The sequence below is a fragment of the Callithrix jacchus genome, chromosome 8 (assembly GCF_049354715.1).
Source record: "Callithrix jacchus isolate 240 chromosome 8, calJac240_pri, whole genome shotgun sequence".
Lineage (NCBI taxonomy): Eukaryota > Metazoa > Chordata > Mammalia > Primates > Cebidae > Callithrix > Callithrix jacchus.
The window spans coordinates 72,600,314-72,744,492 of NC_133509.1; the positions used below are offsets into that span (position 1 = coordinate 72,600,314).

The following is a 144,179-nucleotide window of genomic DNA, read 5'->3' on the forward strand; positions in this document are numbered from 1 at the left end:
TTTTTGAATTAAGCCCTGAAGGATAAATAGGAATTAGTCAAATGAAAGAGTATTACATTTCCTTATTCTTTCCCCTGAGTGCACCAAACATACATGGAATGTATTACATTTCAAAATTCCAACTTATATGACATGATAACAACTCTGAGAGATTCTTCAAGTTGTCATCCTAAAGCTTGGCTTGACTCTTCTGATGTGTGGCATGCATCTCATGCATGCGTAGTCAAAACTCTCTGTACCTTTGTAATCTATTCCACTGGAGAATGTACACAACAGTTTTTGCCCTCCTCTCAGTGTTTGATTCAAAGCATTACCTTCTCTATCGCCTTTGCTCTAGCATGAAGTATACCATGCATCATCAGGCAGCCTAGAAACATTGACACTTTTATATTTCCCTGAGAAATCGCTTCTGTAGCTGAAAGGCCAAAAAAGTTGTAGAGCAGGATGTTGGAGAAATAAGCAAAATAAAGACAACCTGTTAAATTATCCAGTGGTGATGCACTTTACAAAAAATGGCATTCAGGGGACTAAGGTCACTGAGGTGAGAAAAATGATGCATGACGCTGTCACATAAATCTCATCTGTGTACTATAAGTTTTAATCTGTTCCAGGTCAATAGGGATTTAAAATGCCTGGAAAACAGGAATGGGGCAGTCAGGACATTCCTCAAGGGATCCTCAAAAGAAATATAGACATTTTATGTTTTTCTTGCCATAGAGACCAAGAAACCATGAGGTCATTGTTGATACACTGGCACATACTGGTCTCTGCTTAACACTCCAACACATCCGCTTCTGATCTTCTAGCAGTTGTTTTCATTTTAGCTTCCATCAACATGTTCTCTGTTTTACTAATAAGTATTCTCTTGAACAGATTTCCTAAGCATCTATTTATCTATCATCCACAAAATTGATTGGTAATAGAAGACACTACCTATTTGTAGTACTGACTTGAATTGAAATGAAAACTCAGGCAAGTAGTGGTTAATGCTTTCTAATATTGATAGCTATTATTTAGTGAGTGCTTATTCTGTGCCAGGCATTGCCTACATGATTAAAGGAGAATTTCCCATGTATTATGCACCTTCCAGGTGTGTGTTATTATCATTTCACAAATAATACATATGTATAATGGTAAAAGGATTTCAATGACCATGTATTAGAAAGTAGGAAAGGGTTCAAAGCAGAATTTGAACGCTTGCCAATGTTCTTTCTGCCACATCTAATGAATTTTAATCTTTTAAAGATGTACATGACTTTGAAATTTTTTAATTAGCCTTTGCTACACTTGAACTATAGATGCTTTCTAAATGTGAAACACATAAATCAGATCATTTCAAGAAATTTGGATATATGGCCCTTAGACTGAAAATAGTAATGTAGGAGACTTTGTGGTGGAGAAGAAGAAAATTTCACAGAGAAATAGAATCTGAACTAAAAACTGTAAGGATACATGAGAGATATAAAAGAGAGGGAAAGATATTTTAGGAAGAAGGATATTATTTTGAGGAAATGTCACAGATGAGTATAAGCAGTACCAGGATGGGAAGTCAGTACAAAACAGCTCTGAGGACTTATTGGTGAGTGTAGGGTCCTCGAATTTCTCCCTGCCCGTTTTTTCTGTGTCCTGACCAAAAAAAATCACAGAGTGACTTGACTGCTTGGTGATCCAGCCAGCTGCAGGTTTTTCCCACCAGGCTGGAACTCAAACCAGGGCCTAGAACCTTCCCAGACACCGATAAAGTGATAAAGGTATCAAGATTGTTGCCTCAAACACTGAAAGCAACAGGCGCCATTCCTGAGCCAAATTCCTTTAACTTCCATAGAAACTCGATATGCTGACCCATCCACCGCAGAATATACCTGGGTAGAACACCCCTTTTCTGTTACTGTCCTTTGTGAGGACTGCTGCAGCGCACTCTGCTTTCCTCTAAGAAATGCTCTGAATTATCACCATGGCAATTAGTGCTTCTGTCTTAGGAACCTCAACCTGCCTCATCTTGGGATGGTTTGGTGGAACTCTCTTGTGGGAATTCCCCCCACTGTTGCTTTTGGGGTCATTCCAACTGTGGGTTTGGCAGGATGAAACAGGAATGGAGACTTCGGTTATACTTAACCTTTTGCTTGGGGTGAGCTCTGAGAGAAGTGGTTTCTCCTCACTTCAGAAAAAAAGAATCAGAATTTCCTTGTTATGACTGAATTTCATAAAAAGCCCCCAAATTTATATGAGAACACCAGTGGCAACCAGCGCCTTTGAAAGGCAAAGCTCTGTGGACTATGTCAGAGGAATGAGATATGAAAAAGTTTATAATTATTACTGCCTCCCCTGCCTTTACAAAAGCATCTGGTGCACCAAAGTTCTTCAACCAGAAATCTTTCAGAGCATTAAGTTTATAAATGAGGATGTAGTAGGTCTGATATTGGTATGGGCTCTATGGGAAACAGCAAATTAGCTAATGATTTCTCTAACTTTTACAGGGTTCTAATAGAATTTTCACCTTAAGCCATCTTTGGAAATACTGTTGTTTCTGTTTTTCAAGTCCAGAACAAAGAAAGACCAACGACGGTTTGATGTAGTTTGAAATTTGAAGATAGGTAGGCTGGGGGAGAGTGAGTAAGACTGACAGTGATGCAGCCTTGAATGTGTTCAGGGCATGCCAAGGGATTCCATAATATCACGTGCTTCACAGATGACTATGCCAATGCAGCAGAAAGCAGCAAGGCCAATTTTCAGCTGGTGTGCTGCAGTTCTACATACCACTTGGCATCCATTTTTGATGGGTTAGGCGTCTGTTCCAATTAGGTGAGGCCCGTGCTATACTTGTTAGATATTTTTAATATCCACCCTCAAAACAAGGCCAGCTACATTATTTATAGGGCACAGTGCAGAAAGAAAATGTGGGGTTCCTTATTCAAACAGCAGGAAAACATTACTATTAAAGATACTAAAATATAAAACCTTTTCTTTCTTCTGTAGTCTTTGTCTCACCTTGGTATTTTAAAAATTGCTATTGATATCATTCTCCATTTAATACATTAACAATTAAGTAAAATTTCTAAGAATTTCAAAATGGTGATGGCAGGGCATTAAGCCAAGAGCATGGTCCATCTGAGTATGTGTTTTTGCACACAGGTCCTATGCCCATTAAACTGATCTTGTCTGGAAAGTTGGAAAGTCTCAAACTTTAGTAGCATTAAGACGAGCATTTGGCAAGAGCAGTTCTTTCAGGGTAAAGAAAGAAAACGAGAAATAAACTAGGGACTTTGTATCTTTTACAGCAAAAGACAGCCAGGAGTACCAGGTATTATCCTGGGGGTGTGGCCACATCGCAGACAAGGAATATTGATATCAGCAGAGCCCATGTTAGGGACTTTCAGACTCCTTGAGGAGGAATCCTTAAGGAACCCGTGGGCTGGAAGCTGGTACCATTAGGTGAATTCTGAAGTGGCTGAATTTACCCTGCCTATCAGCTGCTAATGTGTGAGCTGATCTCAACCCAGAAAGAAGTCTATAGGATGTAGGGCAGAATTTCAAACTCCATTTTTGACCTTGTTTGGTCAGTATTACTCAATGATTTGGGAGGACTCTTATAATGGAATGAAACTCTTATAATGAAGAAGAGGAAAACCACTGAAGTGACAGAAATGACTAAAAAATCTTGACCCTTTATTTCAGCCTTCCCATATTTAAGAGGTATAGCTTATTATGAAAAAAAATGTCATGTAAGCAAGGCATAGGAATAGGATCTTGAAAATGTGGATTTGTAGTCGTATGTGTAAAAAAGACGTAAAGGCTTTGCTGTAATTATAGCAAATTCATGTGAATCAGCAGCATGAAGTAGCTAATTTGCCATTGAACTCATAAATAGAAGTAAAACACCCAAGACAAGGATGGTGACAATGAAATTCCACTGGGTACTCTTCAGATCACAGCTGTGGTATTGTATTTAATTTTTGAAAAGTGATGTGAACAATTGAGACTATGATTATTGGAACAGAGCAAGAAGAGGGTAGGGACTTAAAACAACGTAATTTCAAGCAGAGTAGAAAAATGGAATTTTTTTTTTTGCAGAAAGGGAAACTTGATAGAGAGGGGAAAAGAGGGGAAGGAAAGAAAGGAAAGGTGTTTCCAACTATCTGAAGAGCCCTCATGTAGAAGAAGAATTAATTTAACTGATTTAACTAAGGCATGAAACTACAGCCAATGGTAACTATGAGGAGAAGGTAGATTTCAGCTCAGTGTTAGGAGGAACTCTGAATTATAAGGGCTTTTAAAAAACAGAAATGAGCTGCTTCAAAAAGTAATAAATTCCCCATTGGTAGAGCACTGGTGTGGTGTTATCAAAAGAGGTTAAGTTGTAGTCATTCAATTAGGATTCACATTCAGATCGTGACACATGCTAGTTAGTATAATTTGGCAAACTGTTTAACATCTCCCAGTTTTAGTTTCTGACAGATTAGTTACTAAAAGAATTTGGAAAATTAGAGAAGATCTACGTAAATCCATGTTACACACTCAAATGTTGTGCTCATAAAATATGTATGTGCATTACAGGAAGTATTTATCATTGGACACAAGCATATGAACATGTTTCTAGTCACAGCGGCTTACTTAGACCTCAAGATTTCTATCTGCAAGCGTCTAAAAGGTAGGAACTTGCTTAACATAGTTCTCATCAAGCTTTTTCCTTAACTTAAATCATAAATGCTAAGATGATAAGAATTTGCCTACATGAATATTCTTAGAGCTTTCCTAGTGAATCATCAATTTTTTACATGAGCACTTTAAATATGGTATGGTGAATTTTGATATTCAAAGCAAAAAATAAAAAGTAAATGGAATTTAATATATTATAAGCCTAAACTAAAATATCCACATTTTCATTTTGTTTTCTGATCCCGTTTTCTTTGAAACATGTTTTGAAAACCATGGTATTTTCTAGACTGGGATGGATGAATTAGGGAAGAATTACAGAGATCAGTACTCTCACACCCAGCCAGGTAGGATAAGATAAATTCCATTTTATAGCTGGAATAATTGAGGTGATCCCAGTGGTAAAGTGTAGTGGGTGCCTTCCATGTGTCAAGTGCTGGGGCAGGTGCTTTACATTCTTTGATGCTGTCCTTGCCGCAAGCCTGACTGAAGCAAACCTTGTTATCTTTATTCCAAGGTGAGGGGCAGAGCTCTGTGAGGACTGAGACCATGACTCTTTTATTCAACACACTTACTCCCAGGGCCTAGAAAAATAACTGGTATATTAGACACAGAGGAAATATTTGTTGACTCAGTGGACAAAGGAACAAACCAATGAAAACATGGAACCTCAGAAAGAGCAAGCAAATTGACTGAGGTCACAAAGCCCTCTAAGTGGTGAAGGTTGACGCAGACTCGGGTTGTTGTACTGGCCCTCCTCAAAGAGTTGCAGAATCCACTTGTTATACCCCAGATTTTCATGCACAGTGTAAGGTGCCATGGCTGGTAACATGCACTTTTATATGGAAAGATCATTGACTATCTGGTAACTGACATTGGGTATACCTGAGATAAAAGATTACAGAATTTTAGCCTCTTCAGATTTTTTTTGGAAGCTTCCCCCACCACAAGTCAATTCCACTATTCATTATATATTAGATACCATTTTGAGTATGTCTTCTTTTCCTCTTCTGATTATGAAAACGATATATGGGAGAGGACAAAATTATGTAGACTTGAGTGTGAATCCTCACTACCATATATCAGCTAAATGATCTTAGGCAAGTTCTGTAATGGGGATAATACTTCCTAGTATCTCTTAATAATAGGTTCCTTTGTTTTCCTTTTTGGTCAGAATTAAATGAAATATGTGCATGTACCTTGTAAGCATCCAACACCATGAATGATACATTAACAATATATGCTTACTGTAGAAAATGCAAAAGTATTGAAAAGAAAATAATAAAACACTTCCAATTCCATTTTCAAAGATTAGTAGTTAGTAATTTGCTGTGTTTTCTTCTATCTTTTTCTCCTCAGTGCACATGTCTAAGTAGCTGAAATACTACTGCATATATAATTTTGTTAGCTGCTCTTCTTGTTTTTACCTCAGCAAGAGACTAATTTGATGAAGAGATAAAAGCTGAAAAATGTGAGGCACACCTTGCTATCATTTTGATGGTAGGAGCATTTTGATGCTGTGTTCATAGACCCCAAATGGGCACTTCTTTGTCCTTTAAATTGCTTATCTGCTCAAGGAGTGATGAAGTTGAAGGGTTGTTCGCTAGGACATCTGGAAGGCACTAATTATTCTATGCTCTAATTGAAGAATAAATGTCCAGTTTTACTCTGTGCTTTTTCCAGGCCTATGCTAATCAGGATGCTGGATCTTCGGGCTTTCAAATAATTAGTGGTGAACATTTTGCTCTGGTTGTTCAATAACCCTCCCTTTTACTTTTCAATGCCTTCTCATTAGTAAGCCAAAGAGAAATTATATCAAAGTAGATGAATACACATTTATATGGTTCAAATATTATACTATGACCTATTTGTGAATTATTCAAGAACCTGGGAGTATTTAACTTGAAAACCAGATAGACTTGTAAAGATGAGAGTGGACTGCCTTTAACAAGGGACACACTCAGATGCAAGCAACCAATGGTGAAAAATGTCATATGGCTGTTTTATTCCTGGCTAGCTGTGTTTGCTGGAGCAACCAAAGCAGGATTCAGCTAAGGTCAGGGACTGGGAGGTTGATGAGCTGGTACTTTTGGCTCTCACTTCATCTTGGGAAGGCACTGTGTTGTCAGATACACACTTAGTATTCTCAGGAGAAAGGGCATTAAAATCCAAAGCAGTTACTAAATGCTCAGAGCACAGATTCTAGAAACTGTCACTAGCCTAGAAAGATAAATACAAAGCAGAGGAGTTAGGAAGTAGGAGTTATGAAGCATTGGCCATGGGTTTTCTGTATATTCTAACTACTGAGAGTTTTGTTCCTGGCTGGAGTAGATTTCTAAAATTCTCATCATCACCATCATCATCATCATCATGATCATCATCATATTTGTTATATGTGAATGAGCAGGGACAGAAAGCTGCTTGACTTCTCTTCTGTTAGGCTGATAGATGTAGCATGTTCTGGGTTGAATTGTGTCCCTCCTTAAATATATTCAAGTCCACACCCTTGGTACCTGTGAGTGTGATGTTATTTGGAAACAGAGTATTTGCAGATATAATCAAGTTAAGATGAGTGTCATACTGGATTGGGAGAAGGGAGAGGGTCCCTAAATTCAACACTGCTGTCTTTATAACACCGTGTGAAGATACAGAGAGACACACATGGAAGAACACCATGTGAAGTTGGAGGTGCAGAGACTGCAGTGATACAGTTGCCAACCCACACTCATCAAGGATTGCAGGCAACCATCAGAAGCTAGGAAGAGGCAAGGACGAGTCCTTCCTGAGAGCCTTCATAAAGAGCGTGGTCCCGCTAACACCTGGAATTTGGACATCTAGGCTCTAGAGCTGTGAGAGAATATGTTTCTCTTCTTTTAAGCCACCAAGTTTGTGGCTCTTTGTCATGGCCACTCTAGGAAACTAATAGATAACGTGCATGAGACTGACCTCCACCTATCCTAAGAGTACTTTTTCAGGAGGATTAGAGTTCTTTTGTGTTCTCAGATTGGGCTTTATACTGCTTCTTATTCACTATTGCCTTCCTGAGGAAATTACAGAAATAGGATGTGCTTATAGTCCCGAGGGACTCATGAGCATACATACCATTTTAGGTTGGGTTTCCTTAGAAGCAGACACTGACATAAGGATTTGTGTGAAAGCAGTTTCTTTGGAGATGATTCAAGGAAGCACTGATGAGGGAGTGGGGACATGGGATAGGGAAGGGAAGAAACAAAGCACGCATTGTTGTCGAGTTTACTACTGCGGCAAGGGGGCTCAATTCTACCTGGGAACTCTTGAAGACAATGCCAAACGTAGTTTAGAATACCCCCTCCACCCCTGGAAACGGGGAGTTGGAGACCTTTTGCCATAAATGTGCCTTTTTTTCTTCCAAAAATTCTGTCGTTGTTTATTCCTATAGGGTCTATGGTTTGCATTTTTAGAATTTACCTTTTAAAAAAATTAACCTCTGTGAGATCAACCTCTCAATCAACTTAAAATTTCAAAGTCATAATGAGCAGGACTTTTCTTGGATAAAAACTAATCAAACTGTATGTATTATCTTACTCCTTTCCATGATAATGCTGGATCCCTCTAGCCTCTCAGTGTGCAGACATCATTCTGCAGCCTTCCTCCTGGATTTGCTTCTGCACACACGTTTCCTGGATTAGAACCCTTGGTCCAGCTCTTGTCTATACTGTGTGCTGTGCACAGTACCTGGAGAAGGTTAAGAGAACAGATCCTCAAAAGGCAGCTTTGAGGTCAAACTTCCACATACTCTGAGTCTGCTTAAAGCAACACAGTGTAACTCCTTTGAGGATTTGAATTTGCCATCAGCTTTCCAGGTATGAAAGCCTGTTTACATGATCTTTAAATGTTTTTCAGTCTTAGTTACTGAGAATGTCTGTTTTAGAAGTGTACTTTTAAGCTTTAGATTTGATTTGGCAAAGAGCATATATGAAGAAGTTAGCAATAATTATTTGTCTCTTTAACCAAGGAAGTGATGAAGGGGTCCAGGGCTTACATTTTTCATGTATTCACCTAGAAAGGTTTGCCCTACAAGAACATACTGTCCCCAAGTCAGAGAGCCTTTTGGGTATTGCGAATTTTGTAAAGAAATTCAAGGCATGAAGGAGAGAAAAGTTTTATGTCACCTCAAACAATAGCAAGTGGCAATGGAACACCTGTCAAATGAACCTGGCTTTCACGCCAGCAGCAGCAGTATCATTGAAACTTTCAAGGTGTGATGAATTATTATCCACCATCTGTTTTACAAAATGTTAATTCTTCTTGAGCCAAAATTACAGTCCGGCAAATGAGCTCTTAGCAAAGCAACAAGTCATCATTCATATGAGGCTGAAGAGAGAACTTGAGCCAGAAATTATTAGCACAAATGATTTGCCAGAAACAAAGTAGAATCTTATTAAAGACCAGACAAAATGGTGAATTAGATAATGAGAGGCAAAATATGCAGTCAGCTGTAGGAAGAGGGGAAAGTAGTGTCTCCAAAGGGTAAACTATTTAGGAAACAATTACTTACCATCTCCATAAAACTTTTCACCTGCCCTTTGTCCAGGGTTACTGAGGGTAGAGCCCCAGAGTTGAGAGATGTAGTTTTCCTGGGTTTTTGTTGTCTCCTATGATTGTAGTAGGATCACTGTGTAAAGAACCTATATCTGTCCTTTCTTTTAAATCTTCCTGAAGTCTGCGTACCACTGCTCTGTTATAAATACATTTAAAACATGAGGAAATGAAATTGAAAGTTGTCTAGGGACCAGACTGTAAAAATGTCTCCTGGAAATTAGGATTAGGTTTCTGAAAACCTTTGAAATGGGAAGTTTTAGTTGAATAACTAAAGATCATATACAGGAGAACATAGGAATAGGTCTCAAGTAGACTTTGAAAGCCCTGATAAATATACACTTATAACTAAACAGATGACCATCTGTGTCTGTGTCTTTACCTTTATCTATATCCATATGTATAGCTAATTTTGATAGATTTTAAAACTTTCCAAGCATTATTATTATTTTTTAATTTATTTTAATTTTAAGTTCTGGGATACATGTATAGGACATACAGGTTTGTTACATAAGTAAACATGTGCCATGGTGGTTTGCTGCACCTATCAACCCATCATTTATCCTGATGCTCTCCTTTCCCTTGCACCCGTGGATAGGCCCCAGTATGTGTTGTTCCTCTCCCTGTGTCCATGTGTTCTCATTGTTCAGCTTCCACTTATAAGTGAGAACATGCAGTATTTGGTTTTCTGTTCCTGTGTTAGTTTGCTGAGGATAATGGCTTCCAGCTCCATCCATGTCCCTGCAAAGGACATGATCTTATATTTTGTGACTGCATAGTATTCCATGGTGTATATGTACCACATTTTCTGTATCCATCCTATCATCAATGGGTATTTGGGTTGATTCTATGTCTTTGTTATTGTAAGTAGTGCTACAGTGAACATATGGGTGCATGTATATTTATAACAGAATGATTTATATTCTTTTGGGTCTATACCATTTATGGGATTTCTCAGTCAAATAGTATTTCTGGTTCTAGATCTTTGAGGAATTGCCACACTGTCTTCCATAATGGTTGAACTTATTTATATTTCCACCAACAGTGTAAATGCAGTCCTATTTTTTCACAACTTTGCCAGCATCTGTTGTTCCTTGACTTTTTAATAGTTGCAATTATGGGTGGCATGAGATGGTATCTCATTGCAGTTATGATTTGCATTTCTCTAATGATCAGTTACATTGAGCATTTTTTCATATGCTCATTGGCTGCATAAATCTATTCTTTTGTGAAGTGTCTGTTCATGTTGTTTGCCCACTTTTTGATGGGGTTGTTTGGTTTTTTTCTTGTAAATTTCAAACATCATTATTTTAATGGTATAGGTTAAAACAACAGATAACTATGGATATATAAAGACATATATTTATGTAAAGACATAAACATAGACACAGGTAGACTGTAACTATGTAGTTATAGTCATTCAAACAGTAGTATTTCAAGTGGACTCTTAATTATGTTTTACATATCTAAAATTTTAGAAACCATAAATTTAATGTGGTTATTTTTATTTTCTTTCATCTTCAGATGAATTTCTGAGATGCTATTTCTGATAATATTTTTATTTTCTTTCATCTTCAGATGAATTTCTGAGATGCTATTTCTGATAATTTTCGTGGTAAATCCTTCAACACTTGGATCACCAAGTTCTTAGATTTTCTTCCTTCTCTTCAGAATTTGAAGTTGTAATTGTTTGAGAAGTTTTACCAGTTCTTGAATGCATTTGAATGACGCTGCCCAGAGAACTAAGTAAACTACATAGTTTGGTTGCATTTGGAAACTACATACACACACACACACACACACACACACACACATGTATAATATGTATATGTATGTAATATGTATAAAACTACATTTATATGTAGTTAAACATAAATACAACATTATTGTATACTGATCACATTATAACATATAATTTTATTACAGAATGTTTGAGGAAATTAACAAAAGGTCAAAGAAGAAAATAAATTACTCATAATGGTGTCATCTCAAAGCAGCCATTAACATTCTGCTACATGTCTTTCCAAATATATATTTAGAAAATTTCCAAACCTCATTATTCTAAGGGCATAGTGAAGTTAAAGCAACAGTAATTATCTTAAATTTCCCTGGCTTGTGCTCCTTCCAGCCTGATAAAGAGCCTAAGCTCTCCCTTATTATCATACCATGTTATTGTGACAAGTCCAAAGTGGGTCCTGTAGGCTTCTAAACAAGCATGTCTTCTGCATTCCAAGTCTACTGAGCAAAACCACTTCATGACAGCTCTTCAGCCACCTCGTCTTTATCTTCCTTGAGAATACCATGTCTGTGACAAGGGAACTGTTTTCAGGTTCTCCCTAAACTGCAAAACTTTAAGCTAAGAAAATAAACCAATGCCCTGCAGTCCCCACTGTGACAGAGCCATACTATATTTCATTCCCCATCTGCTGGGTTACTATCCTGGGGCCCTAAGAAGAGGTGCTTGCCCTCAAGCCTAACAGAGTATTTACGAAAACCTGTCCTTGTACCAGCATCTGCTCATTTTTTTTAGGACTCTAAAAATGCATAGGGACTGGCCAACAATAGTGCTGTTTGCTGCACCCTCTGTTTCTGACACTCCAGACTCAGCAGAGCACTTTTCTCTCTACCTATTAATGTGCACAAACAGATTCCTTTACTGGCCCCACTAATTTTATCAGATAAACTGTCAAACCTAGGCTCAAGTGGAGATCCCTGTGATAAGTTTGTTTTAGCTAAGGCTTTTTTTTTTTTTCATTACAGTGGGAGGAAACTTAAATAACTTGCAGTAAAAAAAAAAAATGATTTTAGCAAGGTTTCTGCTTTCTCCCCAATTCTTAGTTCCATTCTCTTCAAGTAATAGGCGTGATAACTATGGTTAGCCTGAGTTCAACCTCAAAATCTTAGCAATTCCATCAGGAAGAGATTTTTTTTTCCATTGGCTCTGACAAAAGTATCAGTGAGGCTTCTGACTGTCCTGGTTTAGGACATGTCCTTATTATTTAGCAATCACTCTAGCCCAAGGATGGCTTACTGTGATGGGCTACAGCTGTGCTGGACACTCAATTTCAGCTGTGTTACCTTCCCACTCTCAAGACCTGCAAAGGTGTAGAGGTCAAGAAGAGGCCTACAAGTAGTACTTAAGGACTGAAAAATATTGTTAGAATCAGAGTGGAGAAGGATTGGTTTTCAAAAAGATGCTAGACTGACAATACCTGGATATCTACTATGATATACATATTTGGTTGTAATCATAGACGGTAAGCTACCTGCAAGCAGGGTTTTTGGTAGCTGTGTTCACTATTATGTACTCATCATTGCGGCATATATTTTAAAAATGATTTTCACTTAAGATCGTATCATGGTCATTTTTCTATGTGATTAAATATTTTTTATAACATGATTTTAAGGATTCTACAGCATTCTATTGTTTGTAGTCTCCTACTTATTGCATCATTTTCTCCCAGTTGTGCAAAACACTGTGTTTTTACTAACTGTGATTTCCATCCTTTCATATTGTAAATTTCTTTTCTGATCAATGCTACCCAACTAAAAGAAAACAGGCAGTTTTCAGTGATTTGTTTTGAAATTCTGTTTGTACCTACTTATAAAATTTTATCAACTCATTTAAACCTCATACAAAATCCCTGCTTTAATTTATGTAGTTTAGTACTAGATCACTCTGGGTCTTGCTTCCTAAGGCGTAAAATAAGTGTGATAATACTAGTCCATAGGGCTGTTATCAGCATAAATGAGTATAGTAGGTGCTCGATAATTATCAGTTAAAATAACCATTATTGTTATTGCTACATTGCCTTTCTCTAAAAGTAGGATTTATATGTTAGTATGAGGGCACTAGGCTCAGTAAGTGGAAGGGGCTAGTACTCTGATAACAGAATCTGCAGGATATCAAATATAAATTGCTACTTTTCATAGTAATAATTGGTGTATATGAAAAATCTGATTTGCTTCAATATGTTCTGCAGAATACTGGCTTTTCTTTTCATGATGCTGGGCTTCTGTATCCTGATCATTCTGTTTTTGTGTTCTTTCATGGGAGGCACTCTCTCTTTTTTAGTCACTTAATATTCAGTTTTTCTAGCAGTGGGAGGAGCATTTTAAAATCATTTCTATGAGCCCTTATTGGAAATGGATTCCCTACTGTGGCATCAGAAGGTTTCCTGTGTAAAACCATTAAACTTGAGAGCTGGAGCTGATGAGGCCTACCATCTAAGCACTTTATGTTCAATATTATTTGGCTTTCTGATGCACTGCATAATAAGAATAATATTTTTTATCTGATTAGAAGCCGTCACTGCTGGTGCAGTTGCAGGAGTGAGAACAAGCTTGGAAGTCAGCAGTCCAGACTTCCAAGCTTCCACACTTCATTCCAGCTCACTGGGTAGTCATAACACAAAGCAGTGGTCACTTAGAGTGATGGATGCAAGTGCACACCATTGTGGAAGAGATGTAGAGGCAATTTCATGTGTCTTCAATGAAGGATTTGCAGTTGTGGGAGAAATACCGCACGCAGGTCCTCTTCTCCTCTCAACGGTGGGCTCCTCAAGGGCAGTGGTCCTGTCTGGCTTTTTTTTTTTTGTATTGCCAGAGCCTATGCAGCCATAACCAAATGCTTCATATTGGCCTGGATCTGTGATGGAGACTTAACCTGATTTCATTGAATTCCCATCACAGCCTGAGGTCTAGGCAGCAGTCGATTCATTTAAGAGGGAGAGTGAGAAAACTGTGAAATTAAATAGAGTAGCAGGGTGAGAAAACAGGTTCAGGTCTGTCTGACACAAAACCCGTGTCTTTGAGGCATGTGACGGGAAGTTGGGAAGTGGGCTCTGGAGCTGAACTACCTGAGCTCCTAACCCTGGCTCTGCCACTCACTGGCTGTGTGACCTTGGGCCAGTCACTTAATACCTGTCTCCAGTCCTATAATGTAAAATGAGAATGGTGGCAATACTTAACTCAAAGGCTGTCAGCTTAAATTACTTGATAGTATTGCCTGGCATATACTACGTGTTCAGCAAATACCAGCAGTAAGGGTTGTTTTTGTTTTGTTATTGTTACTGCCCATCTCTAAGAGTTTTAAATTTTGGCATTAGGGTACTGGGCTCAATAAATACGATGGAGATAGCACTCTGAAACAGAATCTGCAGGACATGAAAGATGAATTTCTGCTTGACTTCCTGTAGTATGTCTTAGTATCTTTTCTTCTATTATGTTTGGATCTCGCTCTGGCTCACTTGGAGCCATTCCCTAGAAAAAGAAAGAATGTACTAAAATTCTACCTGGGAGACAGTTTCAACACCAGTGTACCTGTCCATAGGAAGTCATAAAAATTCATGGAAAATTTCATCTTAAGAGTAAAACTGATCCAACAAAGGACAAAGCACAGCAGTGATACACATTTGCTAGCTTTTTTTGGGTTTCTCTTTCTCAAGATAAATACATAGTGCTGAATATTTTAATCCACTAACAGTTTCATTTTATACAATGCTTAATAATATTTGTTTTCTCTGCAGAGAAGATCATGGACTCTAATACATCTAATTTAATTTTTTCCCTTAAATAATGGTTAGATAAGTATTTAAATGTAAGTCTTCTTTTCTTTAAAGCAAGGGAGAAATGTATGTTTGCTGCACTTCTTGACCAAAAAATACACAGACATTTTGTACTTTTCAAAGACATGAAAAGTAATCTTTATATTCAGAAAAAGAATAAAAGATATCATAGGCAGATGTTGCTTTTTAAAATGATTTAAAAAATTTCTTGGAGATTCTGAAAATTTTTATATTGTGGATGAGCTTGCCTCTCAGCAAAATTGAAGTTCAACTAGTTTTAATTGTATATTTACTTCTTTTTATTCCATTGTATATAATATACTATACCATATATATTTATTATAACCAGCACACATGTACAGTATAAAATTTGATAAATATTGACTTAGGTATGCAACAAAGAAACCATCACCATAATCAGTATATAGTCAACCCTCAGTATTTGTGGGGGATCAGTTCCAGGACCTCCTGCATGCCAAAATCTGTGGGTGCTCAACTCCTTGTCATAAGACTTGGGATAGTCTTTGCCTATAACCTAACTCATATCCATCTGTACACTTCAACTCATCTCTAGATTGTTTATAATACCTAATACAGTGTAAATGCTACATAAATGTAGTAGTTATACTGTATTGTTTTTCATTTTTATTTTTATAGTAGTATTGTTATTTTTTAATCTTTTTTCTAAATGTTTTCAATCTGTGTTTTGTTGAATCAGCAGACGTGTAACCCAGGAAATAGAAGGCTGACTATAGTAAATATATCTATCATGACCACCTCCAACTTTGCTCATGCCCCTTGGTAAGCCCTTCCTGTTAATCCTCTCTGATTACCCCACTGCTTCGGGCAACAATTGATCTGTTTTCTGTTACTATATATTAGTTTGCATTTAAAATGTTTTATATAAATAACCATACAGTATGTATCCTTTTTTTAATATGGCTTTATTCTGCATAAATATTTTGAGATTCATTTCTATTGTTCTTTTTATCAGTAATTCATTTCTCTCTATAGGTAAGTGACTTTCCATTGCATAGATATTATTACAGCTTATTCATTTACCATTCAATGGACATTTGTATTGTTTCCAGTTCTCAGCTATTACAAATAAACCTTTGTTAAAGAAAAAAATCTTCAGATAAATAAAATTTAATAGAGTTTAGTTGAGCAAAGAAAAATTAACAAATGAATTATACAGTTCTTAGAACCAGAACAGATTCTAAGAACTCTGGCCTGCCATGTGGTTGGGCCAATTTATGTACAGAAAACAGAATTGAGATACAGAGACAGTGTAGTTGGTTACAGCATGGTGTTTTGCCTTATTTGAATCAGTTTGTTGCTTATGATTGACTGAAGCTCAGCTACTATAATTGACTGAAACTCAGCTATTTGATCTAAGGGTATTGTATCAGTCCATTTTCACATTGCTATAAAGAACTACCTGAGACTAGGTAGTTTGTAAAGAAAAGAGATTTAATTGACTCATAGTTCCTTAGGCTGTGCAGGTGGCACAGCTGCGGCGGTCTCAGGAAACTTACAATCACGGGAGAAGGTGAAAGGGAAGCTAAGCCACTTCTTGCCATGGTGACAGGAGAGAGAGAATGAAGAGGGAAGTGCTATACACATTCAAACAACCAGATCTCATGAGAACTTACTATCATAAGAACAACAAGGAGGAAATCTGCCCCCCTGATCCAATCAATTTTAACAAGGCCCCTCTTCCAATATATGGGGATTACAATTTGACATGAGATTTGGGTGGGGACACAGAACCAAATCATATCAAGGATATGTCTAAGTTAGACCTTCAGTTCATTTGTGGATTTTTAGATTACAGTTCATTATATAAGGACTCAAATATGGAGGTATTCTTAGCCAAATTTAGTTTAGTTTAATGGCTCGATCAGTGGGATTTTTGGAGGAAACTAGAGTGCGATAGTCATCACACTACATCAGAGGGTACACACAGTCAATAAGCTTCATCAGTGTTCATGTTAACCTTGATCACCTGGCTAGGTGGTGTTTTCCAGGTTTCTTCATTATAAACTCTCTCCCCCACCCCTTTTCATATTTGTAATGTACTTTTTGGAAGGAAGTCACTATGCACACACAGCCACATTTAGAGTGGGGAGTTATGCTCCACCTCCTTGAGATTAGCGTATCTGCATAAATTATTTGAAATTCTTCTTCATGGGAAATTTGTCCATTCTCCAAACTTATTTATTTATTCAATGACTTATATTCATACAGATTTATGAGCACTGGAGGATTTTTTTTGTACTTTGGATTATAACCTAATATTAAATTTTTGCTTGAATTGTTCCAGCTTTGTTCCTGCTCTGTTGCTTAGAGTTTTATTGGGAGCTCTTTCAGTTGGCTCCTGGATCCCTCTGACATTTGCCCATCACTGTGGTGTTTTTTTTTTTTTTTTTACCTTCTTACTCTGACACTATAAGATGCTTCAGGTACATCTTATGTCTTTCCTGCCCTAATCCTAGAATCAGCCATTTATCCCAAGGCCCCTGGCTCCTTTTTAGTGGAGATAGTACTTAAAACCAAGATTTGGCACTAGATGTGCTTTTTGCTGCTAGGCCCTCTCAGCTGTCAGGATAAAGAAATGTATCCTAACTGATATATATAGACTTATCTAAAATACTTCCATGTGTAATCAACCACATGTATATTAACTTAGACATGAGCTCATGTAGATGCTCTCAATCTTTTTCTTGCTTATCTGTAACTTCCCACAGTTACTACCTGCCATCTATCCACTTAATTATTCAATGTTGGATATACATATGGTGCTTTCTGAATTGTTAACCCAAACTTCAATGAGGAACATCTTTTATCAACTAGACTGCAGTGCTGATATGCAATTTCTATTTCCTTTATTCTTACAGACTGCATTCATTTTCAAAATTTCTTAGGTCTGAAATGTGTAATACATTACTTTTTCATATATTTTCCACATTCTTTGCTGGGATCCTCCTAAATTTTTTTTTAATTTTATACATTGAAGTGTATTTTTTATGCTATAAGTTTCTTTGGAATTTGAAAAATAATTAATGTCTTGTCTTCACAATTACAGTATCATACAGAATAATTTCCACACCTAAGAAATCCTCTGTGCTTCCCCTATTCAATCCGTTACTTCACCCTGAGTCCCTGGAAACTACTGATCTGTTTACTGTTTCTATAGTATTAGCTTTTCAAGGCTGTCCTAGAATTGGAATCAGTTAGTCGAGAGTTTTGCCACAGTGGCTTCTTTCACTTAGCAACATACATTTAAAATTCATCCATTTCTTTTTATTGCCGAATAACATGCCATTGTATGCATGAACCATGGTTTATTTACCTATTGAAGGGCATTTTGTTTGCTTCCAGTTTTTTATAATTACGAATAAAGTGCTATAAACATTCACAGGCAGTTTTTACTTGAACATAGTCCTTTTTTTATTGTACTTTAGGTTCTGGGGTACATGTGCAGATCATGCAGGATTGTTACAGAGGTACATACATGGCAAGGTAGTTTGCTGCCTCCAACTCCCCATCACCTATATTTGGCATTTCTCTTCATGTTATCTCTACCCAACCTCCCCTCCCAATGTTGTCCCTACCCTGGCCCCCTGCAACAGACCCCAGTTTGTGATGCTCCCCTCCCTGTGTCCATGTATTCTCATTGTTCAGCACCTGCCTATGAGTGAGAACCTGTGGTGTTTGATTTTCTACTCTGTGTCAGTTTGCTGAGAATGTTGGTTTCCAGCTTCATCCGTGTCCCTACAAAGGACACAAACTCATCATTTTTTATGCTGCGTAATATTCCATGGTGTATATGTGCCACATTTTCCTTGTCCAGTCTATTATCGATGGATATTTGGATTGGTTCCAGGTCTTTGCTATTGTAAACAGTGCTACAACGAACATGTGTGCATGTGTCTTTATAATAGAATTATTTATAATCTTTTGGGTATATACCCAGTAATAGGATTGCTGGGTCAAATGGAATTTCTAAGAAATAATCTTTAGTGTGAACTGGCAACCAACAGGATGGGAAAAAATTTTGCACTCTACCCATCTGACAAAGGGCTAATATTCAGAATCTACAAAGAACTAAAGCAGATTTACAAGAAAAAACAAACCCATTCAAAAGTGGGCAAAGGATATGAACAGACACTTTTCAAAAGAAGACATATATGAGGCCAATAAATATATGGAAAAACGCTCATCATCACTGGTCACTAGAGAAATGCAAATCAAAACCATATTGAGATACCATCTCACGCCAGTTAGAATGGTGATCATTAAAAAATATGGAGACAAGAGATGCTGGAGAGGATGTGGAGAAATAGGAACTCTTTTACAGTGTTAGGAGTGTAAATTAGTTCAGTCATTGTGGAAGACAGTGTGGTGATTCCTCAGGGATCTAGAAATAGAAATTCCATAGTTCTTAAGTCAATTGAGAAAATACCTAGAAGCTTGATGGCTGGATTTTATGGTTAAGACTCAGTTTAGTTTTATAAGAAATGGTCAAACTGTCTTCCAAAGCTGTATCATTTTGCATTCCTGCCAGCAAGGAATGAGAGTTCCTGTTTAGCCCTCAGTATTGTCAGTTTTTTATTTTAGTCATTCTAATAGGTGTTTGGTGGTATCACATTGCAGTTCTATTTTGTAATGATAAATTATATTGAGAGTCTTCATATACATGTTTGCCATCTGTGCATTTTTTTTCCAGGAGGTGTTTGCTTAGAACTTTTGCCCATGTTTTCTTTGGGTTGTGTGAAAATAAGTAATTACAATAAAAGCTGATGGAACTTCAAATTGTACTCCTAAGTATTTTATTGTCTTTGTAGCAATTGTGAATGGGAGTTCACTCATGATTTGGCTCTCTGTTTGTCTGTTATTGGTGTGTAGGAATGCTCATGATTTTTCCATTCTGATTTTGTATTCTGAGATTTTTGCTGAAGTTGCTTATCAGCTTAAGGAGATTTGGGGCTGAAACAATGGGGTTTTCTAAATATACAATCATGTCATCTGGCAAGAGAAAGAACCAAAGGGCATTTGAACAGGAAAAGAGGAAATCAAATTGTCTTGTCAAGAGAGGACATCCTTGTCCTGTGCTGGCTTTCAAAGGGAATGCTTCCAGTTTTTGCCCATTCATTATGATATTGGCTGTGGGTTTGTCATAAATAGCTTTTATTATTTTGAAATACATTTCATCAATACCTAGTTTATTGAGAGTTTTAGCATGAAAAGCTGTTGAATTTTGTCAAAGGCCTTTTCTGCATCTATTGAGATAATCATGTGGTTTTTGTCATTGGATCTGTTTATGTGATGAATTATATTTATTGATTTGCATATGTTGAACCAACCTTGCATTTCAGTGACAAAGCTGACTTGATCGTGGTGGATAAGCTTTTTGATGTGCTGCTGGATTTGGCTTGCCAGTATTTTCTTGAGGCTGTTCACATCAATATTCATCAGGGATATTGGCCTAAAATTTTCTGTTTTGTCTGTCAGGTTTTGGTATCAGGATGATGCTGACTTCATAAAATGAGTTTGGGAGGCATCCCTCTTTTTTATTGTTTGAAATAGTTTCAGAAGGAATGGTACAAGCTCCTCTTTGTACCTCTGGTAGAATTTGGCTATAAATCCATCTGGTCCTGTACTTTACATTGTTAGTTGGTTATTGATTACTGCCTCAATACCAGAACTTGTTATTGGTCTATTCAGGGATTTGACTTCTTCCTGGTTTAGAATTGGGAGGATGTATGTGTCCAGGAATTTATCCATTTCTTTTAGATTTTCTAGTTTATTTGCATAGAGGTGTTTATAGTATTCTCTGATTTTGTATTTCTGTGGAATCCATGGTAATATCCCTTTATCATTTTTTTATTGCATCTATTTGATTATTCTCTCTTTTCTCCTTTATTAATCTGGCTATCAGGCTAGTAGTCTATTTTGTTGGTCTTTTAAAAAAAGCAGTTCCTGGATTTATTGATTCTTTTTAGGGTTTTCCACATCTCTATCTCCTTCATTCTGCTCTGATCTTAGTTATTTCTTGCCTTTTGCTAGCTTTTGAATTTGTTTGCTCTTGCTTCTCTAGTTCTTTTAATTGTGATGTTAGGGTGTCGATTTTAGATCTTTCCTGCTTTCTCTTTTGAGAATTTAGTGCTACAAATTGCCCTCTAAACACTGCTTTGGCTGTGTCCCAGAGATGCTGGGACACTGTGTCTTTGTTCTCATCAGTTTCAAAGAACTTACTTATTTTTTTGCCTTCATTTTGTCATTTACCCAGTAGTCATTCAGGAGCCAGTTGTTCAGTTTTTATAGAGCTATGCAGTTTTGAGTGTGTCTCTTAATTCTGAGTTCCAATTTGATTGTGCTTTGGTCTGAGAGACTGTTATGATTTCTGTTCTTTTGCATTTGCTGAGGAGTGGTTTACTTCCAGTTACGTGGTCAGTTTTAGAATAAGTGCAATGCAGTGCTGAGAAAATTGTATATTCTGTTGATTTGGGGTGGAGAGTTTTGTAGATATCTATTAAATCCACTTGGTCCAGAGCTGAGTTCAAGTCCTGGATATCCTTGTTAATTTTCTCTCTTGTTGATCTGTCTAATATTGACAGTGGGGTATTAAAGTCTCCCACTATTACTGTGTGGGAGTTTAAGTCTCTTTTCAGGTTTCCAAGAACTTGCTTCATAAATCTGAGTACTCCTGTATTGGGTGCATATATATCTAGGAGAGTTAACTGTTCTTGTTGCATTTATTTTTTTATCATTATGAAATGTCCTTCTTTGTCTCTTTTGATCTTTTTTGGTTTAAAGTCTGTTTTATCAGAGACTAGGATTGCAACCCCTGCCTTTTTTTTTTTTTTTCCTTTCCATGTTCTTGGTAAATATTCCTCCATCCCTTATTTTGAGCCTATGTGTGTCTTTGCTCATGAGATGGGTCTCCTGAATACAGAACAGTGATGGGTTCTAACTCTTTATCCAGTTTGCCAGTCTGTGTCTTTTAACTGGAGCATTTAGTCCATTTACATTAAAGGTTAATATTATTATGTGTAAATTTTGTCTGTCAGTTGATGCAGTTTCTTCATAGTGTCGATAATCTTTACAAGTTGGTATGTTTTTGCAGTAGCTGGTATGGTACCATTTGTTTCTTTCCATGTTTAGCACTTCCTTCAGAAGCTCTTGTAAGGCAGGCATGTTGGTGACAAAATCTCTCAGCATTTTCTTGTTTGTAAAGGATTTGTTTCTTCTTTGCTTATGAAGCTTAGTTTGGCAGAATATAAAATTCTGGGTTGAAAATTCTTTTCTTTAAGAATGTTGAATATTGGCCCCCACTCGCTTCTGGCTTACAGGTTTCTGCTGAGAGATCCACTGTGAGTCTGATAGGCTTCTGTTTGTGGGTAACCTGACTTTTCTCTCTGGCTTCCCTTAACATTTTTTTCCCTCATTTCAACCGTGGTGAATCTGATGATTATGTGTCTTGGGGTTGCTCTTCTCTAGGAGTATCTTTGTGGTGTTCTCTGTATTTCCTGAATTTGAATGTTGGCCTGTCTTGTTAGGTTGGGGAAGTTCTCCTGGATAATATCCTAAAGAGTGTTTTTCAACTTGGTTGCATTCTCCCAGTCACTTTCAGGTATACCAATCGAATGTATGTTTGTTCTTTTCACATAATCCCATATTTCTTGGAGGCTTTGTTCTTTCCTTTTCATTCCTTTTTTTCTCTAACCTTGTCTTCATGCTTTATTTCATTAATTTGATCTTAAATCTCTCTCCTACTTGATCAGTTCAGCTATTGATACTTGCATATAATTCATGAAGTTTTCATGCTGCTTTTTTCAGTTCCATCAGGTCATTTATGTTCTTCTCTAAACTGGTTATTCTAGTTAGCATTTCCTCTAACCATTTTTCAGGGATCTTACTTCCTTGCATTGGGTTAGAACATGCTCCTTTAGCTTGGAGGAGTTTGTTATTACCCACCTTCTGAAGCCTGCTTCTGTCAGTTCTTCAAACTCATTCTCCGTCCAACTTTGTTTCCTTGCTGGCGAGGAGTTGTGTTCCTCTGGAGGAGAAGAGGCACTCTGGATTTTGGAATTTTCAGCCTTTTTGTGCTGATTTCTCCCCATCTTCATGGATTTATCTACCATTGTTCTTTGCTGTTGGTGACCTTTGGATGGAAGTTTTGCATGGTTGTCTTTTTTGTTGATGTTGATGCTATTGCTTTCTATTAGTTTTTCTTTTAACAGTCAGACCCCCATGTTGCTGGTCTGCTGGATTTTGCTGCAAGTTCACTCCAGACCCTGTTTGTCTGGGTATCACCAGTGGAGGCTGCAGAGCATCAAAGATTGCTGCCTGTTACTTCCTCTGGAAGCTTCCTCCCAGAGGGACACCTGGCAGATGCCAGCCAGTATGAAGTGTCTGTCAGCCCCTGCTGGGAGGTGTCTCCAAATCAGGATACATGAGGTCAGGTATTCACTTGAGGAGGCAGTCCCACCCTTAGAAGAGCTCAAACACTGTGCTGGGAGACCCACTGCATAGAACTGGGCAGGCAGGGATGTTTAAGTCTGCTGAAGTTGTGCCCACAACTGCCCCTTCCCCCAGCTGCTCTGTCCCAGGGAGATGGGAGTTATATCTATAAGCCCCTGACTGGGGATGCTGCCATTTTTTTCAGAGATTCCCTGGCCAGAGAGGAAAAATCTAGAGGTAGTCTGGCTACAGTGGCTTTGCTGAGCTGTGGAGTTCACCCAGTTGGAACTTCCCCTGGCTTTGTTTACACTGTGAGGGGAAAACCACCTAATCAAGCCTCTGCAATGGTGGTTGCCCCTCCCTTTACTAAGCTCCAGTGTCCCAAGTCAACTTCAGACTGCTGTGCTGGCAGCAAGAATTTGAAGCCAGTGGATCTTGGCTTGCTGGACTCCATGGGCATGGGATCTGCTGAGGTAGACCACTTGGTTTCCTGGTTTCAGCCCCCTTTCCAGGGAAGTGGATGGTTCTGTCTCGCTGGCATTCCACATGCCACTGGGATATGAAAAAAAGAGAAGAGAGAGGAAAAAAACTCCTGCAGCTAGCTCAGTGTCTGCCCAAATGGCCACCCAGTTTTGTGCTTGAAAACCAGGACTCTGATGGCATAGGCACCGGAGGTAATCTCCTGGTCTGCAGTTTGTGGAAACCATGGGAAAGCATAATATCTGGGCTGGGGTGCACCATTCCTAAATATGGCACAGTCCCTCTGGGCTTCCTTTGGCTAGGTTAGAAAGTTCCTGGACCTCTTAAGCTTCCCAGGTAAGGCAGTGCCCCACCCTGCTTCAGCTCAACCTTCATGGGCTGCACCCACTGTCTAACTAGTACCAATGAGATGAGCCAGATACCTCAACTGGAAATGCAGAAATCACCCACCTTCTGCATTGATCTTGCTAGGAGCTGCAGACCAGAGCTGTTCCTAGTTTCTATTCTGCCATCTTGCCAGGTCAGTGTTTTTCTTTTTTTTTTCCAAGATGTTTTATAGTTTTGCACTTTACATTTAGGTGTATGGTACATTTTCAGTTAATGTTTATGTAAGTTGTAAGATACGTGTCTAGGTTCCTTTTTCTTTTGTAAGAACATTCAATTGTTTTGCCACCATTTATCAAAAAGACTATTCTTAATTTAATTAATTTCCATTGTTCCTTCATCAAAATTTAGTTGACTGTATTCCTGTAGGTCTATTTTGGGCTCTTCATTTTGTTTCATTGTTCTAGATGTCCTTTCACCAAAACCATGTGCTGCCTTTATTACTGTAGCCTTGTAATAAGTTTAGAAATAGGGTAGTGTTAGTCCTCCAGCATTGTTTTCCTTCAGCATTGTGTTAACAGTTCTAAATGCTTTGCCTTTCCATGTAAACTAGAATCTGCTTTATGAAATCTACAAAATAGCTTGCTGCTACTTTTTTCTTTTTCAATTCTCTTTGTTGCCCAGGCTGGAGTGCAGTGGTGTGATCATGGCTCACTGCAGCCTCGACCTCCCAAGCTCAAGCAATTCTCCCACCTCAGCCTCCTGAGTAGCTGGTACTATAGGTGTGTGCCACCATGCCCAGCTAATTTTTTATTTTTTGTAGAGTAAGTGTTTTTCTATGTTGCCTTGGCTGGTTTTAAACTCCTGGGCTCAAGAGATCCTCTGTCATTGTCCTCCAAACGGCTGAAATTACAAGCATGAGCCACTGCACCTGGCCTGCTGGTATTTTGATTGGGATCACATTAAATCTTTAGAGCAAGTTGTAAGAATTGATAACTTAATTCACAGTATTGAGTCTTCACATCTATGAATATGGAATATAGCTCCATTCATTTAGATATTTTGTTTCATTGCTGTTTTAAAGTTTTCTGCATATAGGATCTGTAGATATTTTATGTCAGATTTATAATTAGATATGTCATTTTGGGGGTACTATTGTAAATGGTTTTGTGTTTTTAATTTCAAATTCCAATTGTTCATTGCTTATAGACACATAGGAAGGCAATGGATTCTTATACATTAATCTTGTACTCTGAAACTTTGCTGTTCTTGCTTAGTTCCAGTATTTTTTTTTTTTGGTCAATTATTTGAGGGTTTTTTTGGGGGGGGGATAACCACATCATCTGTGAATAGAGATAGTTTTATTTCTTTCCAATCTGCATATCTTTTTATTTCTTTTTCTTGTTTGTTGCACTAACTAGTATTTGGAGTGCAACACTGAATTTGAGTGGTATATTAGTCCATTCTCACACTGCTAATAAAGACATAGTCAAGACTGGGCAATTTATAAAGAAAAGGAGGTTTAATGAACTTGGAGTTCCACATGGATGGGGAGGTCTCACATTAGCCTTTATGCTGGAAGGCTAATGAGGAGCAGAGTCACATCTTACATGGTAGCAGGCAAGAGATCTTCCACAGGGGAACTCCCTTTTGTGTAGCCATGAGATCTTGTGAGACTTATTTACTACAAGGAGAACAGTATGGGGACAACCAGCACCATGATTCAATTATCTCCAACCAGCCCCACAGTTGATACATGGAGATTATTACAATTTAAGGTGAGATTTGAGTGGGAATACAGCCAAACCACATCAAGTGGTGAGAAAGGAATCCTCACCTTGTTTCCGGACTTGAGGGACAAGGAAAAAACATTTGATTCCCCACTAACTATTACGTTAACTTAGGGTTTTTTTGCTAGATGTTCTTCATCAAGTTGATAGTTTCCCTTTATTTGTAGTTTGCTGATTTTTTAAAAATTGCAAATGGGTGATATATGTTGTCATATGCTTTTTCTGTGTTAATTGGCATGATCATATGACTTTCTATCTGTAGCTGTTGATGTGGTAGATTATGTAAACCAAAAAGTATCTGAGATAGGTCTCAACCAGTTTAGAAGTTTATTTTGCCAGGATTAAGGACATTGCCTCAACAGGTCCTAAGGAAAAATGGCCAAAGTTGTTGGACTACGGCTGGGTTTGATACATTTTAAGGAGACATAAGACATCAACCAATACATGTAAGATTTCTACTGGTTCAGTCTGAAAAGATGGGAAATCTTGAAGTGGGATGGTGGGGGCCTTCCAGGTTATAGGTGGATTCAGATTTTCTGTTTGACAATTTGTTGAAAGGGTTGATTTAAAGACCTAGAATTCAGGTGAGGAGCAAGATGGTTGACTAGATGTAGCCAGGTGGAACTGCTCCCACAGAGGGACTGAGACAACTCACGTGCTTTTAACAGATCTTCAAAGGAAAGATGCCAAGAGTGGACATAAGGAAGACATAGATCTGGGTTTGAGGGGAAGAAATCTGGGAACCCTGCATGGGTCTACTATGCACTGGGACTCATTTCTGGGCCACAACAGCTCCAGGAGAATGGGTGAATTGAACTGGCAAGGAGCAACCAACTCTTATCATGGGACTCTGGAAACCTGGCAGGAGGAGACTCCTTGACCACCATTGCCACTCAAGTGTCAGGGAGAGCTGTTTAGAGAAGTGGTAGGGGCAGCAAGCCAGTTAATGTGGAGACCAGAGGGTTTAATGTGGGAGCATCTGTAGTGGAACATGGTTAGAGACAGCCATCCTTGTGGGCTCAACTTGCTGCATTGGAGAATCTAGCCCTAGAGGAACTGTCAGACCTGAACTCTGCAGGGTGGTCTTGCCCATCGGACAGGGCTGGTCTGACCTAAGCAATCCTTGGTCTGCTGGACTCTCCCGGGGCTCCATCCTGGCCACACCTGCCTCTAGGGCAGTCTCGGATGCCCTGGAAGACTGTACCATAGCTTCTGCAGTGGCAGACCATGTTGACAGGTGAGGAGCTCCAGCGAGGCAGCCCCTGCAGCCATGCAGCAGCCCACATGCTTCCTCCCCATACTGCAGCTTCTCCTGGGCCGATAGCAACTCCTCACATCAATTTGCTGGCTTGTGTTTGCATGGGAAGGTTTTTCTTTCCTTGCTCCATCAGTGTGTGGGAGTGTAATAGCATTCCCTTCCCCAATCAACCACCTTTGTAGATAGACCCTTGGTAGGCACATCACCAGCAAGCTCCACCCCCACCAGTGCCCCACCTTTGCACTAACATTGCACAGAGAACAGCAGATTCTCCCCTACTTTAAGCAATCACTCCTCCTTGTGGGGCACAAAGAAGGCACCCAGACCTGTGGCTGCCAGCACCCCACCTTGAGCCAACACCTTCTCCAGTGTGACCATGGATACAGTCTCCAGCAGAGGATCCCCACTCACCACTAGATATGTTACCTCTGCCACTGTGGTTAATGCCTATAGTAGGGCAGCTACTTCAGTACCCACTAGCACTTTTTCATAGCTGCTGCACCTCAGTCTCCCCAGCACAGTGCATTTCACACCTTGAGGAGGCAGAGAACAAAGTTGGGGCTCAATACAAGTCTACAGAGTTAGAGCAAATAGTCCAGGAGCTCGGAGCTAAACATTGGACCTATCAAATCTTCCAGAAATGAATGCAGTCAGCTGAGTCCACCTTATATAGCAATCAAACCCTCAAGGTCATTGAATGGATAAAAGAAAAAAAAAATCCATCCAAAGGTCAGCAACCTTAAGGATTGAAGGGTAAATAAGGCCACAAAGATGAGAAAGAATCAGTGCAAGAGAACTAAAAAAGCCAGAATGCCTTCTTTCTTCCAAACAATCATATTACCTCTGCAGCAAGAGTTCTGGACTAAGCTGAGATGGATGGAACAGAATTCAGAACATGGATAGGAAAGACAGAGATCATAGAACTACACAAGTACATTAAAAACCAATGCAAAAAGCTAAAAATAATGATAAAACAGTACAGGAGATGACAGACAAAATAGCCAATGTAGAGAAGAATGTAACTGACCTCATAGAGCTGAAAAACACTACAAGAATTTCATAATGCAATCACAAGTATTAATAGCACAGTAGACCAAGTGGAGGAAAGCATCTCAGATTGAAGACTGGCTTTCTGAAATAATACTGTCTGGGAAGAATAGAGGAAAAATAATAAAAAAACAACAAAAAAAATATCCAAGAAATATGGTATTATATAAAGAGACTGGATCTATGACTCATTGGTATCACTAAAAGAGATGGAGAGAATGGAACCAACTTGGAAAACATATTCCAGAGTATTATCCATGAGAACTTTCAAACCCAGCTAGAGAAGCCAATATTCAAATTCAGGGAACACAGATAACCCCAGTAAGATATTTCACTTAGAAAGAAAGGTCAGGTCATTATAATAGAAAACCCATCAGACTAACAGAAGACCTTTCAGCAGAAACTCTATGAACCAGAAGAGATTAGTATCCTATATGCAACATTCCTCAAGAAAAGAAATTTCAACCCAGAATTGCATATCCATCCAAAGATAAGCAAAGGGGTAAGATCTTTATGAGACAAGCAAATGCTGAAGAAATTACCATCAGACCTGCCTTACAAGAGCTCCTGGAGGAAGCACTTAGTATGGAAAGGAAAGACTGTTAACAGCCACTCCAAAAGCACAATGAAATACACAGACCAGTGACACTGTAAAGCAAACACAAGTCTACAAACTAAGAAACTAACATCATGATGACAGGATCAAATCCACACATACAAATATTAACCTTAAATGTAAATGGACCAAACACCCCCATTAAAATCACAAGCTGGATAAAGAACCAAGACCCACTGGTATGTTGTCTTCAAGATACCCAGCTTGTAAGCAGTGACACACCTAGGCTCAATATAAAAGGATGGGGAAAAATCTACCAAGCAAATGGAACACAGAAAAAAGCAGGGGTTGCAATCCTACTTTGTGACAAAATGGACTAAACCAACAAAGATAAGAAAAGACAAAAAATGGTATTATTTAAAGGTTATTATTCAATTCAACAGGAAGGCCTAACTATCCAAAATATATATGCATCCAACACAGGAGTGCCCAGATTGGTAAGCAAGTTCTTAGAGAACTTCAAAGAGACTTAGACTTCCACACAATAATAATGAGAGACTTTAACACCCCACAGGTAATATTAAACAGACCATCAAGATAGAAAATTAATTAAGATATTCAGGACCTGAAACTTAACCCTTTTCTTACACCATATACAAAAGTTAAGATAGATTAGAGACTTAAATGTAAAACCCAAAACTATAAAAACCCTAGGAAAAAATTGACAAATGGGATCTAATTAAACTAAAGAGCTTCTGCACAAAAAAAGGAAACTATCAGCAGAGTGAACAGACAACCTATAGAATGGGAGAAAATTTTTCAAACTATAAAGTTGACAAAATATCAGCATCCATAAGGAACTTCAACAAACTTACAAGAAAAAAAAACTCCACTAAAAAGATGTCAAAGGACATGAACAGGCACTTTTCAAAAGAGGACATATGTGTGGCCAGCATATAAATAAAGTTTAATATCACTGATCATTAGAGAAATGTAAGTCAACACCACAATGAGATACCATCTCACATGAGTCAAAATGGCTCCTATAAAAAGTAAAAAATAACAGATCCTGGTGAAGTTGTAAAGAAAATGGAATACTTACACACTGTCAATGAGGGGTAAAAACTAGTTCAACCATTGTGGTAGACAGTTTGGCAGTTTCTTAAAGACCTAGAAACAGAAAAACCATTCAACCTAGCAATCCTATTATTGGGTATATATGCAAAGGAATAGAAATTATTCTATTGTAAAGAAACATGCACACGTATGTTCATTGCAACACTATTCACAATAGCAAAGACACAGAATCAACTTGAATGCCCATCAATGATAGATTGAATAAAGAAAATGTGATACATATATGCTATGGAATACTATGCAGCCATAAAAAAGAATGAGATCATGTCCTTTGCATGAACATGTATGGGGCTGGAAGCTAGTATCCTTAGCAAACTAACACAGAAACAGAAAACCAAATATCACATGTTCTCACTTATAAGTGGGAGCTAAATGATGAGCACACATGGACACATATAGGGGAACAGCATACAGGGGCCAACTGGAGTGTGGATAGTGGGAAGAGGTAAATGTTTAGAAAAAATAAGTAATGGGTACTAGGCATAATAAACAGGTGATGAAATAATGTGCACAACAAACCCTCATGATACAAGTTTACCTATACAACAAACCTACGCATGTACCCCTGAACTTAAAAGTTTTTTTTTCAAAGCTCTTGTATCCATAAAAGGTAGTGTTTGGGTTAAGATAAGGGGTTGTGGAGGCCAAAGCTCTTTTTATGCAGATAAAGACTCCAGGTAGCAGGTTTCAGAGAGAATAGATTGAAAATATTTCTTAGCAGAGTTAAAAAGGTACCAGATTCTTAGTTAATTCTCCTAAATCAGGGAAAAGATCTGGAAAGGGAAGGGGATTCTCTACAGGGTGAAGACTTTTCCTGAAAGAGAAATCTTTACAGGACCATTTAAGAATATGTCAAAGAAATATACTTTAGGGTAAAATACTTTCATTTCTTTCAGGGCTTGCTATCTGTCATGTGATGCTATACTAGAGTCAGGCTGGAATTTGGTGTTTTATTGCTATGAAAGAGCCTTAAACGCACTAGTTTAATGTGAATACTGGTCAGTTGTACCTGAATTCTAAAGGGAAAGTGTGTAATGAGGCCTGTCCAAGCCCCTGCTTTCCACCATGGCTGAACTAGGTTTTCAGGTTAACTTTGGAATGTCCTTGACTAAGTGGAGAGGTCCCTTTAGATTGTTCAGAGGCTTAGAATTTTATTTTTAGTTACAGTTACATTGATTGATTTTCAAGGGTTGAACTAGCCTTGCCTACTTAGAATAAATCCCAGTTTATCATGGGGTATACATCTTTTTATACACTGTCAGATCTTATTTGGTAACATCTTATTCAGGATTTTTCTATCTATATTCATGAGGGATACTGGTTTGTAGTTTTTGTTTTTTGTAATATCTTCATCTGCTTTTGATGGTTGGGTAATGCTGGCTTCATGAATGAGGTAAGAAGTGTGCCTGTGTTTCTATTTTCTTGAGAAGATGAGTGTCAATCTGAGTCTGGTTCTGATGTTTGCTTTATCTCCTCTGACCTTTATTTTGTCTTTTGTTATGACTTGTGATTTTTTTGTTGAAAGCTGTACCTGTTTTATCAGGTAATAGAAAACAATGTAAATAGACCTGTTCTGTGAGGATTTATGTTAATTTGGCTTGGATTTGGGCTGTGTTTGCTGTAGTTGTAGGTTCCAGCCCCTTCCAATTCCTCCTGTGCTTTTGTTTTGTCTTTCCCTAATTTGGACTTCCCTAAATAGTACTCCTCAGAAAGAATCTAAGTCTTGTATCTCTTTTAGCTGTAATCCACTATTATCATGCTGGAGCCACATTTGTGTGGTAATAGGAGTGGGAGAAGAAACAAACTTTGTAATCTTCCAAAAAATTTTCAGTCTTTTAGTGGGCTTGTGTTTATGGCCTAAGACCTTCACAGATGTTTCTTTTGTATGATTTCTCCCCCATTGCCTTTAGGTATAACAGGAGGGCTAGAGGGGGTAAAGGTCCAGAGCTCTGATAAAATATTTTTCTCTGTAGAAGAGGCCTTTTTACATAGAAGGAGGCTCTGGGTGTAGTTCACAAGGATTGCTGGGATCTTTTCAATTCTTTAAAATTGCCATTTAAGAGTTTCTGCAAGATACGGCTTCTGATAGAGATAGGCAAATTTTGGCTGTGACTCTCGGAATGTGCTTTTTTGTTCAGATTTGGCAGTGGTAATATGGCCTGCAAACTCAGTTTTTTCATAGGCCCAAGAAAACTCATTGATTTTCGGTTTGTTCAGCTTTTTCTTATTGTAAAGGATGAAGTGAGGAATTTTAATCTCGTGTTTTAGCTGAAACTGGAAATCTACTTTTTTTTTTTTTTTTGAGATGGAGTTTTGCTCTTGTTACCCAGGCTGGAGTGCAATGGCGCGATCTCGGCTCACCACAACCTCCGCTTCCTGGGATCAGGCAATTCTCCTGCCTCAGCCTCCTGAGTAGCTGGGATTACAGGCAGGTGCCACCATGCCCAGCTAATTTTTTGTATCTTTAGTAGAGACGGGGTTTCACCATGTTGACCAGGATGGTCTTGATATCTTGACTTCGTGATCCACCAGCCTCAACCTCCCAAAGTGCTGGGATTACAGGCTGGAGCCACCACGCCCAGCCAGTCTACTTCTTAAGATCTATTTATGTTACTGTATTAACTTTTTTTTTTTTTTTTTTGAGATGGAGTCTCACTCTGTCACCCAGGCTGGAGTATAGTGGCATGATCTTGGCTCACTGCAAGCTCCCACCCTGGGGTTCAAGTAATTCTCCTACCTCAGCCTCCTGAGTAGCTGGGATTACAGGCACCTGCCACTGCACCTGGCAAATTTTTGTATTTTTAGTAGAGATGGGGTTTCACCATCTTGGCCAGGCTTGTCTTGAACTCCTGACCTCATGATATACCTGCCTCCACCTCCCAAAGTGCTGGGATTACAGGTGTGAACCTCCACCTCCAGCCAACTGTTGTTTCTTAATGTCTTACCCATTTTCCTCTCCTCACCTTCAATTCTGCACTACCACAAGTATACATGCTATACTTGTCCCTGTAAACCTCTGCAAGAATTTTTCTGTTTTTGTTATCTAGTAGTTTTATAGCTTTAAAGTAAATCTTTGATTCATCTTTATTTTGTCAGAAAAAGTGAGATGGTAATCAATTTTTTTCCAAATGCCAGACCATTATTTTGAACAATCCATTTTTTCCCCACTGACATGAAATGCTGATCTTTTCTTAAATACTAAATTTAAAAATTTATTTCATTGTTTTTCAACTCTCAATTTTTTTCATTTTTCTCTATTTACTCCTATAGCTGTACCAATTTTTTTTTCATATAAGTTTCACAGCTTGGTAAATTATTAATAAACACTTAAAAATATTTATACATTAATTGTTATTTTAAGGATAATTGATGTCTTTATAATTATTTTGCCTCTCCAAGAATAGGTCTATCATTTTATTCTAAATTTTCTTACACACATTTCTTAATTTATTGTAAATATCTTATCTCTTAATTGCATTTTCTTGTCAGTTATATGTATATAGGAAAGCAATCTATTTTGGTAAATGTATTTTGTACCCATGATTTTACTGAATTATCTCATTGTATGTAATCATTTTTAGTTGTTTTTCTTAGGTTTATGGTTAACCATATCATTTTCAAATAATGATAATTTTTGCCTCCTTCTTGCTATTTTTGCTTCATTTATTTGTTGTCTAATGATAATGGCTAATTTTTTAGAACTATATTAGCTTGTTTTATTATACTAGACTTTTTAAACCATGATTTTCATTGTCTTGATAGAATACAAAGTCCTTGAGGTAGAGACTTTTGTTATCTTTAATGCCTAACACAATATAGGCATAGAATGGGTAATCAATAGGTAACTGTTAAATGATTCAGCCAGGGTAAGGTAGCCTACTGAGCTGAGGTGAGTACATAGGTACCCCACCCAGCTGAATAAGCCTAGGTAAAGTGGGTATCCTCTAATGTCACAGGGATAGCAAAAGTGTCTCTTCATCAGACCTAGAAAAGTCTGGTGTGAGTTCCATAGCTAGAACCTATGATTCTTGAACATCAGTGAGTCCTCAAAGAGCTGTCTTCTTCAAGATCTGTCTCAGATCTGTTGGGGTTAGGAAATGCTCCTGCTTAAGGCCCGTTTTTTAGGCACAACTGCCCTGAAAATAGTGCTTTAATGTTTTAAAGACAGTGTGTACAGAGAGAAGTAGCAAAAGAGAAGTAGAAGGGCTTTGTGGATTCTATATAGTCACCCCGTAGCCCTCAGGACATCCTCACAGAAGCAGCAGGAACCTTCTCTGGCTCCTGGATGGGACACCAACAGTGGTCTTGTGTTTGGACAGAATGATAGAAGTTAGCAATTTGGCTTCCCTGTACATAATAAGCATCAGGACTCTTTGAAGGGTGTGTAGGGGTAGACATATAACAAAGGCAGCTGCAAGAACTTGATCTGTGAGGCCTGCCTAGAACATTGTGAAAGTAATAGAGCATCAGTAATAGGCAGCATGAAAATTACAGCTGCTGGTTGGAATGAGTCCAGAGTGAGAAGACCAACTGCAATACATAAAGCAAAGACACCTGTATCTTTGGGTTCTAAGCAGGAGCCAAAGTAGTGATAGCTTAATGGGTTTTCAAAAATATGAACAGACCTGAGGCCAACAGGCGTTGGCTTGTGGCCTGATGGACAAATGTCTCTGGCTTGGTACTAGCTCCTGTAACCCAAATTTGGTGGCTCAAGAATAATGCTCTCCTTTTCAACTCTATTCCAGTAAGTCCTTTGTCATGCATTTTTATTTCAGCGAATAGTGCTTCTAATGTTTTCATTAGAAAAATGAATATTATGATGGATTTCCATTTTCCAATGAAGTTAATTGGCCATGGGCAATAATAATAAGCACTATATCTAGTGGAAAGAAAAGCAGAGGAATGTTGTTCACAAATTAATGGGGGCAAGCAGAGACCATGGGCTCATTTGAGGAACTGAGGCTTTTGACTAGCTGTGTGGCTTGAAGTAGCCTCAGTGCCCAGCACTTTATTCTCAGATGGGGTTTGTGCATTTGTTCTCTCATTCATTCATCCACTCACTTCTTCATGAAACCCTTTTTGAGTGTATATAATATGGCATGTAGATCAAGTGCATGAGACTGTAGATTCAAAGATGAATAGACCATCCTTCAGGCTGGTGTGGATAATGTATTACTTTTCCTTTCTTTATACTGAACATAAACATAATTTTGGTCATAAATCTTTATGAGAATAAAAAGTGAGCCATAGATCCTCCCACTAGGAAAAGGCACATGAGCCTAATTTGACATTGGTGATACAAAGCTACCTGAAGCATGTCCATAGAGTGTCTCAGATTGAGATATACCACCAGGAATACATAGGTCTCAGAATTAAGTGCAGAAGGCAATGGGCTTTATGCATCAGAACAGTGAATGCCATAATTCTGACCAAGACCTGCTCTGACATTTCATTTGGTTTTTTTAACCCATCTTTTTCCTTCAATGTAAATGCTTACATATTTCCCTCTCTGGTATAGTGAAAAATATTACTGAACAGTGGTATGGGATTGGTTGAGAATGAAAACTGAACATGTAGTAATACTGCCAGTTGGCTGTGTGTGTCTCTGCAGCAGCCCTAGAATGCTGGAAGACCTTCTGGGTGGATTGATCCACAGTCTTGCCTAGGATCACATGGCTTGTTAACAGCAGAGGCAGAAGAACACAGCCTTCCTGATGCCCAGGTCTGTGCCTTTACTACTGGCTTAGACCTCATTCCACACCCAAATTCTGTCTCTAGTTCCTTCTTCTAGCCTGAAAACTTCGTGTAGGGCTCATGGATACTTTATCTGAAGGCAGCTAAGAATTTGTTTACCAGAGTTGCTAGAGACAAATATGGTTAAGAAGTGTTTTCCTTATTGAAATAAATATGTTAAATAAGTGCCCCTTTATTATACACACAATTTTGGAAGCAAAAACTACTCAAAAGAAGCCCTTTATTTTATTATCTTATTTAAATATAAAACAATACTTTTCAGTGATTCCCAAATGAATATATACATTTTCATCTAATATATATATATATTCATCTAATATATATTAGGAAAGACAGTTTTCTGGAGAGAGCTTTCTTTTCAATGATGTAGGAAACTATTATTGCCCATAAAGAATTTTAAAATGCAGAAGTTAGGAATTGAAATGCTGACAGACTCTCAATCTCAGGGGCCAAATGGCACCACAATGAATTCTCACATTTTTTAACTTTCAAAAAGCCCTAGAGACTGCTTTTGTTGCATATTTTATGGAGCCATCTGTCTTTTTCCTAGAGTTAGTATAGGTTCAAAACTTTAAACAAAAATTTTCTCTTTGTCAAAGGCCCACAACTGCATGCAGTGCAGTGACCAGTAGTAAATTTCCATGGTTCACAACAGAAGGAAGAGTCAGCACAACATTGAAGCCTGATGCACCTGCTGTTATGGCAACTGCACTCTAGGAGGCATTTCTCATTAGATGTGTTTTTCTACCTTGGCCAAGATTAGTCAATGTCATAAATTATCTTAATTGATAACATTATTTTTAGAGATCTTTTGAATTTGCTGGCATGAGGCCATTTAAAATTCTTTATGTTTCAAATGAGACCTCATAACGTGAAAGGTTTCCTTCAAATCCATATTTTGCTGCCTGGGAGTAAGCAGGGGTTGTGCAAAATATGAAGAAAAGGTGTTTGCTTGGGGTTAATTCCTATGGTAACTTTGTGAAAGAAATGGTTTAAGCTTCAATAGAGCCTAAATATAACCAGTATTTCAGATGTACACAATGGAAGTCCAAGGATATTTGTACATAAAGTATACAGGACTTGATACAGGGAAAGCATTTTATACAGCCACTTATTACCTACTAGGCTGCTACTTCTACTGATGCTATGCCTGAAATCAGATTTGCAAAAAATCTGTTATAATTCCTGTTTATCATAATGGAAATGCTGCTGAAGCCATTTTCACATTTATTAAGAGAGATACCTCAACTTCTAAAAGGCTATAGATCATATTAGGGAGAATGCAAGAGTAGAGGAACTCGTAATTTTAATTAAAGCTGCCAGCAACATTTTCCCAAGCCTTTTGGAGCATGATAACAGTGTCTTTTGGGAAGATTGTTAATATTCAGAGTTAGGAGGAAGTATACTTATTTCTTAGAGGTTGATCTAGAAAATTGGGTTTGGAATAAAGAATAATCTAGGCACTGTTGGTGTTTTTAAACAACAGTAATGGTGGTGGTAGGGCACTGAAAGTACTGTGGAGTGAGTGGCAAAATTCTCTCAGAAGTTTGGGTCAGTGGGTCTCAAATTTGGGTGCATAAGAATTACTTGATGTACCTGCTAAAAATGTAGATTTTTAGAAGTTAGCCTCCAGTGATTTTGATTGATTAAGAATATAGAGAGTGAGTCCTCTCTATATGCTCAATTAAAGACCCCGTGCTGACTTAAACTTGTATGCTAATTGTATTTTTCCATTTTCACGCTGCTATAAAGAACTACCTGAAACCTGGTAATTTTTAAAGAAAAGAGATTCAATTGACTCACAGTTCCACAGGTTGTACAGGAGGCATGGCCGGGGGGCGGGGAGGCTTCAGGAAACTTATAGTAATAGTAGAAGGGTGAAGGGGAAGCAGGTGAATGTTTACATAGCAGCAGGAGAGAGAGAACAAGGGGGGGAAGTGCTGCACACTTTACACAACCAGATATCATGAAAACTCACTCATTATCATGAGAACAGCAAGGGAAGTCTGTCCCCATGATCTAATCACCTCTTACCAGGTACCTCCCCCAACACTGGGAATTACAATTTGACATGGGATTTGGGGACATAGAGCCAAACCATGTCACTAATATTTCTAGATTTCATTCTGAACAATTGTAACTTACAAAACACACTATTTTTTTTAAATCTGAGCATAGTAGTATTTTTTTCAAATCATGATACATGAACATATTTGATTTAAAAGCAAAACATGCTTTTAATCAATAATAGGCTAATAGAAACATAAAGTTTTTACATGGAAGTCACATAATACATTGACAGCAAAACTGCTAGACTGATGATAGATTGCCTATCCTATCAGCCTCTCCTATCCCAGACTTCAAATATGACAAATACCTTCCCTTGCACGCTTACACAGACATCATTCATAGATCATACCATACTTTCCAGCTATATCAGATGCAACCTCAGAATTTTTCTCAACAACAATAGTCACTACCAAGTTATCAGAGCTGGTATGAGCATGCAATTGTATTTGACATTCCTGCTCCACTCCAAACAAAGAGGACTCTTATATTCTTCTTTCTTTTATTCTCTCCTTCCTTTCTTGTCTCTTTGCCTCTCCTCCCTACTCTCCAAAGTGTTCGGAAAAAAGTGGTCCATATAACTTGTATTGAAGCAAAGTGGAAGACCCTATTTTGTCCTAAATTAAATCAAGAAGCAGATCTTCTTTGCTCTTAAAGCATGAAATTCCACGTTTTCTTAGAAGATTCTCCCAGTAATGGTACATTTGTTTCTAAACATGCAACAGATAGTCTGTATCTTTCTGTTCTTTAAAAAAATGGTGATTTCAAACCATATATTTAAGTTCATCAAAGTATTGAGGAATCAAAAATCCTAAATTTCTTTTTGAGGTTTCAATTTTTAGGAAGCCAACAAAATAAACACCCTAAATTACCTTAGGAAAACATAATGTGTCTCAATTTAATCATTTTTATGCTTAGCCAAATTGTATTTTGTCTACTTTTCTCTAAAATCTATATTTTGTTAAGTTGTGATAGTTAGATCATGTTTTAAAGTAGAAAATAACATAATCTCATTTTAGGAAATGTAGAAAATATGTAAAAGAAAATGAGCACCACCTATAAAATCACTACCCAAAGATAGCTACTATTAACACATTGGTACATTTTTATTCATTCTGTTACTGATGTATCTTCATGTGAGTGTGTCTTTTTGCATCTGTACTTTTTTTTCTTTTTTCATCTTTTCCTTTCTTACTTCTTTTTTTTTTTTTTTTTTTTTTTTTAAATTAAGACAAGGACTTGCTCTCACACCCAGGCTGGAGTAATCTTGAACTCCTTAGCTCAAGTGATCCTTCCACCTTAACTTCCCAAATCTCTAGGATTACAACTGGGAGCTACCACACCCTGCACATAATTAGGCCATGTAATTAAATTATTCTTTCAAAACATATTTTTTTAACTATAAATACAGGGGTACATATGCAGGTTTGTTGTATCAGTAAACTTGTGTCATGGGGGTTTGTTGTACAGATTATTTCATTACTCAAGTATTAAGCCTGGTAGCCATTAGTTGTTTTTCCTGAACCTCTCCCTCCTCCTTCTATCCACCCTCTGATAAGCCCCATTGTGTGTTGTTCCCCTCTATGGGTCCATGTGTGCTCATCATTTAGCTCCCATTTATAAGTGAGAATGTGTGGTATTTGATTTTCAGTTCCTGTGTTTGTTTGCTAAGGGTAATGGCCTCCAGCTCCATACATATCACTGCAAAGGATATGATTTAATCTTTTTTTATGGACACATAGTGTTCCTTGGTATATATGTACCACATTTTATTAATCTAGCCTATCACTGATGGGTGTTTAGATTTATTCCATGTATTTACTATTGTGAATAGTGTTGCGGTGAACATATACACACATATATGTCTTTATAACAGAACAATTTACATTCCTTTGTGTATATATCCAGTAATAAGATTGCTGGATCAAATAGTATTTCTGCCATTCAGTTTTTGAGGAATAACTGAACTGTCTTCCACAGTGGTTGAACTAATTTGCATTCCCACCAACAGTGTATTAGCATTTCTTTTGCTCTGCAACTTCTCCAGCATTTGTTATTTTTTGACTTTTTAATGATAGCCATTCTGACTGGTGTGAGATGGTATCTCTCATCATTTTGAGAGATTTCTGTAGTGATTAGTAATATTGAGCTTTTTTTTCATATGGTTGTTGGCCTCATGTATATCTCCTTTTGAAAAGTGTCTGTTCATATCTTTTGCCCACTTTTTAATGGAGTTGTTTGTTTTTTCTTGTAAATTTGTTGAATTTCCTTATAGATGCTAGATATTAGATCTTTGTTGGATGCATAGTTTGCAAAAATTTTCTCCCATACTGTAGGTTGTCTTTTACTCTGTTGATAGTTCCTTTTGCTGTGCAGAAGCTCTTTAGTTTAATTAGACCCCATTGTTAATTTTTGCTTTTAATATAATTACTTTTGGCATCTTAGTCTTGAAATCTGTGCCTGTGCATGTGTTCTGAATGGTACTGCCTAGGTTGTCTTCCAGAGTTTTTATAGTTTTGGAGTTTTACATTTAAGTCTTTAATCCATCTTGAGTTAACTTCTGTATGTGGTGTAAGGAAGGAGTCCAGTTTTAATCTTCTGCATATGGCTAGCTAGTTATCCCAGTACCATTTATTGAATAGGGAATATTTTCCCCATTGCTTGTTTTTGTCAGGTGTGTAAAAGATCAGATAATTGCAGGTGTGTGGTCTTACTTCTGGGTTCTCTATTCAGTTCCATTGGTCTATGTGTGTTTCTGTTACTTTAGCCCTGTAGTATAGTTTGAAGTCAGGAAGCATGATGCCTCAAGCCTTGTTTTTTTTGCTCAGGATTTCCTTGACTATTTGGGCTTTTTTTGTTGTTGTTCTATATGAATCTCAAAATAGTTTTTTCTAGTTCTATGAAAAATGTCAATGTGAGTTTAATAGGAATAGCATTCAATCTATGAAAGGCGATACTGCTTTGGGCAGTATGGCTATTTTAAGAGTATTGATTCTTCCTGTCCATGAGCATGGAATGTTTTTTCATTTGTTTGTGTCATCTCTGAGTTCTTTCATCAGTGGTTTGTAGTTCTCCTTGTAGAGATCTCTTGCCTCTGTAGTTAGCTAAATTCCTGGGTATTTTATTTTATTTGTGGCAATTGTAAATGGGAGTTTGTTTCTGATTTGGCTTTTGACTTAACTATTGTTGGTTTATAAGAATGCTGGTGATTTTTGCACATTGCTTTTGTGTCCTGAGTCTTGGTGAAATTGTTTATCAGCTTATAAGAAGCTTTTGGACTCAGACTGTAGGTTTTTCTAGGTATAGAATCATGTCATGTGCAAACGAAGATAATTTGACTCCCTCTCTTCTTATTTGAATACTCTTTATTTCTTTCTCTTGCCTGATTGCCCTGGCCAGAACTTCCAATACTATGTTGAATAGGAGTGATGAGAGAGGGCATCCTTGTCCTATGCCAGTTTTCAAGGAGAATGCTTCTAGCTTTTGCCCATTCAGCATGATGTTAGCTTTGGGTTTGTCATGATGACTCTCATCATTTTGAGGCATGTTTCTTCAATACCTAGTTTATTGAGAGTTTTTAACACAAATGGCTGTTGTAATTTATTGAAAGCCTTCTATGCATCTATTAAGACAGTTATGCAGTTTTTATCTTTAGTTTATGTGATTAATCAGATTTATTAATTTGTGTATGTTGAACAAACCTTGCATCCTAGGGAGAAAGCCTACTTAATCATGGTAGATAAGCTTTTTGGTATGCTACTGGATTTGATTTGCCAGTATTTTGTTGAGGATGTTTGTATCAATGTTCATCAAAGATATTGGCTTGAAGTTTTCTTTTTTTTTTCTTGTATCTCTGACAGGTTTTGGTATCAGGAGATGTTTGCCTCATAAAATGTATGAGGGAAAATTCCTTCCTTCTTGATTTTTTGGAATAGTTTCAGTAGGAATGATACCATCTCTTCTTTGTACATCTGGCAAAATTTAACTGTGAATCCACCATACCCAGCTAATTTTTGTATTCTTAGTAGAGGTGGGGTTTTACCATGTTGCTCAGGCTGGTCTTGAACTCTGGGTCTCAAGTGATCTGCCTGCCTCAGCCTCCCAAAGTATTGGGATTACAGGAGTGAGCCACTACACCCGGCACATCAGTGAATTTTACGATGTGGCAGCCAGTGAGCCTTTGGTCAGATTATATTTCCTGTAATTGGTCTATTACAGGTCTATTAGGTATAGTCCTATGGTTCCCGCATTAGAATTGAGTGATAGTTGATCATATAGAAAGATTTTTCTCAATCTTTTCCAATAATTTTTGTATATTAGCGATATTTTCTTAGGTTCCTATATAGTTTCTGGATCATGAATCAAATTTATTTCTAAATTTATTTTATTGTATTCAATATTTCTAAATAGTTTTTCTAAAAGGATTTCTATATAAACTATGATTAATTTCTCTAGTTGTTTACAAGATAGATATCATTCTATCTTCTAGTGTCTATCTTTAGGTTTTTCAAAATAATTTTTCAGTCTATATTTGATACCAGTTTATAAAACAATTATTTAACATATTTATACACTTTTTCTCTTTAAATTTTCATCTTCAGGAATATTACATAAAGTTGGAGGCTAAGATTATTATTATTATTATTATATTATTATATAATAGACTTAGAGAATCTAAGACTTTTCTTGTTTTTCTGGACTTTCAGCCAGATGATCCAAGTTAAGATTACAATTTGGCTATGCACTTAGGACAAGCCACACTAATTTCCTTATACTTCCATTTCCTAATATGTGAAATGTAACAAAAATCTGCTCCACTATGGTGTAGAATTTTTATAGTAACCAAAATTATGTAATATGGGTATTAATAGGTAACATACCAAGGTATAGAGTGATATTCTTACATATGTGTAATTAAAAAGAGAATCACCTATCATGTTTGTCTTTTGATATTTGATTTTATGTTAGCAGCAACATCCCAGGGGAGGTAGAGCCATCTTCAGTGAAGCGGAATTTTCTCAAAAATTGATTTTGAAGCTAGGAAACATGGAGATGATTTAATTATTCTGCAGTGTTCTACTGCAAGTTTACCACTTATACTGTCTTTGTTTCACTCATCAGTGAAGCTCTCTACTGGATAGGAAGGCTGCCTTTCATCTCCTGTCATAGTCTTAATGAAGGTCAATTTCCACCTCTCCCACCTCTGTGATCCACAATGTTTCACAGTAGAAATATATGCTTTCCATCATAACATAATTCTCCTGTTGAAAATATGATTCCAAATTCATGTCCTGCAGGGAGAAAGTTTTAATCACTTCATATGAAGGTGTTAACAGTGTAAATAGATAACAAATTGAGAACAATTTGCATATGCATTGGGAAATGATTTCCTCTGTAAAACTTAATTTTTAAATTTGTCTACTAGCAACTTCTACTCCTGTCAGGGAAGACCTATTAATAGGTCTTACTGTATCTATATCCAAAGCACCAACCAGAAAAATAATAAAAAGTGGTGGAGTAAGGGAACTGGTGGGGTGTGGCAGGTGATGAATACCCTGTTAAAGGTATGACAGAATTGTTTTGTGCAATATTAACCACCCACAATACCATTTAGTCTGATAAAGGCCAGCCCTGTGAATATTTAACTTTCACAATATTGGCTTTACTGATAGTGGGCCACTTTCATATATGAAATATAGCCAATTGCTTATTAGTAATTAGACCTGAGTTGAGCTTCAGGATTTAATATTCTTTCAACAGTGATTCATGTAATTTATTACATGGTAACATACATTCAAAATGTGAGAATGTTAGAATTTAAAATATCATAGGCTTGGACAGAATCTTGATACACTGTCTAACTGATGCATTTGACTATTGCAAATCTTTTACATGCTAAATACTGAAGGGCATCCATGAACTATGAGACGCCTTCTATCCCACCATGTACTGGAGCTTTACTTTCAGGGGAAAATGAAATGACTTCATAAGAACACAAGGCAGAGAGTCCTTTTCAAGCTCAGAGCAGAGGAAGAGTGATGTGGCCAGCAGACCAAATTCTAGCTGAGGAAGAATTGGTTAGAATGGCCATGGAAAGAAGGGGAGGTCAGGCAGCAGCTTGGCGAGCCAGAGAGCAGCAGGAAGTCAGACAACACCTGCTGGCTAAGGTGAGGACTTGGTTGACAGGTTTGTAAGTTAGCTGGCCTCCCAGCTGGTTTAGGCCATTTCTGACTGGTGTGAGGTTGAAAGTCCTGACGGCTTTTTCAGAAATATTGATGGCTGAGGCAGGTGGCCGCCTCCTGGAGGGATATATTGCTTCTTTGATCTGGTGATTTTTCAAAGGCCTCTGTGGCATGAACATAGGCTTATTTTCTGTGACTTTCCTCAAAGCACCCCATGTTTTAATCAAACACACTGCTTCCTGTTCCTGATGGCTCAAGTTTATAAACTAATATGTGAGTACAGGTAGAGAAAGATAAGCTAGCCAGGGAACCTGAGGTCAGTGTATGATGTGGTGTCCTGACCCTTAAGAGTTATGACTTTAATCATTAATGTTTTAGGAAAACATTGATGGGGTTGAGCTTTTACTCAGAGAAATGACATAATTGGATTTGCATTTTAAACAGACAACTGAGTACAATGGTAGTATCTTACGGTTATTAAACACCAGAGTTCTGGGGTCTGATTGTCTGGGTTTGGATTCCTTTTCTAACCCTATTAGCTCAGACTTTATTCACACCTCTAAGCCTCAGTAACCTCATCCATAGAATGGGGATAAAAACGATTACCTGTCTTATCAGTTAGTTATGAGGATTAAATGAGTTAATGCATGTACTATGTTTAGTTCAGTGCCTGGCAAAAGAAAGAGCATACAGTACACATTGGCTGTTATTATCTTATCCTTTTGGAATAGGGCAAAAGAGGGATGACTCTGATGGCAGCTTGAAGGAGGGCCCTGGAGAACAAAAGGAATCTACTTATGGCAATATTTTAGGAGAGGCATTGATGTTTTGAATTAAGACAATGGCAAAAGTATTCAGAAGGGTGAACACAGTTAACACTACAGTGGGCATAAAGTCAACAAGATTGGGTGTCTGAGCAAATGTGAAGGGTGAAGAAGAGGGAGAAATCATGGATGGTTCTAAGGGTTCTAGCCGCAGTCACTGCTGGGTTGTGATGCCACTGACCAACACGCAGAACAGAGCTGGGCAGAACTTGTTTGTGTCCCCCTCATAACCTCTGCATGCAGCCTTACAGCTAAAGTGGGGATGCAATGCCTGAGGGACTTTTCTGGTGGCAAGGGCAAAGAAGATGGGAAGTGGAGATAATTAATGTCCTGGCTGAAGCCCTCAAACATTGTCTAGTGGGATTGGTGGCTAAATACCTCAGTTCTTTGCACCCCAGTGGGATTACTCGAGGTTTAGATTCTACTGAGTTCCCTGGAGTGATTCAGCTTCGGGTGGTAACTTGTTTGGTAACTAAGCCTCTTTGGCTACCTTCCCTTTCTCATCTCATGGCTTCAATTCCCTAGTAGTCTCTTCTGGGTTGCCTTCCAAATAAACTATTTGCACTGGAATCCTTGACTCAGGGTTTGCCCCTAGAAGAAATGAAACTAAGACAGTAGGGAAGGGGAAATAAGACAGATGGAACAGGAAAATAAGTTCAGTTTTAGACATTTTAAAGGGAGATACCTGTGGGACAGTCAAGTGGAGATGGCCTGGAAGGCACTAGAAGTAAGAAATATAATGGTGTTTATCTGAATTTAATGAGCAGCTGGGCTCTGCTATTCTAGATTGGTGAATATGCTGCAAAACAAGTGAGAACAAAAACCTCAAGGAGGTAATATAAGAAGTATGAAAAGCCAGCTGGGCGTGGTGGGTGGTGGCTCATGCCTGTAATCCCAGCAGTTTGGGAGGCCAAGATGGGTGGATCACTTGAGCCCAGAAGTTTGAGACAAGCCTGGCCAACATGGTGAAACCCTGTCTCTACTAAAAATATAAAAATTAGCCAGATGTGGTGGTGTGTGTAGTTACAGTTACTCGGGAGGCTGAGGCAGGAGATTCACCTGAACCAGGAGTCAGAGGCTGTAGTGAGCTGAGACTGCACCGCTGCACTCCAGCCTGGGCGACAGAGCAAGACTCTGAAAAAAAAAAAAAGCTTGAAAAACCGAGTGAAAGGCACTCAAATGGTGTGTGCTTAGAAAGGTGAGAATAGAACAAGAGGGTGGTGTTATTGTAGCCAGAAGACAAATGTTTTCAGGACAAAAAGGCTGATTTTTCTTATAAAGTATAAATTCTTTTTAGGGGAGACTATATTGCATCTTTGTAATAGTCAAGGTACTTCACACATAATAAATAATGTTTGTTGAGTAAATATCACTTTTCTCCATCTCACTGTGAGGATATAGGAGGAGCTGAGGGGCAAAATTAAGAGATGAAGAGTAACTTAACAATTATTTTCATCTTACACATTCTTTTTTGTTTCCAGATTAATTAGTTCTCTGGCTATGTTTGCTACAAAACTGATTCACATTATGAAGAAATGGGCCCTACCATGTTTCCTTCATGAGCAGTGTGTATTCTATGTGAATCTATTCCCAATGCAAAGAACACTAGCCAATTCTGGCATGGGGTGAAAGATACAGAGGTAGATGGAGTCTTGGAGCAGGTAGAGGGAGAATAGACAGGGCTCCCCGTGCTATCTAGCTCTCATGTGTGCCCACTTGCATCAACTACTACTGAGTCTCCAAAATTTTCCTTGTCTACTTTATCCCTGCTTCTTAGGTAAAAGTGGGAAGTAGTAACATGATGTCATTGTCGCTGTGATATTACTTGAGGAAGAGATGCCTTTGGATATCGGCTCTGAGTTTCAACATCACTTCATTTTTTTCCTTCTCTGTAGTTTGAGATGGTACAGAGGAGCCAGCTCTTTAAATTCCTCACTTATTACCGCAAGCTCTTCTGTATCATGATTTCTTTCTAATCTGTAGTCAATGCTTTATTTGTTGTAGGTAGATTTAACTACAATAACATTTCTGAACATCTTAGAAAGTTTTTTCACGGTCCTTTGGAGTTATAATGGAATTTAATTTATATGACCAAGTGCCATTTATATTGTTTATGAAGACAGAGCAAGTGCAAACACTTGTCTTGGGTTTAAGGCCTTTCTTGGTTTCCTGTGTTCCTTTAAATCACTGCAAGATTCTGCAAGATTGTCCAGCAAAACTTCGTACTTTTCTAGAATGAAGAAAAAGTGGTTTCATAGTTGTTTGCCATCAGGTCAACTAGTTTTACAAATTCTGGAAAATCATTTTTGTTTTAAAATACATTTATTATAGAAGGAATAATTTCTGATCAACCATGTACATTGTACTTCAGTGTTCAGCAGCCCTAAGATTGTACTCAAGGTCCCACTGCCCCCAGAAGCATCTTTTCTATATTGTCTACTGCCGTACTAAGTCAATTACCAAGTTGTCTTTTCTCATTTATATAAAACCATTAAACCAGTGTCCAGTCCTGTGCAGATACAATAAGCAATCACTGACAGTTTTTCACTTAATTACATGCTTCACTGGGTGCTTCTTGATTGAAAATATTTTCTCATAATTTGCACTGTTTTATCCTCCTGATCTCAGCCGGTAACATAAGGGATGATAAAAGATCTGATTCAACAAGATGACTTCTCTGGGTAGTAGTCGTGCTTGTCACTCCAGTGAAATACTTAACATCCTTGCCCTTTACTTTGGGCCAGGATGTCGGATCTGGATTCTCCCCTGTAGGTTACTGAAACTTTTATTTTTCCAGGAGGGATTACTCAGCCCTTGGGTTATGACTTCACCAAAAGTTGTTCTTCAGAAGTCAAACATCTGTTTCACTTGGCCTTTTCCGATGTGTGGGGAAAGCAAAGTGGTGGTGACATTTCTATTCAGGATTTGTTTTTTCAATTTCCTGACCTCCTGGCCATCGGGTCATGACATATCAGGAAGCTCCAAAACAGTTTTTAAAAAAAGAATCTCAGAAATATATTTGCTCAACTAATAGTGCTATTTATTAGACCCAGAAACAATGTTAGCTACAGTTGGTCCAAAGGATGCTTTGAAATGAAGGTTTGGTTTGAATTCTCATATGACTGAACTCTTAGGTCTTGACCTTTTTACCTGATAGTCATGTTATCAGCATGGCCTGATAAACATGAGCAGCCAGGTTGCACTCATGAGGAAGAAATCATCTGTTGGGCTCAGCATTCACTTTTTTCCTCCCAAATTCTTTCTCTAAAAGAGCTGGATAAAATACCATATTTATATACTTCACTCAAAATGTTAGTTCTGTTAAAATACAATTACTCTAAGAAGAAATAACAACTTAGGACTCGTTTTATTAACCACTAATTTATTAATTATCATGTATATAATGCCATCTATGTAAAAATGGTAGAACTCAGAAGAAACTCAAAGAATTATCTTGTTCAATAGTTTCAATTTGCAAACAAGGAAAATGAGGCACAAAAGTAAAGATGAGCATTTCAAAGGCTGAAATATGTTCTGTTTTTCTGGGGAATCAAATTTTTAAATGCCCATTATCACTTATTTCTTCATATTAACGTACTTGCTAGGCCTGGTGGATCATGGCTGAGGACTTTGCCACACAAATCAAAAAGTATTCAAAAAGGGTGGAGGAGTGGTTGCCTCGAGCTCTACAAGTGTCTTTCAAAACTATGCATTTCTGATTCACCTGGAACCAGACCCCTTCCCAGGTCTGTGGCGTGACCAGAGCAAGTGAGAGCCAATGGAGTGATAAGAAATGTGGCTGGGGATATAGCAGTGACCAGATCATGTAGTTCTTGTCTGTAAGGAGTTGGAATTTCCTAAGCAAGTAATGTGATCCCGTCTCTATTTCAAAAGATTTCCAACTCTGGCTGGCTCAAGTATGGTAATTGAATTAGCACAGACAGTGGTAGAAGGGAGACAAGTAATACAGAAAAGAGAAGTAACATGGAGGCACTGAGGATGGAGAGAAGTGGGCAGATTCAGGAGCTGGGTTAGGTGTGAAATGGGAGTCAAGAACAATTCCTGGACCTCCCTCTGCCTTGAGCAGGTAGTTAGATGGTGGTGCTGTTTACAAATTTTTGCTGAAATACACATAATAAAATTTGCCATCTTAACCATTTTGGTATAGTGAAATGTAGCTCAGTACTATTTAAGCACATTCACATTGTTGTGCAACCAATGTCCAGAACTTTCACCTTGCAAAACTGAAACTGTCCCCATCAAACAACAACTCCCCAATCCCTGCTTCTCCTATCCCCTGGCAACCACCATTCCACATTCTGTCTTTTTGAACGTGTCTCCTCTAGGAACTTTGTATACGTGGAATCATACGGTACTTGTCTTTTTGTGACTGGCTTACTTTAGTCTGCATAATGTCCTCAAGATGCATTCATGGTTATAGCATGTGTCAGAATTTCCTTCCTTTTTACAGCTGAAAAGTATTTCATTATTTGTGTATACCACAATTTTGTTTATCCATTCATGCATTGATGGACACTTGCTTTCTTCTACCTTTTAGCCTTTGCGAATAAAACTTCTTGGTCATGGGTGTATAAATACCTCTTTGAGACGCTGCTTTCAATTCCCAAAAGTGGAGTTGCTGGATGATATGCCGTTTTCAGTTTTTTGAGGAACTACTATATCATTTTTTATAGCAGCTGTATCATGTTACATTTCTACCAACAGTGCTCAAGAGTTCCAATTTCTCCACATCTTCACCAACACTAATTTTTTTTCTGTTTTCTTTATTTATTTTCTCTTTTTTAAAAAATAATAGTAACTATCCTAGTGAGTGAAACTATCTCATTGTTGTTCTGGGATATGTTTCTATATTTTCAATTTGATGTCTTGTAAAATATATAAATAATGTGGGATTAAGATATTAAATTAATTCTTATTAAGTACATTTCTATTAAATGATTTTATTAACTAATGTCTTAAATATATTAAATAAATTAAAATTCCTCTGTGAAGTTGAAATAACAAGATAGAAAGCAAAAGTGTAAAACATAACTTTTGAATCTCCTTGAATCCCCTCAAAAATGGGCAATAAAGGTAGATAACAAAACCACTCTTACCTCCACCAATAACAAAAAATATGGAAACCTCTACAAAAATGTGAGGAGTGAGATGCCCCCAAAATTCCAAAATACACAAAGCAAACCAATAATAACAACAAGAACTATGCTGTTTAAGTGATTGTGTCAGAGAAAGTGGGGTGGGCAGAGGGAGAGCCAATGGAGTCAAAAATCAACAGCCCTCCTTTCAGTTGGGGGAGTACAACTGGCTTTTCTGAGAAGAGTGTCAAAAACTGGGAGGCGCCTTTGCATGTACCAATGCCCCCGTGAGTGTGAGGGGGCTAAAGGAAGGCTACATGATAATGGGGTTTAGGGAATTTTGGGTCCTAAGAACTCTCAAACTTAACAGACAGAAGTGTCCTTTCTGGACACAGACCTTGACTGAAGGCCAGCTGTTGGGAGTAGGATCCAGACTGAGCAGTGCAGGGGTTCTAGGAGCAAAGGAAAGACAAAATCTAGGAAAAGAGTAAGGAAAAGGGACATGGGAGAGGTGAGCATGAGGCCCTGTTTGCTGACATTCTTAACAGCAACACAAAAGAAAGCCCTAGAGTTGTGAAGTCATGAAAGTCACCCTACACCCTCCCCGACCTAGCACATAGGGGCATCTGGAAGGACAAGGAAACCCAGCTCACTTAAAGATGAAGCCACAGCAGAAGATGTGAGTCACACCCCATGCAGATTCATTATACGAAAAAGAGACTATGGAAGCAGAGCAACATTTTTATAGCAATCAGGTAAAAACCATTAGTGTTTCAAAAACCATCTCAAAGAAATGTAAATAGTTTTAGAAACTATGAAGAATATAATAAATTAGAAAACTCAGTGATAAAATGAACGAAAGGAAGATATGAAAGGAGAACTGACCACACTAAAAAATATAATTAAGGGAAAAAAAGCATTTCAGAACTAAAGACTAACTTAGAAGCAATTGTAGATAACAGCATGGATATTCTAAGACCAATAGATAATGGAAGGCAGAAAAATAGAAAACATTAAACATTTGAAAACAAAAATAAAATGACTTAAGAAGTTACAGGTATATAAGGTAGACAAAAATATACAATATATTCGAGTCCCCATAAAGAAAAGAAATGTGACAAAAGAATTCTAAAACTATGTTTTAAGAGTAGTTTCCTGAAATAAAAGAGGTCTTGAAACAAGTCTGTATTTATGAAAAAATTGTCTCAGAACAGCTAACACTGAGACATATTCTAATTAATCCGAAAAAGTGGACTAATCCGAAAAAGAAACCAAACTCTGAGTTTTCAGGTGAAGCATTCAGGTCACTTATAAGAGGAAAAAAGTCATAGATAAAACAACTGTTTTTTGTTTTGTTTTGTTTTGTTGTTTTGTTTTTAACAGCAATGATTTGTGATAAAATGGTAACATCTACTATACTTAAGTAAAAAATGTAAGAGTTTTATATCCTGTCAAACTGACCATCAAGCATAAAGGCTCTTATGAACATGTTCAGAGGATATTGTTTCTAACAATATCCTGAGAAATCTTCAAACAACAAAAGTGACTAGAGAGTACTGACCAGGCCGGGTGTGGTGACTCATGCCTGTAATCCCAGCACTTTGAGAGGCTGAGGTGGGCAGATCATGAGGTCAGGAGTTCCAGACCAGCATCGCCAACATGGTGAAATCCCATCTCTGCTAAAGACACAAAACATTAGCCAGGAGAGGTGTCTCATGCCTGTAATGTCAGCTACACGGGAGATCGAGGCAGGAGTATTGCCTGAACCTGGGAGGTGGAGGTTGCAGTAAGCCAAGATCACACCATTGTACTCCAGCCTGGGCAACAGAGCGAGACTCTGTCTCAAAATAAAGTATTAACTAAATATTTATCTATAATCAGTGAATATACATTTATGTGTAAAACTGAGGCTAAATGATGGAAGTAAGGGAAACAGCGTAGTACATGACAGTTGTGCTCTGACAATGTAGATAAAAATGACTGAAAAATGACAGGAGAGGAATGGGGCACATTTATAAGATAATATAAACTCTGATGGGTTTATTGATAATAAAGTAAAATGCTATTTAAAATTTGATGATGGGGAGAGGAAGAGGAAGAGTTACAAAAGATAACTAGCTATTTCCAGTGTTGGTCATAGTACAGAACCAACAGAAAGCATCTTAAAATGAGGAGACTGCATTGAACATTCATGTGCATGTGTCTTTATGGTAGAATGATTTATATTCCTCTGGGTATATATCCAATAATAGGATTGCTAGGTTGAATGGTAGTTCTGTTTTTAGTTCTTTGAGGAATTGCCACACTGCTTTCCACAATGATTGAACTGATTTCCACTCCCACCAACAGTGTATGTGTTCCCTTTTCTCCACAACCTCTCCAGAATCTGTTATTTTTCGACTGTTTAATGATAGCCATTCTGACTGGAGTAAGATGGTATCTCATTGTGGTTTTGATTTGCATTTCTGTAATTATCAGTGATATTGAGCTTTTATTCATATGCTTGTTAGCTGCATGAATGTTTTCTTTTGAAAAGTATCTATTCATGTCCTATGCCCACTTCTTAATGGGGTTATTCTTTTCTTGTAAATTTGCATACGTTCCTTATAGATGGTGGATATTAAAACTTTGTCAGATGCATAGTTTGCAAATATTTTCTCTCATTCTGACTTATCCATCAATGACAGAGTGGATAAAGAAAATGTGGTACATGTACACCATGGAATACTATGCATTCATGATAAAGAATGAGTCATGTCTTTTGTGGGAACACAGATGGAGCTGGATGCTCTTATCTTATAGCAAGCTGATGCAGGAAGAGAAAACCAAATATTGCAAGTTCTCACTTATAAGTGGGAGCTAAATGATAAGAACTCATGCATGCAAAGAAGTGGAACAACAGACACTGGGTATACTTGAGGGTATAGGATGGGAAGACTACTTGAGGATGTAGGGTGGGAAGGGGAAGAGGGGATGAAAAAGATAACTAGTGGGTACTTGGCTTAATACCTGGGTGCTAAAAGAATCTGCACAACAAACCCCCCTGACACGAGTTTACCTATGTAGCAAACCTTCACATGTACCCTGAACTTAAATTTTTTAGAAAGGAGACATATAAAATTATATATTTTTTCATGTGTTTCTTTGTAGGAAATAATGCATTTTTGTTATCTAACCTTGCTCTGAAGCAGTAATAACAAGAGAGAGCTGGGCTGGAGGATCAGTGTCCCCTTTCCTCCCTAGTTTATAGTACACATTGAATGTTCCCCTGCTCCTTAATTTGGTTTGGTTAGTTGGTACATGAAATAATGTCTCTTACCCCAAAAGATATTTGCATCCTCATTCCTGGGATCTGTGGATATATTAGACTACATGACATAGAGTTAAGGTTGCTAATTAGCTGACTTTAAAATAGGGAGTTTGTCTTGGGTTATCCAGGTAGACCCAATGTAATTACAAGGATTCTTAAAAGAGAAAGACCAGAGCAGAAAAGAACAGAGATATGTCAACCTGAGAAAGACCTGGCCCAAAGTTGTTGGCTTTGAAAATGGAAAAAGAGGACTACGAGCCAACGAATGAGGGCGCATTAAAACATGGAAAGGGGGGAAAATGGGTTTCCCCTAGAGCCTCTTGAAAGAAGTGCAGCCCTGACAACATTTGGAGTGTAGCCTAGTGGGACCCATTTCAGACTTCTTAATTACAGAACTGTAACATAGGAAAGTTGTGTTGTTCCAGCATTCCAGCATCCATAGAAAATGGATATAGTTAGTTTCAATATAAATTCATCTTCACTGGGTTTGTGATAAATATTTGTGGATTGGTGTTCAAAATCCATTCTAACTTCTGTCTAGTGTAGTGAATAGCAAAATTCTTTGGCCTCAGTCCATGTGGCCCATAAGATCATTTCATTTCATAACCTAGTTACACACACACACACACACACACACACACACACACCCCTCTGAAATAAAAAGCTTTATCAAACAATCCTCCTTTGCTATGTAGGATACAATAATCAATTCTATTCCATTTTATTAAAAATCAATTGATTTCATGGCTCATTAAATAAATTGATTTTATGATCTTCAAGTAATTTGCAACATACGATTTGAGAAATGTGCTTCTATTATGCATTCCTGCCTGGTAAAATATATTAGAATGCTAACATTTTCATTTCCTGGACTCTCTGTATTTAAGGATCCAGCTGTGATTAGATTAGGCCAATCAAATGCACTTGTGTGAAATTACAGGCCATATTTTGATATTTTTTCTATACTTTTGGAAAACAAAGTGCTTAGGAAGCACTAAGTTTTTCTTAAGTAGAATTCTTATGTCTAATTACTAGTTTTATAGCCACTGAGAAGTTGGGCTTAGAGTGTAGCTAAGACAGTTCCTGAAGTAAATTTCCAGTGGCAGCTTCCTAACTGCCCTGTTTCTTGATTGTGGCAAGGGAAATAGTTCCCCTCGAAGGTCAGTTCTGAAGCGATTTTATGAGAATCATTCTAAACCTATCATAGACCTGCTGTTCTACCTCTACCAATGATATTGTAAGCATTCGAATATTTTTTTAAATGATCTTCTGAAAGTGGCTTCTGTCTTCTGCAAATCAACCCTGACTATACAGTATTACAATCCTTGAAGTGTAATCAGGCAAGAAGATCAAAGGAAACAACAAGTGAAAAAGAAACTAACAGAATGGGAGAAAATGTTTGAAACCACATATCTGATGAGAATGTAAATCCGACACATATATGGAACTCCTACTAGTGAGTTCTATGGTTAAAAAACAAAAAACAAATAACTGATTTAAAAATGGGCAGAGGACCTAAATGAACATTTATTTTCCCAATGAAGACATACAAATAACTAACAGGTATGAAAAGGTGCTTCGCATCACTAGTCATCAGGGAAATACAAATCAAAACCACAGTGAACTATCTATACCTGCTAGGATGGCTATTATTAAAAAGTCAAAAAAAAGTGCTAGTAAGAGTGTACAGAAAAAGAACTCTTATACATCATTGCTGGAAATATTAATTGTTACATCCATTAAGGAAAACAGTATGGAAGCTCCTAAAAAATTAGAAATACAACTACCATATAACTCAGCCATCCCCCTTCTGAGTGTATATTCAAAGGAAATGGAATCAGTATGTCAGAGATATCTGTACTTTCATGTTAATTGAAGCATTATTTATAATAACCAATATATAGTTGGATGATGAGTTGATAAAAAATGTGACACACACACACACACATACACACACACACCCCTATAACACATAAACCCTGGAATGATATTCAGCCTAAAAAAATAAATAAATTCTGCCATTTGTGACAACATGGATAAACCTGAAGGATGTTATACTAAGTGAAAGAAGCCAACACAGAAAGACAAATACTACATAATCTCACTGATATGTGAAATCTAAAACAATTCAGCTCATGGAAACACAGGAGAATGGTGGTTATTAGGAGTTGAGGGGTGGGGGAAATAGGAAGATATGGTTTAAATGCTATAAACTTCTAGTTGTAAGATCAACAAATATAGATCAACTAAGATCAACAAATATACAGTATAGTGAACATATTTAATAATATTGTATAGTATCTTGAAACTTACTAAGAGAGTAGATCTTAAGTATTCTCACCACAAAAAAATAAAGCTAATCATGTGAGGTGATGTGTTAATTAGTTTGATTGTGGAAATTATTTCATAATGTGTATGTATATCCAAACATGTTGTCTACCTTTAATATACATAATTTCTATTTGCCAATTATACTTCAGTAAAGCAGAATTATTTATTTAGTTAGTTATTGAGACGGTGTCTTGCTCTGTCGCCCAGGGTGGATTGCTCACTGCAATCTCTGCCACCTGGGTTCAAGCTACTTTTTGTATTTTTAGCAGACACGTGGTTTTGCCATGTTGGCCAGGCTGGTCTCAAACTCCTGACCTCAGGTGATCCACACACCTCGGCCTCCCAAAGTGCTGGGTTTACATGCATGAGCCACCACACCTGGCCTTGAATTCTTTTTAAAGATGTGGGAAATTCTACAAATTCTGAGTGGGACTGGGCCTGGGTCGTCATAAGGTGCAGTCATTCTCAGAGATGTAGTCTTTCTCTTTTGAGCAACTCCGACTTTGTGTGACATTAGAGCTTTTGGAAGTGACACTGAACTCTTAATAGTCTTTGTTCCTTTGTTGAGGACCTAAAATCATAGCTGTCTTTCTGTGTCCGGCTTCTTTCACTGAGTATAATATCCTTCAGATTTATCCATGTTGTCACAAATGGCAGAATTTATTTACTTTTTTAGGCTGAATATCATTCCAGGGTTTATGTGTATAGGGTGTGTGTGTGTGTGTGTGTGTGTGTGTGTGTGTCTTGCATTTTGTTTACTCATCATCCAACCATATACTGATTATTATAAATAATGCTTCAATTAACACAAAAGTGCAAATATCTCTTTGACATACTGATTTCATTTCCTTTGGATATATACTCAGAAATGGTATTGCTGAGTTATATGGTAGTTCTATTTCTAATTTTTTAAGGACCTTCCATACTGTTTTCCTTAATGGATATAACAATTGAAAATAGGTACTGTGTATGATGTATTTATTTGAGTATATCTAGGATATGTATTTTCGATTTTGAGATGATTTCTTTTGCATTCTCTGGTCTTTGAGAATTCTAAGGAACAAAGAATTTTAAAAGCACAGATTGGCTTGACATGCATACTAAGGGCAAATATGAAGAATATTTAACTACTAAGAATATGACCCAGGCACTGACCAATTCAAAACCAAGAGAATGAATGTTAACCACACACTCTAGGTGGCTGAGCTGGCACCCCACATGCTATCAGCCTTGTTTATTAGTAATCTTTTGTTAGTCTAGAAAGAATTAAGTTTGTTTACAAAAATTCAAAATGATAAAATAACTGTAAATATTAAAAGGGTAGGCTGGGCATGGTTGGCTCATGCCTATAATCTCAGCACTTTGAGAGGCTGAGCCAGGAGGATCTTTTGAGCCCAGGAGTGTGAGACCAGACTGGACAACATAGTGAGACCTCATCTATACAAAAATGAAAATTAAAAAAATATTAGATGAGTGTGGTGGTGCCTGCCTGTAGTTCCAGCTTCTTGGAAGGCTGAAGTGGGAGGCTCACTTGAGCCCAGGAAGTTGAAGATGCAGTGAACTGTGATCACGCCTCTGAACTCCAGCCTGGGAGACAGATTGAGACCCTGTCTCAAAAACAGTTTAAAAATTTTGCTAGAAAAGGTAGGATGAAGCCAGGGGAGAAATGGGTATTTTAAATACACCTTGCAAGGTCTTAGACACTTTTTAGAGACAGAAGGAAAAGGTGCCTCCCAACATGATCCACTAGGGGGCACTGAACTTGTGACAGTTTATTCTTTTTGTCATGTTTGAAGTCTCTCACATTCTCCATAATACAGATCACCAGCTCGATGTTAACCATGCATTGGCTAAATTAATACTTCAATCTTTAGAAAAACAGAGCATTTTTTTTTAGCTCCCAACACAATATTTCCTCTGTGCCCTTTTCAAAGAATAGATCAGAAACAACTCCTCTGAACTGATAATGCATTTGTAATTTCTACCTCATTATGGCAGATTGGATCACAGTTACAGTGACCACTTAGACATCACGCAATTTTGTGATAAAAGCAAGGTCCGTTTTTCAGCTATGGTCTCTTAACTACCTGCAAAGGATCACCAGGCTGATCGCTTCATGTACTTTTTCTCTCATCAGCCTACTACAGATTTGCTCTGTGGAACTTTATTGACTCTATATTTTTTGAAATACTTTTCTTGACATACTTGATGAGGGGAAAATGTTCTAATAAGCAAATGAAACCTTGGTGGCGTAATGTTAGTACCTCTAAATCGACAGCTCTGAAGACTACATACGTGTATGAAGGAAGGACGGTGCCTGGCATGCCAGTGCTATAAAAGTAATTGCTTCTATGCTGATGGAAAGAAGCAATTAGAAAGACAGTCAGCCCATCATATCCATGTGTTCTGCATTTTTGCATTTAACTAACCACAGATTGAAAATATTTGAGGAAAAAATGCATTTATACAGAACATGTACAGATTTTTTCTTATTTTCTAAACAGTACAGAATAACTATATAACTTTAACACTGTACTAGGTGTTGTAAGTAATCTAGAGTTGATTTAAAGAATGTGAGAAAATATGTGTAGGTTATATGCAAATACTATGGCATTTTATATCAGGGACTTGGGCATCTATAGATTTTGGTATCTGAGGGAGGTCATGGAACCAGTATTAGGGATGACTGTACTTCCCATTCTCTAGATTAGTTCTCACAGTTAAGGGTCAAATAAAGAGATAGAATCACCTACAATCCAAGCAAAATCATTAAAGCTGTTTTTTCTTTTGAAAGAAAGAAAAACCAGCAAGACATCAAGCCTGTTAACTGTTAGTCTTCCAAGTGGTTGAAACAAGAGAATTTATGGAGCCTTAGGGTTTAAGCCTGAAGCCAGAGATTAATGCCAAATGCTTTTCTTTAACTGATATTTTTCTTCAGGCAAAGTCATCCTTGAGGCTACTGGAAAGTCATGGCAATTGAAATACAGAAAGTGTATGTATGTAGGAGTCTCCTAAATAGAAGGCTTCCTGGTAAAATTTGACAAATAATAAGTTAAACCCCCTTGAAAACTTTGGAGTGAAATTGATGCTTATAAGCCTTTTAAAAAAAATTAGTAATGATAAATAACCCCAACAGCTAACATTTATTGAACACTCAATTTTGTGTCAGGTGCTGTTCTAAATACTTAAAATCTGTTGCATTATATAAACCTCAGAATTATATTATGAGGTAGGTAAAGGTTTTACAGGTAATGAAACTGAATATTTACAGAGAGGTTAAGTACTTTCCCAGAAGTCTAAAATGCAGTGTGTGGTACAGCCTATTTCAAATCCAGACCATCTGACTCTATAAGCCTTTATAATTTCTATATGTCATGCCTTCCAACACCCATACAGCTGAAGACATAGGAATCAAACAGCTCCCCACTTTGACTTCTTGGCTGACTCAATGGCTCATGATAATTAGATGGCATAGGAAACCTACTTACTTATAATCAGAAATGGTAGGTTAATCTAAGAAGTCCATGTATGTGGAAGAAAGAATCATGATAAATGACAAATATATTTAATTAGATCCCTTTGATGTCCTTGAGGACAGCTTTTAGACAAAGTAAATATTATTTAGAGTTATACAGGATTTTTAAAATTAATATTTGAATCATTAAAGTAATAACTATCCATAATTTTCCTTAAAAGTTTCAATTATCTAGGAAATTTTAATAATTACTTCTAAAAGAAGCTTTACAACTTCTTAGACCCTACTTATACATTAAAATTATCCTAAGCATTAAAAAATATCATTAATCAATTCCTTTTAAGAATTTTGAAGCTGGGCATGGTGGTGCATGCCTGTAATCCATGAAGTTTGGGAGGTAAAGGCAGGAGGATTGCTTAAACCCAGGAGTTTAAGACCAGCTTGGGCAACATAAGGAGACTTCCATTAAAAAAAAAAAAAACATACAGGATTAGTGGTGCATGACTGTGGTCCCAGCTACTCAGGGGGCTGTGGTGGGAGGGTTGCCTGAGCCTGGGAGGTGGAGGCTGCAGTGAGTCATGATCGCGATACTGCCACTCCAGCCTGGGTGACAGAGTATGACCTCATCTTGAAGAAGGAAAAAATAATTTTGACAAAACTCTTCAAGTATTTAAATAACTCTCATTGTCTAATGGAATAAAGTATATAGTAAATTCTGAGTTCTCACAATACTACAATATTATTAATAAACTTAAAATTTTTATATGTTTATATTAAAAATCAGAATGATACATTTTTAAAAGTAAAATGTTCAAGATGGAAACTAATGTGGCAAATGTTCTCAGTAAAAAAGGAACTATGCATAATTATCACAATATGAATGTAATTAACTTCAGCACCTCTAATCTTAATTATAAATTTCCCCAGCTTTAAAGTCACTTATTTCCAACAGATAGTTTTATCACCTCGAATTTAGAGTTTCTTTCCCAGGTAAACTTGGGGTTATCTTCTCAGCCAAAGGAGATTTGCATTTATCAAAGATTTTGGAGTACTGTCAAGTCTGGATGTATAGGAACCCTGGTGTTTTTTGTTTTTGTTGTTGTTGTTTTTAATAGAGGTGGAATTCTCTTTATATTTACTATGATCATGAGGACCTCAAATCTATTCCTCCAAGTGAGTCCCTGGGATGTAAGTTACATATTCCCTCATTCTCAAAGTTGATTTACATCTAGAAACTTCACATAAGTTGCTTCATCATTTAATTGGACCAATGAATTTATTTATTATTTGATACTGTTATTCTTTTCAGATTTTTCCTATACATCAACACAACAACTCTTGGAGTTATTTATATAAGATTCTATCCTGTTCTGAATATCTCTCAAGTCTTTTGGTAAACTATCAAGTGTAGCTAAGGACATATGTGTATTTTATTTTAATTTAAAATATATCAATGTACAAGTATTTGCCAAAAAGTATGGGCTTTTCTTTGAGTAAGAATTTACTAAAGAGTTGTTTGTCTTTCTTGCATAAACCATAACAATGATAGATTCTTTATGATATTCTTTTAGAATAAGGACTTAAAAACACTTGTGAGGCAATCTGAGTTCAGGATCACTCTAGATCATTGCAGTTTCCCCTCCCCATGTTTTAAAATAGGTCTTCAACGTTTTTAAGGCAGTTTGCTTTTATCATGTCTTTCCAAGGCATTTCAAAGTTAGTTTTCCTATAGGCAATGTTTTTCTTTTTATAATCCTATTCAAGAAGTCTATATAATATTTAATCAAATTAAATAATTACAAATAAAAACCAATAATATAACTGACTCCAGATGGTCATTCATGCTAATTTATGGGAGTAGTAGTGTACATGTGTCTTATTGGAGAAAAGCCTATGAACATTTAATGTCTTTGGTAGAGGAAATGGAAAAATTATTGACTCAAGAAGAAATAGAAAATCTGAATAATAAGAAATTGAATTATTAATTAAAAAAAAATTCCACAAAGAAAACCCAGCCTGGAGGCTTCACTGTTGAATTTTATCAAATATTTCAGAAAAAATATTGCCAATTCTCACAAATATTTTTAGAAAATAGAGGTGGAATACTAATTAATAAATTTTATGAGGTCATTAAAACTCTAATATCAAAGCCAGACAAAGAAATTATAAGAAATGAAAACTACAGACCAATATCTCTCATGAACATAGACAAAAATGTTATTAATACATTATTAACAAATGGAATTCAGCAACATATAGAAAAGCTAATGTACCATAACCAAGTGGAATTTATTCTAGTAGTTCAGGGTTGGTTTAACATTTGAAAGTTCACTTGGTTTAACACACTTTATTATAGGAATAAAGCACAAAACCATATGATGATCTCAACAGATATAGGAAAAGCATCTGACCAAATCTAATGCCTATTTATAATAAAAACTCTTGACAAACTGGCAATAGAGGAGAACTTTTTTCATTGGATAAAGGGTACTTACATATTTAATAGTGAAAGAATGAAAAAAAATTCCCAATTGGAAAGAAGAAAGTAAATGAGTCTTTTTTATAAGATAGTAGGATACTATTCCAAGATGTGCTATTGTATGTACAAAATTCTAGCGAAGCCAAAACTATTAGAGCTAATAACCATATTTACAAAGCTTGTAGGAAAGATTAATACACAAAATTAATTATATTTCTACGTACTTCCCAAATTTATATATTCAGTGCAATCCCTATCAAAATCACAATGGTGTTTTTATTTAAATTAAAAAGCTTTTTTAAAAAATTTGGAAATGCAAATAAAATAGCCAAAACACCTTTGTAAAAGAATAAAGTTGGAGGACTTGTTTAACTAGATTTCATAGCTTATTATAAAGCTATAGCTATCAAGACAATTTGGTATTGTCATTGATATGGTGGGTTGTCTCCACACCCAAAATGTCATCTTGAATTTTAATACCCACAGTCCCCACATGTCAAGGGTGGGACCAAGGGTGGAGGTAACTGGAACATGGTGGCAGTTTCCCCAATGCTGTTCTCATGATAGTGACTGAGTCTCATGAGATCTGATGGTTTTATAAGTGTCTGGCATTTCCCCTGTTTTCCTTCTGGCCACCCTGTGAAAAAGGTACCTTTTTAACCCTTCGCCTTCCATGATGATAGTATGTTTCCTGAGGAGTTCCCAGCTATATGGAACTGTGAGTCAATTAAACCCCTTTCCTTTATGAGTTACCCAGTCTCAGGTATTTCTTCATAACAGTGTGAGTACAAACTAATGCGGTCATAAAGATAGGAATATAGATCAATGAAACAGAATTGCAAGTCCAGAAATAAACTCATATTTATAGTCAATTTTTTTAAAAGTACCTATTTCACTGGAGAAAGGATAAGATTTTCAACAAGTGTTTCTGGAGCAATTGGATATTAACATGCAAACAACAACCAAAACAGCAAAACAAAAACGAAACCAAACCAATATTTCACAACATAGACAAAATTAACTCAAAATATATTCAAAGGGAGAAAATAATCTCTCTGTTCTGTCTATAAATTTATAGCTGGAACAGATTCCTGTTAATTATAGACAGGTTAACAAGGGAAAAAGAAACATTTTTATGTTTAATGCATTTGTATGAACATCATGTGGGAGGAGCCTCTGTTCAAAAGCCTCTCACAAGGTAGTGGCTGGGAGCTATGCCTTAAATCATATTTTAACAAAGAGCTGTAAATCCTGTAGTAACAAGACAAAGGGGTCCTTTGGAAAGGCAGGAAACCTGTGGGAAGGTAGTCAAATTTGTTCCCAGGTTTTCCTAACTCTGCTGGTTGCAGCTTTTGAGCTAAGAGCTCAGAGTTATCTTCAGTATGGACAGAATTTGCATATCTGTCTTCAGGCAGGAAAGGGTGGGGCAGGTAGAAAGATATTTTGACTTTATGAATTGCTCTCCTGTCATCAGGCAAGGATAGGGAGAGGCAGATATCCTCCTATGTTTTAGCCTTCTTCAGCTCAATAACCCTCAGTATTTTAGAAAGAAATATTTTGGTTTTCTTTAGTGTTATTGACCTAAATGTAAAATACTTGTTTAAACAAAAAGTTTCTAGGAGAAAACACAGTAGAAAATCTTTGTGCTCTCAGACTATACAAAGGATTCTTAGACACAAAAGCAAAAGGAAGAACTATTTAAAAAAAAAAAAAGAAATTCCTCAATTGGATTACTTTAAAATTAGAACTTCTTGTGCTTCAAAAGGTAGCATTAAGAATTTGAAAATACAAGTCACATCCTGGAAAAAAAAATTGCCAATTATCTATCAGATACAGGGCTTATATCCAGACTAAACAAAACTCATACAACTTAATAAAAATAAGACAACCAGATTTACAAAGGGGTAGGTTTAGAAGAGATTCTAATTAATAAGTGTCACCTACAGGAACTGCTACCACTATGGTTGCAGTTACTGGGATCAGCAGACTCTGCTGGAGGAACCTCTAGGAGCCACATGAAGACTTGCTGTTAGCAAGAGGAACCACGTGGAGAGCATCTTGTGAGGTTGCTGGGAAAGGCCCACAGTGGCCAATGCATTCTGTTTGGAAATAGCAGCAGGTGGTAAAAGCAGATGGTGTTGGATGTGTGATGTGGGTGGGAGTGCCTTCTTACTCACACAACTCCAGCCATCTATCATCCCCATCATGGGCTATCCTCAAGGGAAAAGGGGTGTTAGCCCCAGTTATCTATGTGTGTGTGTGTGTGTGTGTGTGTGTGTGTGGTGAGGAGAGGAGTGGGAAGGGAACATAGGGATAGTTGGTATTTTAGTATATATTTCACTGAGTATAAAGAATAACAACTTGCTGCCTTGATACCAAATGTGGTTTCAAGCCCAGAATCTCTGAGTAGATACATACATTAGACATCTAAATACAAAACAAAACAAGCAACCCCTCCAAAACAAAACAAAACTGTATAAATTTATGTGAGCGGAGTCTAGGATCTTTGAGTTTGAGCAAACAAAAGATTCAGAAATAATAAATTCTGATTGTTATTTCTTTGTCCCTCTTTATTCTTCACAATAATCTCATGGAATAGGAATTTGCAAAGGAAGAAACAGAGACTCGAGTATATAAATTAATGTACCCAGAGTTGCACAAGGAGCAAAACAAAAACACAGTTTTGGTTCCCTGACTTCAAATCCTGTGCTTCCATTCTGTCAAGATCTCATATTTTTTGGCAAGTAAGATCCAGGAATGAGAATTTTATGTTACTTAGCAACACACAAATTAGAGATGGTGCCTTCAGCCTTGGCAAGACATATAGTGGCATTCTAATGGGAGTGGTCCTTCTGGGATTCTGTTTTATCCTTGTGAATAAGACACGCTGTTTATATTTTGGGATAGTCTTTCTGAGCCCCAATTTCCTCTTGAGAATGAAGATAAATTATATTTTACATTTTTTTTTAAATTTATTTTCTGTCTCCCTTACTAGAATGTCACCTATATGAGAACAGGAACTTTACCCTATTCCCTTCCCATAGCACCAGATAAAGACAAAATATTTTGTAAGTATTTGCTGAATCTGTAAAATAAATGACTATACTTTGTACCTGTCATTGTTACAGTAGTAGGTAGCTGGTCAGAGATGAGTAGGGCAGGAGAGAGGTATCATGCAACCATCATGTAACAGTCAGGTGGCTGTAAAAATATCTTTCTAAAATAATAATCGGGCACAGCCCATGCCAGGGAAAGGCAGTCTCCCGATAGACAGAAAAAAAAGTCCTGAAACTGCAGCAGCTTCCCAATAAGATCTCAGGAGTTGAGTGAGTAGATTGAAACATGCACATTAAGGCAAAAGGTTGGACTTTAAGTGTTACATGACCTTTCTCCAGGAACAGTGAAAAACTGCCTCAAGTAGGGGAAAAATGCCCCAAGTAAGCAAGCATACGTTAGTAAATCCACTGCCCATCCCAAGATCTGATAGGCCACTGCACATGCGAACAGCCCATCCCAAGGGAAAAATCAGGAGAGAAGAGAAGCAGCCCCCCTGAAAGCACACCAACATATAAAAACCCAAGTTAGAGTTCAAACCATCCACTTGAATGTCTCAAATCCCTGACTTGTCCCTCTTCCAAGCATACTTTACTTCCTTTCATCCTTTCATTCCTGCTCTAAAACTTTTTTCTTTTTTTTTTGAGATGAAGTCTCACTTTGTCACCAGGCTGGAGTGCAGTGGCATGATCTCTCCGCTCACTGCAACCTCCAATGCCCTGGATCAAGCAATTCTCCTGCTTCAGCCTCCTGAGTAGCTGGGATTACAGACATGCACCACTACACCCAGCTAAATTTTGTATTTTTAGTAGAGACGGGGTTTTGCAATTTTGACCAGGATGGTCTCGATCTCCTGAACTTGTGATCCGCCCACCTCAGCCTCCCAAAGTGCTGGGATTACAGGCGTGAGCCACCACTCCTAGCCTCTGAAACATTTTAATAAACTTTCACTCTGATCTAAAATTTGCTTTGGTCTCTCACTCTGCCTAATGCCTGTCAGTCAAACTCTTTCTTCTAAGGAGGCAAGAATTGAGATTGCTGCAGACCCATATGGATTCACTGCTGCTAACATCACCTGTGTTAGTTTTTCAGGACTGCTATAACAAAGTACTACTAATAGAATGGCTTGAACAACACAAATTTATTGCCTTATAGTTCTAGAGGCTGGAAGTCCAAGATCAAGTTGTCAGCAAGGTTGGCTCCTTCAGAGGGCTGAAGGAGAAATATGCTCTATGCCTCCCTCCTAGTTTCTGATGGTTTGCAGGCAATGTTTGGCATTCCTTGGCTTCTATGGCATCATTTTGATCTCTGACTTTGAAGGAACTTAAAATAGTTTACCTCAAAATATGTTTTTTTGATATATTTCAAAATGGCTGCCACAGGACCAGCTGACTGAAATTGCCCTGCAGTGCTGTCTTTTGTGGGAGAAATTTGCCTCCATAGAGACATTCCATTAATGCAGTCATGCCTTCCCTTTCTAGGCCTTCCCTAGATCTAGGAAAGATTAACTGAGACTATGACACCTTTTAAAACCTGAAAAAAATGTTTTCCAACTATTCTATCTGATGGCTACTACCCGTGAGGCTTCATCTACATAACAAGACCACCTTTGCTGGCCAAGCCTTTTCCTTTCTCCTTCCTATAACCTGTCTTGCCACTAAAACCTGATTTACCAACAGAACCTGGTTTTGGGTTTTGGGCCCTGCTGTTTCTCATTCTTTCATAATCTCAACATAATACGTAAGGTTCTGTAACTTGTTGGGGGATTGAGTCTTGATTCTGAAAGCTCCCATGTGTACAGTTAAATAAATTCATGTGCCGTTTCTCTTTTTAATCAATCTGACTTACATCAGTGATTTTTTTCTGCAAACCTTTAGGGGGCTAAGGGCCTTGGTGCCCACAAATTAATCTCCACATGACATTTTTCCTGTGTGTGTGTACGTGTCCAAATTGCCCTTTGTTATAGGAAATTATAACAGTTATATTGCACTAGGTGTCCTTATAGGCCTAATTACTCCAGTATAACTTCATTTTAACTAATTACATCTGCAGTGACGCTGCTTCTAAATAAGGTCAGATTCTGAGGTAGTAGGAGTTAGGACTTCAACATATGAATTTTTAGGGGACACAATTAAACTTATAACATCACATAAACACACAACTGAAAAAATATAGTCCTTGCCCTTGAGGCACTCACAAAGTTCCAAAACATGACCTAAGAAGCAGTTCATAGGTTTCAAGTAACAAATGGATTTTGTGCAGTTAGAGGACCTTTTAAAAGTGTCAAGTAGACTTTAATTTTTAGAGCAGTTTTAGGTTCACAGCAAAATTGAGAGGAAGTTTTAGAAATTGCTTATGTACCCACTCCCCCTACACATGCATAGGCTCTTCCATTACCAACTTCCTCCACCAGAGTGGTACATTTGTTATAAGGGATGAACCTATATCATTATTACCCAAAGAACTAGGCTACATTAAGGCCTGACTAACTGAAACAGAGTTTTGAACTGATTTGGTTTGTACATTTTAGGAGGGAAAAGCAAGTGACAGATTATGAGGTGAACAGTAGAATACCCCAATGCTTATTTTGAAAATAGGCATTGTGGGGTTAAAATGAAATGTGCACATGGGACTGAATGCTCCTAAGTTCCTTTTCCTTGACAAAGGAAAAATGCATCTAATTCAAGCTGATACAATTTTGGAAATAACCATGGTTACTAAAAGGGATGTACTTTACACTGACTGAGAGAAAGCATTATGACAATAGCTGCTCTTCATGTAACTGAAAATGAGAGTCAGTCTATGTTTGTAAGCAACAAATTTCAGCCTGAGACTGTTCATTTAAGCTAAACAATATGAGGGCTGCTGGGATTTGGTGAACACATAGATGTGTACTTCAATAAGGAAACCGTATGGTGAAAGCATGACACAATGATTTAGATAAGTGGAATAATATGTTTTTATTTAGTACATTTATTAGGTATGCATTGGATCTAGAAAATGGGATGATAGCAGTAATTTCAGACATAAAGACTGTTACAGAAACCTGAAGTTCTATTAACTGAGTTGCTGTCCACCATTATTACCACAGAGTATTGATTTTGGGAATATCCACAAAGTACAAATACATTTTGTGAGAAAAAACTGATGTTTATCACTCTTAATGAGTTTCTAACTCTGGCATTGTATAAAAGTCAAAGTCTTGTACTTGCAGGTGATGGTATCACTGAGCCAGGGCCTCTGGAGCTCTATGGTTTTCTCTGGCTTCCTAAAGGCCAGGGGCATAGGACACAGCCCTCCAGACCACTCTGGCTGCTTTACTTGAGTTCTACCTCACTAGTGAAAGTCATTTATCTTATGTTAGGAATTGTATTAGTCCATTCTTGCACTGCTATAAAGAAATCCCTGAGACTGGTTAATTTATAAAGAAAAGGGGTGTAATTGGCTCATGATTCTGCAGACTGTATGGGAAGAATGGTGGCTTCTGCTTCTATGCTTACAATCATGGCAGAAGGCAAAGGGGAAGCAGGCACATTTTACATGGCTTGAGCAGGAGCAAGAAGAGATGCATCAAATAAGATGTAAATACAGAGTGTTGCTTGATTTTTTTGGTCTTTATTTAATATCTTTTTCAGCAGATATGCATTGAGTGCTATTTATGTGCTATCTTCTTTGAAAATCTCTTCCTTTTTTAATTTCCGGGAACTGTCCTAACATGATAGGAGGATGTATTTATTTTATTTTATTTTTTGAGATGGAAGTTTCACTCTTGTTACCCAGGCTGGAGTGCAATGGTGCGATCTCGGCTCACCGCAACCTCTGTCTCCTGGGTTCAGGCAATTCTCCTGCCTCAGCCTCCTGAGTAGCTGGGATTACAGGCACGTGCCACCATGCCCAGCTAATTTTTTGTATTTTTAGTAGAGACGGGATTTCACCATGTTGACCAGGATGGTCTCGATCTCTTGACCTCGTGATCCACCTGCCTCGGCCTCCCAAAGTGCTGGGATTACAGGCTTGAGCCACCGCGCCCGGCCAAGGATGTATTTTAAATACTACTCACAATGCACATACTAGAGAATATGATAAGCCATATGTAATTGACTACTGTGCACTTCTAAAAATAATACTTTTATAAGTTTTGATAGACACAGGACTGCAGCTAAACAAAATTTTGCATTTATTGCCATGGTTTAGTCTATATTACATTTGTTGCCTGTTTCTGTGATTTTCGCAATTATTTGCATTAAGGCTGAGTTAGCTAGTGCTATGTAAAAAATAATTACAGAATCCCAATGGCGTATAATAATAAACACATGTTTATGCTCCAGGTCTGTTGGTCTGTTTCACGTATATTTTAATCTCCTTGGACCAACAGACTCCCTGATGCATGTTCTTGTCATGGCGGTGTTGTATGCAACACATCATAAGGCCTAGAAGTGGAATCGACACAATGTCACTTCCAATGTCACCTCTTTCCATTAGCCAAAATATGCAAGACATGGATATAGAGAGGAGGTGAAGAATTGAGGCCAATAATATAATCGACACCATGGCTTACTATTAAAAAGCAATAATTTGTCTTTTTGTATCACCAAAGTGTACAAGGAAAATACTTTCCAATTAGGAAGGGAATCATCGTCATTACCATTGTCATCATCATCATCATCACCATGATATCAAACGCATATCATGCCTTCTATATGCCACACACTCTTCTAAAAGCTTTACATTTAATTTTTGCACCACTTCTACGATGTGGTCACTATTGCCACTTCCACTGATAGCCAAGGAAATAGAGCCACAGTGTATTAGTAAAAATGCTAATTTTTCCTAGGAAATCAAGACTATCTGGATGAATTTCAAACTGCAGTATTCTAGCACAGACTCCTGTGTTGAAAGATGTGGCAATATTTCACTTCTTGTCACAGAGCATAAAAAGCTCTACAATGTGGTGACCATACCACATCAGTGGGTTCTGCTAGTTACCTCTCCAGTTTAGTGGCTTAATCAGACATTGTTCTGGAATGTTAGTTTATTTTACTGCCTGGAAATGAGGGAGTCAGGACCACCATTCTTTATTATTGTTTTCAACCATTCATCATCATTTTCTTTCTTTCTTAGTGATTGTTTTGTTCATCCAGTATAGTTTCATTTTAGCACACAAATAGGATTTTACCTAAACATCTTTTCTAAAGATTTTTTTATGGCTTTTACATTCAATACATTAATAAATCCACTGGTACTACCAGAAATACTTAAACCTTTACTGTACGGAGCATGGCAAATTTGTTTTTTGGCTATAGGAGTAACCCAGCCTAGAGAGAACCAGAAAGCCAAGGCCAGGGAAGAGTGGGAAAAAAATAGATTCCTAAAGCATTTATTTCCATTTGAAATCTAGGAATGAAAACATAGGCTAAGTTTGGTCCAGTGTGAGAAATTACCCTCAGTAACTTATTAAAAAGAAAAAAAATCAAGGCTTCAGAGGAATAATATGAGAATACACAGATTCACATTTTTTATGTCTTTATATATCATCAATTTTATAGGACTTTAAAAGTCCTTTTATTTAGTTTTAGATGTGATTCCCAAACTTTTTAACTCAATTTTTGTTGCATATAAATCCCATGTGTGGAAACTTTTTTTGCTGCATTTATTAAATTATATCTTTCCCCTGTTATTTTCATTCATAGGCATTTAAGAATTATTTATACATTCAGGAATTAGGAAACACTTGCTAATCTGTTTATTAACAGGCATGTTGCTCAGCCTGCCAGGGGCTGTGCTGGCTGCTACTGCCACCGGATACATAAGGCTTGTTTCCAGAGAAGTGTTTCAGGACTTAACTTGGAATCTGACCTTGATGCTCCAGTCGTTTGCAGGTTGGATGACATAGGCTCCACCTAAAAGGGAATGCTGTGATGTTTTATAATAACAAGCAAGAGTTGTTCTTTTCAGGCTCTGTCCAAACCATAAACAACGTATCACTCACTAGAATTGTTTAGCAAATGATTTGATAATGATATCCTTTTGGGGAGTTAGTTGATCCTGTTTGAAATCTTTTGGCTTCTCAGCTTTAACTGCAGTGGTAATTACTGGATTATAAGGTGGCATTTCACAAGAAGGTGGAAATGCTGTCTCATGAATACCTGTGCCCTCACAACACTAAGCTGGACAGCAGAAGGAGGAAGACAAATGCTGAGTGAGGCTGGGCACAGCCTTGCCTTTTCCTTAGCACTGATTTGCTTTGGCAGATCAGACATAATTTTTAAAATTTGAAACCATTTATTGAATTCTTATTATATATAGACAGGGCACTGAGGTAGGCATTGAAGATAAAAAAGGGAAAAAGAGGTGTGATTCTTCCTGGACCTTTCACTAGGGGGTAGGGAGGAGGGAGAAGGCAGCAGCTACTAAGTAAATGGACACATAAATAAAGCAGTTTTAAATTGTGATCTATGTCAAGGAGAAACCAAAGGGGCTATGTTAGGGAATAACAGGCCAGGGAGAGCCAAAGGGGAATCCTTGTCCCTGGTGCTTGCTTCTTAGGGATCTGTGAGTGAGGCCCCCTCCTCATGCTCAGATAAGAAATCACCCGGCCGGGCGCGGTGGCTCACGCCTGTAATCCCAGCACTTTGGGAGGCTGAGGCGGGTAGACCACGAGGTCAAAAGATCGAGACCATCCTGATCAACATGGTGAAACCCCGTCTCTACTAAAAATACAAAAAATTAGCTGGGCATGGTGGCGCGTGCCTGTAATCCCAGCTACTCAGGAGGCTGAGGCAGGAGAATTGCCTGAACCCAGGAGGCGGAGGTTGCGGTGAGCCGAGATCGCGCCATTGCACTCCAGCCTGGGTAACAAGAGCGAAACTCTGTCTCAAAAAAAAAAGAAAAAAAGAAGAAAAAAAAAAGAAATCACTGAAAACAGTTGCTTTAAAAAAATGATGGATGAAACAAGGGTTCATGCACGAGGTTCTTTGGAGACTTTGACATTCTGCTCTCTCAGTTCCACATAGAAGAAGCCTTGGCTTTCCTGTAAAGGAGTAATGCATTCTGAGGTCTGTTGAGCTGACAAATAGCTTTCCTTTGATTTAAATGACTTATGGTATAGAGACAATGCCTTCTGAGGAAATGAAAGCTCAATTATTAAAAGAAAAATTGCAGCTAGAACATGCTTTTAGTTTTTAATATGTTTGCATGCATCCCATACTGAACTAATATTACACAAATACTCACATACTGATCACATAATATTAACGTGACTAATTCTTTCTGTCATTATGAGCAACTTGGTTTAGGTTAATTAACACAACGCTAAACACATAGAAGTTGTTTTTAAACATTTGTTTGTTGAGTGTATGACACCTAAAGAACTTGAAGAATGAAACCAAATGTACTTTAGCCCAGACACATCATGGCTGGATAAGTTCCCAGTAAACTGCCTTTCTGCCAATTCATCTCAAGAGATTTCTTTAAACAAGTAGTGTACATACACATACATGCTGTTTTTCAGTAATATCTGTATCACCTGCAAAATCAGAAAATTTAGAGCAAAACTTAAGACAATTTTTAAAACATAAATGAGCTGATTTTATAAACCTCTTTCTTCTAGAAAGTGGATTTTAGCATATTGCTTATAGTGAGAGCCACTGAGCTTTGTAAATAGCTGGTTGCATGCTATCCTGCCTACTGAGTGTTGACCGATACACAGCCAACTGGACAGGACAGTGCAGGATGGGTCAGGTCATGGAAGCCAAACTATGAACCCACACCCACCCTTTCCTTTCCTGAACACAAGGCTAGAAGTGGATAGCCTCACTAAAGCAACAGAGCTTGCCTGCCTTGGGTCTAACCAAAGTGAAGGAATAAGCTTGGCAGAGTTTTCCCACCTGTGAGGTGGGTCTCCAGATTATCAAACCGTGTGTCTCCCCTCTCCCACCTCTACTAGAGTGATTGACAGAATACCTCTTTCTTGCTCTACCATTAGTCCAGGGTGACTTGTAGAAGCACTAGATTTTTAATAGCTGAAAAAAGTATTGGAATGGGTGATGCAAAGAAACATCATGATAATGTTTTTATTTCCTCCCTCCCTCCTTTTCATCCTCTCTCCTTTCTTTCCTGTCTTTCCTCATTTTTGCAAAAAAGTGTGGCTTAACTACTTGGTTCTGTCATCCATCAGGAATGAGCAAGACTGCCAATGATAAGATATTTCCTGGTCAATCGGGCTTAGCACCTTTCTCTGATTATGTGGCTACACCAACACAGGGATATTCTCACTGGCTATCTTTAGACAAATGGGCAACAGGTCTCAGTCACCATGTTGACTGACAATAATGCACTGCTCAGTCTCAGATGTAAGCAACTCTCAGCAAACAGGGCCTGGGTCCAAGAAAAACTTACATGTTTCTTTGGAATCTTCAGACTCATTGGAGGTGTATAATAAAACAGATGCTGAGGGCTGGCTTTTTGACAGTTTATGTCCCTCAAGTGAGTTAACAAATAGTAAAAGCCTTCCCTGTGAAATCTAAAGTGAATCCTTTTTGCTATTCCCTTCCTTGGTCACACACAAACTGCAGGAGATTATAGAGATAAGTTGGCTAGTAGTGTTTTTCAAATTTAATGCACACATAAATAACCTGGGAGTGAAGATTCTAATTCGGTAAGTCTGGGGTGAGGCCCAAGATTCTGCATGTCTAGCAAGCACTCAGGTAATGCTGCTGTTGCTGCTCCAGGACCACACTTTGAGGAAAAAGGGGTTATTATATTGGAATACCTGTGCTCCTGTTTTTCAAGGATGTTTACTTTTGTCAGATTCAATTTGAAAATGTGTCCTTTTTTTAAACTGTATTTAAAAATTTTTATATTATACCTTAAGTTTTGAGATACATGTGTAGAATGTGCAGGATTGTTACATAGGTATACACATGCTATGGTGGTTTGCTGACCCTATCAACCCATCATCTACATTAGGTATTTCTCCTAACATTATCCCTCCCCTAGTCTCCCACCCACCCTCACAGGCCCCAGTGTGTGCTGTTCCCCTCCCTTTGTCCATGTGTTCTCATTGTTCAATACCCACTTATGAGTGAGAACATTTGGTGTTTGGTTTTCTGTTCTTGTGTTAGTTTGCTGAGAATGGTGGTTTCCAGCTTCATCCATGTCCCTGCAAAGAACATGAACTCATCCTTTTTTATGGCTGCATAGTATTCCATGGTATATATGTGCCACATTTTCTTTATCCAATCTATCATTAATGGGCCTTTGGGTTGGTTCTAAGTCTTTGCTATTGTGAACAGTGCTGCAATACACATACGTCTTTGTAGTAGATTGATTTATAATCCTTTGGGTATATACCCAATAATGGAATTGCTGGATCAAATGATATTTCTAGTTCTATATCCTTGAGGAATCACCACACTGTCTTCCACAATGACTGAACTAATTTACGCTCCCACCAACAGTGTAAAAGTGTTCCTATTTCTCCTCTGCAGCATCTCTTGTTTGCTGACTTTTTAATGATCACCATTCGAACTGGCATGAGATGGTATCTCATGTGGTTTTGATTTGCATTTCTCTAATAACTAGTGATGATGAGCTTTTTTTGTGTTTGTTGGTGTCATAAATGTCTACTTTTGAGATGTGTCTGTTCATATCCTTTGCCCACTATTTGATGGGGTTGTTTGTTTTTTTTCTTGTAAATTTGTTTTAAGTTCTTTGTAGATTCTGAATATTAGCCCTTTGTCAGATGGATAGATTGCAAGTTTTCTCCTATTCTGTAGGTTGCCTATTCACTCTGATGATAGCTTTTGCACAGCAAAAGAAACTCTTTAGTTTAACTAGGTCCCAAATGTATTCTTAAGTGATGCTTTGTGGGACTCCTCAGTGCAGCTCTACAAATTGTCTTGAAAGATACAAACCTGAAAACAAATAGATAGGCTACCCACAACTAAAGCTTTTTTAGAGGCTAAAGTTTACCCATGTCTTTACAAACATTGTTTTTCTGATATGGTCAAAGCATGAAGAACCACAAGGAAAACTTAGTGATCATAAAAGTCAGTGGCAGAGGCCATTCCAGTTTACATGATACTTGTGACTGAGACAAGGAGACACTTTATATATTACCAGAGACTCTTTGCAAACCTGGACAACAAATGGACTTCTCTCAGCCTCAGTTTCTATAGTCACAAATTGTGCCTGTGAAAGGATGCATCATGTTTAATATACCTTGTAGGATTTGGTGACATTCTTTATTCAGATTACGCAATATAACATGGGAATTATGACTTATATATGACATATTTCAATTCGATCATATTGCATTCAGATGGATCTAGGCAAACATATAAAATACAATTTTTAATAAAAATAGGTATGAGACAGCACAAATGCTTATCATGTAGTAACACATTTGATTTCTCAAATGATGCTATGAGAAAGCTATTATAGTTACCTCTATTATATGGATAGACAAATAGAGATGCCAAGGTGATAAGTAACTTCACCCTGCATTAAACCAAACTCATGGACCTTTTATGGTAGGAGGTTGAAAACTGGGGGCCTGTAGATGATATATTTTGTTTGAATTGCCTGGAGATTTTTTAAAAGTTGAATTAGTTTTGACAGCTACAGGCTGTCTTCTTTTGGAAAACCAGAGGCACTTTAGGCTTGCGTTTCCACATAGCAACAATCAGCTGGTACAGTTAGTGACTCTGCCCTTAGAAGGGGTGTGAGCATTCCAGCTTGTTGTAGTTCTACCTGGCCTACTTCACTTATGTTTATTATTTCCTTGCTCTTGCACTATCTGAGTGGGAAACCCCGTGTACATATCATCATCAAAGATCTTTATATAACTGGGAATCACCACCCTTAGCTAGTGTTTTGTTGAGTTTTCACAGGGATGAAAGTCACTGTGCTGGGTTCCACAAGACCTGAGCACTGAAGACAAATATCTCAGCACTCAAGATTTTTTCCCAATGCCATTTCAGTCAGAACTATTTCCAGAGTGCTAGAGTATAATATTGATTTCTGCATTACAGTGTAATATATATACTATGCTATACATACTATATACTTCTATGTTATATTAATATTTACTTATATCTTACAGTATAATATTGTGTGCCATCAGGAACATAGTTAAGTAACACTATGCTCAAGGCGCAGCTCCATGCTAATGTATCAGTAGTGAATTTGTTGTGCTCCATTTTGCCTGTCCATCTTTTCTCAGATTTGCCATTTTGTCTGTATCTTGATTTTTGCAATAATCCATGCATAAGATGCAAAGCGTGCTGAGTAAGTTTCAAGGATTTCGACTTTAAAAGTCCTCATACCACACACACACACACACACGTACACACACAGACACACACACATGCAAACATATACACATATGTGAGATAGTTTTACTTTTTAGATGTTTCCTCTTTTAGAAAAGAATCAGTTATTTTCTTAAATAGTTAATTGAATAAAGGCATTTTCAAAGTCAATTTGACATGACTGATTCTTCACCTTCCACGATCTGAGAAATCAATGGCATGGTTCTTCTATACAGAATGTCTGGGCCCTGAAGACAGTCAGGAAAGAGTGTGTTTGGAGAGTGGGGGTGAGAGGGAGTGGTGGCAGGGAGGACTAACTCAAGAGAGGACTAACTCAAAGAAAAACTATTATTTTTTCTGGTCTGGGTTAGTAGGAAGGGGCAGAGTATATATGGATAAGGCAGGTGAACATGCTTTTAATTAGCCTCAAACACCAACTGGCATAGATTTCATCTGCATACAAGCAATGGTGTAAGGGGAGAGCTCATTGTTATTCCTGAGGCATTCCCAGGTCCTCTGCCTCTAAGGAAGCAGCACCTGCTATAAATCTCTGTGTTCTCTGATTTCTGCAATCTTTCAGCAAAGCCTTTCTGCTTTCCACTCTGGAGCAGTTTCACAGAATGTGTTTTTGAACTATCTATCCCCAGGAAGTTTCAGGGCCTCAGCCAGTCCACTCAGCTTCAAGGGCAGCAGAGGTGGCAGCAGGAAAACTGAGCCTGTCCTACACACTGTTTGCGGAGGACGTGCAAGCAGGTATAGCTGGCAAACAGAACACAGAAATCATGGAACGGAAGAAAGAAGAGAGCATGTTTTCACTGAGGGCAAGATGTTATGTGTATGAGTCAGGTGGGGTTGGGTGTTGGAAGAAGAGGTTGGGGCAGAAAAGGTAAGCAGGAAAAGGAGGAACTGGCAAGCAGAGGGGACAGTCAACAAGGGCTTGTGAAGTGTGATGGGGAGGGGAATGTAATTGCAATAGTTCTCTTTACTGGGCTCTCCTATGGGACAGGCACTACTTTAAGTACTATGAGGTACTATTATGATTCTCATTTTACAGAAGATGAAGGAGAAAGGCAGCAAGGTTAAACAATTTGCTTAATGTCACACAGGAATTTGTAGCTAGGATTTAAACCCAGGAAGTCTAATTCTACTGCCCAAGCTCATCAAACCCCCTGCCAGCGTGCTTATAAAACAGAAGAGGAGGAAAGAAACAAGGCCGAGGGTGAACTGTTTAGAAGAGAGACAAAGTGAGAAAGAAGGTGGAGAGTTCTCTACCTGGTGGAATTACAGCCCTGGTGAAGCCCACCTGAAACTGGAAACCCGAGGACCAAGGTGTCTGCTTTTGCTGCACCACTTGTTAATGTGACTTTGAGCCTCAATTTTCTTATCTACAAAATAGGAGTGACAACGCAAGTAACTGCTTGTAAGGATGAAATGAAATAAGTTAGGCAGAACACACTTTGGGCATTATCAGATACTTTGTATGTGGTGGGATTCTAGATGCTGAACTGTTTCTGTTAACATATAAAATAGAAAGCTTAATTTGACCATTGCACCTGTGTTCACAGGAAGCCACTTTTCTTCTGTGATACATTTTCCTGTCTTATGTTCCTATGTCTCTGCCATTGGGTAGAGCTGTCATCTTTATTTGGCCCTTGTGGCTCTGTTGATTTTTTCAAGTGTCTGAAAGAGCTGCACATTTTCTTCCTTCACAGGATCAGTGATCCTGGCCTCATGAGCCTGTATTATTGACCATCCTCTTAGTTACTGCCACTGTTAAGTGGTATCAGTGGCAAAGTCACTGCTATCAACTCAACTGCCACTTGGATTCTTAAGGACCACATTTTTTCCTATCTTGCCATAGCAGAATCATTTGCTCCAAGTCAAACAGAATTGATTCTTCAGTTTTCTTTCCAGTGATTATACTGTCTCAGAGGTTACCGATCCTTGTCTTTACTGTCGCAGGTGCTGTTTAAAGGATGCTTTCTAATTGGATGAAGTGAGAAGAAGAAAAAGGGTGTGTGCAATTGGGAGGAGAGAAAGCAGAAACCACCTTCTTCCCATCTCACCTTTACATAGGTCATCTCATACATCACTGTCTCTACCCAGAACCAGTGTAGGGACAGCAGTGACACGGGCAAGGTTTAGTGCCCTTTTGGTCTTCCCAGTAAAGTAAAAAGTGGGAATCTTCACTTCACTGCTCTGCAGTCCACTTCACCTTCATACTCGTTTCATTCCCTGCAGCTTGTTAATTCTTTCTTAAACTCTCACTGCTCCTAGTGGTGTTTGACTTTTAATAGAAAAACAGTGAAAAAGAAAAGCCTTTAAGACTCCCCAGAATACATATTTCTGGAGAGAGAATGTTCAGTTTTGGCACCAGAATTCTTAGTACCCCAAATTCCTGATTCTGGGCCTTTTCACCTTTGGCTCCTTCTGCTTTGTTTTTCCTCCTGAACATCAACTGGCTCTGTGTGTTTCTTCATTCAGGTTTCTGCTCAAATGTCACCTCCCTTGAGAAGCTTTTAATCGCTTCTTTATGTAGTCATAATCCCTTCCAGCCCTGATCTTGCTTTATTTTTTCATAATGCTGATCACTACTTAACTCTATATTCTGTATTTGTTAATTGTCTGTGTACCTTGAAAAGAATGTAATCTGTATGATGTCAGCAGTGTTGTCTGTTTCAATCACCCGTGTTTCCTTAAGCAGGATCTTATTAGAGTCTGTAAGATTTTTTTTTTAAATATTCAAGTAAGTCATTGGAAAAAGCTTTTCTAATGCTTCTTAATCTTTTCAGATATGATATATCTTCATTTTTCTGTTTGATATGCCTATGGCTTTCACATTTTTGTCTACATTTATTCATTGATGAATTTAACAAAAATCTTAATAGCTACTAAGTTGCTGTGATTGGGCTGGTGCTGAGAACAGAAAGGTACCATAGCACAATCCCATCCTTCAAGATGCTCACAGTCTAGTGAAGGAGGCAAATGAGTAACAGACAAGTGCAATGGATGTGAGCTACGAAGCTTGGCAAGACAATACACACTCTGCAACATCTCAGAATAAACAAGAATTAGCCAGAAGACCTGGGGGTATGGCTATGTCTTTCCAGGCAGAGACTAGTATATGTTAAGGTCAAGAAGGTATAAGTGGCTGGGTGTGGTGACTCACACCTGTGATCCCAGCACTTTGTGAGGCCAATATGGACAGATCACCTGAGGTCAGGAGTTTGAGATGAGCCTGGCCAACATGGTTGAATCCTGTCTCTACTAAAAAAAAAAAAAAAAAAAAAAAATTAGCTGGGGGTGATGGTGGGCACCTGTAATCCCAGCTACTCTGGAGGCGAAGGCAGGAGAATCACTTAAACCCAGTACGTGCAGGATGCAGCGAGCTGAGATTGCACCATTACGCTCCAGCCTGGGCAACAAGAGTGAGACTCTGTTCTCTGTCTCAAAAAAAAAAAAAGGTGTAAGCATTCGTGGAAAATCCATTGAAGTGAATCCATTGAAGTGAAGGCAGTTCAAAAAGCCCATCCTGGATGACATGAACAAATATTGAGTGAGATAAAGCTGAAGATAAGTGAGGTAAGGTGGGAAATTAGAAGAAGTAATGAATGCTATTTTAAAGAATTGAACTTCCTTAAAGACACCAAAGGATTTTAAATAAGGGAAAAATGTAATGAGATATGTGTTGATTTACCCTGTTTCATCAAGGATTTTCTTTTACACCCAGAATTGGTATCAGCCACAATAGGTGAGCTGTGTAGGTATGGAAAATAGTTTTATTTATTTACATTAAATATGACTATAGTCAGCAACAAAAAGATAAAAATGATAGAAAGTATACAAACAGTACTCTGATTGGCATACCTATTTTTAAACCTTTTTAAATAGAAAATTTGAAGCATATACCAGATGATCTAATTGTGTAATTAGCCTTTATCTGTCCATCATTCATATTCAGCAGTTGTCAATATTCTATGATTCTTGTTTCATCAGAACCCCTACCCGTTTATTGTCGTTACCATACCTCAGTTATCACTGTTACAGTTCTAATAGCTTGTTTAAAGATACAGTTTCTATGTGTCTATTGAAGTGCATCAATCCTAGCTGTAGGATTTTGACTCATGTCTGTGCCTCTGCTCTGGTGGGGGGGACTGATAGGCAGCCATCTAAGAACCAATAATGGGACACTGGAGAGCCCCATAGAAGATGCCAGAGGGTGAGGTAGAACAAAGTGGGAGAAGCAGAGGAGATAGAGAATGTCATAAGCAAACTATACTTTCCTATGCTTTCTTTTTTGATCTCAATCCCACTGAAACTTGCATACCTTTGGTCCTCTTATGCCAATGACAAGTCACATGGGAAGGATGAAATTAGTTCATATCATAGGGTGCTATTTCTTTCCAAAAAGTAACTTTATTGAGGTGTAATTTAGATACAAAAAGCACATCTACTTTAAATGAACAGTTCAATAAATATTGACAAACATGTATATAGCTGTGAACCACCACCACAACCAAGACATAAGGCATTTCCATCTCCTCAGACAAGTCCCTTGTGCCCCTTCCCAGACCTTTGCCTCTAACCAAGGAAACTTCTTCTAATATTTCTCATCTAAGATTAGTTTTGCCTTTTCTAAAACTTCATATAAAAGAAATTATTCATTATGTACTTCTCTTTGTCCAGTGTCTTTTCTTTCAGCATAATATTTGTGATGACAATCCATTTTGTCATATCAGTAGCTCCTTTCTTTCTCTTGCTGAGCAATATTCCATTTAGATGGATATGCCACAATTTGGTGATTCATTCACTTATTGATATTTTTTTCAGTTTGGAGCTATTACAAATAAAGCAGCTATTAATATTTGTATATTGGCCTTTATATGGTAAATATGTTTTTATTTCTATTTGGTAAATACCTAGAAGTAGAATTACTATGTTAAACAGTTGTGTATTTAACTTTTAGATACTTTCATGGAGTTTTCCAAAGTGGTTGTATTATTTTACATTTCCACCAGCAATATATGTATGTGAGTTCTGGCACTCCACATCTTTGCTTACATTTAGTGCTGTCCATTCTCTTATTTTATTCATTCTAGAGGATGTGTAGTGCTTTCTTATTGAGGTTTGATTTTGCCTCTGATGACTTATGCTGAGCACTTTTCATGTGCTTAATGGTATTTGTATATCTTCCTTTGAAAAATGCTTGTTTAAGTGTTTGACTCATTTATTGGGTTTTATCATTTTATTATTGAGTTATAGAAATTCTTTGTGTACTGTATATGTCTTTGTCACATGTATGTTTTATGAATATTTTCTCAGTGTATGGAAACATTTTAATTTTTATTCATTTTCTTAATTATATCTTTTTATGAGAAGTAGTATTTACTTTTGATGAAGTTTAATTTTTCAGTTTTTTTTTTTTCCAAGACAGAGTCTTGCTCTGTCACCCAGGCTGGGGTGCAGTGGTGCAATATCAGCTCACTCTACCCTCTGCCTCCTAGATTTAAGTAGTTTTCCTGCCTCCGCCTCCCAAGTAGCTGGGATTAAAGGTGCGTGTCATCATGCCTAGCTAATTTTTGCATTTTCAGTAGAGACAGGGTTTCACCATGTTGGACAAGCTGGTCTCAAACTCCTGACCTTGTGATCTGCCTGCTTCGGCCTCTCAGAGTGCTGGAATTATAGGTGTGAGCCACTGTGGCCAGCCCAAATTTTCAGTTTTCTAAAAAATTACTGATTTTTGTGTCATCAAAAAAGCTCACCTCTTAAGATCTTGAGGATATTCTCTTATGTTTTATTTTAAAACATTATAGTTTTAGATTTTACATTTAGGTCTAGATTCCATCTTGAACTAAATTTTCAATGAGTGAAGAAGGAGCCAAGGTACAGTTTCTGAGGTCAGTTTGGATGTGTGGGTCTGAGTTGTCTTTGAGAACCAGGATACAACAATTAGCATTATAAACATAAATTCAGGAATGATTAGCATTTAAGCACATAAGCTGTTGTTGACTTCTTATGTATGGGACACAAGAATCAGGCATAGGTAAAGGTAAAGGACTAAAATGAAGATCTTAGTGTTTCTGCCAATTACTGGGTCAGTGAAGTAGAATAGAAAGCTTCCAGGAAGATGGGAGTGGTCTGAGAGACAAGAAGATTAAGAAAACTTCATAGATGAGGGGAATGTCCAATAATATCAAATGCTGAATGCAGGTAAAGGAAGAAAAGTAAAGGACTATTTTTTTGTCAAGTAACAAATCTGATTCAAACCAGCTTCCATTAATAGGAAAACATATGGATCAGGTAGTCCACTAAGAGCAAAGATAGAAGCTGATCTTGTATACAGTTGTACTAGGGATGAGAAGACTTCTGGACTACTTCTGTGCTACTTAAATATCCTTCCTGCATGTTGGCTTCATTTTCTCCTGTTATAAATCAGCAGTTCAGCAAGAGTCAGGGTGATTAACATCTCTTGGCTTAAAATCTTACAGCTTCTCCATTATAGAGTAACTGAGGTTTTCTCTATCTCACTTTTTTTTTTCTTATCTTAGTTTAAAAAAATAATCTCTGGAAGAGTTCTGAATAAGCCTAGCTCTAGACAAATCCCATTGCCTGGATAAGTATTATGAGACAGGTGATGCCAAAGATGGCATCTCCCACTGGAAATATAATATAATGTGGCAGTTAAGAGGACTCTGGAGCTGCCTGGCTGGGTTTAGATTCCCAGTCGCTCACTTACTAGTTATGTGAAAAAGTAAGATAGTTTGAATATTTGTCCCTGTCCAAATCTCATGTTGAATTATATTCCCCAAGGCTGGAGTTGGGGGCCAGTGGAAGGTGTTTGGGTCATGGGGGTGGATCCCTTATAACTTAGTATTGTCCTCATGATAGTGGGTGAATTCTTGTGAGATCTGGTCATTTAAAAGTATGGGCACTTCCCCCCTCTACACTCTCTCTCTTGCTCCTATTTTGACATGTAATGTATCTGCTCCCACATTGCCTTCTGCCATGATTATAAGCTTCCTGAGGCCTCCCTAGAAGCCAAGCTTATGTCACCATCATGCTTCCTGTAATGCCTGCAGAACCATGCAACAACTAGACCTCTTTTTTCTTTATAAATTACCATATCTCAGGAATTTTTTTGTAGCAATGCAGAGACAACCTAATATCAAAATATTGGTACTGAGGAGTGGGACATTGCTATAAAGGTATCTGAAAATGTAGAAGTGACTTTGGAACAGGATAATGGACAGAGGTTAGACGAGTTTGGAGAGCTCACAAGAAGACAGGAAGATGGGAAAAGTTTGGTACTTCTTAGAGGCCAGTTAAATGGTTGTGACTGAAATATTAATAGTGATATGGACAGTGAAGCCCAGCCTGCTGAGGTCTCAATGGAAGTAAGGAACTTATTGAGAACTAGAGAAAAGGTAACATGTATTATACCTTAGCAATGAACTAGGCTACATTGTGTCCATGGCCTAGGGCTTTGTGGAAGTTTGAACTTCAAAGTGATGATTTAGGGTATCTGGTAGAAGAAATTTCAAAGTAGCAAAGGATTCAAGATATGGCCTGGCTACTTCAAGCAGCATAATTCAGATGTGGGAATAAAGAAATGGCCTAAATTTGGAATCTGTATTTAAGTTGAAAGCAGAATGTATACGTTTGGAATATTTGCAGCCTTGCCACATGGCAAAGGAAAAAAAATTTTTTTAGGGAGAGGAATTCAGGTAGGCTGTGAAGCAACCACTTGCTAGAGATATTTACATAACTAAAAGGGAGTCAAATGCTAATATCCAATACAATTCTTGGGAAAAGGCCTTGAAGATATTTTACAGATCTTCTGCTTCTGGGCAGCCCCTCCTATCACAGGCCCAGAGGCATAGGAGGACTAAATGGTTTCATGGGCAAGGTCATGCTACTCTTCACAGCCTTAGGACACTGCTTTTTGCATCCAAGCTGCTCCAGCTGCAGCATCATGCTTCCTGTAATGCCTGCAGAACCATGTACCAACTAGACCTCTTTTAGTGGCTCAAAGGGGCCCAGGTACAGCTCAAGCTGCCACTTTGGAGAATGCAAACCATAAGCCTTGGCAGCTTCCATGTTGTGTTAAGCCTGCAGGCACACAGAATGCAAAAGTGAAAGAGGCTTGGCAGCCTCTTAGATTTCAGAGGGTGTATAAGAAAGACTGAGTGCCCAGACAGAAGCCTACTGAAGGAGTGGAGTCCTCAAAGAGACGTTTACTCAGACAGTGCAGAGGGGAAATGTGGGATTAGAGGCCCTACACAGAGTCCGCACTGGTGCACTGCCTAGTGGAGTGGTGAGAAAATGACCACTATCCTCCAGACCTGAGAATGGTAGATCCACCAGGAGCTTGCACTTTGCTCCTGGAAAAGCCTCAGGCATTCAACATCCTGTGAGAACAGCCTTGGAGGCTTTACCCTGCAAAACCATAGAGACAGAGCTGCCCAAGGCCTTTGGAGCCCACCCCTAGCACCAATGTGTGCTGGATGTGGAACATGGAGTTAAATGAGATTACTTTGGAGCTTTAAGATTTAATGACTGCTCTGTTGGGTTCTGAACTTGCATGGCCCTGTAGCTCCTTTCCTTTGGCCAATTTCTCCCTTTTGGAATAGCAATGTTTACCTACTGTGTATATTCCCATTGTATTTTTGAAGTGAATAACTTGTTTTTGATTCTACAGGCTCATAGGTAGAAGGGACTTGCTTTGTGTCAGATGAGACTTTGGACTGAATTAATGGTGGAATGAGTCAAGACTTTAGGAAACTGTTGGGAAAGCATGATTATATTTTACAATGTGAGAAGGACATGAAACTTGGGAGAGGGCAGGGGAAGTAGAATAGTATAGTTTGGATGTTAGTCCCTTCCCAAATCCTATGTTGAATTGTGATCCACAATGCTGGAAGTGGGGCCAGGTGGGGGGTATTTTATTCATGGGGATGGATGTCTCATGGTCTGGTGCTGTCTTCATGATAGTAAGTTTTTATGAGTGTGGCACATCCCCACGACTCTTTCTCTCTTGCTCCTGCTTTCACCATATGACATGTCTGCTTCCTCTTTGCTTTCTGCTGTGATTATAAGCTTCCTGAGGCCTCCCCAGAAGCTGAGCAGATGTTGGCACCATGCTTCTGTAAAGCCTGAAAAACTGTAATCCAATTAAACCTATTTTCTTTATAAATTACCCAGCCTTAAGTATTTCCTTACAGCAATGCAAAAATTTCCTAATATAGGAAGGGAGACTATAATTATCCTTTGTGTACACTGAAAGGCATCTGGAGGATTTGGCACTGAGCATATTAACAGTGATATGCAATGCAATGCTCTGTGTAGAACCCAAACTGAGTTGCTTTGTGAAGTGAATACGAGGTAGAGAAGTAGACAGTGAAAAAAGACAATTCTAGAGGCTTAGTTGTAAAGAGAGAGAGGAGAGGTAATATGGTAATTACACAGGGATCAATGCCTGCATGTTTTAAAAACTGAGGGTAAAAATCTTAGTATGATGTGTATATTAAGAAGATAAAGCCAATAAAAAGATGTTAATAATGAGGTGAAATTAGGTAGAATGATAATCAAGAAACATGAAAAGTAAAGGAAGGATGCAATGAAGAGCTCTGTCTGGAAGGATTAGTCTCAGGCAAGCCCAGACTGAAAGAAAGAAAAGAAGAATGAAGAGGAAGAGAAATATGTACATAGAGGGAAGGGTGGAGGTGGAAAGGCAAGCCTCTTGAAAGGTGAGACTATGTCTTAGCTGTGTTTAAATTGTCAGCACTCAACATAGCGCAGCATGTGGTAGGCATGAATAAACATTTCTTCAGTTGAATTGAGCTCATCCCCAGTGGCCTCTGTTTTCTCCATGAAGTTGAGGTTTTGCCATTGAAGGGAATGAGAAGAACATAAGGCAAAGAAAGGATGGAAAGATAAAACTGTGGACTAGCTTTGTGGTGCATAGGACAGATGCCTTTGGCAAACATATGAAGATGCTTCTTTCTTTTTATGCTCCTTGTAAAGTATGTGCAATATTGACAGGGAATGGTTTCATCCTCAGTGTTTAAAAGAAAAGAGTAATTACTTATGTGCCGATAGGCTTTTTAAGTCTCTATATTCTCTGTACCTGGCCTTCTTAGAGTTCAGATATAGACATATCAGATATAGACTAGAAGTCTGTTGAGGTTCAAAAATATTGCAGAGAAGATTTTGAACTTGAACTCTGATTTTATTTTCTATTTTTTTCTTATATCTTATATCTCACTACATATTATCAATGCAACTGGTCCTTTTCTAGTTTAACCAGCAGTACTTTTACCCAAAAGTTTCAGATATAACCAAGATTGAAACTCCAAGAGTCAGAGTTATTACTCTAAGGACCGCCTCTCTTCTAGAGAAGAGAATATAAGAGAACATAAGATAAAGCACTTAACTTATAACTTATGAAACATGATTAAATGAAGCAAAAGTAACACAGTTCTAAAGTTACAAATGTTCCTTAATGACCTTCCACTAGATAAAGCAGCAGATTGGATAAAAATGCATATTTCATGCTATGTATTTGTAATCATTCATCTATATTCTGAATGCAATAATGTTTCACATGTATTAATTTGAACATCAAATATGATGTATAGATATTCTAGTTACTTGGCACTGTTATTTGCTATGAAAGCAATGAAGAAAAGGTTATTAGACATTTTAGGCTGTTTTGCACATTTCTATCACCATTGTTCTGCCTAAAGTTTAAAATCTTTAGGACCCAAATTTTTACTTCAAAAGTAGCTTATATTCTTTGTGTGCTGGTGAATTTCTTGATCAAGGTATCCTACCTTTTCTTCTGTATCAGTCTCTCTTCACACTGCTGATAAAGACATACCTGAGACTGAGCAATTTACAAAAGAAAGAGGTTTAATTGGATTTAGAGTTCCACGTGGCTGGGGAAGCCTCACAATCATGGTGGAAGGCAAAGAGGAGCCAGTCACATCTTATGTGAATGGTGGAAGGCAAAAAATGAGAGAGGCTGTGCAAGGGAATGCCTCTTTTTAAAATCATCAGATCTTATGAGACTTACTACCACAAGAACATAATGGGAAAGACTTGCCCTCATGAGTCAATTACCTCCCACCCATTCCCTCCCACAACATGGGGGAATTCAAGATGAGATTTGGGTGGAACACAGCCAAACCATATTATCCTTTCTATTTTATTCAAATGTTACTAGGAACTGATTAAATTCTAAAAAATAGTAAACACTCAAACATCACCTACTGCATGAAGGCTTCACTAGCCTTAACCAGCTATTGGTTTCTTCCTCTATCTGTTCCTGTAGGTTCCTGGTGTTTTACCAATCTATAGAAATTTATATAGTGTTTTGTAATTACATTTTGGTTTTATTATTTCCTTTCCTGAACTGATGAAAGGCAGAGATTATGTCATTTTCCCTTTGTATCTTTTGGGAGACATATTCTTGGCATTTCTGCACATCTTGCATCAACTTTTATTATGGATTATCTTTTCTTTTCTTTTTTTTTTTTTTGAGATGGAGTTTCACTCTTGTTACCCAAGCTGGAGTGCAATGGCGTAATCTTGGCTCACTGCAACCTCCGCCTCCTGGGTTCAGGCGATTCTCCTGCCTCAACCTCCTGTTGGACTATCTTTTCAAAGATGTGTGTATAGCAAACAGCCTTGGAAGATGTAGTGTCTCACACTACGACAGAAGGTAGATTTTTTTTTTCTGGCTAAGTAATAAAGATAATTCTCTGTGGCAAAGGTTGCGGAGGTATTCTAGCAATCTTCTTTAAAGGATGGAATTTTCTAAGCCCCAGGTTCCTCAGTTGTGACACAAACCCACTGTGTGTGCAGCATCCACCTGGGATGCCTTAATGTCACCTGTATACAACTTAGAGGAGGATGGTGATGGAGAAGAGAGATTTGTGTGAACATGAATCTCATACTGCCTACTGTGCTGTGAGTAATCAAGTTGTTTTCTCTAACCCCAGAGTACAATGTCTCCTACAATATCCACAAAATGGGTCAGGCTAACTTGTTAGCTTGCAAGTAGGGTAAAGTCTCAGACCTTCACAATTCTTGGAAGTTTCTATAATATATAGCATTTACATTATGTATTATATTTATATATATGTTGTCTGGAAGTGTAGGAGGATGAACTAGATTTTCAATTTTTTAGTACATTTAATTTACTTTAACTACAGAGAGAGATTTTCATCATTTTTTAAGCTACAAGTTCTATTATCTTGGTAAATTTCTTAATCTGTCTACATCTCAGTTTCCTTATGTGTAAAGGGAAAAATAAAAGTATTGGCCTTATAGGTTTGTGGTGGAAGTGGAGATGTACTGACAAGACTCCTTTCTTCTAGGAAAGACTTGCCCAGCTGTAAAGACAACAGTCAGCAGACAGCCTCCATCAGTTTGTCTTTTAGGTCTGCCTGAGATGCAGAGTCACATTACCTGAGGTCACTCCCATTTTCGGGAAGTGAGCATCCAGTGATGGTGCAGTGTGTTTATGGGTTACATAAAGGATGAATCATTTGGGTCCCCTACTGGACAACTTTGTTGGGCAATATAGTTGCTTCAGAGCCCCCTGCTGGATTGACGGTTTCTCCCTCTGGGCAATTCTGCTTTCTTTCACAGATTTCCCTTTCTTTTATAGGTTTTGATCCTGGTCAAATATTCTCCAAACTCTGTCCTAGCATCTGCTTTGGGAGCACTCAAACTGCATCAGGACGATTGTGGATAGTAAGACAGTAAGAACACATCGGTCATTCAATGCAATCCTTGTATATGGTGTGTATACATTAAATATTAGCATATTGTTATAATTACTATTATTATTATGATCAACTATATGGAACACCCTGAAAGCATGGTCCCTGCAACCCAGAATGCTGGTGCTCTTTAACAGTGTGTGTGGTAAAGATGAAAAGGGTAATTAAGTTATTAAAATCCTACCATAATATGTGATAGTTGAAACAATCAGAGATAATCAATCTGGAGAAGGAAAGCTTTGGAAAGCACCAGGTAGCTGCCTGCCAATACTCAAATGGCTGTGATCTGAAAGTGAGATTAGACTGATTCTGAGGGAACCCAGACGTAGGAACAGGGCAAATGTGGAAGTCATAAAGAGGCAGATTTGGGTTCAAGGTAAAGAAAGCTTTTGAACATGGCTTTTTAAAATAGTCCAGGCTCCCGCAGGAAGGTCCCTTATCAGAGACACTATTTAGAGGACTCATGGTGTTTATGAGGATAAGGGACTGTTATAAACCAGATGACCTCTGAGATTACTGTTTGGAAGAAATATAGAAATCTACAAGTTAAACTTCTTATAGCAGGCAGAAGGCTCATATTTACTTTCTCAATATTTTCAAAACAAATATTTATCAGAGTTGTTAGCTGTGTAATGTTGACTCAATGTAAGTGATGGACCAACTCTTAGTGGCAAAAATGCTGATTTCTGCTCTACTAGTTTAATTCATCTTTATAATATATGTGGCAAAATAGACAAGTATCTACACAGCTTCATTGTGTAATGGGATGCCCAGGGATGAGGAATTTAAAATATATACATATATATTTAGTAAGGGATGCTGTCATAAAAGTTACTAGAGAGCAGGTGTTAAGGACACTCTGGAAAAGACCTCTTTGTTTGGGAAAACTACTTGGGTATCTCCTTTTGGAAATGTAGATGTTACATAGGGATCCTACACCTGACTCTTAAATCTTTTAGTTCACATCTCTCTTATATGGTTAGGATGTTTGTTGCCTCCAAATCTCATGTTGAAATGTGACCTCCAATGTTGAAGATGGAGTCTAGTGGGAGGTACTGGCTCATGGGGTGGATCATCATGAATGGCTTAGTGTCATCATCTAGGTGATGAGCAATATCTAGTTCACATGAGATCTCATTGTTAAAAAGAGCCTGGAACCTCTCCCTTCTCTCTATTGCTCTCTCTCTTTCTCACCATGTGATACATTGGCTCCCTTTGCCTTCTGATATGATTATAAGCTTCTGGAGGTTCTCACCAGAAGTAGGTGCTGGCACTATGCTTTACGTATAGCCTGTAGAACTGTGAGCCAGTTAAACTTTTCTTTATAAATTACCCAGTCTTTGGTATTCATAGCATTCAAGAAAGAACTAACACCGAAAATTGGTACCAAGGAGTGGGGTATTGTTATAAAGATACTGGAATATGTGGGAGTGGCTTTGCTACTGGGTAATGGGCAGAGGTTGGAAGGGTTTGAAGAGCTCCAAAGAAGACAGGAAGATGAGGGAAAGTTTGGAACTTCTTAGAGACTGTTTAAATGATTGTGACCAAAATGCTAAAAGAGATATGGATGGTGAAGTTCATGCTAATGAAATCTCAGATAGAAATTAGCAATGTATTGGGAATTGGAGTAAAGGTTGCCCTGTTACTCCCTAGTAAAGAACTTGGTTACATTGTGTCCATGTCCTAGAGCTTTGTGGAAGTTTCAACTTAAAAGTGATGACAGGGTATCTGGTAGAAGAAATTTCTAAGCAGCAAAATGTTTAAGTTGTGTGCCTGATTCTAAGAGCTTATGATCAGATCTGGGAGCAAAGGAATGACTCGAAGTTGGAACTTATATTTAAAAGGGAAGCAGAGTGTAAAAGTTTGAAATATTTGCAGCCTGGCCCTGTGGTAGAGAAAGAATCCAAGCAGGCTGCAGAGCAACAACTTGCTAAAAGAGAGCCAGGTGTGAATATCCAAGATCATGGGAAAAAGACCTCAAAGGCATTTCAGAGACCTTCTAAGTAGTCCCTCCCATTACAGGGACTCTAGTAGGAATGAGGCCTACAGGTCTCAAGACCTAGGAGGAAAGAGTAATGTTATGAGCCATGTCCAGAACCTTGCTGACCTGCATAGCCTCAGGACTCTGTTCCCCGAATCTATGCCACTCTGTCTCTATCCTTAGCTCAAAGAAGTCCATGTACAGTGTGGCCCACTGCTCCAGAGGGTGCAAGCTATAAACTTTGGTGGATTCCATGTATATTTTTTACAGCAATGCAAGAACAGACTAACACACCCTCAATTTAAAAGTTGCCTGAGAAGAGATGGGCAACTTTGTCAAGGAGTCAAATTGCCTTTGGGATGTTGGGGAGGGAAACGGTGCAGTAACCCTTAACAGTTTTCCTTAAGTTTGCAAGTTATTAAACTTGATCATATGTACTGGGGTAGCCCTCCCTGACCCCTGAGGTGAAACTTACGGGAAGAAAAGTCATGTTCTTATTTCTAAAACTGTTAACACAAGCCTGTCAAAAGGTTCTAGAGAGCTAACTCAAAGCACAGCCTATGGTATACTGAGCATTTCTTTTACTGTAAGGAGGTCTGGTAAGAGTTTGAGTGGGTATGTGCATGTGTGTGTGTGTGTGCGTGTGTATGTGTTCATGTGAGCATTATATCTTTTTACCCTGGGTTAATGTAATTACACATTTTCTCTTCCCTTAATCCATGGCAATGTCCTGTAACCCCTGTAGTTCTGAAGGTTCTATGCTGTTGTCAATACCTTAGTTAAAGGCTTCTCCTCTGTGGGCCTGAGCAGACTGTGTGGACAAGGTAGAAAGGATAGTTTCATCAGCTGCAGCCAGTTCCAGTTGGTATCAGGGTCAGCTTCTTTGTGGCTTTTGGATGGAGCAAAGTCATACATAATAGATGGGAATTTATATATGTGTGTTTTTGTGTGGAGAGGGTTGAGGGTAGACAAAAGGATCTATTATCAAAATAGATGTTTCCAGTCCATATCCAGAATAACTTTTGTGTCAACATAGGGACCTATCAAAAAGTCCTTTTCTGATTTTTCTGAATAAGCATATTCATGTTTTCAGCTAAAGATACTGCTAGCAAAGTCTCCTGAGATGCAAGCACAGCAGGGTATCCTATTTCAGACTACAATAACTGGCCCACTCTCTTTTCTTTGGTTGTTAATTTGAGAGACACCCCTCACTTTTTTCCTGCTTTATTCACTTTTTCCCCCTTACATCTTCTTGTTTTCTCTTGGGTGGTCATTGCAAGGTTGTAACATAAAGGATTCAGTCTCTTAAAGAGACGTTTTCCAGTTTCCTACAATGCTTTATGTGGGGAGACCAGAGGTAGTTGTAACACTAGGAAGAGAAATTTTGCCTTTTTCTGTTCTCTTCTGAGAAACTGTCACCAAAGAAACCTTGTTTCTATGGTAGCTCATGCCTGGATCACTATAGTACTGCCAGACTGATTTTTGGCAGCAACATCAGCAAATACCATTAAGAATAATGCATGCCAAGGGACTGATGGACCTTTCTGGTGTCTTTTCTCTAAGTCACTAATAACCAGAACTGACCTTCCTTGTTTAAAGAAACACCACTGGCCTTCAATGATTTGTTAAGAATAGGGAGTGAGACACTAGTGAGAAATGAAAGGCATTCTCTGGATAAGTGACTAATTTGAATGTTAAAAAAATGTTGAAAGTGGACTAATTTGAACATTAAAGGGAACATAACCTCATTTTATGAAGTGTAATATGCCAGATAATATTGGATAAGCTAGCTCATGAAAAAAGTCAGGATCGTGCCCACCACGACATGGCCAGAATCCAGTGAGCCTGATTGGATTCCAGTCAAGCTGAATTTCAGACCCAGTTTAATATCAATTGCCTTATCAGCAATTCTTCATGGGTTTATAGCTCCTTTGTTAGTTTGGGAGCCTTATTCAGGTGATGAGTGTTTCTCTTTAAAGGTGAGACATTCAGCCACAAACTCAATACATCTCAAGCATAAATATATTTGTTCAAAAATCTCAGCCTAAAATCTACTGGGATGATGAGGAATGAAAGACACAGGACTTTATTTTGTTAAGCACTAGTGAAAAAGGAAAGTGCAGGTTCTCCAGATAGTAATGACATCCCCAATGAGCACTTCAACAACAAAGAAGCAAAATTGAGTTAAAATTCATTTGTCTGCAGGGGCTGATCATGAGACTGTTTGAAAGGCTGGAACAGAGGATGTTGCTTAACTCTACCTGTAAGTGTCTTGCCAGATATTGTGTAAACATTTAACTCAAGGAGGAGGAAGAAATAGTGCCCATTATCTTCTGTGATAACACAGGATCTGATTACCTGTTCTCTGAGATATCCTGCAGTTCAGAGTATTAATTTCACTATACTTTAAAGTGGGTGATAGCAATACCTTTCAGGTCTTTAATTAAAAGCTAAAAGCTGATTCTAGAATCTCCTCATTGTCTGGAGCTATTCTGATACAAGCTCAATTTGCCATAGAGAGTCTCAGAAAAAAAAGAAAGAAAAGAAAATGAAATAAAAAATAGTTGAAAAGAAAAAAAAACAGGTATTTAATTCAATCTCTATTAAACTTTCCCTTCACATGTAACCTTTGAGTTAGACAGTTCCTCTTGGAAAGGGATAACACTTTCTTGTCACTAATCCCTAGATAACGTGGTCAGGGGAAACAGGAAATAGATACAGTAATAGATTTGAGTCTCTGGATTTTTCTTACTATTTAGCCAATAGTAAGGTAGGAAAAAGGCAAGATAAAAAAATAAAACAGCACAGACAGAAAATACCCATTTGTCCATGGAGAGAACACAAACACTTGAAAAGAGGCACAGAATATACAGGATTGCTTTTTTCACACATAAAGCACTATTTTAAATACTCTGTGGTGTATTCATTTTAACTTCATCAAACAGATGCATATACATTAAAGAGTCTCATAGCAGCACTATTTTAATAGCAACAAACAGAAAATAACTTGTTTATATTAAAAGGTAACTGATTAGATCTGGGGTCAATAAACTATGTTTTTTTGGCCAAATCCGGCCTATAGCCTGTTTTTGTCAAGTTTTATTGGAGTACAGCCATACCCATCAGTTATGTATTATCTATGGCAGAGTTGAATAGTTGTGATAGAGACCAAGTATTTCACAAGGCCTGAAATACTTGCCATATGACCCTCTACAGAAAAAAAATCTGACAACCAGCAATATAAATGGTTGAGCATATATTCAGTGGAACACTCTGTTACAATTAAAAGAATGTAAAAGATTGGTATATAACAATATAAACAAATAGCTGATAATAAGAAAAAATGATTCAAAATAGTGTGTATATAATATTTTCAGATTTCATTTGCATAAAAACAAAACATGCATATGCATCAAACTCCTGAAAGCACACATACACCAAAAAAACTTAATAATAATTAACTCTTCTGAATGAAATTAGGAAGTAGGACTGGGGAGAGGGAGAATGAAGAAGGAAAAGAGGGAGAAACATTTATTTAATATCCTTCAATATCATCTCAAATTTTAAAGTGCCCATATGTTAAATTTATAATTGAAAATAAACTAAAATAAGAATTATAGAAGCAATAGGAATTTAAGAATATTTTTATTTGCAGAATAAATTAATGTAATTCTCAATGATTTAATGCCAATTTTCTTTTCTTACGAATGTTTTTGTTGAATGTTCATGTAATATTTCCTATTTCTTTGACTAACAGCGCATGTGCTTTCACTTGTTTAAATATCTATCTAAAATTTTAGTTTCAATATTTGCTTTAGATGATTACAATTCACCTCTTCATTAATTTAGTGAAAAAAATTCTCTAAGACATTTTATAACATATTTTTACTGTGAGCAATTTCACATAATAGTGTTGTTTTCCAATATAATTTATAAGGCACTATTTTAAACCTCCTGACTCTTCAAAACAAATTAAACTTTGATATTTCTAATTGTACAGAAAGATGTTTAATTTGAAACAAATTGTTTAAATATTTCATGATTTCTTTCTTTCTTTTTTATTTTTTTTGAGACGGAGTTTCGCTCTTGTTACCCAGGCTGGAGTGCAACGGCGCGATCTCGGCTCACCGCAACCTCCGCCTCCTGGGTTCAGGCAATTCTCTTGCCTCAGCCTCCTGAGTGGCTGGGATTACAGGCACGTGCCACCAGGCCCAGCTAATTTTTTGTATTTTTAGTAGAGATGGGGTTTCACCATATTGACCAGGATGGTCTCAATCTCTTGACCTCGTGATCCACCTGCCTCGGCCTCCCAAAGTGCTGGGATTACAGGCTTGAGCCACCGCGCCCGGCCCATATTTCATGATTTCTTAATTTGCAGCATAGAAAAATGCTACATACCTTACCACATAAAATTTTTGTCTTAAGAAGGTTTTCAAGGGTTCCATAAATTATCAGTTATTTTGAATATATTCACTTTGGCACATTTTTGGTGCAATCAAAATGTGAACAGTCACAGGAAGGCTTTTGATGGTAAGTGAGCAGGGAATCAATTAAAATAGCCAGTGTTCTAGAAGATCTATGGTCTAGAATTTTAGACTCTTAGACCACAAATGATTCTGAAAAAGTCATCCATAAACTGTACAAAATTAGGTAATTAGGGCTTCAAACAAAAACAGCAGCAAGCTCTCTTTCTGTATTAAAATGCTACTTTTTTTTTTTTTCCAGAGCCAGTTCTTGTTTTCTTGCCTCTAAAATGTGTATGGTTATCCTGTATCGGCTTGCCAAACTCATAGAATTCTTGTGAAAATTAAATGGATTAATTTATGCCAGAGAAATATGTGTATTATAAATCTCTATACAATAATTTTTCAAAATATGGTATGCAAGTAATTTTCACGGTAGGGGGGTTGACAGAATTTTTATGTTTAAATGATTACATATCTATATTACATTTACTTCTTGTTTATGGTAAGTGATATGCTATTTTTATTGTAGCTTCTTTGGAATTAATGTATGGAGGTAAAAATGTGAGTAAACTTAAAAATAATACTATAGGTAAAATGTGGATATGACAAAAATCGTGATGATGGTATGTGCCTAAGTGAAGTTCAGAAAACACTGCATGGTGAAAACATAAATTTGATTTAGATTTTCATATTTTAGTATATGGTTCTCAACTGGCATTGTTTAATTTGCTGTGGTTGCAAACATACTGTGTTAAGACATAGGAGCTCTTTTATAGCAAAGGAAGAAAAAAATGGAGAAATAGATGCCAGAAACCCTTGGGAAAATAATGCCACTGCAGCTGAAGTACTGGCTGTTGCAGGCCCATTGTCCCAAGTTAGTGTAGGTTGCATTGATTTCATTGAAAGAATAAAAACAACAATCGTCAGAAAATTAAAAAGTATCTGCTAGAGAGGGCATACAACGTTTCTGAGAAATTAACTTTAGTTCACATTACAGTAAAAAATAATCTGGAGAAGTGTGATTTCTATGATGAGCAAATCCAACTACATGTCGGATCTGACTTCCCAGACCTGGCAGCCCAATGAGACATTGAATTAAGTATGAGTAGTGCTTGAATTAAGTATGAGTAGTGAATATGGCATGCGGTGGCCTTTGTAAAACCACTTCTGGGTTTATAACCTAATGCTACCGGAATTCTGATTGAACCTTCATGACTTTAGGTGACAAAGGCATACCAAGCTGAGGCTGGAAGGAAGTGAGTTGGTTCAGTGGTGCCCATCTTCCTCTGTGACCTACAGAGCAAAAATGTCATGCCATACCCCAGCAACAAGCTCACCCTCATTCTTCCTAGCATTCCTTTCCTAATCTTCCCAGCTGACTGCTCCAAGGGAAGAGTTCCCTTTACCAGGCACTTGTACATTTCCCCCTCTTTTTTTCTTAAACCTGGATTCTGCCTGAAAAGAATGCATTTTGTTCCCTCATCCAGCTTCATGCCTTGACTTAGGAGTGCAAAAGCAAGCTATTGCATTGAAAGTTGAGAATTTGGTTCCCAGAGTCTCACAAAGCCCTGAGCAGAGCAGTTCCAATCTCTGCCCTTCATTTTAGGATATTGGGGCTTCCTGATCTCTAGTACCTGCCTGTGTGACTACTGATTTCTTATGTCTCTGCAAATTCTGGTGGCTAAGGAATTGCTTCTGCAGCAGTTCAGAAGCAAGACGGAGTAGCTCTTCCATTATTTATTTTAAAAATTCTTTGCAGGTTGCCATTTAACCTCAGCAGGGAATTTGGGATTTTTTACCCACACATAGTGATTTTATTCCTCTGAAGCCTTATATAAATTATTAAGCTTTTAAGAAAAGAGAGGAAATTGAGTTTTGCAAGGTATTCAAAAGCAAATATGCTAATTTGAGTCTATAGCACAGTATCTTTATCAGAAGAAACATTAAACTTAGATCAGTTATTCAGCTAAATTAAAGAAATCAAGAAAAAGAACAAGACTAGCAAATTACCTTTGCCGATGGTCGAAACTAGCCCTATTTTGGACTCTTTCTTAATCGTCTTTCTCAGTGTAAAATCTAGTTACTAGGATACGGCCATGTGGCAGCATCTTTATTAGAAACTGTGTGGGAGAAAAAAAGGTCAGAGGCTCATTTCCAATAACAGTTTGACAAGTAACATGGAGAAAAGGGCAGGAAGGAATTGAGGCTTGTGATGTTTTCTTATATCAAGATTTTGAGATAATAGCACTTATGTGAATAAGAAGTGCTCAGGAATACATTTTATTAATCTCAGGGTTCAAAGAAAAAGACATGGTATCATATTATCATGAAAATTAAAACAAGGAAGCCTAAAAAGATACATAAATATCAGGTAAAGGACAAAAACCCCATCACCTGTCACTGAAATTTTTTTTAATCTTAAAAAATATTGGCTAAGTTTAAAAGCCCTATAATTATATAGCTAGAAGTCACACCTTCAATTACTACAATTAGTCAATAGTCAATAGTAAAAGGGCTTAAGCATTACAGAAAACTTTATAAGACCCAGGTGGGTCTCTTAAATCCCCCAAAAAAGTCATTATCCCTCTCTGTACTGGTAGATCTTTGTATTAGAATAGAATTTGTAAAATTGTACTAACAAAAATTTCTTTGCATTAAACTCCATCTTATCATTGTAATGAAATTAAAGATATATTAATAAATTAGTAGGTTTTGCTAATCAGAAATATGCCAATTTAGAGACATACTAATACATTTCCAAAAGTCACATAAAGATGTAAAACCTCTATGGTTAAAAAAGTTTAAGTTATTAACAATTTGCTGTGTAGTAAAGAAATCAAGACAATAAAAATGTCTGACATTTAAGACACTGCTTTATCTCCCTTCCCTGGGCTCCTCCCTACCCTGAGCATTGCCATTGCATGTAAAGGCAGAATGGGCTAGAACAGTGTTGTACAGTTTGGCTTCCAATAAACCTGGCATTGAAACTCAGGTCTGCACTGGCTCCCCAGCAATGGTTTTTAACCAGAATGGAATGGCTGAAATGACAAACATAGGATTCAGAATTTAGATGGCAATAAATCTTATTGAAAGTTACAAGAAATGTGAAACCCAATCTAAGGAATCTAAGGGATACACTAAAATGATTCAAGAGATGAAAGACAAAAATAGCTATTTCAAGAAAGAACCATATGGATCTGATAGAGCTGAAAAACTCACTACAAGGATTTTGTAATATAATCCCAAGTGTTAACAGCAGAATAGACTGAGCTATGGAAAGAATTTCAGACCTCAAAGACTGATGCTTTGAATCAACTCAGACAAAAAAAAAAAAATAGGAAAAAAGAAGAAGAAAGAATGAAAAAAACTTCTGAAAAATATAGAATTTTGTAGAAAAACCAAACCTATGACTCACGGGTGTCCCTGAAAGGGAGAGACAGAAAACGACTTGGAAAACATGCTTGAATATATTGTTCACAAAAATGTCCTCAACCTTGCTAGAGAGATTGACATTCACATTCAAGAAATTCAGAGAACCCCGAAAGATACTATACAAAATGACTGGCCCTAAGACAGATAGTCATCAGATTCTCCAAGGCCAATGTGAAAGAAAAAATATTAAAGACAGCTAGAGAGAAGGTTCAGGACACCTATAAAGGGAACCCATTTAGGTTAACAGTGGAACTTTCAGCAGAAATCCACAAGCCAGAAGAGATTGTGGCCCTATATTCAGCATACTTAAGGAAAAGAATTTCCAACCAAGAATTTTATAGCCAGCCAAACTGAGTTTCATAAGCAAAGGAGAAATAAAATTCTTTTTAGACAAGCAAACGCGAAGGGAATTTGTTATCACCAAATATAATAGGTCCATAAGGAAGTGCTAAACATGGAAATGGAAGATCATTACCAACCACCACAAAAGCACACTTAAGTACATAGACTATTGACATTATAAAGCAGCTACACAATCAAGTCTACATAACAACCAGCTAACATGATGAGAACATCAAATCTACACATATGCTTATTAACTTTGAACATGAATGGGCTAAATACTCCACTTAAAAGGCACAGAGTGGCAAGTTGGATAAAGAAGCAAGACTCAACTCTATGGTGTTTTCAAGAGACCCATCTCACATGCAGTGACACCGATAGGCTCAAAGTAAAGGGATAAGGAAAGACCTATTGGGAAAACAGAAAGCAAAACAGAGCAGGGGTTACTAGTCTTATTTCAGACAAAACAGACTTTAAACCAATAATGATCAAAAAGGACAAAGAAGGGCATTACATAATGACAAAGTGTTCAATTCAACAAGAAGACTTAACTATTCTAAATAATATGCACCCAACATAGGAGCACTCAAATTCATGAAAGAAGAAGTTCTTAAAGACCTATGAAGAGGCTTAGATAACCACACTGTAATAATGGGAGATTTCAACACTCCACTGACAGTATTAGATCATCAAGGCAGAAAACTAACAAAGATACTTGAGAACCAAACTCTACACTTGACCAAATATATCTAATAGACATCTATAGAACACTCCACCAAACATTAATAGAAAATACTTTCTTATCTGCTCATGGCACATATTTTAAAATCAACCACATGCTTGGCCATAAAGCAATTCTCAAAAAACTCAAAACAACTGAAATTATACCAACTATACTCTAAGACCACAGCACAGTAAAAATAGAAATCAATACCAATAAAATCTCTCTAAACCACACAATTACAGGGAAATTAACCTCTTACTGAATGACTTTTGGGTAAACAATGAAATTAAGGCAGAAATTAAGAAATTATTTGAAACTAATAAAATAGTTAGTTGTAGTAAAGAACTAATGATAAAGGGGATATTACCACTGACCCCACAGAAATACAGAACACCCCTGCAACTATTAAAAACACTTCTGTACACACAAAGTAGAAAACCTAGAAGAAATTGTTAAATTCCTGGAAACATGCAACCTCTTAAGATTGAACTGGGAATAAATCGAAATGCTTAACAGACCAATAATGAATTTATAAATTGAATCAGTAATTTAAAAAACCCCTACCAACCAGAAAAGGCCCTGGACCAGACATACTCACAGCTGAATTCTACCAGATATATGAAGAAGAGCTGGTACCAATCCTACAAAAACTATTCCAAAAACTGAGGAGGGACTCTTACTCATTGTATGAGGCCAGCATCATTCTGTTACCCAAACCTATCAGAGACATGGTGAAAAAAAGAAACTTAGGGCCAAATCCCTGATGAACATAGATGCAAAAATCCTGAACAATATATTAATAAACTGAATCCAGCAGCACATCAAGGTTGGTTCAACATACATAATTTAATAAATGTGATTAATCACATAAACAGAACTAAAAACAAAAACCATGTTATCATCTCAATAGATGTGGAAAATGTTTTTGATAAAATTCAACATTCCTTCACTTAAAAAACCCTGAACAAACTAGGGATCAAAGAAACATATCTCAAAATAATAAGAGACAACTATGACAAACACATAGCCAACATTATACTGAGTGGACAAAATCTGGAAGCATTCCTCTTGTGAAATGAAACAAGGATGCCTACTCTCACTACTCCTATTCCACATAGTACTGGAAGTCCTACCAGAACAATCAGTCAAGAGAAAGCTATAAAAGGCATCCACATATGAAGAGAGGAAATTAAACTACTCTTCACAAATTATATGATTTTTTTACCCAGAAAACCCCAAAGTCTCTGCCCAAAAGCTCCTATACTACATCTACTTGATAAACAACTTCAGCAAAGTTTCAGGATATAAAATCAATGCACAAAATTCAGTAGCATTTCTATACATCAGTAACTTCCAAGCCAAATAAAGAACACAATCCCATTCACAATAACCACAAAAGGAATAAAATATCTAGGAATACTAACCAGGGAGTTGAAAGATCTCTATAATGAGAATTACAAATCACTGCTCAAAGATATCAGAGATGGCACAAACAAATGGAAAACATTCCATGTTTATGGTTAGGAAGAATCAATATTTTTTAAATAGCCATACTACTCAAAGCAGTTTACATATTCAGTGTTATTCCAATCAAATTGCCAGTGGCATTTTTCACATAATTGGAAGAAAACTATTCTAAAATTCATATGGGAAAAAAAAAGGCTGAATAGCCCATAAAAATTCTCGGCAGAAAGAATAAAGCCAGAGCCATCACACTACTTGACTTTGAGGCTACAGTAACCAAAATACTATGGTACTGGTACAAAAACAGACACATAAACCAATGGAACAGGTTAGAGAACCCTGAGATACAGCTGCACACCTACAACCACCTGATTGTCAACAAAACTGACAACAACAAGCTGTGGGGAAAGGACTCTCTATTCTATTCAACAAATGATGGTGGGATAACTGGCTAGCCATATATAGAAGACTGAAACTAGGCCCTCTACTTTCACCATATATATACATGCAGCCAACAAGCATCTGAAAAATGCTCAACATACTAATCATTAGAAAACTGTAAATCAAAACCCCAATGAGGTATCATCTGACACCAGTCAGAATGCCTATTATTAAAAGTAAAAACATATATGCTGGTGAGGTTGTGGAGAAAAGGAAACACTTATAGACTGCTGGTGGAAATGCAAATTAGTTCAGCCACTGTGAAAAGAAGTTTGGAGATCTCTCAAAGAACTTAGAAATAGCATTCAACTCGGCAATCCCTTTACTGGGTATATACCCAAAGGAATATAAATCATTCTGCCATAAGGACACATGTGCATGTATGGTTCATTGCAACACTATTTGCAATAGCAAAAACATGGAATCAACCTAAATGTCCATTAGCAGTGTACTGGATAAAGAAAATGTGATACACACACACACACACACACACACACCATGGAATACTATGCAGCCATAAAAGAGAATCATGTCCTTTGCAGTAACATGCATGGAGCTGCAGACCATTATCCTAAGCTAATTAACACAGGAAAGGAAAACCAAATACTGCATGTTGTCACTTATAAGTGAGAGCTAATCATTGACCACATGGACACAAAGAAGGGAATAATAGACACTAGAGCTAACTTGAGGGCGGAGGGTGGGAGGAAGAGATAGGAGTTAAATCTACCTATCAGGTACTATGCACATTACCTGAATGACAAAATAATTTGTATGTCAAACCCCCCAATATGAAATTCACCCAGGTAACAAACCTGCATATGTACACCCTGAACTTAAAATTTGGAAGAAAAAACACACAGGTAAATATTATTTAAAACTGTAACTCAGGTCCACCAATGTATCAGCTATATGACCTTGGGAGGATCACATAACACTTCTGAGGCTCAGTTTATTCAACTATAAAATTGATTTAACAATTTTCAGGCTAATTATGACAATGAATGAGATTCTATATTTAAGTGGTAGGTATATAATTAACATTAGCTGTTATCATCATTATTATTATAGTTACGGGAAGGAGCCAATCAAGAACAGTCCTGTTTCCTGACTAAAGGTAGAACCAACTGAGGAAAAGACTTCTTTGTTTCTAATGATTCCTCTGTAAATAAATGTACCCATCCAGTCACCAACATAGCCGGACAGGGACAGGCCTCTTACTGTGGAAAGAGGATAGGGATAGAGTAAAACATACTGTCCCACTAGGCAGGGATGCTTCAGAAGAGAGGCAGCCCCGAGGACCTGAGTCATGCCTTCACAGATGCTTCTAAACTCACCATTTCTTCTACCCTGGGACGTGAGAATGAGAGGGATGAGAGAAGCTGAAATCCCTCCAGGTGGAAACACAAGAGGGAGAGGCATTAAGATTTCTCCCTAAATATTATTATAATTTTGATGGCAATGCTTTTAGGAAATTAATGATTTTATAGCTTAAAAATGTTATTACTATAATACTTGTATATTTAGCATGTGCTAAATATATATAATTTAGCATGTGCATATATATATATATGTATATAATTCTCCTTTGATATTTTTTCTATTGTGGTGAATTGAATGATTTGGTGCCCAATTATTACCTTTTTCCCAATAAAAATTTTCATGTTTGCCTTTGCCACAAATTTTGTAGTATCTTCCCCATAGGCGGAGTATACTTTTCTGTCCTATTAGCTTTGTCCAAGGCCATGTGACCTGGGTTGGTCAGTGGAGCAGTTGTAGATATGAGGTAAGTGGCTCCTGAGCAGAAGCTTTAAATGAGCTTTTGTGATTTTTCTCTCTTTACCCCTAACGCTGCCCTCTACCATGGGAACACCATGCCCTAGGCTGTGACCACTCCATAATTCTGGATCTCAGGATGAATAGCCATACAAAGATGGCCCACTGGACCTAGTGCAGTACATATCTGGTTACCTATGTCACCAACATGCCTGCATCCCTCCTGTAAAGGAATAAATACTGTAAGTTACTGCAATTTTAGGGTTGTAAGTAGCATAATGCAGTTGACTAAACAGTACACCATTTGTTCTGAATAGAGTCTTGGTCAGACAGCTTGAAGGTCATGATCTCAGATGAGAGGCAAGGACAGCAGTGAAAGCTCAGGACTACATACAAAACCTGTGCAAGTGTGCTGCATCAGTCTCACACTTGGTCACCTGTTTGTAGCATCATGGAGACAGCCAGGTTTCTCACTGAGACTATTAGCACTGTTTGAGTGTGACAAGAGTAGGCAAGGTCAAACACTGACCCGATGCTGCAGCGTTACATGTGCTGCCAGAAGCAGCATCATTCATATGTACATTCAGAGGGAGTGTTTTCTTAAAGTGAATCTCCTAAAGTCCTAGTAAACTCATGCCAGTCACAGGTATATTCTTGCATAGTATAATGTAATGTGTAAATATTGCAAATAGGCAATTGCAAAAGTGGATTATCGTGAATTGGCTTAATCTTATTGTAATAAAGCATTATAATGGCGTGTTTATGACCCAAAAGATTTCTAAAACCTAGTAATGGCCAATTTATTTTGAGAAATATTAAAATAAAATTTGATGCTTTTTTGCTTTGTATAATAAAATTTAACTTTTTTTTTCCTTTTTGGGGGCAGTGTACAGGAAAGTGACTGAAGGTGCAGGCTTTTAATGAGCTAACAGCACTCATTTCCAGCCCAGGCCACTCCATGTCCTAACTTTGTATTCCTGGGCAAGCCTCTCACATTGAGCTATATTTGAGTTTTCCCATCTGCAGAATAAGAGAAACAGAAACCTCCATAACAAAGTTGTAATAAGGACTGTGTGAGATTATATATGTAAAGCATTTATCCCACTGCTAGATTTTGTAAGCACTTGATATTTGTAGACATGTTTTTACTGTCATTCTTGCCATAAATAATTACGTGTAAAGCACAAGCAACATTCATCTTTTTAAAAGTTTCAGCTTCTCGTACTTGCAAATGGTAAAATGTGCATGAAATTTTATCAGAAACTAGAATCCTCCTATCATGACAGAGGAAAACTAAAGAGGAAAAGGAAATTCTGTTTTGTTTTGACAAAAGACAAGGCAATAATTTCCATAAATATTCAACAACTAATATTGGAACATTTCACACTGTTGCTGCAGTTTAGTGATAATTATACTAGCTACACTGTATAGCACTTAAACTTTTTAAGGTATTTTGCCAGCTGGTTTTTCAATCCTCACAGCTATTTTATTATAAAAGTTATTTACATGTGTCACATCTTTGCTATTCTTCTGTCAAAATAATAATGTTTTTTACAAATAATATTGAAAAATTTCATATCAGATACTATTAGTGTTTCATATTTTTCTTCACACCTACTTGACTCCCTTCTAAAGCTTAGATTTTTAACAAGAACAACCTAGATTTAGACTAGCTCATTTCTTTAAAACTTTCTTTTTTTTCTTTTTCTTTTTTGAGATGGAGTTTTGCTCTTGTTACCCAGGCTGGGATGCAATGGCGTGATTTCAGCTTACCGCAAGCTCCACCTCCTGAGTTCAAGCAATTCTCCTGCCTCAGTCTCCCAAGTAGCTGGGACTACAGGTGCGTGCCACCATGCCCAGCTAATTTTTGTATTTTTAGTAGAGACAGGGTTTCACTATGTTGACCAGGATGGTTTTGATCTCTTGACCTCATGATCCACCTACCTTGGCCTCCTTGGCCTCCAAAAGTGCTGGGACTATAGGCATGAGCCACTGTGCCCAGCCTTCTTTAAAACTTTCTGTTATGAAATATAAATCATATAAATAGAAATATGAAAATATTAATATAAATACTCATGTATGCACACCCAGATTTTTTATACTTAACATTTTTCCATGTTTCGCTTTTTATAAAAACAAAATACTAGAAATAAAGCTGAGGTCCTTTGTGTAATATTCCTCCTTTTCTTTCTGCTGTTCTCTAAATGCATCTGTTCTTCCTCAGTTTGCTATAGTTTTGCATTCTTTTAAACTGCATGGAAATGTTAGGTATATTAATTATTATGCTACAAAATTCATTTTTTTCTCTATCTTATTTGGAAATTTATTAAGATTGACTAATGTAGAACTACACTATCCATTTGAACTGTTGTATAATATTCCTTTGAGCAAACGACAACTTATCCGTTTTCAGATTCATGTTCGCAACTGTTTGCAATTTAGCAGATAGTTTTTGCTCTTACACCCTTGGCACTCACTTCTCCAGACTGAAGGCTGCAGTGGACATTTGCAGCACTCTGTGAACATGAACATGTCCTGTGGACATCTGCAGCACTCTGTGAACATGAACATGTCCTGTGGACATCTGCAGCACTCTGTGAACATGAACATGTCCTGTGGACATCTGCAGCACTCTGCTGAAAGGTTTCTGTTCTTGCCTGCTCAGGGTACACTCAGCTCACATGAAGGGCGAGCTGAAATGCTGGAGAGCCTGAAGTAGACTTCATTCAATGATAGGCAGGGATTTGGTGGATAATTACTACCTATTTTTACACCTATTGTGAGAGAACTCTGAGGTATTTTTCCCACCTGTACTTGCTTCGAATCCCATGGTGATAATTTGTTGATCCTGCAACCTTGGGTTTCCTGCCTTTTCTTATCTTATATCTCCACTTGCCCACTCATCCTTTTCTGAGATCACCTCCCAGATAAATCATAGGCATACTTTAGAAATATTGCAGGTTTGGTTCCAGACCATTGCAATAAAGCAGATATCACAATAAAGAGAGTCAAATGAATTGTTTGGCTTCCCAGTGCATTTAAAAGTTATGCTTACACTATACTGTAGTCTATTAAGTGTCTAGCATTATGTCTACAGATAATATAGATACTTTAATTTAAAATACTTCATTGCAAAAAAAATACTAATAATCATCTAAGCCTTCAGCAAGTAGTAAGCTTTTTGTTGGTGGAGGATGTTGCCTCATTGTTGATGACTTCTTATGAATAGGGTGGTGGTTACTGAAGGTTGGGGGCAGTGGGGGTTGTGGCAATTTCTTTAAAAAAGGCAACAATGAAGTTTTCCACATCAATTGACTCTTCCTTTCTGGAAAATTTTTGTGTAGTATGTGATACTATTTGACAGCATTTTACCCACAGTAGAACTTCTTTTAAAATTGACCTTTCAAAACTGGTTTCTGCTTTATCAACTAACTATATGGAATACTTGTATCCTTGATTATCATTTCAACGGTATTCACATCTTCCCCAGATGCCATTCTTGATATTTTTGAGATATTATCTCAAAAAAACACTTTCTTTGTTCATCCATAAGAAGCAACTCCCCAGTTGTTCAAGTTTTATCATGAGATTTCAGCAATTCACACACATCTTCAGGCTCCACTTCCAATTCTGGTTCTCTTTCCACTGCATCTGCAGTTACTTTCTCCACTGAAGTACTGAACCCCTCAAAGTCATTCATGAGGCTTGGAATGAACTTCATCCAAACTCCTGTTAATGGTGATATTTTGATCCCTTCCCATGAATCATGAATGTTCTCAATGGTATCTAGAATTGTGAATCCTTTCTAGAAGATTTCAATTGACTTTGCCCAGATCCATCAGAGGAATCCCTATGTCAGCTATGGTCTTATAAAATGTATTTCTTAATAATAGGACTTGAAAGTTGAAATTATGCCTTGATCCATGGGCTGCAGATGGATCTTGTCTTAGCAGGCATGAAAACAGGATCAAGTTTTTTATATATCTTCATCAGAACTCTTGGGCAACAAAGTATATTATCAATTAACAGTAATATTCTGAAAGGAATTATTTTTTCTCCACACAGTAGATCTCAGCAATAGGCTTAAAATATTCAGTAAGCGAAGCTCTCAACAGTTGTGCTGTCATGCTTTTTTGTTCCATTGATAAAGCATGGTAGGGTAGATTTAGCATAAGTCTCAAGGGCAATAGGATTAGCAGAATGGTAAATGATTATTGGCCTCAACTCAAAGTCATCACCTGCTTTAGCCCCTAACAAGAGAGTTCATCTCCACAAAAAATCTGTTGTTTATGGTAGCACCTTCCATGAATAATTTTAGCCTGATCTGGTTAATTTGCTATAGCTTCTACATCAACACTTGCTGCTTTACATTGCATTTTTTATGCTATGGAGACAGCGTCTTTCCTTAAACTTCATGAATCAAACTCTGTTAAGTCAAACTTAACTTCTGCAACTTCCAAACCTCTACCTTGATAGAACCGAAGAGAAGTAGGGCCTTGCTCCAGATTAGGCTTTGGCTTATGAGGATGTTGCGGTTGGTTTGATCTTTTATTGACGACTAAATCTTTCTCCATATTAGCATTAAGGTTATTTGACTTTATTATTATTTGTGTGTTTACTGGAAGAACACTTTAAATTTTCTTCCAGAAATTTCCTTTGTATTCATAACTTGGCTGTTTGGTGCAAGAGGCTCAGTTTTCAGCCTTCTTTGGTTTTTGGCATACTTCCTCAGGAAGCTTAATCCTTTTTAGATTTGAATTCAAAGTAAGAGATATGCAACCCTTTCTTTTTCTTGAATACTTGAGGTCATTGCAGGATTATTAATTGGCCTAATTTCAATATTGTTGTATCTCAGGGATTAGAGAGACTCAAGGCGAGAGAGAAAGAGAGAGATGAGGGAATCGCTGGTTGGTATGGCAGTCAGAATATATACAACCTTTATTAATTAAGTTTGCTGTATTATATGGGCACCATTAATGGAACTCAAAAGCACAGCAGTAACATCAAAGATCACTGATTACAAATCAGTATAAAATATAGTAATAATTCAAATTTTGAAAATTATAAGAATTACCAAAATGTGACACAGAGACACAAAGTGAGAACATGTTGTTGGGAAAAATGATACTGATGAACTTGCTTAACACAAAGTCAAATTTGAAGCCCAGGGGTCAGTGGAATTTGAAATCCTGGGGTCCAAATCCAGCCTGCCACCTGTTTTATATAGCCAGTGAGCTAAGAATGGATTTTATATTTTTAAAAGATTGAAGAGATCAAAAGAAGACTATTTTGCTTTGTGCTGCTATAAATAAAATAGTGTAGACTGAGTAACTTCTAATGAACAGGAACTTATTTGGCTCATGTTCTAGAGGCTAGGAAGCCCAAAATCAAAGGGCCACATCTAACTGAATCATAACATGGAGGAAGACATCACATTGAGAGAAAGCAAGAGAGGGCCAAACTCAGGACCGCAGGTGGCCCTGGAGATGGGAAAGTGTCTGAGTGGAGGCGCTGAGCTCTCTCTCGGTCTCTCCTTTTTTCCTCTACTCCTTCCTCTTCACACCCCTGTGGCTGGAAGAAGCCCCAGCTTCCCTGAAAGCTCAGGGGTCCCACCCTTCTTACCCGCCCAGGGCCTCCAGCTTGTTTCTCATGTTTTTCTTTTGGGCAGTTTGATCACTGATTGAGTAAGGAATGAACTTTTAGATTGTGGGACTTTTTGTTTTTGTTTTTGTTTTTTTAATTTTGTTAAACCAAGAATGATTTCTCCTGCTTCTCCTCACCAACTTTTACAACAAACCTACTCTTGTGATAATGAGTGCACTCCCATGATAGCAACATTAATCCATTCATGAAGGCAGAGCTCTCATTACCTAATCACCTTTTAAAGGTCCCACTTCTAAACATTGTTGCAATGGGGATTAAATTTCCCACACATAAACCTCGGAGGACACATTCAAACCGTAGGGTTAATTTTTCATGACACACAAAATTGTATTAAATTTTTATTGTCCATAAGTAAGTTTTTATTGGAGTTCAGCTATACTCATTTGCTTACTTATTATCTGTGGTCATTTTTGTACTACTACAACACAAGTAAGTAGTTGCTACAGAGACTATGGCTGCAAAGTTTAAAATATTTACTATCTAGACTTCTGCTGAGAAAGTTCACTGATCCTTGCTCTAGGATATATATTTAGAAGTAGAATTTCCATATTAAATATAATGCATATAAATAAGTATTTAAACATTATATGTATAACATAAAATAATGTTTATATTATACAGATATATACTATTACCTTTGCCAAATTGCTCTCCAGTATAGGCTGTTCCAACTTATACTTCCACCTATTGGATGCATTGGTGCATTTCCATTTCTTTGTATTCTCACTAGCATGCTTTTTAAAAAATACTTTTCTAATACCTGCTAAATAATCTTTTTAATGAAGTAAATATTCATGGCTCAAGCTCTTTTAAAGACAATGGTATCTAGAATTGCTCCACTTTAAAAAATCTTTATTTTTATGCATTACCTTTAAACTTGTGATGAATGATATTGGCTTTCCACTTATGGGGGTGAGAGAAAGTTTCCTTTTAAAAAGTTTTAAGGAAAATGAAGACATAGATTAAAAGATAAATGTTAAGTATATGACAGTAAAGTGACATCCAGATGTACTGAAATCCTAAAGATGGATTCTGAATGATTGAAATTTGTGAATCAGTGAAGGACTGGAAACTTGCAATCTTTATTTTAATCCTGGATCAATCATTTGCCAATTGTCTGTTCTTGGACAAATTATATATACTCTGTACATTTCAGTAAAATGAAGATACTTGCTAAAGCTTCCCTATTTCTTCCTAGACTTCTACTGAGAAAGTTCACTGATCTTTGCTCTAGGATATATATTTATTTTGGAGATCTATTGAGATTACAAGTTAGCATTTAACAAAAGTATGGGGTACAATATAAATGTAAGACTTCTCTGTTGCACCATCGCCATGCATTCCTGTACCCCATCCTCCCTGAAGTTTCTACTGTTCTCCTCAAAGACAATGGACATTGTACACTTTTGGTATCACTCACATTGATAACTCTGTCAATAGCACTAACTCCATCCTCTCCATTTCTGCTAGTAGAAATTCTATTGACTGTTCATTAGCCTTTTTCTATTACGTTTTCCCCAGATTCTATTGCCTCTTTTCATGTTACATATCTTCCTCCAGTAAATCTTTATATCATAAAGATATTCTCTGACAGACAGCATGGGATATATTTCACTGTCTATTCATTGGGCTGTTCATGCATTATGAACATAGATGTGGTACTTCTTTGGCAATTTCTTCATACCTAGCGTGTTTTCTTGCACAAAATAGTAGCATATGAATATATATTTACCTTAATTTCTTTTGTAAGAATCAATTATCCCTTTTAAAAGTATGTTTGCCCCAATTTTGCCTACATGGCTAAGAATATGAAGCATTAATATGGTGCACAGAGGAGTCCTGTAAGGTGTACCTCATCCTACCTCTTCAGGCTCATCTTGCAGTAACTTTCTCTCTCTCTGCTTCAGCCGTGCTAACCTGCCAGTCCCCAAAACATGCATGCTCTTTCAGCAGCCAGGCCTTCGCACATGTTGTTCTGAGTACATAGAGTAATTACAATTTTCCTTTCATTTACTAATGTTTATTCACTTTTCAGACTTGATTTCAGGGCTGTCTTCTCCAGGAAGCCCTGATGTATCTTGACTGTGCCAAATTTCCCTCTTGCATGACCTGATAGCACTATAGACTGTTCATTGGCAGCATTCATCATAGTGGCAACTTTACCTTTATTTATGTGATTATCTGGTTAATGTTAATCCTACCCGTTAAGCCTTCAGCTTCATAAAGACATGGGAATATTTGTTTTTCCTCACCATTGTATCTCTTGCATCTAATAGCCTGGTACATTGTAAATGCTCAATAAATATTTGTTGGATGTTTGACTGCATGACTAACGAGTTGCTCTACTCCCTGCAAAATCAAATATAACATAGTGTCCTTTCTTGCTCCCATCTTCCATGATCAGAAAAAAAAAAAAAAATACATATAATCAAGAGCCTAAATTGAGCTTTTTCTGCTCTAGCCAAGTCATTTGGGAAAACTTCCAGGGTGTCAAGACACCACTTGTAGCTTCCAGGAATCAATGACTCCCTGCAGCAGTCCTTAGTGACCTGCTATTGCTGAACCCCTGCCCCTTGAATGCTATATCTTCCCCAAGCAAATGCCAGAATGCTTTCTGTGATAGCTGGGCAGTCCTCTCTAAATATATCTACATTCCATTTTGCCTTAAATTTCTATCTAAAAATAATCAGGTTGTTGAACCACAGCAGAATAATACACAATTTAAATTCAGTTGCCAAGCGGCACATTTTTGCTTAAGAACAGGCAATCTTGTATTTGGTTTGTGACATAAAAAGACCTGTCTTGTTGTGAAGCATGAATTACAGATAACCCTTGAACATTACACATCAAACCTGACACTAAGGGCAGCCTCCATATATATACATATGTATGCAGTTATTATTTAAACTTTGTATTTGAAAAGTTTCCTTTATAGTCAACAACAGTAGACTTTATCACCACTTATTAGTTTTAATATGATGACAATATATTATGGCAGAGAGGATTTTAAAAAGTACTTATCTTTTTGCCACTTCAGTGAATCATGTTCCTCTAACTCGGTGCGCCCCCCATCTTTTTTTTTTTTTTAGAATTTCCAAAGTGTTCCAAGAGGTTGTATTTGAGTGAAGATAAAATATAGTGACTTTAAGATGCCATGTTTGTATATCTTTATTTTAAATACCCTCACAGTATAGCTCTGGCAAGGACAGAGTTTATGAACAGATGTCGGCATTTGATAGGATGTCAACATCACCACTTCTCATGTTGAAACTGGGCCACGGCCTCTTTCAGTAGGTGATGTTCATCTACTGTCTCTCCTGTTAGCCCATGTGTGCTACTTAGGGCCACACAATTGAACCATAGGGAATCATCTTCTCCAAGATTTAAGTGTGGACAGATCCTTTTCTTGATCTGAACTTACCTCTTTTACTTTGGGAGCCTGAGAGTTGAAAGAACAAATACTTGCTTTTAACCAGAGGAAATGATCAAAGAAACAGCCTGGATAATATAGTAGTGAGTACTTGTTTAGTCATTGACTTAATCAGGGAGAGAAATTATTACCGAAAATGTTAATATGTAATTCTGGATTTTCTAAATTAATGAAGACTCTCATTTCCATTTTCAAAGAGTGCTGTTGGGTATCATTTGTGTTTCATGCCACATTGTTGCTGAGTTGGTAATGGATTGGCACTGAAATGGAATACAGAAAAGGTGCCAGTGAATACCAGAGTGGCCCAGGAAGAAAGAGCATCAATAGAACATCTGGGTTAGAGATACAGCTGCTTTGTGGAAGGCTCTTATCTTTGCAGATTGGGTGATAAAATTCAGTGAGTCAAAACTTATATTACTGTGTGTTTCATAATAATGTTCAAACACAGTATTAGGATAAGGGTGCCAGGCAGTCTATTTACAGTGGAACCATTTGTATTTCATTTTATTTTGCTTGATTGCTTCCATTGCATTGTAATAAAACTCGCACAGGAGTTTTGATAGAGAAGACATCTTAATATTTTTAATAGTGTGCTCAAAATTTATATTGAAAATTAAGTGTATGGCAATGTAAAACTCACGTTGTGCTTAATTTTGTTTGGTGGAATAGACATTGATGTGAAAATGAGTTTTTAACTACAAAGTGATATAATGCTATGTCAACAGTGGTTATTTCTGGCTAGAGAGTTTTGAGTGATTTAAAATTATTCCTTTTTATGTTTCTCTGTTTTCTAAATGCCTTATTTGTATTAGAAAAGTGCATCTACATACATGTGTGTGCATGCACATGTACATATGTGCATATATACGAACACAGATATGTTTAAGTGGATATTTTCATCAGGCAGAGTCGATATTTCAAAAAAACATGATATTTTCACCCTTCAAGATCCTAACTCAGAAATCTGTTTTTATGAGGTTGGAGAAATAAAAAGCAGGGGAGAAAGGGTAGGACAGAGCAAAGCAGAAAACTTAATCTCTTTGTTGTCCGTAGCTGTTGTCTGCAGGCAGGTCTTTTGCTTTCCATTTTCCTCTTGGGTCACATGCGTCTTGGTTATAGAAATGTCACTTTTGCAACTGTCAAATGCAGGACAGAAGTAACCAATTACATAGCATTCTGATGACTTCCTAGGAGCCATGTGCTTCACTGCCTGAGGCTGCCACAAAGACCTTCCCCTTGTGTGCGTCATTAATCTTACTTTGTGAAGTCTGAGATTTGTTGGTGTTATGGACATTGTTGTTTGCCTAGTGTTTATTTAGGAATTGGGTAGCCATATGTTTCAGCTCTTGTTTAGCTGCAAGGGGTGGAGATATGGCACATTTTCTTGTCTAAGTCAGTTATGTGATTCTGTTCCCCTTACCAGTGATTGGTGTGAGGTGGGTATGTGACATAATGATGGCCAGTTAGATAGAAATGGAAATTCACTGGGGGTGTATGAGTCCATTCTCATGCTGCTATGAAGAAATATCCTTGACTGGGTAATTTGCAAAGAAAAGAGGCTTAATTGACTCACAGTTCCTCATGGCTGAGGAGGCCTCAGGAAACTTTCAATCATGGCAGAAGGCACCTTTTCGCAGGGCAGCAGGAGAGAGACTGAGTGCCAGCAGGGGAGATGCCAGACACATCATCATAGCTAGTTTAACCTATAATCAGATTTCAAAATGAGTTTCTTTTCCCCTTCTTATAGAGGATAAATAACACAGAAAAGTGAAAACTGCTACTTAGATAAATACAGCATTTATACCACCTCTTATTCACTTTAAAGAGGAGGAACATGTACACACATACACACACACACACACACACACACACACACACACGAATCCTGCCAAGTGCTTTAAGATGCCGTGTTCATGTTTGCATTAAGAGTTTGGAATTAATTTAAATATCCACCAATATGAGTATAGTTGAATATGGCACATAACAGATAATGGAATAGCAAGCAATAAAGCGAATAAGGTAGATCTACATGAATTTTATCTGTAAATATCTTTAATATATATATTTAGTGAAAAAAGTAAGTTGCATACCTGTGTATACAATATATTATTTCATATTTGGGTATATGTATAAATGTATGAATGTATATACAGGATATTTTCATGTATATATTTATTCATGTTTATATTCATGTATATATTAACAGGAAAAGTTCTAGAAGATTTAACAACAAATGGGTGGTGGTCATCACCTTTGGGAAAGGGAACAAGGCTGAGGGATATAAAGGGATATTTTAAACTTTTACTCTATATATTTAAGTAACATTTGAATTTTTATTAAAAGAATTTATTAATGTTATATTTACATAACTTAAAACATAATTCACTGGTTATATCAAAATATTTTCAATTGATTTTATGCTTTTGATTATCACTTCCCTCCTAATCTATTAAACAAAATTGTCCATACATAATTTGCTTTTTTATTAATATTTTGAACAAAATATAGATTTATGCTTTTTATTTTTTTTCTGTGGAGCACTTATCGCTCCTCCATCCCCCAACACGTACCTCCTTGAACCACGTCTCCCTTTTGCAGGACGTCTCTAGTGGGTAGAATCTAGGAAGGGTGGGTGTTTCTTGATCTCGGGCTTCCACTTCTGGTCTTTAGTCTGAGGGGCAGAATCCTTAGTTCAGCCAGAAGTCAGAAGTGCTTTCTTCTGGGACTCTTATGTGAGTGACTCAGGTGGAAAGAAGGTTTGGGTGTCAGATTGGTCACAGAGGAAACTCAGGGACCAGACCTCTCCTCTTGCGGGACATGAATCCTCCCTGTGCTCTGCAGCCTCCTGACCCTTTTGAGGTTTTGTCCCCAAGTCTGGTCCTGGGAGCCCTTGATAGCCTTCTAAATCATTCATTTTTTTTTTCCTTCGGCTAGTTGAGTTTACTTTTCTTGCTTGCAGTCAAGAACTGACAGATGTAGCTAGGATTAAAAAAAATAAACATGTCCTTTTTTTTATCTATGTGAGAGGATAAATAATCACTAGAAACTTCCTATGGGAAAAGACCGTAGAATATGAATGTCCTCAACAAAGTTTTAATTTGTGATTTCTGCAGCAGCAAGCCAGCTCTGGGTCTTTCTCTGTTTGATCATAGTAATGATGATGCATTGTTCTTTTACATCCCTCAGCCTGCTTTCACCTTTGGTTACATGGGGAAGGAAAAGAAGTCCTAAAGATAATAAATGGAAATATTTTCCACCTGGAGTTTAACTCTCTTAAAAAATTATATTTGTAACCTGCTTTCCTGTAGTAGATTATGGACCTGTAGGATGGTTGTCATTGAATTTAGTCTTTGAAGAGAATTTAGTAATTATCTAGGAGCATTCCCTCAATTTATAAAGAAGTTTTTAAAGAAGCTGAATCCCCCAGTAGTTAAGAGACTTACCCAAATCACATAGCAACCTAAAGGTACGAAATGAGGCTTAAAATTCATGTCTTCTGAATTGTAGTCAAAAATTCCTTCTCTAAATGTCACTCTTCAAAGATTTCATGATTTAAACAAAAGGAATGATGAGCCAAATAGTAAATAAATTCCTAATAATACTTTTTGGACCATTGCTAAATAATATCCCACCCAGTTTTACTTCACTTACCACCTACATTGCTTTAACAAGTCTAGTAAACTGTCTTTAGATAAAAAATAGACAAAGTAAATTACATTTTTAGATGATTCTCTTCCCCCCTCTTTTTCTTAATTATACATCTTAAATGTATTCTTTTTCTTACTATATCGAAGGTGGTTACATAAGCAGAAACTGCATCTTTGATATATCACCATTCTTTCTGAATGTGTGACTGTTGCCTGGAGCCCTGCAGAGTGCAGCTAACTGGGACAGTTTTAGTGCTCTGGGGACAGTTACTATATCTCCAGGCTTGGCTATTTTATGTTATGTTTCCTTTCTGTGGGTGTCTGACCTCCTGAATGAGATTGTGCTCTTAGGGGGCCTTTAGGAAATTTGTTTTGATGGCTTAACTTTCATTCAACATACATTCACCAAGCATCTACAGCCTGTGCTGTGTACTCTGGTAAGAATTAGTGGCACAGGTAGGAGAAAAACTCCCTTTCACCCTCAGGGAACCCACTCTATTCAGAGCAATGGGCATTTTAAAGTGACAGATGATAAGAAATAATACATGATCAAACAAAGTAGAATACTGAGCTGTTTTAAAAATTTATTATTACATCTTTAATAACTCAGATTAAGGAGCTCTGTTAAGACATTCTAACTAGTACTTGAGCAGTCTGCTCTCCAGCAGCCTGTGAAGACAATTATGCTGGTAAGACAATATACACATATTCCCATGAATAATAAAAACAAACTGTTTCTAATATAAATTAGTCATTTAATTTCTGTTTTTTTCCAGACAGAAGGAGTGTATGTTTTTAGCAAACACTTAAAACAGGTCAACGTGAGCCAAATGGCAGCAAATAGGCTGAAAATTCTGTGAGGGTGAAAGGAAAATGAGTAACATAAAATCTGTAGAATGATAGGGTTGACATGCAAGAGGCTTAAAGTCACCTTTGCTTGGCAATAATATTCGAAGGCTCCATGTGTTTTATTTTTTGAGCACTTTTTTTTTTTTTCAGACACTGCTCTGGAAACTTGAGATACATCAGGACAAAGATGCCTGACTCTGTGGGCCCACATTCTCAGCAGGGGAATATAGGAGTTAAGCAAAGAGCTTAGTGAATATGCAGATGATACAGTGTGTTAAGGGATATAAAAGCTAGAAAACAAAAGGGGGATGTAGGGAGAGTAAGAGGGATTAGCAATACTAGAGTGGAGAGTTTTTAAAGTGTTCACAATAGGACCCCTTAAGATAGTAATATTTGAGCATTACTTGAACAAGGTCAGGGAGTTTACTACATGGAGGAAGAGCATTCCAGGCAGATACAAGAAGCACTAAGATGGGCATAAACATGCCAGACAGGCTGGAACAGAGTGAAGGAGAGGCAGTGGGTTGGAGATGAAGTTAAATCATTGAGCACCTTTCAGTGTGTTGTAAGGACTTTGGCTTCACTATAAGTGAAATGTGGAGCCACCAGAGCAATCTGAGCAGAGGAATTACATGATCTGATTAACACTTTGAAAAGGATTAGTCTGCTGACTGTACTGTGTACACACTGGAGGGCAGTGGTAACAGGAGAGTCCAGCAGGAGGTGATGGCACCAATCTCAGCTAGAGAAGAGGGTAGTGCAGATCTGGCGGCCAGCAATTCAGGTGTTGAGAAATAATGCGTTTCTATTTACATTTTGAAGGCAGATTCAATAACAGGACGGGCTGATGGTAGATGTGTGATGTGAGAGGAAGAGTCAAAGATGTCCCTAAGGTTTTTTTCCTAAGAAATTGGAAGATGGCAGTTAGCATTAATTCAAATGGGAAAAGTTTTAGATGGTGCAGATGTGAAAAAGATGATGAGTTTAGCTGCAGGCATGTTGAATTTCAGATGTTAATTAGATATCTATATGAACATGTTAAGTAGGCTGTTAGATATGTAACTTTGACATTCAAAAGGGATGTCTGGGATAGAGATAAAAATGTAGGAGTTGTTGGCACACAGATTGTATTTAGGCTGCAACACTGTATGCAGTCAGCAAAAGAATGAACATAGAGAACAGAAGAGGATCAAGTTATAAACCACATGGCACTTCAACACCAAGATGTCAAGAAGAGAAGCCCTTATAAGAGAAAAAAGAGTAAAACAGAGATGTAAGAGAAACCCAAGACAATGTGAGTCCTAGAAATGAGTTCCGAATACTGATTTCTGAGGTTACTTCAAATAAGTTTTGAAGGGCTCATTTAGTCAATTGATGAGTTCAGGTTGACTTGTTAGGCCAGTTGTATACAAATGAGACCAACTGAGGGGGATTAACTCCAAATAAGATACATTTTACTTTCAGTTTCCTAAGAGAAAAAGGGAGAAAGGAACAGGTAACAGGCTTTTAAACAGGATAACCTATCACAAGATGGGTTTTTTGTTTTGTTTTGTTTTGCATTGTGTTGTGTTGAGACAGTCTCCCTCAGGCTGGAGTGCAGTGGCACGATCTCTGCTCACTGCAATCTCTGCCTCCCAGGTTCAAGTGATTCTCCTGCCTCAGCCTCCCAAGTAGCTGGGACTACAGGCACATGTCACTATGCTTAGCTAATGTTTTGTATTTTTAGCAGAGATGGGGTTTCATCGTGCTATCCAACGTGGTCTCGATTTCCTGACCTCGTGATTCACATGCCTCAGCCTCCCAAAGTGCTGGGATTATAGGCATGAGCTAGGAAATCAATAGATTTTGAGTATATCTCCTGGCACAGGATCAGTATTCCATCTGGGACAGTGTAAAATTTTGACACAACAGTGACTGGCTAATTCCACTGGATCCTAGGATTCCTTCATGCTTGTCTGCTATTGTCAGGACTGCAGGTTACCTCAGTACTGACGATGGATTCCAGCATCATTGCAGGTAGAAATAATATTTGGATCAGAAAGATGAAGCCCAGGATATTGGAAGAGGCTTGTGTACACTAATGTGGGGATCAGGGTAAAGGTTCTTAGATGGCAGAGGTTGACATAGCATCAACTTATGCTTATATACTAAAGCATATGCTTATATGTTTATATACTTATGCTTATATGCAAATGTGACCAACATCCTTTATGTTGCAGCCAGTATTTTTCTTATGAATGAAGGGCTCAAAAATAATTCAACTGAATGACATTACTGGGTCACAGCATTGATCCTCTAGGCCAGGGTCAGTTCCTTGTACCCCTAGCTTAATATGTCTAAGTAGGGTGGGAATAACTATAATTCACCAGGATGCAGTAGAGTAAACCATGTGGACCTGTTTCTCAGAAAATTCTGTCTATTAAAAAGCTATGTATCTTTCCTAGCTTGTCTTTTGAAGCTTTTGTCTTCAATGGCAGAGGTGAGTGAATGAAGTGAAAGGGAGAAGGGACAGTGTTTGAAGGTAGAGCACCTTCCCTAAAACAGAACATTATAAAATATATTCAAATTTTTTATTGTATTCCAGGATACATATTATTATTTGGTTTAATAAGTAAATAATGTATGAAATACCTTTCAAAAGAGTAAAATTGAGCCTTCAGCAAGTGTGGCTTTTGTAACTTGGGCACAGAGTCTTGTCTTAGACTAGATAGCATGCTACTAACAAGATAATTAATTACTTTACCAGATAAGGAAAGACAAGCTTCACACAACTGACTACCTCTTTCCTTTTCTCCTTTCTAGCAAGCTAGATTGAACCACCAGACCTCCCAGGAAGAGGCAGAGGCAGAGAGGAGGCAGAAGCATAAGTGGAAGAAAGAGGAAGCTGAGCTAAGAGGGAGGAGTAGGCATAAACACGCCCTTCCTCCCTTTTTCTCCTTTACATTTCAGCTCAGGTGGGGGTACCCCTAACCCCATGCCATCTGTGTGGTTTTTCAGTCTCTTTTCCTCACCATATTGAGATTGAAAGACCACACAAATGGCAGAATTCTCCCAGTCTTGGCCTAGAGAAGAGAGCAGGAGACACAGTGATTTCCCCAGCAGTGAGAAAACAATCTTATTTATTTTACCATTTTGCCTCATTCTTTGAAAGGCTGCTGACCCCCTAATTATGACAAATTTAAGACCAAAAAGGGAAGCACTCTTTGATTTCAAGTTACATATTTCTTATTTTATAATTAGATGCAAAAGACTTTGCTAAGCTCTCACATGTATTGTTTTATTTAAACCTTATATCTCCTCCCATTGTTATAGTTATTGTTACCACTATTATGAAGAACAGAAAGCAGAAACACAGGTAACTTGAGTCTTGTTTAAAATCACACAAGTAGTGGTGCCAAGATTCAAGGTCAGATGTGTTTGATCTCAACTTCTTCATGTTTCCTCTTGAGTATTTTATTGGGGAAGAGGACATGAATCTTTTGATTTATGGCACCCACTCTAAAAAAGCAACATACTCAAAGCTTTTGCTTATGCCCATGTTAGAGTAACAAGGACCAGACTTCACCATAAACAACTAGAAAACTGGAACAAATGTATGAAACACCTGTTTTCAAACACTGGACATCAGCCAATGGTGAACTATAACCCTTAGAGAAGGAAAAAAAATGAGGTGAGCCCTAAACTTTCCTTGGCTTTCTGCCTGGAGGCATTTCGGGACCACAGAACAGGGAAGGACTTCAACCAAAATACAGTGGTCACACTGAGTTAAGAAGAACAAACTGGAGTTGAAGGACACTGAAGTAGCTAGAATTCATAGGACAAATAGAGAAATAACATCCAAAATTTGTATAAGAGCGCTGTTGATTTTTTGCTGAATACCAAGCCACAAATGATGTTGGAAAAAGAACAAATGGGAAGCTTTAAGCTAAAGCAGTTCCCCTGGCTCATGCTAGGCTGGGAGACATTTGAGTTCCAAACAGCCAAGTAGAGAGTCCTCACTGAACACCTGGGACATTCAATGGAGACCCAAGAAGGATCATGTCACAGTAATAGGTCTAAAGTAGACATACCCCAGCAGATTTAGACATACCTAGCATATCCCTATCTCTAAATAAGACATACCCCAGCAGAACTAGACATACCTACCATACCCCTATGTCTAAACTAGACATATCCTAGCATTAATAGATCTAAACTAGACATACCCTAGCAAGTTTGTTTTTGAGGCTTAAAAATAAACCTCAGAATGATCAAAGTGTTTCTAAAGTAACTTACCTACCAGACAGAAAAATGTTCAGCACCATTTAAAAAAAGAAACATGGAACTCAACAACAAAAAATTCAAAATGTCCAGCATATAATTTAAAAAATCATAAATTCAAAGAAACAAGAAAATGATAACCATTACCAGAAGAAAAAAATCAGCTACCACAAATGAACACAGAAATAAGAAATGTGATGTTAAAAGTTAAAAGGTAGAGAGACTCAAGGATTTGAAGGAAAACATGAACCTAATGAAAGAGAAATGGAAAAATGACCCAAGTAAAAATTTTAGAATTGAAAATACAGTGTCAGAAATGAAAAATTAATGAACCTAATGAACAAGAAATGGAAAAAAGAACCAAATAAAAATTTTAGAGCTGAAAATACAGTGTGAGAAATGAAAAATTCACTGAATGGGATTAAAGTAGGTGAACACATCAGGAAAAAAAAAACAGTGAACTTGATGACCTTGTAATATACATTGTCTGAAGTAGAGCACGGAGAGCAAAACACCTAGAAAAGAAATGAATAGCACCTCAGTGGCTATGGGGCACCATCAAAAAGTCTAACATATATCAGTGGAGTCTCAGAAGGAGAGAAGAAAGAAAAAAACATAAAAATATTTGAATGAACCAAGGCTTAATATTTTCAAAAGTTGATGAAAATTATGAATTGACAGATCCTATATGCTCAACAAACGACCAGCAGGATAAACACAAAGAGAACCGCAGTAAGCATATCAAAGTTAAATTCCTGGAACTAAGTGATGAAGATAAAGAAATGAAACAAAATAAATAAACAAAATGTACTTAATGTAATGTATTTTACATTAAGTACAGAAAAACAATAAATTACTATAGACTTCCTATTCAAAAGAATGCAAGCCATGGGACACAATGACATCTTTACATTTTAAGAGTAAAAATTATTCTACCTAGAATTCTGTATCTAGCAAAAACGATCCTTTTTGGATAAAAGCAAAGAAAAGGCATTTTCAGACAAACAAAAGCTGAAAGATTTTGAAGAATTTTTTTCAACAGACCTTTATGAAAAGAAATGTAAGAAGATTTCTCAGGCAGTGCAAGCAAAGAAGTAATAATAATAAATTGGCCATGGAAATTCAGTTGAGTAAGGGAAGAAGAGAAGATGGCAAAAGGAAGAGGGAAAGGTGAACAAGTCAATTCATGGGTTGCAAAGTGGCATTATGGGTTGAAACTCAGAAACTGAGTTTATGGAGGGAATGAGGTGAAAAATAGGGTTGTTAGAATATGTGAAATTGAAAATATTTAATAATTTGTAGTTATTGGTAATAATGAGGTACATAGCAAAGACCATAGAAATGGAATTTGTGTTGAAAATTGGTGCTTGTGGAAACAATACATAACTGAGAGAGAGATTCACAAGAAACAGTTTCAGCTATCATGACAGGAAGGAGGCGCCTCATACCTTTTTTCCCCTATACAACTGCTGACTATCCCTGTAGGTACTTCTTACTGGCCATGGTTTTTAACCTGAATTCTATTTCCGTCTCAGGCTCTAAGGGTAGTGATGGGTCACCTTCCAATTTCAGCTTTCTCAAAACGATTTTTCAGTGAGTAATGTGCTTGACAAAGTAATAGCAGAATTCTGTATCATTAGTTTAACTAAAATATTGTTGGTAAAATAAAAATATTTCCCACAGTAAAACAGAAGTAGAAGAAAGTGGAAGCTGAGCTAAGAGGGAGGAGTAGGCATAAACACGTCCTTCCTCCCTTTCTCTCCTTTACATTTCAGCTCAGGTGGGGTTGCCCCTAACCCCATGCCATCTGTGTGGTCTTTTCAAAGGGGGAAGACAGAGATGGAAGCAACCTTCAAAAGCTCTTGGGGGGCAGTTGCAGTTCCAATTAGACCCATAGGTCATTACCCTAGCTAACCCATGGCCAACCATTCAAACATAAAGTCACCAGGGACATGCTTGTCATTTTGACTAAGTGCTGCAGAGTGACTCTTCAACTTCAGGTCACTGTGGCTTTTTGTCTGGGAAGTTGATGGGTTGCTTATATTGGCTGAAACAGGCAAATGCTGGCATCATGTACAACTCTATTGAGCACTGCTGACATTCTCTACTTCAGAATAAGTATGCTTAGACTTCCTCAGGATTTGTCTGTATTTTTTTTCTAAGCTGAATAACATAATGCAACAGGAATTAGGGCATCTAGAACAGAATGAGAAGAGAGCAAAATAAATCTACTTGAGAATTTAGCCAAGAATGGATTTTTAATTAATTGAGTTAATTCATTTCCCAAAGATTATGATTCTATTGTGTCTGAAAGAGATATTTTATTGACAAAAACAGTGAACACTGAATAAAATGACAGATGGGTCTCTTTTCCATAGCTCATGGGTAGTTACTCCTAAATGTGACCAATTTAAATTCTACCCCTCCTTCAAGAGATTAAGTTGAATATCCTCAATAAGTCCTATGACTGCTGCAGTTTTCACTAGTCTCTTTTTCATCTGAATGACAAAAATGAATATAATCTGCCCCACATAGTAAGGCAATTTTGTCATACCTTGCATTGTTTTTTCCTAATTGTTTTGTTTTCAAGCTTGTTGCCTAATTGTATGAGTTTATCTCTATAACATGAGGCTAGCTTCCCTAAAAACACAGCAGCATCTAATTCTAGGTGAGCACTTGTGATATGGTTTGGCTCTGTGTCCCCACCCAAATCTCATCTTGAATTGTAATGAGGGAGGGATCTGGTGGGAAGTAACGGGATCATGGAGGTGGCTTCCCTCATGCTATTCTTATGACAGATTAATACAATATGATGAATCATCAATTGATTCAATTGATGAGAAATTTATTATTTGGCAATTGACAGGTAGAAGATAACCAAACAATTATGAATTCATTTAAGAATAATCCGATGGTTTATTATATTTGTTTGGCTGGTAAGCTCTCATTGGTTCCTCACGTGTTGTCAATTTTAAACAAATATTTAGGTGTCAGGCACCATGTATTACAACATCATCCCTAATCTCAAGGACTCTCTGGTCTTAAGGGAGAGACAAGCAGAAAAAGAATTTTTGTGGAGTGTGATGTGTGTTAAACATAGAGTGTTATGGGAACACAGAAGAGACATCTAGACCTGGTCTGGAGATAAAGAGAAGCTTCTGGAGGAAATGACAATTTGAGCTTGCTGACACCTGAAATTTGAATAAGGGTTAAGAGGCTGAGAATATCATTGCAGCAGAGGGAAGTGTATGTGCAATATCTGAAGTTTGAGAAGAACTTTTTTTTCTTGCTTTTCAGAACTTGGAAGTAGCTATACATGGCTGGAGTTTAGAGTAAGAAAAAAAAGAGTGTCAAGAGTTGGAGAAATGAGCAGGGCCTTGTATGTCATGCTACCTTTTTATTGCATCCTGTATATATAGAGAATAATTTGAAGTGTCTTAAGCAAAAACAGTAATATGTCCCACTACAGAAAGATCATTCTAGATGTAATGTGAGTGGACTGGAAGGGCACATGAATAAATGTAGAGATAGCAGTTAGGATGTTAACAAGTATTGCATTTCCCTAATTCTAAGACATACAATTTTCCCCCACATTTTATTATCTCTATATCTGGATTCATCTTACCATTAGTGGCATGTTATAAACTAACTGGAAGCTTTTATTTTCTTTCTCAGTGATACAAAGCATAATAATACAGTTTACAAACAATGGCAACTTAGATTCAAACAAACAAAGTCAGAAATGATTGCAGCTTTCACAAAAATAGCAGTTCAAGAGAAGTGAATGTGCAGTCAACATGTATTTTGGAGGTCAAATCATCAGGATCTAATGACTGTTTGCATTTGGGAATGTGAGGTTGAGGGAAAAGGTTGATGACTCCTATTTTTATTTTATTTTACTTTTTTCATTTGTGTAGCTGGGATGTAGTGGTTCCGTTCATTGAGGTAATGTACTCAATTGGGTTTGTGAGGATCGGGTAGGAAAGTATGGGACATGATAGATAAACAGTGAAGTTCTGCAATTAATGGTTATGATGTTCTAGTGACCATCAGCTTAAAACATTCCCTCAGTGATTGCATCTAAACCTTTGTTTATGAAAGGAATATGAACAGAAGATGTAGGATCTTCTGAAAGATTTCTTTACCAGCAAACCCATAAATTAACCACAGGTGCCTTGGGCTACCAGGGAAGCAATTTTCATTCAAAGGCTCCTCTGTCTTAGGTTTCATTTTTGTCCTAAGAATCCCTGAAATATGAGCTCTGATATTGAAGTCTACATCCTCTTTATGACCTGTACATGTCCCTTAAGAATAGTCCAGTCTTCTCTTTCCTGCAACCCACATGTCTTCTAAGTTGTGTATATTTGAAGAATAACCTCGCCATCTTATGGAAAAGCTAAATGTATACTCACCCTGTTTAGGTTTCTAGATTTAAGAGAAATTAGAGGGAAAGGGCTTACCTTCATGACTTTGAAGACAAGGATTGAGGTATAAAATTGTCTGCAGGAGGCCGGGCACGGTGGCTCACACCTGTAATCCCAGCACTTTGGGAGGCAGAGGTGGGCGGATCACGAGGTCAAGAGATCGAGACCATCTTGGCCAACATGGTGAAACCCCATCTCTAACTAAAAATACAAAAGTTAACCGGGCGTGGTGGCAAGCGCCTGTGGTTCCAGCTACTCGGGAGGCTGAGGTGTAAGAATCTCTTGAACCTGGGAGACGGAGGTTGCCGTGAATCAAGATTGTGCCACTGCAGTCCAGCCTGGCGACAGAGCAAAACTTCATCTCAAAAAAAAAAAAAAAAAAAAAAATTGTCTGCAGGAATAGTAGAAAGACAAGGAAAAGAGTAGAATATTCTGATAATGACCCTGCCACCTCTCTCTTCATAAGTTTCTCCTGGTCCACCAGTGTCAGGCACCTCCTGACAAGAACCTTGCCAGGCACTGCTCTTCCTTTCTGAGTGGTGGGGCTCAGAACCTCTGCACATGCTGCCAGGGTGTATGCTGTGTCTGGTGGGTAATGAAGAAGAGGCTCTGGGCCAGTCTGTTTGCTTTCCAAGGCTTTATAGCTTTGGAGTGAAGTTGGGAAATATGATATAGCCACAGGTGGCTCCCCCTATTGCATCTAGACTCATGGTATTTACATTTTATCAGAAACTTTCTTTCTTTTTTTTTTTTTTTTTTAACGATTGGCTATTGCAAGCTGATATAAGCTTGCTCCTGCACATCACCATTGCCACCTTTGAAACCCTGTGTTAGTGCAGGGGTTGGCAAACTGCAGCCTAAAGGCCAAATACAGTTTATTTCCTGTTTGTGAGATTTGCTAACTTTCTTATACATTACCTTATCTGATCCTCCTAAGTACTTGGTGAACTAGATTAGTTGGGCACTGTTATACCCAGTATATCTCCACTGACAACCTTGTGTTCCAGAAGAGAGAAAGTGCAAAGCTAGGCATGGTTCTAACAATATTAGAATTTAGGTCTCCTGAATTCCAGTTCAAACCTTTTTTTACTAGACCAGTGAGAAGGAAAAAGGTTTGTAAAGGTATTTTAAGATACCTTAGCTGATATTGAATGGAATTCTCTGAGACAGGCCAAATATCTAAGGGTCTTCTAGAAACCCAGGCTATTTCAGAAAACCCAATGTCCCTTAAAGTAGTGGTGGTCCTGAGGATCTTTGCCACTGTTTAATTCAGACCAATAGAACAGTTGCTTGCTCTTAGAAAAACACCCAGCAGAAAGAAGTAGAGTATTATTCATTACCCTAGGCAATTTGTGTGGAATGGTTTGGTCCCCAAAAGCGGACATTCCAGGGTTTGAAGAGTTCAGATTTGGAGTTTCGCAGTTGAGAGTATGTTGAGCACCTTATGACAGACAGTTCTGTAAAGTAAGGTCACAGAGTTCAGCAGTGGAATATATTAGAAAAGAAAACACTTTCTGGTGTGTAGAAACATGCCCTTCAGCAAATCTGTTAACTTCATTTTAACCTGGACCTTTTTCTTCTTGAATGTAATAAAGCTTCTGAAATAACTGTGCTTGGTGAGAGGGCCTCTTCTGTCATTTACAGCAGTGAAGAATTCATAGAGTAAGTGAATCACTTTGGGTTTAAAAATGTTAATATCTACCTTAGCTGTGAACAAAGGGCACTGCATTTCAATAATGAGATGATCAAATACACAGGGGCTGAGAGAACGGGAGTGTGTGGAGCTGCCACTCAGAGACAGCAGGAGAGAGAGAGAGAATGAGAGAGAGAGATTGAGACTGCAGGAGAGAGCAAGTGCATGAGTTCAGGGAGGCAGAGTTGGAAATACACAGGGCTTAAAGGAGATTAAGAAGACAGCAAATCAAACTGCTCTCTTTGGACAATAACAGGTAATGCTGTGCTTGTAATTTTTTCCTTGCTAAAAACTGGCTGCATGTGTTTTTCTTCTTTGACTCAGAGATGTTAGTGGTCATGAGAGAAACTGCAAAAAGTAACCTTCTTTTTGATTATATAAAATGCATGCAGCCTTTAAAGAGGAGCAGTCTAGTTTTAACACATAGAGAACTGTTCACACTGATCAGTGCCATTTTGTATATTTCAAGACTCAAAACCCCCATCACCAAAAATCACAAAGAAAATTATATATGCCTTGTCAAAAAGATAGCACAGACTTGTCTGTAAAAGATTCTCACTGAGGCCTGGCGCAGTGGCTCACGCCTGTAATCTCAGCACTTTGGGAGGCCAATGCAGGTGGATCACGTGGTCAAGAGATTGGGACCATCCTGGTCAACATGGTGAAACCCCGTCTCTACTAAAAATACAAAAAATTAGCTGGGTATGGTGGCGTGTGCCTGTAATCCCAGCTACTCAGGAGCCGAGGCAGGAGAATTGCCTGAACCCAGGAGGCGGAGGTTGCGGTGAGCCGAGATCGGGCCATTGCACTCCAGCCTGGGTAACAAGAGTGAAACTCCATCTCAAAAAAGAAAAGATTCTCACTGAAACTTTTTTTACGTATAATATTATTAATAACAGCTATCATTTGATGAACACTAAGTATGTGCAAGGCGTTGTGTTAAAACAGTTGCACACAATGTCTCTTTAACTTTAGAGAACTTTAGAGGTTGTATAATTATCCCTATCTTATAGAGATGTAAATAGAGGCTCAGAGAAGTTAAGTAACTTGCCCAGGTTCAAAGGACTAACTGGGAATTGAGATTTTAACTTAGTGTGAGGAGGAATCTGTGAAGAAAATTAACTGTAAATGACATTTTTAGGCTGTGTACTTCCATTTATTCATCTAAGACCAGGGAATAGGTAATTCTAGTGTTTAGATTCTATTTAAGAATGATTTTAAGACACTTTTGGTGCAGCTAATGTCGTCAGCTTATCTTAGAGTTTCACTCAAATTTCAACTTCATTTCTCAGTAGTGCAATTATTATTATTTTTTGTATAAGTGATTGATCTAAATAATTGAATAGTGATAGTGATTGGCATTTATATAAGATGGATCTTCAGACTGTGAATATGCTGGGGCCTTTAAAAATTCCTTTCCTCCTTTTCTTTGTTCAGTCTCCTAAATACAAAAAGAAAAGCCAACTATGGAAGTGTTTTCATTCATGGAAATCTATGTGGATTTCCTCCATCTCTTTACTTAATATGTTTGGCTTACTTTAGTCTCTATAGTTCTTGAAGGCAACATATGTAGTATTTAAATTATGCCTATATATAAATACAGATTAACCAGCCTATAATAATTTCCTACAGAAAGCATGGTAATAAGATGAATTTAATATATTTTACTATCCTCTAAGTAAAATCTGATACTTATACTGGCAAGATGACTAATCAGGTACTCCAGAGCTCAGTTGAACTCAGTAATTCTAATTTATCTCAAATAAATACAGCAATTGGAAAAGAAGGACATCTCTAGGTGACTGCAAGGAAAATAAGGATGAGATAAAACTTATCTCATCCTTATTTGTAAGGACCTATGACCCTGGATAACATCTCCCTGACCTACTTCAGAACAGGTGACTGCCATCTTTTTGAATGTCAAAATTTGAAGAAATAGCATTTAAAAAACAACAAGAATTTCCCTGAGGGATTATATCCAAATGTCAAGTTTGAGTTGCAGCAGAAAATAGATAATTTCTGGAAGCCTGGCCTTTTTATGTGTGTTTGTTCAAAACTGTTCCTCTGGTATAGGTGAGAAGTCAAAAATCAAAACAGTTTATGGAACGCATTATATGGCTATCCAAGTATTTCTCATCCACAAAAATATTTTAACTTACTGATCCTTAACTACAAAGTAGCATATCAACCAATATCACCACACTGCAGTCTCTGCCAGATGTTGATGCTGCTATCACCTGTAAGTGCATCACATTGAATTATTTTATCCCTTAAAGCTTTTTCATTGGGCAATAATTCTCAAAAATTCCTGGCATTTGCCAGATGGGATACTGTGGCTGACAAACTGTAGAGTGACTCCAATGAGTCACATCCTTATATATCTTCTTTCCCTTGAATGTGGAATGGACCTGTCATTGTTTCTAGCCAATACAATATGATGAAGAGATGGGGTATCACTTCGTGCTTAGGTTTTATTATATTGCAAACGTGATGGGACCTCACTCTTGTGATTACTTCATGTTCTATAAGACTCCTTCTTGGAAGATTAGAATGAGATGTTCTGGTGGCCTGTAAGGCATAAGCAGAACACTGTGAGATGGCCACTGGAAGGGGCATGTGACAGGGATCTGAGGGTGTCCTAGGAGCTGAGAGCATTTTACAGTTGCTAGTGGTAAAATGGGGCTCTCAATCATACAACCACAAGGAAATGAAACCACTGTTGCAAAATTGTCCCTCAGACAGTGAAACAGATCTGACCTAACCAATTCCATCTTGCTTCTAACCTCCAAGCTGTCCTTGTTTATTTCTGGGCAGAGGCTGAACAAACTTCGGGAGGAACTTGCTTTATAGTTTAAAACAAAGGACAATAACAGCCCTTTCCCAAACAAACCTCCTTGCCTGAGGGCTAGACTGCCTTTGTAGTACTAAGAAATTAGCCACAAGATTAGAAATTTTGGTGTAGGAGTCATGCAGCCGGAGACCACAAGATTCTGACCTTCCCTAAACTGCTCCTAAGATAAGTGCTTGAGATATTTTCACATCCTGCCCTTGATGGATTAGCTGGCACCACCCAGATTGATAAACTGGCTCATCTGATCTTGTGGCTCCTACCCAGGAACTGACTCAACGCAAGAAGGCAGCTTTGACTCCTAATTATTTCATCTCTGACCTGACCTGTCAGCACTCCCAGGTCACTGACTTCCCCCCACCCATCAAGTTGTCCTTAAAAATTCTAATCCCTGAATGAATGCTCAGGGAGTCTGATTTGAGTAATAAGAAAACTCTGGTTTCCCACACAGCTGACTCTGTGTAAATTACTTTCTCTATTGCAATTCCCGTGTCTTGATGAATTGGCTCTGTCTAGGCAGTGGGCCAGGTGAACCCACTGGGCAGTAACAGAAATACATTTTCCAAACTGAATGAGCTTGGAAAAGGAACTCTAACACAGTCCAGCTGATACCTTGATTGCAGCCTTGTGATGTCCTGAGCCAAAGACCCAGTTAGGCTACACTGGAATCCTGAGCCAAGAAAACAGTGAGATTGTAACTGTGTATTAAGTGTGCAACACTTTGTTACATAGCAATAGACAATGCAGATGCTGTAGCCTGCCTATTATTCATTTTTCTGTTGAAAAGAACTGTGTGATAACAGAATGTAGAATATGAAAAAATGAGGAACAAATGAGAGACAAGTTGTTTGCCCACTGGGTCATGGGATGTATTATAGGATTCACATTGTTGGCGCTATGTGAGTGGGCTGAGGACCTATGTTGTGAATTACTGCTTTCTATTTTCATATTTGCCCTTGTTGAGGAATCTCAGCTGCTACTAGAATTGTGACCACAAAACACAAAGGTGTTTTCTGTTTTCTTTTTTTATATTATTATTTTTACAGAGATGGGATCTCACTATGCTACCCAGGCTAGTCTTGAAATCTTGGTCTTAAGTTATCCTTCCACCTCAGTTTTCCAAAGCACTGAGATTACAGGTGTGAGCCATCATGCCCAGCCACAAAGGTGTTTTTATGTTACCTTTGCTCTGTTTTCTGGATTAGTGATGAGTAATGTAATAGGAAGGGTCATCCTATAGAAGAAATACAAGAGGGAGGTTGTGGACTGGTACATTATTCCTGTATGAAGCTGAGAACCATAATTTAATGTGAGGGTCTCTTTAGTTAGCTGCTTGTTTTGATTTCTTAAAACAAAACAAAACAAAACAAAAAAGCTACCTATATTTGTAAATTTAAAAATTAATGTATCCCCAAGGTAAGAATGTCAAGCCATACAAAAATATACACCAAAATATCTTTAACTTCTGATCTTGGACCCTGTATTAGTCCATTTTCATGCTGCTGATAAAGACATATCAAAGACTGTGCAATTTACAAAAGAAAGAGGTTTAATAAACTTACAGTTACGTGGGGCTGGCGAGGCCTCACAATCATGGCAGAAGACAAGGAGGAACAAGTCACATCTTAGATGGATGTCAGCAGGCAAAGAGAGAGAGAGATTGTGCAGGGAAACTCCCATTTTTAAAACCGTCAAATCTCATGAGACTTATTCACTATCATGAGAACAGCACAGGAAAGACTGCTCTCATGATTCAGTTACCTTCTACTGGGTTCCTCCAACAACACCTGAGAACTGTGGGAGTTACAGTTCAAGATGAGATTTAGGTGGGACACAGCCAAGCCATATCACTCTGTCTGTGGCCCCTCCAAAATCTCATGTCCTCACATTTCAAAACCAATCATGCCTTCCTAACGGTCCCCCAAAGTCTTAACTCATTTCAGCATTAACTCAAAAGTCCACAGTACAAAATCTCATCTGAGACAAGGTAAGTCCTTTCTGCCTGTGAGCCTGTAAAATTAAAAGCAAGGTAGTTATTTCCTAATACAATGGGGTTACAGGCATTAGGTAAATACAACTGTTCCAAATGGGAGAAAGTGGCCAAAACAAAGGAACTACAGGACCCATGCAAGTGCAAAATCCAGCAGAGCAGTCAAATCTTAAAGCCCCAGAATGATCTCCTTGGACTCCATGTCTCACATCTGGGTGACACTGATGCAAGAGCTGGGTTTGCATGGTCTTGGGCAGCTGCAGCCCTGTGCCTTTGCAGGGTAAAACCTCCCTCCTGGATGCTTTCATGAGCTGGTGTTGAAGGTCTGCAGCTTTTCCAGGAGCATGATATAAGCTGTTGGTGGATCTACCATTCTGGGCTCTGGAGGACAGTGGCCCTTTTCTCATAGCTTCACTAGGTGGTGCCCCAGTAGGGACTCTGTATGGTGGCTCCGATCTCACATTCCCTTTTGCACTGCCCTAGCAGAGGCTTTTCATGAGGACCCCACCCCTGCACCACACTATTGCCTGGGCATCCAGGCATTTCAGTACATTCTCTGAAATCTAGGTGAAGGTTCCCAAACCTCAGTTCTTGACTTCCACAAACCCACAGGCTGAACACCATGTGGAAGCTGCCAAGGCTTGGGACTTGCACCCTCTGAAGCAATAGCCAGCTCAAGTTGTACCTAGCCCCTTTTAGCCATGGCTGGAGTGGCTGGGACCCAGGGCACCAAGTCCCTAGGTTGCACATAGCAAGGGGGATTGGGGCTTGGTACATGAAACCATTTATTCCTATTCGGTCTCTGGGCTTGTGATGGGAAAGGCTGCTGTGAAGTCCACCAATGTGCCCTGGTGACATTTTTCCCATGGTCTTGGGGATTAACATTCATCTCCTCATTACTTATGCAAATTTCTGCAGCTGGCTTGACTTTCTCTTCAGAAAATTGGTTTTTCTTTTCTCTCATATTGTCGGATTGAAAATTTTATGAACTTTTATGCTTTTTAAATACTTATTATGCTGTTTTCCTTTTAAAACTGAATGCCATCAACAGCAGCAAAGTCACATCTTGAATGCTTTGATGCTTAGAAATTTCTTCCACCAGATACCCTAAATCATCTCTCTCAATTTCAGAGTTCCACACATCTCGGGGCAGGGGCAAAATGCTGCCAGTCTCCTTGCTAAAGCATAATAAAATTCACCTTTTCTCCAGTCCCAACAAATTTCTCATCTCCATCTGAGACCACCTCAGCCTAGATTTCATCGCCCTTATCATTATCAGCATTTTGGTCAAAGCTATTCAACAAATCTCTAGGAAGTTCCAAAGTTTTCCACATTATCCTTTCTTCTTCTGAGCCCTCCAAACTGTTCCAACCTCTGCCTATTACTCAGTTCCAAAGTCACTTCCACATTTTCCGGTATCTTTTCAGCAGCACCCCACACCTTGTACCAATTTATTATTAGTCCATTTTCACACTGCTGATAAAGACATACCTAAGACTGGGCAATTTACAAAAGAAGAGGTTTAATAAACTTACAGTTCCATGGGGCTGCAGAGGCCTCACAATCATGGCAGAAGGCAAAGAGGGGCAAGTCATATCTCATGGATGGCAGCAGGCAAAGAGAGAGAGATTGTACAGGGAAACTCTCATATTTAAAACCATCAGATCTCATGAGACTTATTCACTATTATGAGAACAGCATGGGAGAGACTCACTCCCATGATTCAATCACTTTCCCCCAAGTTCTTCCCATAACATGGAAATTGTGGGAGTTATAATTCAAGATGAGAATGGGTGGGGACAGAGCCAAATCATATCAGATCCTTTCTCCATGGGCAACAACTGTCAGGTGGTTTCATGTACATCCTGTAGGAAAAATATATTACCTTTAGGTGCTCATGTATCATCTTGGAGATTTATGTGAATATATACCTTTTTGAACATACATGGGAGCACAGCCCACTCTGTTATTTGTCTTTTTGTTTGAATGTGACAATATATCTCAGATATACTTTTGTATTAACAGTGAATTTTTAGTTTTAAAATAATTTTATAATATTACAGTAGTGTGTATATATACATATGTATACATATATACACATCTTTGTATGTAGTTTATATACACATACACATATAAATGAGATGCATATTGTATCATAAGCACTATATATGTGTTAAATAAAAATTATAGGCAGTCCTTATTTTGGACTAAGCTCCTGCATTAGACCCCAAGAGATCAGACTAAAAACCAGAATGGAGTCAATCATGCTGAGGTTCCACTCACCAAATGGAAACTGAGTTGTTATGTGTCCTTTCTAGAAATCAGGAGAGAGAAATAGCCAACTTTCCCAAATAGGTTAGTTTTAATCTACATAGTAATGAAATTTCCTCTGCCTTTAATACTTACAACAAAAAGTAACCTGAGATTACCAGAAGTTAACTAATGGGTCATTTTTCTATAGAATGAAGTGTTGCTGGATGCTGGGCTTGCTAATAACGCCAAGTAAAATCTTTAAGCTAAAACGTAATTTTTGCCTTTTGACTTTTGTGTTCACTCATTTATTCTTAACAATCCAATTAAACAGATGAAATATTTCTTTTAACACAGCTTTACAGATGAGGAGCCTGAGGCAACAATGTTGAGGAAGCTTGTTCAGGGTTACAGAACTAGGAAGTGGCGGAACCACCCAGGCAATAGAGTCTCATGCACTTAACCATCTAACTACGATATAATAGGCTGTTCCCAGTGTTAGTTTATATATATGTGTGTGTGTGTGTGTGTGTGTGTGTGTGTACAAAACTATACTTTAAAACAGTATTTGTACATTCACAGTTGCACACATGTGAGTATGTATGGGATACATTCCTCAAAATCAAATTCTGTGTTAGAGGACAGGCACATTTTTAGTTTTTTAATGGTTACTGTCAAACTGCATTCCAAACAAGTTGTGACAATGTGTACATTCACTGTCCGCATGTGATAATTCATTTCCTCACAACCTTGCCAAGGCTGTATACTATCAAACTATTGCCAATTTGGCAGCTAAAAAAATGCTGTCTTTATTTGGCCTTAATTTGCATTTATTTATGAGAAGAATTGGGCATCCTTCCATCTGCTTATAAGCCATATGTGTTTATTTTTCTATGAAATGCCTATTACGTTTCTAAAAAACTTAGGGTATTTTTTAATTGATGTCTAAAAGTTTAATATATATGCATATATATATATAAAACACATATAAATTTTAAATAAAATTTTGTGTTGTTTTTGGTTTTTGCAGAGACAGAGTCTAGCTTTGTTGCCATGACTGATCTTGTACCCCTGGCTTCAAGTGATTCTCCACCTCAGCCTTCTGAAGTTCTGGGATTATAGGCATGAGCCACTGCTCAGGACTGAGAGTTTTATATTTTAAGGAAAATAGTCTTTTGTCTTTCAATATATTACAAACATGGTCTCCCCCACTTTTTAAAAAACTACTATCTTTGTTTACACTATTTGGTTCTAACAACACAAAAGTTTTAAATCTTAATGGGAACTAATTTATCAACATATATTTATGGGTTCTGGATTTTCTAGTCTTGATTTTAAAAGTTATTTAACTTCAGGATTTTGAAAAATTGGGATATATTCTTTATTATGGTTGTTGTTTCATTATTTTTCTTTCAGAATTAATCAGTTGGAATTTATTTGGGCATAAAGAGTGAGGGAACAATTCAGCTATAGTTTCACTATAAATGACTAACTGGTTGTCTCATCAAAATGTGTTGAAATATATTTCCTTTCTCCACCATTTGTTTATACAGTTGTCCTCCCTTATCTGTAGTTTTGCTTTCTGCATTTTCAGTTACCCAAGGTCAATCATAGTTTAATAATATTAAATAGAAATTTCTGGAAATAATGTTTTAGTTGCATGCTGTCCTGAATATTGTGATACAATCTCACACCACTTTGCATTGTCCACCCTGGAGAAGGATGCTCTCTTTGTCTAGCATATCCAGGCTGTCTACCTGCCCTTTAGTCACTCAGTGGCCCTTTTGGTTATCAGATTGACTGCAGCAGTATTCAGGTACAAGATGACCAGGACTTATTTTCCCAGCACCAATCCCAACCCTGATGATCAAAACAGAATGCAGTGAAGAAACCAGTGAAAACCACCACATGTTGACAAAAGTGACCTCTAGTTGCTTTCACTGCTCATGAGCATAAAGACACTCCCACTAGCACCATAACAATTTACAAATGCCATGACAACAACCCAGCAATCACTTTGTAAGGGTTTGGAACTCCCTCACTCCTTAGAAAAGTTCTGAATAATTCACTCCTTAATTAGTATACATCTAAGAGTGGGTATAAGTATAACTAGCCACCAATCTACAGGAATTGCTATCTGCACTGCTACTGTTGCTGTACACTGCTGCTGCTGCTGCTCCTCCTCTTCCTCCTTTCTGGGGCTTCTGCTACTGCTCTGGACTGCTCTGCCTATAGAGCAGCCACTTTGCTGTACACTGCTACTATGGGCAGGCAACTCTGCCTAGGGGAGAGCCCTGCTCTGTCTATGGACAGCCGTTTTGCTGTACATTGTGGTTCTAACCTTTAATAAACTTACTTTCTTTCACTGCTGGCTCTTTTTTTTTCTATTTTTTTGAGATGGAGTTTTGCTCTTGTTACCCAGGCTAGAGTGCAATGGCGCGATCTCGGCTCACCGCAACCTCCGCCTCCTGGGTTCAGGCAATTCTCCTGCCTCAGCCTCCTTTGTAGCTGGGATTACAGGCACACGCCACCATGCCCAGCTAATATTTTTTTTATTTTTAGTAGAGACAGGGTTTCACCATGTTGACCAGGATGGTCTCGATCACTTGACCTCGTGATCCACCCGCCTCCGCCTCCCAAAGTGCTGGGATTACAGGCTTGAGCCACCGCGCCCGGCCTCACTGCTGGTTCTTAAATTATTTCCTGAATGAAGCCAAGGCCCCTCTGGAGTGAGTACCAATTTGGGGGTTTGCCCGCATCAGTATTGTCATGGGTGAACAGCAACTACTTGAGACCAGTGGTGTGGGGGTAAGAAGAATTTACAAGATGATTGTTGGTAAAGAAAGGCATGTTTATTAGAGAAAGTATAAAAATACATTGCAAGAGTGGTTATGGACAGGTTAGCAAGTGAGGAGCTAACTGCAAAGAGACAAAGGCTTGCTGGGGATTTTATAGCCTGGTGCTTATGCTGTTTGCTGAAGAGGGCTTCGTGCAGTTCTGATGATGCCAAAATTGCAGCTGATTTTTTTTTTCAATCAGCTGAGGGGCTGGTGATAGCTGGGTGCAGGAAAATTGGGAGTTATTTTGCACAGAAGGCTACTTGTCCTGGACCAAGAAGAAAGGCAGACTGAGCACTTATCTGCTTTCTCTTTTTGCTTTCCCTCTTTGCTTTCCCTCACAGTTCCACCAACCTGATTCCCTCTCGCCAATTAAGCCTCCATAAGTATCACAGTGTTTGTATTCAAGTAACCCTTACATTTCTTCATAATGGCCCCAAAGTACAAGAATAGTGATGCTGGCATATTGTTAGATTCTTAAATGTAATTGGACAATTTTAGCTTTCTGGGACAAATTATTCTTTATTATTGTTGTTGTTGTTGTTAATCTCTTACTTCCCTAATTTATAAACTAAACTTTATCATAGGTGTGGGTAAATAGAAAAAAACATAGTACTGTATTTATAAGGTTTATAGGGTTTAGTACTATCCAAGGTTTCAGGAATCTACCGAAGTCTTGGAATGTATCCCCCTTGGGATATCCAGGTAAACGGCCAATTTTAAAAACTGCCACTAGGAGATAAAAATCAAGGGCACAATATACTCAAAGTATTGAGCAATCTGGTATCCCAAATGATGTGAATACTTTCAGAAACCAATGGCAAATTGTACCCACTTTCCCAGCTATGGAGATATCAATACATTGATTCAGATCCCGTTACTCAATCCACATGGCCCTGAGGTCATCCTACAAAGTACGTATCAAAAAATACGAAGTTAGGGTGACACAGTTTGACAGTGATGTTATGCAAGTCAAACTTGGAAGGTCATAGTAAGCAGACCTGTGCTGAGAGAAAAGCATCACATCCTTTGTGTTCACATTTAGTTTTGTTGTAACAAAGCAACTTGTACACTTTTAACGCTTAAATCTGAGCATCAGACTTTTAGTAAATTCCCTTTATCAAATGTATACCAATAGACGGTATCTTCCAGATTCAGTCAGGGTTTTAAAAATTTTACTACCTAAATGATACTTTTTAATCTAGAGAAATGATAATTTTTGCCTTTTCTTACTGTTATAGTGAATTATATTAATGATATTCTATTATTGGTATCCATAGATCATGCTTATATTTTTGAACAAACCCTACTTATTTGTTTATGATGTATTGATCTTTAAATGTGCTACTGAAATGAGTTTGCTACATTTTATTTAGAATGTTTTCATTGTTACTCATTACAAATGAGATGCGTCTGTATTCCTTTTTGCCGGCTATGTTTGCTGAGTTTGGAAGTCCATATTATACTGCTTTGAGAAAAGAACTTTGAGGTGTTCTTTCCTTTGTTAAGTTCTGGAACAATGGTAATTAACACTGGAATGATCTATTCTATCTGCAGATATATTTGACTTTTATATTTTAAAAAACATTTTGGAATTTTTCATTAGGGAGTGAGTTCTTATCAGATTCTTAGCAGAACTTGACCAGATTCTTAAGTGTAATTGGACATTTTTAGCCTTCTGGGGCAAATTTTAGTAATATTTTTTTCTAAAGCATCATGATTTCATTTAGATATTTCAAATTTATATTGAGGGCTTTACAACTTTTTTTGTTAATCATTATTTCCCCATATATTATTCCTAATTTACTTTATAGAAATAAATTTTAGTTTCATTTCTTTTTATAACAATTTTGTAGTTTATTCTTAGCTCTGCATTTACTTTTTTTCTGTTTACTTTAAATTTTTTTTAAAAAACATGCAATAAATTACCACTAACTATTGCTTTAGCTATATTCTAAAACTTATGATTACTACTATTATAATCATTATTTTCTACAGTAATTTGGGTGTATTATCAACCCTTCTTTGCTCCTCCATATTTTCATGGTTATCCTTTTCCTGGGATATAGTCAAATATTTAAATAATCACAAGTTCCCATTATTTGGTCATTCCTTAGACAGAAGCTATTGGCTCTTCCCTATGAAAGATGAGAAAAATCTCACTTTTTGCTCCTATCTTCCAGAGCTCACTTCCTAAATTTTGTTAAGGCATAATTTTTTATATTACTTCCTACACTGGTGTTATTATACTCTGTATCTGTAATTTATTCTACATTAAATGTTTTCAAAATGATTCAGTGTTTACTATTGCTTATATACAAATGGCTTCTTAATTATTTCTTGTTTTGTTGGATTTTTAAATTCTATTTTTCTCCTCAACACACATGGGTGTCTATCACACTTAAGGTCAAACTATTTTATTCATATAACTTTCTTAGGTTGTATTTCCTTTCTTTGAGAGTGTACACCACTCTTTTTCTTATTTAACTTCTATGATTTTGCTATTTTATTTTTATTTTTAATAACATTTTATTACAAGAAAAAAAACACATGTGTCACAGAAGTTAGAATATAAAAATAAACTAAAACAAAATTAAAAGATCACCATTTGACTCCCAAAGATCACCGCTGCAACATCACTAAAAGGATATAGTGCATAATATTTAGATATTTTCCAGGTACCTATAAATAAATAAACATACACATAAATAACATACAAAATATTTTCCCTACCATCTAAAACATAACAGTTTCTGTTTGTAAACCCAGGCCAGCCTGCTTATATTTCCTACTTGGCAGCTTGCTTTTTAACCTGAATGGAAATGAATTCTCAAGCTTGAGAACTAAGAATATTACCAAATTGTGTTACAGTATTGGCCATTCTATATCATGTTTCCACCAGTACTTGTGTGCTCTTCTCATTTGCAGATTCAGGGTATTCTTTATTTTACTGTTTTAATATGAGGGATAATATGAGGAGATAACCTAGACCTCTTTATTTATATAATCACAACTTTTATTGAAAGCATTACAATTATTTCCATGGTTAAAGAGCACTATCAGTTCATTTATTCAAAAGAGATCATTTCCAGCTCTTTCGTTCTCTTTTTTTTCCACTTCACAGTTTCTACCATAAACATGAAACATACTAATTTGTAAGAAATTTTTGTTGTTTTGTTTTAGTTCAAATTACTTTTCCTCTTGTCTCTTATTTTCCTATTGCTCTCTGTTTCTCTTTTTACTATGTCTCTTTCTCTACATGCATGCATACATAAATACACACATATGCATGCACATCCACACAGATACACACATAAAATTTTAACCTTCCACTCTTTGTGTCATGAGAGAGGACACAGTCTGAGAACCAACTCCGTCACATAAGTACTGTATATGAATTCAACCCAAATGGATGTCAGACTCAAGAAATGCATTCCATGAAGTTGTAATTATTTATTAAAAGTGTGTTTGTTAGTGAGGTAAGTGGACGTTTGAGTTTCTGTTGAAATTTCCCAGGAAAAGGAAGCAAAGGATCAAATATAATCCATCTTGTCTAATGATATTCCAAAAATTGTTTTGAGTTTCCTCTTTCCTCTCTTCTCATAACAATAATCCAAGACACTCACGCCTGTAATTCTAGCACTTTGACAAGCTGAGGTGGGAGGATCACCTGAGCCTCAGAGGTTGGGACTGCAGTGAGCCTTGATTGCTCCACTGCACTCCAGCATGAGTGACAAAGCAAAACTCTGTCCAAAAAAAAATCCAAGGCAATGATGAAACACTCACAGTACATGAGGATATATGGCAGAAGGTGGAGGAAAAGAATTAAAAGAAGGCAAACTGGTTTTGTAACCTAACTGTCCTTAGAAAACCAGGCTAATGAAATGCATTTTCCCTCTAATGGCTTTCATTTCAGAATACTGTGTGGTTTTCCCTGAAAATGTGATGAATTCTCACTTTACAAATAATTTTGATTTCCTCTTGTTGTCACACTGTCTAATTTTGCTGAGTTACTGGCCATACATTGACTACAGTGATGGAGAGTTATCACCACCAGTATTACTAGAGATCAGATTTTATGCTTTTATGACTTGAAATCATGTTTCACTAATAATTCTGTGACTTAATTTTCCTGAAGTTTCATTGATACTGAAAACAAAAAATAGCACGTTTTATAATTCCACAGGCATCACTGTGAAAGGCCTAGTATAGAATATGTTTGTGGTAGGCATTCAGTAAGTATTGATTTGTTATTGAATCAATAAATGGCAGGCAAATAGATGAAGTGATTTATAAAAATATTCATGATGTTTGGGCCCATTAGAATGGATAATTTACAACTAGAATAATTTAGTAATTTCTTCCCTGGTTATTTGGCCCAGGTCCAAAACACAGTCCATACTGTAGAGATTTACAAATCTCTGCTACTGAAAGAGAGTAATCCTGTGCCCTTGGATGGTGAAGGTTTTTTGGACAAAGGTACACACACTCACACACACATACACGCAACTCATTCACACATACACAAGCATACCCAATACAGAAACATAGTCACTTAAGTGAGTATTGCTGTTGGTATTATACTACCATGCAGGAAAAATAAGTGGAAAATTGACCAATTTTCCATTTTATTGTTCATCATTGACTGACTCAAGCTTAAAGCTGTAAAGATTGGCTCTCAGTCCCTTCAAAGTTTGGAGATTTATTCAGGATAAGCATCTGGAAGATTAGATGCTTATCTGTTCTATTTAGTGCCGTCCAGCCCCAAATGTGGTTAGAAATATAACAAGATTAAGTATTTCCTATGAGAGAAAGTTGGACCTTTCTCTTGTCAGCAAAACTAGAAGTGTTGGATTTTTTAAAAATTAAAAACACTTCACAGCTTCTTGTAATCCAGCTGTATCCAGGAAATAACAATGATGATCAAAGTATAATTTCTATATTTTCCACTCTCTCCAAAGCCTTCTTTGGGAAATCAAGGGATGATGAAGATGAGTGTATTTTTCATTCCTAATAAATTTAAATGTGATTGGATTGGTTTTGTGGGAAAGAGGGAATTGAATAGCCTGAATTTATCTCCTTTGAAACAACACTTTTTATTATATCTAATTTGACACCGTAAAGACACTCAGAGGATTGCAAATGATTTTGGTTTTTTGAAGGGAACACAAATGATTTGAGTGATATTTTCCAGAACAGATATAATGTCACAATCTTTTCTGTCATAAACAGAAAAAACTTTGGTGACCTGAGGCCATTCTGGATCATAGTCACCAGTGAGTCCTGCTCCAGAGATGTGACCTTGGCATGTCATATACAGATTTCATCTCAGAGGAGCTGCTAACGTAGGTTAATTTAAAAAGCCCAGAATGTTGCAAATCAGCCACCCTGATTTAGGGATTATACCTCTCCTCATTAGAACCATAACTTTTAATATAAAATGAATTGAGATAATCTAGTTCAGTGGCTTTCTCAAAGTTTTAGTGTCTAACTATGAAATTCTCCAAAGACACTGAAAATAATAGAAGATAACAATAATGTTCATCATCAGTAGTTAGAAGATAGTAATATTTTGTTATATCAACTTCAGATCTCGTTGTTGTTTTGTTTTGTTTTGAGACAGAGTCTCGCTCTGTCACCCAGGCTGGAGTGCAGTGGTGCAATCTCAGCTCACTGCAACCTCTGACTTTCTGGTTCAAGCGATTCCCCTTCCTCAGCCTCCCAAGTAGCTGGGATTACAGTCAAATGCCACCACACTCAGCTGAATATTTTTGTATTTTTAAGTAGACATAGGGTTTCACCACATTGGCCAGGTTGGTCTCGAACTCCTGACCTCAGGTGATCCACCCACCTTGGCCTCCCAAAGTGCTGGGATTACAGGCCTAAGCCACCATGCCTGGCCCAGATCTCTTTTTAAAAATTAGAAACAAATATTCCTAATACAACAAACCACCCTTTTTCCAACTCCAAATTCTTTCACCTACTTTTTCCACAAAAAGTAATCTCAACTTTGAAACGCATGCAAGTTAAAAAAAATCTTTTCTACAAATATATTTATTCAATAATGCTATATGGGTTTGTCTTACATATTTTAAAATTCACATAAATGGAATAATATGAATGCTGGCTTTAAAATTGCTTTTTCACTTATTATTGAATTTTGAGATTTAGCCATGTTGGTAAATGCAGATCTAGCTTATTTATTTTAATAGCTGTATAGTGTTCCATTGTATGAATTATATTTGAGAGATGGTAAAGTTAATTCCAGGTTCTCATTACTTTAAATAGTGCTTCAGTGAACATCCTTGCATGTGTATCCTTGTGTACACATCCCTTGTGCTTCTCCAAGGTGAAGAACATGAACCCAGAAGTGGAATTTCTGAGTCATAGGATTCACATTTTAGATTTTACTGGCTTTTGTTCTGTTACTTTTCATAATGGTTGTACAGATTTGCATTCATACAGCAATTGCTACATGGTTAAGAGTTTGTGCTCTTAGATTTATTAATTTGTTTGCCAATTTGATGAGTGTGAAATGATATTTCATCATAGTTTATGGTTTTTCTGGCTTCTTTAAGAAATCCCTACCTTTTCATGGGCATAAAATATTATATGTTTTCTTGTTAAAATTTCATATTACTGATTTTTTTCTTTAATTTGTATTTTTGTAATGGACATGGAATAATATCTTTTTGTGTTTTTCTATATAGAGAGCCAATTTTCTAGAAATAGTTATGAAATAGTCCACTTACAACTCTTGGCCAGATCTGGTCACATGGTCCCACCCAAACATCGAAGGATTAAGTAGTGGCTAGAAGTGGCTCCCCACTGAGCATATTGGTCAACAGCAATAGCATTAAATAATTACCTACCAGGGATATGATGTTTGTAAAATATGTTCACAGATTTTTTGACACTCTTTTTTCAAAAGGTGGAGTCTAATTTCTCTTCTTTTGTGTGTAAGTTGGACTTAGTAACATATATTCCAGTGCCAGAAGTGAGGGGTTGTGATTTCCAGGACAAAGTCAGAAAAGTCAACTGTGGCTTCCATCCTTACTTTCTTTTGGATCACTTGCTCTGGAGAAAGCCAGTTGTCATGTTATGAGGCTACTTGGGCAGCCCTAGGGCAA

The 144,179-nt window shown here is 37.5% G+C and overlaps 1 long non-coding RNA gene across 1 annotated transcript; it reads left to right on the forward strand.

The window, feature by feature from the left end:
- The first annotated feature begins 5,868 nt into the window (after positions 1 to 5,868).
- On the forward strand, positions 5,869 to 88,545 carry LOC144577510 (uncharacterized). The gene is made up of 3 exons (XR_013521646.1): positions 5,869 to 6,153; positions 8,249 to 8,495; positions 88,417 to 88,545. It is a non-coding gene; the product is annotated as an uncharacterized LOC144577510 (long non-coding RNA).
- Positions 88,546 to 144,179: the final 55,634 nt, after the last annotated feature.